Here is a 144,179-nt window from a genome sequence, read left to right as displayed (position 1 = left end):
CATTAGAAATCCGGAAGTTCTTAACCGCTGCCACAGTTTTATAAATCACAATTTTTCTCATTAAACATATATGAAATATCCAGGGCGATCACTGCAAAATCGATCAAGAGATGAACTAGCCTCAGGCTAAAAATCTCTAAAATAAAGATTAAAAAAAAAAAAAAAAAATGCAAAATCGATAAAAAAAAACATATATGAATGGATTTACATCTCAAATAACACCACATTAAAAATCCGGAAGATCATAACCGCTGGAGTAGTTTTATAAATCTTCACTTTTCTTAACAAAAATATAAGGAAGCACCCTAGGAAGCACCAGTCGGATCACTGCAAAATCGATACAGTAAACAAAATTTTCTATGTGGATGATGATTACAAACACCTGCGATGAAGACATGAATCAGAAAAAGTAAAAACATTTTCCTCTTCGTATGCTTCACGGCGAAAATTTCAGCCCTCATCACTCTTTTGATGCTTCCCTTATTCACCACCAGAGGCTGAAACGATCGCTTAGTTTCTATTTGATTCTCCTATTGAACAATGTGAAACTTATGTGAGGCTGAGTAGCACAAGGTCCCATGATCTCTGTGCCTGAGATGCATTTACCGCACCGCGAGGTATCCACGAAAGCTTACATTCAAACATATTAGTATGCCAAGATAGGTTAAACTTTATACATGTTTGGTATGAACGTTGACTAAATTTCGTTTTTGAAGAATATTGCAAATTTATTCATTTTAATGTATATTCTTTAAGCCGTCGCACCAAAACGCGCCAATCGTTTGCAAAGTCATTTAGGTTGAATCGATTTTAGGATTGCCAAATAAATCAATGTGGTTTGAAATGAATAGAATTTCATGGTAATAATGATTCATAACCATGTTTATCAAAATATTAATTTACTTGTTATGGCTTCTACAGCATAATGTTTACTAGTCATCGGATCCTCGGTCGGATCTAAGGCCGATCTTCCATTTTCCTCCCCTAATTTGTTTATTTGTTTATTTGGTTCTACATCAACAGACTGGGTTTAGTGCGAATGATGGATTAAGCAATACTAGGAAATACAATATAGTCAAGAATAAAGAGCCTGAATTGATAAAGAGACGACATGTCAAAATTGGAACAATCGATTGTCTGTCAAAGTCATAGGAAAAGTCATTCCAATCGAGCAGAAGACCTGTCAAATAGATAAGATGTCGCCTCTTTATAAATTCAGGCTCTTTAGTCAAGAAGTAACAAGCTGCAAAAGCCGTGAAGTCCAACTTAATTCCTAATTCTTAAAAATATATCACGGAATCTCTGAAAATCAAATAAGGAAGCAACACGATTGAAAACCCTTTGTAGCCCATTGATAGCACCATACGAACTATACACGGCGAATGAGAACGACTCAAATTTGAGTTTAGTTCACTCATAATCGCCAAAAGTGCAGGAACTCAGCGATGAGTAAAATTTGTCTCAAGGTTTCCTGTGGAAAACCTAAAAAATCTGCCGGAAAATGAGGAAATTGACGAAAATTTATTCAGTCTCGGAGTAGTCCCAATAGACTGAGTGAATCCAATCTTTACTTTTCTCAAATTCGGGAATTTTTCCCTGGAAAATCCTGGGAAAACATGAGGCAAATTAACTCATCGCTGAGTTCCTGCACTTTTGGCGATTATGAGTGAACTAAACTCAAATTTGGGTCGTTCTCATTCGCCGTGTAGTTTGTACGACGAAAAGGTATCCTCAGCACGAGGGGCACGCAATACAAAGAACCGGTGCGTTGAAGTTAAAATGCAATCAAAAGTACTTAAAGTAATTAATGCGTTTTGAAGTAGTACTGACTTTAATAAAATTATCTATCCGTAATTAATGTAATTAAAAGTATTGAAAATGTTATTAATGTACTTTAATTACGAAATTTCGACTGCAATTAATGGAGTTAAAAAGTAGTTAATGTTATACAATGTGTAATTAATGTAATTAAAGCAGTAGTCAATGGAATTAATTTAATTACAGCCGTTGCTTGCGTTGGAGTTAAAGGTTATTGCGTGCCCCTAGCCTCAGCATTGCGTTGTTACAGAGTGCTCGTGGTTGAACGTTAAGGTTCAATTTACTTTGATGCTTTTTGGAAAATTTCGAAAGCAGTTTTTTCCGACGCATTATTTCAGATTGCAAAAAACTCGCACTATTCGATTCCTTTTGATATTTTACACAAAATGACGCGAGCTTTCTGCAATCTAAAATAATGCGTCGAAAAAAACTGCTTTTGAATTTTTTAAAAATGCATCAATGTAAATTGAACCTTTACGTCGATTTGTTGTAGAATAGAAGGGCAATCGATTCTGCCCTGTAGAATGTCTGCCACAAACAGGGCCCTTGTCGTATCTCTTCGACTCCACAAAGGATCCAGGTGAATTAACTGGCACCGACTTTCGTAGCTTGGAAGGCGATGAGGATCCCTCCAAGGCAATCGTCGAAGGGCAAACCAGATGAATCGTCGTTGAATAGACTCTACTCTTTGTACACTGTTTTGGTAATTGGGATTCCATACAGGGCAGCAGTATTCTAACACCGACCGGACGAGGAGGCAGTAAAGCGATTTAAAACAATAGATATCCGTGAAATTTTTAGCTATCCTGTCGATCACGTACGAGATATGCTGGCTGTACGTGAGTTGACAATCTAAGATGACTCCCAGATCCTTAATGTGATTCACACGATGTACGTCAACGCCTTCTAGGATATAACTGAATGTAATTGGATGTTTCTTCCGTGAGAACGTGATTACAGTTGGCACCAATTGGCAAAAGCGTTCAGTTGGGGTTGGAGAAGGTGGCAGTCAGCGATGGCTCGGGTTCGGAGATAGATTTTCATGTCGTCTGCGAACGACAGTCGTGGACCGTCGAGGACGAAATTGACGTCGTTGAAATACACAAGAAATATCAACGGGCTGAGGTGGCCACCTTGCGGAATACCCGAAGTGGCAGGGAACGAAGGAGATCGGCAGTCGTCGGTTGCAACTTCCAACTGACGATCAGATAGATAGGATGCGAATCATCGTAGGAGACTGCCGTTTATATCGAGCCTATCCAGTTTGGCGATCGCTATAGGATGGTTCAACTTGTCGAAGGCGGCTGATAAGTCAGTGTAGATGACATCTGTTTGCATATGGTCTGTCATACTCTCCGTAATCTACGAGGTGAGACACAGAAGGTTGGAAGTAGTTGACCGCCCTGCCATGAAACCATACTGGTCTTTGCTCAAGTGCTGCTTGAAGTGAGAGACTAATGGTTCCATAACGACCAACTCGAACAGTTTAGATATGGCACACAATGTGATGCCGCGATAGTGGTCGATGTTTATTTTGCATCCCTTCTTATGCACTGGAAACATCTCAGCTGATTTCCAGCAGGAAGGAAACACCCCACTGGATAGAGACATTTCGAACAGAAGGCAAGAGGAGGCACCAGGCTATCGATGTGTTGCTTGAGAAAGAAGGAAGGTCCAGGTCCAGGCTTAAATGAAGCCTTCAGTTGCGAAGCCGCCCTAGTTATCATAGCGAGGTCGATGTTGATAGCTGCCAAAGATTGACCAGACATTGGAACATTACTGGCTGCTAGAGAAACGTGCTTGTCAGATCCGAGAATACACTCGCAAACTTGGTTGAGAACAGACGGCAAATGTCCTGAGGGGATGAAGCTTCTTCGCCGTTTAGTACCATAGTCGATGGAAGGCCAGACTCCTTTCGTTGCTCATTCACATAATTCCAAAAAGTTTTTGGGTGAGATCGAAGCTTCCGTTGAACATCTCGTTGATAACGCCGATAACATTGGCGACTGGTTCGTTGATACGCATAATGGTCCTTGAGTTGTAGAGTGTGGTACTTGGTATATTTTCTTAGCCTGGCTCTTTTGGAAAGCTTTAACATACGGAGTTCACTTGTTTGCCAAGGATGATGATTACCTTGGTTAGGATCTTTTTTTTTTTTTCGAAACGTGTCGCTCAATGACGTAAGCAAAAATATGCGTGAGCGTTTGGGCAGCTGCATTGACATCGGCAGGGATGAATATCCTGTGCCAGTTCAAATTCGAAAGAAGTTAACCGATACTGTCGTGGTTAGCATTTCGGAAATCGTAGGAGACCTCAAGGGGGGTGGAATGACCTCAGAAATTTGGTTGCCTTCAAGTGCAATGACTAAAGGAGGATGGTGTGGAACAGTCTTTATCAACGGAGAAACAGCCATAGACAAATGCGGAGCAGTATCCTGAGCGGTGACGAAGCAAAGGTCTAAACTACGATTGTTCTCATTAACCACGTGGTTGATTTGCTTCAGAGTGGCGATACTGTAATGATCCAAAAGGCTTACAGCTCCACAGTGAAATATAGAATGGTCGTGGTTCGGATACAGTAAGATGATCACCAAGAAATTGAATATTAAAGTCGCCAATGATTATCATCTCGTCGGCAGCTGTAGCAATCTCCATTATAGCTCGAATAGACTGAATGTGGGTTTCAATTAGCGTAGAGTCGTGAGTTCGACCAGGAGGAAAGTAAACTACACACAAAAACAAAGTGCGATCAGCGAGCTTAATGGCAATCCAAACTTGTTCCACACAATTCCATGAATCGTTTTCGATAACTTTTGCCTCCAATCCAGAGCCGACAGCTATAAGAACGCCTCCACCAGTAGATTTTTAGCTGTTGTGCGGATTCCAATCGCATCGAAAGACCTCGTAAATAAAAAAATAAAATAAACGAACGATATTCCAAACAAAAGAACTATTGCACAAATGGTTTGGATGATATCCCGAACACGTCGTTAATCAAAATAACCACAACATTTTTATTAAGGTCGTTCCATCCGGTTTATAAGTCAGCCGTGACCATGGGACAAAGCCACAAAGAAACATCCGAAGCAACTGTGAATAAAGAGTGCACTCGAAAAAAAATGCATGTATATAATGTGTATAACTTTTTATTGCATGGGTAAAAATTGATGAAATTTTGAGTAAAACTAGTTTAGCGCGTAATGTTTACATGTGAAAAAAGCAGGGGTGGGATGTGCTGTCAAATCGGCCTACTGATCATCCATCAAATAGGTAAGGCCCACTGAATCCGTCGCCTCTTTCGTTCACCCGCTGTTCAAATGGTTGCAAAAATGTGACGTCAAACTCTGTCCTCCATTTCAACAGACGGAGAACGAAAGAGACGACAAATTCACTGGGTCTCACCTGCTTACAATCATGGATTCGGGACGTGGCCAAGAAAGTCAATTCTTCCACCAGGTTCGTCCAGCGGACAATGAAGCAGGTCGGACTTCATGTCTCCAAGGTAAGGAAGGCGCCTAACCGAACCGAAGGAGAAAGTTGACAAATTTGCCAAGAAGTACTTAGTGTGGCAAGTGATCTATGGGTGCGGTAAAATCAGCAAGCCGTACATAACGACCGGCACCATCAACGACCAAATATATAAAAAAGAATGCCTCCAGAAGCGCCTGCTGTCCTTCCTACGGTCCCAAGAAGGTGGCACTCTGTTTTGGCCGGATTCAAAAACGACATTTGAAGAAACAATGGATGAAAGCGTGTAAGAGAGATGGCGCAAGTGTTGTTCAGGATTTGATGGGTAGCGTTAAGTTCAAGGTGCGGACATTTAGCCTAGGAGAGGAGGTTGAATAAACAAACTTTGCTAAAACATAGCTAATATGTGTTTATTTATTCCCTGAGAGTTTCAAAAATATCCGACTTAAAATGAATTTTTGGTGATCATTTTTGTCTGTTGCATTTTTTTTTCGAGTACAGTGTTTAGTGTCAATATCAAAAAACACATCCAAATAGACGTCGGTGCACCGGAGACAGTTCAAGCATAGAGGTAACTCTAAGACCAGAAGGTCCCGAATAGACGTGTTCATTTTTTTGGCTCAGCTCTGGTACTATCTTCGGTCCCAAGCACCCCTCAAAACATAGGAAAATTCACGAACCTCTCATTTTATCTGTCAAACTTTAATAGCTAATCAAACAAACAAAGTGTAGTACTAGAATTTCGACTAGAAATTAAAATAATGATTTTGCATTTCACAAATCAAAACATTTTCTATCTATAATTGTCTTATTTTACGATTTTCCACAGATCTTAACTGATTTGTAACAGTCTTTTTGACGTTTTCCTATTCGCCACCAGAGGTTGAATATATCGCTTAGTTTCTATTATTAACGTGCTCGGTATCAATATTTGACGACTGTGTTAGGGAGACCACTTTTTCCCATCTCGGAAACGCATCGTTTTCTAAAGTCCGAGATGTGCAGCGAGCATTTCTCACTTCATATTTACAACGTGCAAATACAGTTTATTACTAGAATTAAAATCTACTTTTATTTACATATCTATAACAAGCTTAATCTCTATTCTATCAACTGCTTCAAAACGAACTATGTTTCGTTAACTGTGTGCAAAGTGATTAGCAAATAAGCAGTTCGTGACCAAAACTGTGTATGCCAAGCAAGCTCACCACACGCGGTGATTGAACAAACATCGTTCGGCGAGAGCGGATGGAATTCGATTTTGAAATCTGTGTTAGGGAAAGCACTTTTCACATCCAATCGGTGATCATTTTATTTATCATAGCAACAGTTGCACATTCATGCAATTTTTAATAGTGACCTTTTGAAAATTGATTTAGTCTTAATTTTAACAGATTCGTACACTCATAAAATTCGACACATTTTTATTGGCGAATTTCCATGTAAAATTCCACATGATTATCATGCGTCCACACATAAACATAACCCACTCAGAAGTACACATGTAATTTATGAGTCAAATAAATAGTATGTCTGATTAAACAAGAAATTTTATGTCTACACATAAGAACTATGTGTTCGACACATATATATCATTTGCTAATCACATTGCAAATATTCATGTGTGGGACACATGAAAATAATTATTGAATTTTTATTAGTGTTGAAAAATTTCTTATCGATTGGCGTATTAAGAATTAAAATCAATCATCTTTGAATCAAAATCAAACTACTTGCATGCCACGACCGACTTTGGTTTTTGAAATTGCGTCCCCAGAGTTGCCTTAAAAATACATGGTATATTAGATTTAAACTTATGGGAACTGACATCCGATTGATGACCTTGACAAATATCCAGAAAATACTGTTGGTGGTCCTGACAAGAACCATTTTGTCGTGATGGTTGAGTGATGTTGAGCTATTATGGTGTTCAACACAGATTAGGCTTGCAAGCTGTTCATATGTTGTTTGGAACGAGGGTGACGCGCTTGGCATAGATGACTCACAGCGACTCACGAAGAACTACTGAATCCGATCAGTAGCGGTGCGGCTTCTTCCTCCTTCTTCGGTGAATGGACGGTCACGTAGGCTGCAGCTTGCTGCTTGCGGCAGCCTTTCGTTGTGTACTGGAGAACAATGTTCAACGCCGCGCGCCGAAAGTACTGCTGCTGCTGATGACGACCGACTGGACACCACAACACACGGTGATAGAATAAGCACCGTTCGACAAGACCTGATGGGATTCAATCTTGAAATCTGTGTTAGGGAAAGCGCCATTTGCACCATTGCAACAGTTGGACATTTGTGTAATTTTCAATAGTGACCTTTTGAAAATTGATAAAGATTCATAGAAATATTTCCAATCAATTAGCTAGTTTAGAATTAAAATCCATCGGCTATTTACAGAGTAATAAGTGGTCAAAACCCGACCACTTTTAGTAACGCGGTCGATTTTGGTTTTTTGAAATTGCGCCCCCAATATGTTAACGAAAGACGTAATCCTACGTCAAGGATGAAGATTATCGCAAAATCATACAACCACAAAAAATATCCTGAAATAAAACCGACCACGCGTATTAACCACTTTCTTCTTTGTCCTTTTTTTAAATTTACCTCACCCTCTGGCCAACAGGTAGGTAATGACGATAAGGGTGGCAATTTTCGTTGGGTGGCGACTTAATACAATGATTATGGCAAGAAGAAAAACTGAAAACTTTTTTTCGTCTCTCGCACACACACACACACACACGATTTTTTTATGATTGAGTGATGTGTATCATTTGTGGCTGCGGTGGGAGTTTCAATTTCCCTGAATATCATCACCAACAACGGTAGAAGGAAAATCTGAAGGAAAAGCAAGCATAGAGCAAACAAAAAAAAGCGCGTCCCTTTGACGGAGGATAAAGTAATTGTTTCGGATTGAAAATTCAACAGATTTCCTGCCGCATCCGGGACGACGCGAGGTGGAGAAGCGCAGGTACATCTCGCGAGCGTCTGATGATGAATGATGGTTACGATTTTTCCACCGCTCTTCGATAGAGATGTTGAATCGGTGGGGAAAAAAAAATCACGACCAAATGCAGGAATAGATTATCACCTAGGCAACGGAAAAGGATATGACAATGGAGTGCCTCACTCGCCAATTTTTTATCAGTCGCTTTCCACTCGAGTATTCCCCGTGTCGATGTTTGAATGATTTCCGCAAACGAACTCGGATCTATTTCACATACACACACCCGCACATGTCACTCTGGCTGCGCGCGGGATGGAAGCGTTTAAAATTTTTCGAATAATTAAATCCTCTTCCTCTTAATTTCATTTTTTAATTGTTTTAAATCACACATCGTACGGCCCCCTAAAACTCATTCATCTCGCACTAGGAGTGCGAAAAAAGGCAAGTAAAAAAAAGCTGGTAAAAGTGTTGAATATTCATGAGTTTGAAGCATTCAACACTCCTCGCAGTGACAGTAACTGTGTGGCGGAATTGTGAGTAGCGCGTCACGTGCGACGACGACGATGGTGACGTGGAATGAAAAACCCCTCCCCGGGGGGACGTTCAGTTGGAGTGCTTATGTTCTGTTTTTTTTTTCGCCACCAACACCGCCTGAAATGCTAGAACGATGATGATGAGTTAGGAAAAAAAGGAATCATTTAAATCAAATGCCAGCAGGCATAACAAGGCAAAAACATATTTTCATCACAGTTGTGAGGAGCGCGAGTGCGCTGTCCGTCCTTCCGTGGTTGGAGGTATAGGTGTCTGTGACGACGATGAACGAAGTAGGCGCTGGAGGCTTTGCTTGTTCCACACGTTGTTAGGGTAGGATGGAAAAAAGAACATGGAAGGCCGGGATTCATCATACCGAGGCATTTACAGTAATGGAAACGGGTTACTGGTTGATGGTGAAAGGATTTTAGACATGGTTGAAACTGAGGGAAGGATTTGTTGCATTTGCCTTCTCCAGAAGACATTCTGAACTATGTACCTTGAGAAGGACTTACACCATTTATTTTTAATATTCTGTATTCTGCCCATCAAAGCAAACCAGTCACATATTTGCTTAATTTCCTATTCTAATTGGACTGTTATGGGTAGTATTGCTCTTGAATATAAAATAACAGTAAAATTAAAACTGCAAAATGGTCTTAATTAACTTTAATTGACCACTTTGTCAAGCAGTTTTGGCGTGACTTTCTACCAGCGATTTCACAAAACTGGACCAACTAATTTCTATTTTTTTGTGAACCGCACAAATGTTAGCTACTTTTCTCGAGGTTCTAGAAGATTTTTTTTTTAAATAATGTTTCATTTCAAAGTTCGAGTGGTAGTAAACGTCATTTTATCTGCTCGAATGAAGTGGTTAATTCTCTGCCTTGATATCGATCTCTGAGTCTGACTTTCCTAACAAAAAAAAAACCCCATAAACGAATGATAACCCAAAGGAATTGAACTATTCCACAAATGGTTTGGATGATTCCCCGAACACGTCGTTAAGCAAATTAACCATAACATTTTTATTGGGGTTGATCTCCATCTTCTTCTTCTTCGCATTTCAAGCTTATTGCTTATGGCATATTAGCTTATTGCGTGCTCACCACTTAGTGTTCTAGATGCACTTCCACAGTTATTAATTGAGAGCTTTCGATGCCTGCTACGATTTTTGCATTAGTATAATTGTGTGGCAAGTACAATCATAAAAAAATCCTAGACCGGACCGGGAATCGAACCCAGTCACCTCCAGCATGGTCTTGCTTTGTAGCTGCGCTTTTACCGACTGAACTAATACTGACTAATACCGACTGATCTCTAACAGCTCAGATTTAGGAAAATAAATTCTTGAACTTAGAATATGATTTTTTTTCAAATTCTCGGGCTTTGTGAAACTATCATAAGAAATATCAATGTTCGGGCAAAACAAAAATGATCTCGTAAATTTGTCTAAAAGGTCTTCTCAGCTAAAGAGACACTCGGCTTTAATGCGAGTGTCTCTTTAGCTGAGATTTACTCAGAGTAACTCTTTTTTGCTCTGATCTGCATCGAAAAAAATTAAGAGCAACACGGAAAAAGTTTTCTCTTAGTTTCTATTAGGAACGCACATAATATTTTTCCAATAAAAAAAAATAATGATTTTTATCTGAATAACACAGAGCATAAGATATTCCGTATGAGAATGAGAAATTATATAGATTTCATTGGACACATAACGTTCATGTGACAGATTTGGTATAAAGGGTGATACGGTCAAAATTTGGTCAAGGGAAAACGCGTGTAAATCGGTGAAATCGTTTATTTAAAAAATCAAATTAAATTTCTTTTTCAAGTTCAATTAGTATAAAATTCAGGAAAAATATTCAGTTAGGCTTCCGCTTTTCCAAATCCGAATTGCCGGGCCTTACGCTTGACCCCTGCCATCAGATTTCGTACAGCCACCTTGTCCACCTTCTTCGCCGCAGAAAGCCAGTTTGCCTTGAACTGCTGCTCGCCCTTAGCAGTTTTTTTGGTCTTCTTTAGGTTCCGCTTGACAATAGCCCAGTATTTCTCAATTGGGCGGAGCTCTGGCCGTGTTGGAAGGGTTCTTGTCCTTGGGAACCACCTGCACGTTGTTGGCGGCGTACCACTCCATGGCCTTTTTACCGTAATGGCAAGATGCCAAATCCGGCCAAAACAGTACGGAACAACCGTGTTTCTTCAGGAAAGGCAGCAGACGTTTATTCAAACACTCTTTCACGTAAATTTCTTGGTTGACAGTCCCGGAAGCTATGAAAATGCTGCTTAGCAAGCCACAGGTACAGATGGCTTGCCAAACCAGATATTTCTTTGCAAACTTTGACAGTTTCATGTGCTTGAAAACATCTGCTACCTTTCCCCTTCCTTTTGCCGTATAAAACTCCTGTCCCGGAAGCTGCTTGTAGTCGGCTTTGACGTAGGTTTCGTCGTCCATTACCACGCAGTCAAACTTCGTCAGCATCGTCGTGTACAGCCTCCGGGATCGCGCTTTGGCCGTCGTATTTTGTTTATCATCGCGATTTGGAGTCACTACTTTCTTATAAGTCGATAGTCCGGCTCGTTTTTTGGCTCGATGCACGGTTGTAGACGATACACCCAGCTTATTTGCGGCATCTCGGAGAGAGAGGTTAGGGTTTCGCTTGAAACTACCGGCAACTCTCTTTGTCGTCTCAGCGGCTTCCGGTTTTCGATTTCCCCCCGATCCAGACTTCCTGGCTGTCGACAAACGTTCCCCAAACACTTTAATTACATTTGTAACGGTTGATTTGGCAACTTTTAGCGATTTTGCCAACTTTACGAGCGAGTAGCTCGGATTTTCGCGATGCGCGAGCAAAATTTTGATACGCTGCTCTTCTTGCTTGGACGGCATTTTGACAACTGAAGAGTGAATTCCAAAATCAAAATAGGAGCAACATTCTACACACACACACCTTCAAAATGAGGGGTGTTCAGGTTTTTTAAATGCAAAATTGAAAGAAATACGTCAAGTTGATATTGACCAAATTTTGACCGTATCACCCTTTAGGCCAACAGTTCGTCAGCCGTAATCTCGGATTGCACAGGTTGTTAGGAATTCGATGAAGGTTGGTTGCATTTACCACAACTGCAGTATCGTACGGACTAGGCATATTCAGTCCGAAATTATGCGAGCTGACGAAATGTTGACCTATAGCATCAGCCTTCTCTTCAGGGGTTATCAGATGAGCAACTGAATCATTGAGTTGATTCAACGGGACAAGTGGGAGAATGGGTCTTGACTTATTTTTAAGGATTCTGGTTAGCTTCCATAAGGGCTTAAATCTGGGATAGAACTCATTTTGTTACTAAAGTCCTAATTTCTGAGGCTTGGATTATTTTTGTTAGACGGTTGCAATGGGTCTTCAAGGCAGGCAGTCCAGTACGTTGGTACTGCCTACGCATGGTGTTACAGAGTCTGATAAAGTTTTTAGTGGGACTATCAAGGTTCAGAGTATTGCTCACCTGTTTGGATACTGGCACGTGTTGTTCCCTGGCTCGGGATAACGCCTCCTCCAAGGAACGTAGGCATCGGTCAACGTTTCCGAGGGCGTCCGGATGTATTTCGTAGTCGACGGCGGTGTCGACACAGTGCTGGAGCCGATCCCATTCAACACGATGGTCCGGTATGCTTGAAATCTGTTAGCCGATAAGCCTAATTCGGCCACCACCGGGTAGTGGTCCGAGCTCAGCTCCTGAAATGCCACAGGTTGCGAGATGTTGTGTCCCATGTTGCTTACGAAGATGTCGATGGTCGCATGGACCCCAGACCGACTCAACCGGGTGGGAGTGTCCGGGGCCAAGATGGTATAGTGGCCCTCTTGCAGGTCTTCATTCAGGATGGTGCCGTTTCGATTGCTCCGACCGTTGCCCCAAGCTTGGTGTTTTGCGTTTAAGTCACCAGCGATGATGAAGTTCCCGCTCCTACGGGTGAGTTTGATGATGTCTTTCCGGAAGACCACTGACGACCCGTTCCTGATGTTGGTTTGTTGGGGCAGTAGGCCGCGATGATGGTGATTGGGCCAAGTATTGTGCTCACCTCCACTCCGATGGCTTCAATTGTTTTCAGCTGGAAGCGTGAAGCGGCGCCGGTGGTGTAGTGGGGGTTCAATCCCAGTCGGTGCCGCCAGGATTTTCTGAGGCATAAAATCTCTGATCACGCCTTCCTTCGGAAAGGAAGTAAAGCCGTTGGTCCTCGGTTCATGAGTTGATGGGTCGATAGGTAGGGTTCAGGTGTGGGAGCTGCCTCCATGGCGTCGGTAGCATTGGTGCTCAGCACGGAAAACAAGATCGAAGGAAAACAAATCAAGGGAAGCTTGGTAGTAGCCGGCAACTGTTGTTCCGTCTTGCAGCGATGGCCACTCCTCAACCCCCGGAGCAGGTGCGGTCAAGTCTGACGAGCCGGAAGTCGGGAAGGAATACGTTCAGTTCGGGCTTCAAGTGCGTCCCGGTGATAATAGCAATGTCGACCTCCTTGGTGTTGAGGAAATCGAGTCGCTCTCTATGCTTGTTCGTCAGCGAGTAAGCGTTCCAATTTGCAATTAATATAGCTTCACGGTCCATACTTGGTGACGAGTGAAAAGGGAGCATGAAGCTGTTCAGATCGAGTCTTGCAGGTTCGCATGATGACGATCACCTCTGCAACCAGCGTTACTAGTTCTTCCGATGTGAAAGGAGATTCGTCAACTGAATCGCTTGAGGCAACACGGGCATACGATAGCCCAGGCGCCGAGGTAGAAACATATTCTGGCAGAGCCGCTGGCAGAGCCGCAGGCGACGAGGAAGGATTGCCGGTATTGTTCATCCGGGAAGGCTGGTGGTGTACGTTTATTTCGATGTCGGCCTGGCTGGTTGCTAGCTGCCACCTTCTTCCTGATGTTGATGAATTCCGTTCGCTTGAGGCAGTCCCGACACATCAGCTTGGGTCATAGCACACTTGTCGTATCGTGGTTTCATATGACAGTTCTTCGTGCCATGCCCAAGGAGAGGCAGCTTGTGCATTGGGTCACATCAAGGTGTTGTGGTTTGTAGAATTCCCAGTCGATAATGACCTGAAACAGGTCACGTATGTTGCTAGTATGTTGCTCTTCAGCAAGGGTAGTGGAGCCCTTCATGAAGTGGACCAGAAACAGTTGGTCACGATAGTTGGTATTGGGCATAGGCCGTCGATTCATTGGGTGGACTGCCTCTGGTTTTAATCCGAGCCTCACCAGTCCATCTTTTACGGAAGCCGCTTCGTACAACGGCAGTCCCCATAAAAACCCTTCAATGGTTTCATCGAAGGCAAATCGTGGGTGTAAAACTCTACTCTGCTCTCGACTCTGCTGTTCTTCAGTACCTCACCGACCGACTTGTACTGCTGTAGGCTGGAACACATGATCTTTGTTCCAACGCTACAGATCTTGAATCTTGGGAACAATTTGCGTTTTTCCAGCTCATCCCTAAGCTGGGCGACGTTGTTCATCGAGGTAAACAGAGGGGGGGGGGGGGGGAATCTGCTCTTTTTTGACAATTTCAGTGGCTTCTTCTCATAATAGGCACATATCAAAATGACCCAATGGAAAAAAAATAGGCATTTGCCAAAAGGGTTTAATGCAGCATGAATATAGAAAAAGGGTTTAATGCATATGTTATTAAAATTAACTATTAAAACGTGATTTTTTCGATAAATCAAAAACACTATAGATTAAATAAAATGGCTTCTTATGGTTTGATGTTTATCAAAATTTTGATTGTTATCTTAAAATAAGATTTAAAAACTAGTTTCAGAAATTCTAATGCGATTTACACATAGAAAATAGGGATTGAATAGGGAAACCCTAATAAAAATAACCATAAAAGAGAGCCTAACGATGTGTTCGGGGTATCATCCAAAAAAGTTTTCACATAGTTTCTATTAGGAATACACTTAATATTTTTCCAACAACAAAATTAATGATTTCTATCTGAATATCACATAACAAAATAAATTCCATGTGAATAATCATATAGATTTCATTGGACACATAAGGTTCATGTGATTTAGTGGTGCAATTTCTAATTATGGGATCACATGAAATTTATGTGAAATTCACATGGATATTTTCCACTGATTATGTGATTTATTTTATGAGTGCGGGATACAGTTCGTTTATGTTATTTCTAGACCAACAATTGAAATAGGCGGAACAACCAAACGTAAACAATGGCTTTAAATGCAAACTCCACGATAATCAAAACACATTGAAGTAATCTAACACCACCATCTGGTAGAGCAAACTTCCTTTATTGAATGGCATTGTTAGTTTGCGTGGGAGTCGTTTGATTTTCGAGGAATTTGCGTTTAAAGCCATTGTTTACGTTTGGTTGTTCCGCCTATTTCAATTGTTGGTCTAGATTTGTTTATTAGGAAAGAACTTGTCATAATCTTATCATTCCGATATCTTATCAGCGTTTTTAAAAAAGCGTTTGTGCATGCTACTGATCAGGCATCCGTTTTTGTTTTTATTAATCTCCATATTTGCGTCACCATCCTAAACTAATGTTTCAATTTCTAGGTATGATTATGACGATCCTTACTTCACCGTCGACCATCCCTTCCTGTACATCTTGAAGCAAAATGAGCAGATGGTATTCGTAGGACGAAGGAACCAAGTATGAACACCGAAGTTCCCAAGGAAGTTCCTTTATACCGTTAAGTGGACCCTACACGATTGTTTTTATTGACAATAATCGTATTGTCAATACATTCTATATTGACGTTAATATATCGGTATTGACAATAAATATGTATTCACATCATCAATATAATTGTCAATAATTCCCCTCCGTGTCAATTTATTAATACGTGTGGGGTTTGCCTACTTCATGATTCCGCTTGATCGTCTAATCCGTTTAAAAACGTTTTGAGACTGCGGTTAAATGCGCGACCAGTTTCAGCGCGAGCAAACCGAAATGGTGATAGGACATATTCTATGACACATCAAGCTGAACGTTGCATTAGGTCCTAAGTAACATAGACAGATTCTCTTCGTCGACTTTCTCTTTGCTTCCCCACGGCCATGTAATGATATTCCTAGGTATTTTCAGTACACAGATTGATAAAAGAAGTGTTTATCTAGCATCTAATACTACAAACACAACAACAAACGGTTATGTGCTCAAGTTATTAACGAAAGAGAAAGTCGACGAAGAGAATCGATCAATGTTACTTAGGACCTAATGCAATGTTCAGCTTGACATATTCATTACGTACCACTGCATCGCGTGGCAACAACAAAATACTTAAGCTGCTGTTATTTACCATAAATTATTTACAGTGGAATAGACGAGTGCACGGGTGAACTTTTGTTCATCTACTGATAAGAAATTGACACAACAGCGGGGCCCTGTTTACTAAAAATGAAGACATGAATAATGATCGCGTAACATTTGAAAAGTGCCTATCAACTTTTGTAAATAATTTACTAGGTCCTTTTCACGAGAACCATTCATGTGTTCATTTTTAGTAAACAGCAGCGCTGCCATTTATACAGATTTATCTGTATTATACAGATTTTTTAATCTTAATACAGACCCGATACAGAATACAGATTTATCACAGATTTTTAAATTACAATACAGATTTATACAGATTTTTATAAAATGCTTGAGAAAAAAAAATTCAAAATTTATAAAAACAAAATAACTTGCTCGATTTTATCAGCGTACAGGAGGTTCTCCAAAATTAATTGTTGTTCTAAAAACCATATTTTTTTGCAGTGGGATCTGCTCGAGGCGTTGCTGTTTCTTTTATGCTTCTCTCAAGCGCCCATTACATTTGTCAATATATTGACAAACATCGTATTGTCAATTTTCCTTACAATATAATCAATATATAAATATTGACAACATTAATGACAATACACTAAAGCGTTTGTTACACAGGTCAATATATTGACAATAAATTGACATACTGACAATATTATTGAAAGATAATATTGATGACGATGGTTTGATGACGAGTATTGTTGAAAGCTGATTTTCATTTCACTTTCTCAATATTCTTCCCCTACCCAAGAGGAGGGAGAACGTACGTCATTTAGACCGACTGACACACAATGCACCTTCACCCATGCAGTGTTGGCATTTTGTTTAAATCTTCGTTTGTGATATAAAATGGATATCAAACTAAATAAGAAAGTATCCTTTTACAGTCGCCAATCACTACCCAGGCTTCGTCTATATCGATGTTCATTTTCTACATCGTAACGCAAATTCAATAATATATGCAAGTTTTAGGAATGTTTACCAAAACATCAGCATAATAGTTTATTTATGGGAAACTGCATACCATAAACGTGGGTTATTCAACACGAGTGGTAATTCCGCGCAGTCGACAATCGATTTGATTCAATTCCATTAGTTTGTTATCATGTTGTCCTATGTATTTTCTGTGTCCTGTCAAAAAGATACAACATTTGATATTGGCGTTGACGGAACCGTCGAGAAATCGTCTCTTCTAACAAATATTGACAGTTTCTTATTGGAACTTTCAGTGGAGTGAAAGGATAGTACTAACTAGAAATACTCAGAGGGTGAGATAGGTGGTAATTGATTGCATCACAATATTTTGCACATTTCTTGGTGCTATTCATTAACCAACGAAGATCAATTAATCAATAGAGTTTGAATATTGTTTTTGATTCCAAAACCTAGTTGAATTTGAGAAGCATACAAAACATAAAAAGGAATGGAATTTCTGTTCGATTGCAATACTCTCAAATTTTTTCTAGAAAAAATAAGAAATCCTCGGAAAAATTCTAATGGGAATTTGATTGGCTCAGATTTTGACAGCTCATTTGGCTTAAAACATTCTCTCTGCCCATCTCTCCCTCTGAGTATTTCTAGTACCAACCAATTCAACAATTTTGAAATTTATTACGAAATTGTACGGACCTATTTAAAACCGTTCAATGATAATGTGTCGATTTTATTGATTTCTTACGAGTGATGGTAATTTGAAATTTTACCGACTTTTTCAGTAGTTCAAAAACCGGGTAAAATCTGAATTTGATGTGTAGTTAGTATTTTCCACAATAAAAAAATAAATCACATTTCCAATGGAAATTTTTTTTTTTTTTTGTTTATTAATTTATTTGATAAGGCTCAACCGAATTAACTTTACAGAGCCGAGGATTCTTGGTCACTATACAATGCATCTTAAAACTATAGTCAAAAGGTACAACACAATAAACACTTTATCTTCCGCTATCCAAAAAGCCTCATCCATCAGAACTGGAGCCGCTTCCAGTGGTTTCATTGTATGGCAAATTGTTGTACGCCAACGAGGGTCAGAGCGCGTCCATTGCAGCAATGGACGCAAAACGTGGTCAGCACTCACACACTCATCACGAAACGGTTGCTTTCCAAAGTCGACGACGCATCGACCGAAAGAACTGCTGATGAAGAACAATGAGGAGGACCACACAATGGTTGCTGCCGAGAAAACAGACGATCGCGTAGCACACATCGAGAGTGGCCTGCTTTTGTCGACAGCCGAGTGAACACTCCAATGGAAAATATCCATTAGAATTTCACTTAACTTTCATGTGATCTCATAGAGGGTGATTCGGTCAAAATTTGGTCAAAATCAACTTGACGTATTTCTTTCAATTTTGCTTTTAAAAAACCTGAACACCCCTCATTTTGAAGGTGTGTGTGTGTAGAATGTTGCTCCTATTTTGATTTTGGAATTCACTCTTCAGTTGTCAAAATGCCGTCCAAGCAAGAAGAGCAGCGTATCAAAATTTTGCTAGCGCATCGCGAAAATCCGAGCTACTCGCACGCAAAGTTGGCAAAATCGCTAAAAGTTGCCAAATCAACCGTTACAAATGTAATTAAAGTGTTTGGGGAACGTTTGTCGACAGCCAGGAAGTCTGGATCGGGGGGAAATCGAAAACCGGAAGCCGCTGAGACGACAAAGAGAGTTGCCGGTAGTTTCAAGCGAAACCCTAACCTCTCTCTCCGAGATGCCGCAAATAAGCTGGGTGTATCGTCTACAACCGTGCATCGAGCCAAAAAACGAGCCGGACTATCGACTTACAAGAAGGTAGTCACTCCAAATCGCGATGATAAACAAAATACGACGGCCAAAGCGCGATCCCGGAGGCTGTACACGACGATGCTGACGAAGTTTGACTGCGTGGTAATGGACGACGAAACCTACAAGCAGCTTTCGGGACAGGAGTTTTATACGGCAAAAGGAAGGGGAAAGGTAGCAGATGTTTTCAAGCACATGAAACTGTCAAAGTTCGCAAAGAAATATCTGGTTTGGCAAGCCATCTGTACCTGTGGCTTGAAAAGCAGCATTTTCATAGCTTCCGGGACTGTCAACCAAGAAATTTACGTGAAAGAGTGTTTGAATAAACGTCTGCTGCCTTTCCTGAAGAAACACGGTTGTTCCGTACTGTTTTGGCCGGATTTGGCATCTTGCCATTACGGTAAAAAGGCCATGGAGTGGTACGCCGCCAACAACGTGCAGGTGGTTCCCAAGGACAAGAACCCTCCCAACACGCCAGAGCTCCGCCCAATTGAGAAATACTGGGCTATTGTCAAGCGGAACCTAAAGAAGACCAAAAAAACTGCTAAGGGCGAGCAGCAGTTCAAGGCAAACTGGCTTTCTGCGGCGAAGAAGGTGGACAAGGTGGCTGTACGAAATCTGATGGCAGGGGTCAAGCGTAAGGCCCGGCAATTCGGATTTGGAAAAGTGGAAGCCTAACTGAATATTTTTCCTGAATATTATACTAATTGAACTTGAAAAAGAAATTTAATTTGATTTTTTAAATAAACGATTTCACCGATTTACACGCGTTTTCCCTTGACCAAATTTTGACCGTATCACCCTTTAATTGGGAATCGCATCACAAAATCACATGAACCATGTGTCCAATGAAGTTTATGTGATTTGTCATATACAATTCATGTGATCGTATGAACGTTATTTGAATTTCAGATATCATCATATCATATCATATCATGTGCATTCCCAATGAAAACTATATGAAAACTTTTTTCAGTGCATAGGTCCAGCAACGACGTTTCTCTTTTGACCCGCTGATCCGTGTTTCTTGTGTGGGGAAATTGAGACAAGTAACATTGAGGTTAAAAGGCTTCAAACGTATTGCCATTGATGTTGTCAATATTCGTATATTGATGATATTGATAGAATTGACTGTTTTTTTTTGTCAATATATTCTGAGTATTGACAAAGTGAAATGAAAATCAGCTTTTCGTCAATACTTGTCATCAATCATCATCATCAATATCACCTTTTCAATAATATTGTCAGTATGTCAATTTATTGTCAATATATTGACATGTGTAATGGGCGCTTCACTCCCTCCAACGGAAAACGCAGTCACGCCCGATTCCACTGTGCGTTTATATAGCTGCCTTTTAATAACTCATGATGACATCAAAATTTCGACAGTGAGCATGCATAAGGGCGAATACGCGATGATCGATTCTCTTCATCGATTTTCTCTTTGCATTGCTACAGCTAAGCGAAACAATTTTCTAGAATTTGTTCAATGCAGAGTAGTAACAGCTTGTATTGGTTATCAAAAGCAACAGCTAACGCACCGAGAAACGTTGAATCTAGCGAGTTATTAACAAAAGAGAAAATCGATGAAGAGAATCGATCATCGCGTATAGGCCCTTATGCATGCTCACTGTCGATTTGATGTATTTTTATTTTGTTTTTTCGGCATGCATGCAATAACATGTTGATAACTAAATTTGTAATCTAAATAAAATATCTATATCAAAATAAGTTATCAAGCAGTTCTCACTTATATCAATATATGTTATAATTTTGATATTCTTCGCATATCTTTTAGCTCTCATTTTTGTTCTGTTAGCCATCAACTCCATCAAAATGAAATCAATTTGAGTTATCAGGAATAATGAAGGCAACATAATTCTTGTTTTCATTTTGTTCTCACCCTCTGCTCGGGAACCTATCAAATTTCCATCGACAATTAATCATGTTATGGTGTTTTTGACAGCATTCACAACCAGAGGACCAACCGCTTTCGGATGCATATGGAGCTGGTAGTAAACGATTTGAGATTGTATGGGGATTTACAGTATTAATTGAATATTTCCAATATAAGCATGTATGTTAAATACAAGAAAAGTGCCCGAGCACATTAAAATGGTACAAATACAAGTACTCGTAAACATTTTACTTGCATTGAAAATGTATTTCGTAAGAAATTGCGGATTTTCTGATATTCTCCATACTGCAAAAATGATTTTACCAGCACTGCCGGGGCGACATCTCTCGACTTTTCGGTGTAACTACCACACAAATGACGTAATTAATTGTATTCATCTATATTAAAAATATCAAATAGTAATGAACTCGTGCACTTTTTTGCATTTAAAACTGCTTATCAGGAAGATAATGAATAGAAACTAAAATCTCCATACATTTTCAAACGGCTTCATATCACTCTTATAAATAAGTACGGACGATATCACAAATGGCGCAATTATATCCCGTATGGTTAGTACGATAGCCCGAATAGGTGGTTAAGCACTTTTTATGGTTATTTTGTATGCACTGTATTTGTAAAACAACAAAACATGATTAATTAAGAAAAAATCGTCAATACAGAAAATACCGAGGGGGGCGACACATCTAAATCTCAAGTTTAGATGGTCAACAAATCTCACACTAGCGAATCAATCTTCGAACAATCTTCTTTCATTTGTCGCATCTACTTGCATCGCTCATCAATTTTTTGCAGGAAATCTTCAGAATCTTCATCAATCTTCTTTCTATCTACTCAGTGTGCGCGCAGCTAGCCACAGCAAAACACAATCTTTTTTGCATCGTAGATAGAGTCGTCCCCCTCGGAAAATACAGATTTTTTAATAGAGTGGATACAGATTTTTTTTATAAAACCACCTGGCAGCTCTGGTAAACAGGGCCCCGCTGTTGTGTCATTTTTTTTTTCAATATATGAACTAAAGTTCACCCGTGCACAGTAAAGCCCTACAGTAAAAGCATGGACCCAAAGGGGGAGGATAGTTCGAAAGAGGATTGTTCGAAGAAGGATTGTCCGCAGGAGAATTGTCCGCAGGAAGATTGTCGACAGGAAGATTCTTTGGAGGAGGATTGTCCGCAGGAGGATTGTTCGAAGGAGGATTGTCCACAGGACGATTGTCCGCAGGAAGATAGTTCGGAAGAGGATTGTCCGTAGGAGGATTGTCCACAGGAAGATTGTTCGAAAGAGGGTTGTCCGCAGAAGGATTGTTCGAAAGAGGATTGTCCGCACGAAGCTTATTTGGAGGAAGAGAATTGTCCGCAGCAGTGATGGAAAAGTTCATCAAAGTTCCCTATGACTCGCGAACTTTTCCCTAGGTGAACTTCGTGAAATATCGCGAACTTTTCCAACACTGGTCCGCAGGAAGATTGATCAGAGGAAGATTTTCCACTGGACGATTGTCCGCAGGAAGATAGTTCCAGGAAAGATCTTCAGAGACAATCAATGACGTTCAAGGAAAACGTTGGGGAACGACACTCATCCTGATGCATGTTGCTTCAAAAAAGATATGGCAACACTGTGACGGCATGCGAGCGGAATTGAAAGAATTTTCGGAATAGACAGAAGGATCAACAGGGATATTCAGGATGTACTGAAAAATAGACAAAAAATCGAATAAGGATGTCTGGAGAAAAAAAGTTCTGACTGATGTTCTGGATATATAAGCAGAATTTTATGGATAAATTTGATGGGGATACAGGATGCATCCGAATGTATCGTTCCCCCTGGAACATATAAAGAGCTTCAGAGTTCCGGATAATCTTCTTCCTCCACGTACTCCTTGACTCGTCGGTAGCAGACAATTCGCCTTCAAACAATCCTCATGCGGTAAATCCACCTTTGAACAATCTTCCCGCGGACAATCATCTGACTGGCGGGATCTGGTCCATTCGGTCCTCGCTACACAAGGATCGTACCTGGGTCCGCCTTGGATGATTTCTAGTTGGACCCCCAACAATTAAGTGATAAAACTGATTCCATTTTGATCAACATCAACAATGACATTAATCCTAGCTCTGAAGTTCAGGTTAGGAAAAAAGTTAGGTTAAAACAAAACGTCAGTTATTGTTGGTAAACAAACCGACAGCATTGTTGACAGCATTACCCCATGCACTCAAAAATATAACTACCCACAAATCTAAAAAACCTACTACCATAGAGGTAATCTAAGACTAGCCAAGGAAGGTCCCGAAATAACGTGCTCAACTTTTTGGCTCAGCTCTGGTACTCTCTTCGGTCCCAAGCTAATCGATTCACCCCTCGAAACATAGGAAAAACCAATAACCCCTCATATTATCTGTCAAACTTTCATAGCAAATCAAAACAAACATCTCGTAGTACTAGAATGTTGACTAGAATGGGGTACGTTAATCGTTTGCTTGGGACCAATAGGCTAGTCAAGTAGTAAGCCAATTTAAAATCGTTAGTTTCGTATTGATTGTTGCTACTACTGCGTGCACTTCCATTCTATTACCGAGAACCATGATTTTTCGATAAATTCCTTCCACGCTATTGGTCCTGACCTTTGGGTCTATGGTAAAAGTATGGACGACTGTCACCACAAAACAGAAAAAAAAGCTGTTTCAATCCGATGTGCGGTATAAGAGGTGAGGAGAAAGGAAACTAGTGGACTCTTTCGTTCTCGTGTCTTCTTATGCAACAGCAGACGTGACGTCACGTCTGTTGCTGCATAAGAAGACACGAGAACGAAAGAGTCCACTAGTTTCCTTTCTCCTCACCTCTTTTACCGCAAATCGGTTCCAATCGAGCAAAGCGGTGCATTTTGACGGTTCGATTGGAACAACTTTTGACAGACGTCCATACTTTTACTGTAGGGCTTTACACGCTATTTGTAAACCACTCAAATTTGGGTACAATCCACCCAGATCGGTCAAAACTGAACCTACCCAAAAATGGGTAAACTGTGTTGAGAGTGACAATTTGGCAAATCAGTGCCAACATTTCAAAGGGGCGTAATTGCTTTTGTAAACATACCCGCATAAACAATAACCATAAGAAGCGCCTAACCACCAATTCGGGATATCATCCCAACTTTATGTGGGATAGTCGTACCATCTATGATATCGTTAGAGTATGGTACCCGTTTATTAGGGAAGGCTTTAGCCGTCGATTTCTCGCAAATAAAAGCTCACTCCTCCAAATTAACAATGCTAGCTGGAAGAGGAAACATTCCTCTACCTGTTGGTGCAATCAATTTTCATGAGTGAGCTTTTATTTGCGAGAAATCAACGGCTAAAGCCATTGTTTACAAATGCAATTACGCCCCTTTGAAATGTTGGCACTGAAATGAACAACATTGACATGAATCCGATCGACGTTTTTCATTTGTCAACTTGTCACTCCCAATACAGTTTACCCATTTTTGGGTAGGTTCAGTTTTGACCGATCTGGCTGGATTTTACCCAAATTTGGGTAGTTTTAAAATAGCGTGTAGTGCACAGGTCTATCAGAAAGTCCGGTTTTGGTTGCTCACGCAAACACTGCTCGCGCATTTAACCCACACAGAGAAAAAAATTACCCTAAATTTAAGTTCTTTTTACATAATTGTGGGGAATTTTCAGTTTTGCATCCCACTCTCACTTTTTGTTGTTGTCAAAAACGGAACGAGAGATTCGACTTGCTAATGACTAACGTTCAATAAGCTACTAGTGAGTATATGAGATATTTTCAAATATGAGTCAATTGAACTTAATTTTGGGTAGAAAATACTCACGAGTAAGTAATTATTTTTTCCGTAGTCAAATGTAAACTACTATAAGCAGTTTATTGAAAATTAGCTTATTGAACGAAACATGGGAGATGATTGAAAAGAACTTAATTTTGGGTAATTTTTCGGTTCCGTGCAGGTGATTTTCACCAGAGACGTTGAATAGAGACACCAGCGTTGCCAGATATACCGATTTATCGGTATTTATCCCAATTTCCAAACTAGATACCGATATACAGATAAGATTCATCAGAATACCGATGTTTGTAATTGTATACTGATTTACACCGATTTTATTTTATTCCTACAGAATAGCGAAATACTTTTTAAACATTATTTAACTTCCTAAAGTTTGTGTTCATTTTTAACTTCCTGAATTTTCTTACAACTTTCGATTCCTCCCGAAAACTTAGTTTAACTTTCCTTGGAAGCTTCTTCAGCCATCGCTCGAATGGTTCTTCCGTCTTCACCAATTTGTTTAATTCCCCTGAACTTCAGGAATGTTTCCAGATTTTTATTGCGTATTCACACTAGCTGCAGGAATTTTAAAGAAGTTCTAAAACTTCAGAAAAGTTTAGGTTTTTGAGTAAGTTCCGATAAATTAAGGATAGTTTCATTAACTTCTGTTCAAATTTCAAAACCCGAAAATTTCAGGAAAGTCCAGCGAACTCCAGTGAACTTACGAAAACATCAGAAATATTTTGGAAACTTCACAAGTTCACAAGAAACTTCAGAACTTCAGGGAAATTTAAAGGTTTTCAGGAAAGTTCCATTTGTTTCTGAGAATTGAGAGAACTTTAGGGAAGCTCCGTGAACATCAGGACAGATCAATTAATTTCAAGGAAATGCTGATATTTTAAAGGATTTCCGAGAAACTCAGGCAATGTTCCACAAATTTAGGAAACTTAAGGGAAGTTACATGAACATAAGAACATTGTGAGAACATTTTATGGGAAATTTCCTCGGAAATTTCCTGCTTTTTAATGGCAGATCGAAGAATTAAAATTTTAAAAATTGGGAACATTAGAGATCTTTAATGCTAATGATACAATAAATTCAAGAAAATTGTGAGAGCACTTAAGAAATTTTGTAGTCTGCAAGAAAGTCCAGATACCTTCAAAAATGATTATAGATATTCAGGTGGCCTCATTATAATCAGAGAAGTTCCGAGTACCTGAATGATGATCAGAGAACTTTAAAACAACCCCATTAACTCCAAAACAATTACAAGAACATTTAAGAAATTTAGTAGAATTATGGAATGTTCCTAAGTGCATTTCAGGAATGTTCCGAAAACTTCAGGGGCATTTGCGGGGTCTTCAGGGATGTTTTATGAATATCAGCAAAATTTGCTGGATCATTGGAACAATCCCCCAGAAATCTCTTTCTTCCGGAATTATGTCCTTGTTTCTTTCGACTGTTCCGTATGCGCTCTGGCTTCCGAATTTCTCCAGAAGTTTCTTGCAATCTACCTTAGGAAGTGTCTGCCAGCGTCTTCAGGAAGTTTCTTTCGTCTTCTTCTGAAAGTGTGTCCATAAGCCAAAGGTTTTCGACTTTTATTGGAAGGTTTTTCCGATTTTCTTCTGGCTTCCCCTAGAACTGGATACTTCTGGAATTTAAATACTTCCATTTTCCGAAACTTTTCTGGCTTCCTTTTGATGTGACATCCGATTTTTTTTATTCCGATAGTTTCTTTGAATATTCACTAGAAGTTTCTCAAATTTTCTTAGAATTTTCTTCCAAAAGAGCTTCTTTCTTCTTTCTCTGGATGTTCCTTCAGAAGCTAATTCAAACATTCCCCGGAGTTTTCTTTCAGAATTTTTCGATCACAGTCCGAAAGTTAAAATTTTCGCTTTCATAAAAAGCTAAAATATAAAATAAATTAAAATATTAAATGCCAATGAATACCGATATTTTAAAACCTTTGATACCGATAAATTTTAAAACAATCTGGCAACGCTGAAAGACACGCAAAGACTGAAGCAAGAAGAACCAAACGAACCGTCAAACGCTGAACCAAACGAGCGAAGTAAATAAACATTCCTGTTCACTCAATTCACCAGAAAGGAGTATTGTTCTCAATGATGAAAAATGAAATATTTGAAATCTGTTAAATATTTATTTATTGTTGATTCAATTAAATGCAACATTTATTAGTGATTAAAACCTATTTCGAATAGGAACGTTTCATTTAGTTTTATGTTAAAAAAAATGATTGCACTGTAAGCAAAACAGTAAAATATGACCAAAGTTTTACTTATACTGTCATGGAGCGACTGGCATACTTATTTGATCGAACTTCGTACGGCGCATGAATTCTCAGCCTATAGGTAACGCTTTATTCAGTTTCGGTCGAACGTTCAGCATCGCGGCACTGTATGAAAGTCATTTGAAGCCACTCGAAGAAACATGGTTGCCAGTGACATTGCCAAAAGATCCCTCAAAAACCGTGCTGCTGTTTTGGCAGAAATTTTCTTTGCGCGTCTCTATCAACGTCTCTGGTTTTGACGACGAAATATGCAGGAGAAAACAGTCGTTTTAAAACGCAATAGCGTTCGGTCGAGATAGCTTAAAAGATTTGCACTATTTGTACGCTGGTAAATCGTAAGGGGCATGGTAGATTCTGTTCTTTGGTTATTATTAGTTAGGTAAGTTCCAATTCTACACATTGTAGTTTCATTTTTATACCTGTGGTCTTGACATCTTTACCTAGGGGATGAGTACTTAAGGGGGTTAAATAGGTTTTTGTTAAGTCTTTAGTGGGAATGACACCGATGAAGAATGCACATTGTAGTCAAAATACGTATCTGTCATGCATACCAAAATTATTTAAGTGAAATTATATGGAAAATAACCCTTTTTTTGCTGTTTTATTTGTTTGATAGATTGTTTTCGGTTTTGTTACGCAATTTTGGCATGAAGTGATATTGTTATTAACAATTTCTAGATACTAAAAGGGTTTAACCTTAAAGCACAAAAATGCCATCTAATAGGGTTAAACTAAAAAGATTTGTGACTTGTGACTCTACCTAACGTTCGACGCTTTTCGATGTGATGAAAAATCGAGAAAAGATTGCTAAATTTCTTTATTTCGATCCTGAATCCGAAATCCTTCCAGGCAACAAAAAAACCACGCTTCCACTACGTGCATTCCAGAAACCTATCACTTCATGGATGCAATGAAACGTTGCAACTTTTCTACTAAATTAAACTTTGCCAGAGTGCCGGCCAAGTTTTTCGCATGACCAACAGAATACACGGTGCCACGTGGCGCTTTATGACCGTAGGTAGGCACCTACCTCCGACAACGAGGTGTTGTTTTTTGTTGTTGATTTTCTTTACCCACATCCTCTGTAGCTGTGGCGGAATGCCTATAAACAAATAAATTGGTTGATGACAGGAAGGATCGACGCGGACAAAAAAAAAGAACACGTCGTCATGCCAAACCGTTGAAAATCGCCATCCGGTGAACTGTGAATAATTTTCCATGCGCCCACCGTTGAGCAAGCGAACCGTCAAGAGGGTTGCTTGCTTTTCGATTTGCTCCAACATTGCAAGTGGGGGACCTCGGGAGAGTTGGGAAACATTTTCCTGGATGGGATAATTTTACTCAATTAATCTTGGTGCAGCAGCAGGGGACCGGTGGGCAATTTAAAGCAATTAAAAAATGATTGATGAGCCATCAGGTATACTTAATCAATTTTCTAAATATCATTATTGTAAATAACATTAATACAGACAATAACAATCGAAAATGAAAACCCACTAGGATACTTCAATCACCTCACGGCTTGCTACCATTAACGAACGCATCCTTCCAGTGAAAAATCCTTCCACACCACCAATTTGTTCCTCATAAGCCAGCTTGATTGCCGCAATCACCACAACAACGACGACGACGGCGACGGCGACGCCAGCGGACGAAACCTACGCAACGTGCCATGGTCGGGTGGGTTGATTTTCACCACGCTTGATGGCACTTGTCTTGATGATGACGATCCTGCTCTCTGCCAACGATGATGACGATGATGATGATATCCTTCTCTCTATGCTGCAGCGGTTGATGGCAACATGACAATAATATCCAAACTGTTGAGCCGAAGCGAAGGGGTGGTGCTCTGCCGCCTTTTTTGTTTGCCGGTGTGATTTTCCTCCTATTTCGGACGAGCAAGCAAGCAGTCGATGGTAGATGGGGTGTGGAAATTCACCGACTCCGGATCCAGGCAATATAGAGGATCTCGCGTTTCTGCTATGTGAGTGAGTGAGGCAGGAGCAGAGATATGCATACAATATCCCAGCATGCTGTTCCCGATAGGATGCTTCTGGGGTGCGCTGCGGTGATGGGAGGACTGTTCGTCGCTGTTGGTTTGTTGGTTTTTAAGTCTGAGCCGGAGATTCATTTCATTTTAAACTGTGCGACGAAACGGTTCGGTGCGACGTAAAGTTCTGCGGTCTCGTCGTGTTGTCTTGCTTTTCGGAATCCGTTGAATGCGGTGAGCAATTGGTGAAAGGATCCTTTCCCAGTGGGACGGTCGATGTTCAGTAGTGTCCTTGGTGCTGCGGGACAAGTGAGTGGTGTGATGTGATTTGGCGAATTTGCTCTACAAGATTGGCAGTAGCGCGCCAAGTGATTTTTATACAACGGCAAGTGAGAAGCGGCGGGAAAATTATTAGCAGCGTGAGCGGTTGGAGAATTCAGAGGTGCGTTAGAAATTCTGTGGATTAATATTATTAAATTACAAAATGTGCGTTTAAGAAGATTGTATAATGCTGTTATAATATTAGCATACCAGCTAGCAAACTTTCATATTGTAAATTTGTTCTTTTGTTGTGATCAATAGAGCCAACATTTTAGAAAAGAACTATCATTATTTTGAATTTAAATTTAAACTGAACATTACTGATACTTCATATAATTAAAAGTTAGTTTACAGACTAGTTAAAACTGTACGAAATATTTACGGTACAATTTTTTTAATCGTCGCTTTAATATTCGTGACTTGTCCGAGGATGAGATTTGAACTCGTGACTTTGGCATGAGAGGTATGGTTGTTAACCACTACGTGTAAGTTGCTGCAGCTTTCTGTAAGTTGCTGTGTAAGACAATAATATGGTCCAGCAAGTACGGGAACATACTTTTGATTTTTGCTGTACAGAATCGTACAGAAAAGTATTCACGAGAAACAGCCCTGTAGAAAATATCGAATCATAGATAGTTGACTTTTTTTAAACTGTACTATTTTGGTTGATAGGTGATCCGGTCTGGGTGTCGTGTTAGAATAAATTATTCTTTTAAGACCATGGTGGAGGTGGCTGGGTTTGATTCCCGGTCTGGTCTAGGAATTTTTCGGGTTGGAAAATTTCTCCTCTTCCCTGGGCATATAGTATGATTGTACTTGTCACACAATTATACTAATGTAAAAATGGTACAGGTTTCTAAATTAATAACTGTGCAAGTGCATCCTAGAACACTAAGTTGAGAGCACGCTTGTAAGCTAATATGCTTATTATTGTGGTAAGCGTGATTACATCTCACCCCAGCAGGCCTGGGTTCAATCCCATTCGGCGCCGCCGGGGTGTTCTGAGGCATAAAATCTCTGATCACGCCTTCCTTCGGAAGGAAAATAAAGCCGTTGGTACCCGGTTCATGAGTTGATGGGTCGATAGGGTCCAAATGTGGAGGCGTCGGTAGCGTTGGTATTAAAAAAAAAATAAAATTGTCGCCCCCATATGCTGATACAAGTACATCTGAGGTACCTGATCTTGCTAGAATCTGAATTTAGTTAAGTAATATATCAGTATTCATGATTTTCAAAGCGATCAAAGTAGGTCGCGCTGAAGAAGTGACGTGTTTGAATTTTGCTCCCGTGTTCAACAAATAAAATTGTGAAGTTTCTTGCAAACATGTGTTTTTGCGTATTGGAATGTTTGAATCTGAGAGTGGAACAGTTAGAGCTGATCGGAACGGGGATCGTGAGCCAACATCTGGAGGTTTATCGAAAATGCTGCAATGGCGGTGCGTTTATTCCGATGCACTTCATCCCGAGGCCAGAGCAAGGGGAAACTGATTTTGTTATTATCAGGATCAAGGAGATGGAGCTCCATTTGCGAGAACAATTGATCTTAAGAATCACGAAGAGGCGGGCCAATTACAGATCATTCGGGTGAGATCCTTCCTTTTTATTTCATTTGTTTGCATTATAATTCTATTAGTATTCATAAAAACTTTACCAAATTATGTCCCAGGGTTTAAATTGAGGAGCTCGGCTAGCTTTGTGGCTGCCGCTTTTGCTTACTGAGTAGAAGATCGTGGGTTTACTCCCAAGCCCCTCCAAAATAAAACAATTCCTAAGGTCACATCGCCTGCTTAAGCGAATCTTGACCCAACTCTTCACTCGAACATGCCCTCATCATGCTGTGCTCTCCTTGATGGTTTCAACCTGCATGGCTTAACGCAAATCAACTCGATACTGAATAGCAACTCTCGGCTGCTTGATCTCGTTCTGGTGAACGAAGCTGCAGGACTGGAATGTTCTATCCTAGAAGCCTCAGAGCCTTTGATTGGCATCGACACCAATCATCCTGCGTTGGAAGTTTCCATCAACCTATCTGTTTCTGTTCACTACGATAACCCCCCTGTTGATGTACATGAACTCGACTTTCGTAGAGCAGATTTCGTCGCGCTGAGTCACTCGCTTGCCCAGGCAGATTGGCAGTTCCTTGACACGTGTTCATCTATTGATGAAGCCGTCAACTACTTCGCTGAGGTCGTTGGCCGGGCAATAACTGATTCTGTCCCATTGAGGAGACCCTCTCCCAAACCCGCATGGTTCAATGCTCGACTACGGAATTTGAAGCGTCTGAGATCGAAGGCCCTCCGTAAATACTGTCGTACTCGTAACCCATTCACCAAACGATTATTTTCAACAGCGAGCAACGAATATCGCACATATAACCGCATTCTTTACAAGAGCTACACAAGGCGTGTGCAGGCTAATTTACGGCTTAATCCAAAGCAGTTCTGGTCACTCGTGAATACCAAACGAAACGGGGAGGGGCTACTAGTCGAAATTCACCTGGGTGATAGAATCGCCAGCAATTCCCTTGAGAAATGCAATCTTCTGGCAGAACATTTCAAAAGCATTTTCAATGACACTACGGCTTCGTTGTCCCAAGTTGCTGAAGCGGTGAGGGACACTCCCAGTGATGCTTTCGATTTTTCGATTACCTTGGTTACAGTAGACCTCGTCGAATCCGCCATCAAGAAGCTGAAATTTTCTAATGCTGCTGGCCCTGACGGGATCCCCTCAAGCATCCTGAAGCGATGCTGTTCAGAGCTTACAACACCGCTTTCGAAGCTGTTCAATATTTCATTACAGCAGGGGGAGTTCCCTACGCGTTGGAAATCGTCATTCATGTTCCCGATCTACAAGAAAGGAGACAAGAAAAACGTCGAAAATTACCGAGGGATCACATCACTCAGTGCCTGCTCTAAAGTTTTCGAAATCATCATCAACGACGCATTATTCTCTAGCTGCAGAAATTACATTTCTCCTGAACAACACGGTTTTTATCCCAAGAGATCAGTTTCAACAAATCTAGCTCCGTTCATTTCTTTATGTCTTCGAAGTATGGAAGCTGGAGCGCAGGTGGACGTTGTATATACAGATCTTATGGCTCCATTCGACCGGGCTGACCACTCCATACTGCTAGCTAAACTAGAAAAACTCGGTGTATCCTCGGGCTTAACTCGTTGGTTCAAGTCCTATCTGACCAATCGGGAACTTTGTGTTAGAATCGGATCAGAGCAATCGGACTATTTTACAAACAGCTCCGGTGTTCCTCAAGGTAGCAACTTGGGACCATTGCTATTCTGGATTTTTGTGAATGAGGCCGGACTGATCCTCCCAACTGGCTGCCGATCATTCTACGCGTATGATGTGAAGATCTATGTGATTGTTCGTAGCTTCGCCGATTGCTTTCGGCTTCAGCACCTAATCGATACTTTCGAAGAGTGGTGCTCAAGAAACTATCTCACGTTGAATGTACAAAAATGTAATATTATCTCATTTCATCGCAAGCTGAAACCAGTGGCATTCAACTATACGATAAATCACCAACTTCTGCAACGTGTGGACAATGTTCGTGACCTAGGAATCACGCTGGACTGCGCCTTAACATTCAAGCTTCATTACTCGGGCATCGTTGCGAAAGCTAACAGGCAACTCGGGTTCATTTTCAAGATCGCTGACGAGTTTCGCGATCCTGCCTGCCTAAAAGCTTTATACTGCTCTCTAGTGCGATCGATCTTGGAATTCAGCTCGGTAGTATGGTGCCCGTATCAAGCAGTTTGGATAGCGAGGATTGAATCTGTTCAAGGAAATTTGTTCGGTATGCCTTTCGTCACCTTCCTTGGAATGACCCTGTGAACCTTCCGCCATACGAAGATCGTTGACAACTCCTGGGTCTTGAACCACTAGAAAATAGGCGGAAGATTAGTCAGGCCGTGTTCGCAGCGAAAGTACTTATTGGTGATATCGACTCTCCAGGAATCTTGGCTGAATTCGAAATCAACGCACCCGAACGAGTTCTTCGGTCGAGGAGTTTTCTGCATCTTGGACCTCGTGCTGCGAACTACAGCTTGCATGACCCAATACGAACTACAGCTTGCATGACCTAAACTCGGTGAGATCGTTCCATTTTGTAAATTTCTATCTTTTCAAACCAGTAACGTCGGGCGATCACCTTTTTGTGGTGCGTTACTGGAATAAGATCTACCACCGAACCCTAGTCATGAAAACTTCAAACTAGGGAATCAGGATTTTCCAGTAATCAAAGGATCACATTTTAGTCCTTGTTACTTTTTCTGACTTGATAATAGTGACAAGACTCGGGTAGTGACCACCGCGCCGTTATGCATTTCTATATTACAGGGAAAATGGCTCTAATGTTGGCCTATGGATCTAAGATTGGGCCCATCGCTAAAAATCTGCTATTCATCAATTGTATCGGGACGGTACTAATGGATATTTTTTACCTATCTTGCATAAACCGCTTGGAAAACCGACTTTCGATCCGAGGACGAGTAACATACATCGTTCGACTCAGTTTGACAAGATCGGTAAATGACTTTATTTAAGTGTTTGTGTGCCTTTGTTACAAAATCCGGCGTTAAGGGGTTTTGGAATCAAACATATCATGTGCCACAATAACATACAAAAACTGAATCCCATGATGGTCCGTTCACTAATTATGTCACGTTTCAGGGGGGGGGGGGGGGGCGGTGAATGGCAACCGAACAAAATTTTTGAAGATCCGTGAAAAAATGTACTTTGTACAACACACATGAGTTTTCCATTGCCATTTTGTTACTGAGTTACCAATCGATCTGAAACCAACGAGTATTCCTCAAAAAACTTGTTTTGATTTAAACAAGCTAAACTTTGATTACAGTAAACACCTACAAAATGCGGATAATAGGGAAAATGTAAATGGAAACCGCGTAAACTGTGACCATACTACGTGGGATTTGACTTAATAGATTACAACATGGAATATATCGAGATTCTGACAAGATAGAATGTTACTGTCTCTGACAAAGTTGTTCAGGAGATCATAGCCCTGTCACTGGCGGACAGTAGTTCAGAATTTTCTCACTACGTAGCGCTAGTATACATGTGAAATTCTCGCATGTGATATTTCTCGAGATCCTCGCATTTTTGTGGGTTAACTGTGATAAAATTTTAGGTTGTTTAGTTAAAAACAAGTTTTTTAATGAATACCCGTTCTGCCCCTAATCTTATAGTCGACGTAACCACCAACAGCATCACTGGTGGGAAAACGCGTTTTTGTTGTATGCAGCCGAAAAGCAATATTTTGTAACAATTTCATTCAAATAATCTGTCCATTTGGTAAAGATTAACGGTCAGAAGTGGGCCGCTGGGCTTTTATGATTTATTGCTTAATTATTTCATCTCAAAAACGCATACGCCAGGTTATGCGAACAAACATACGTTCTGCTGAAGGTTTATTCGCATAGCTTGGCGTAAAAACCAGGTTACTGTGTTTGAAGTAGTATCAACATTCACGGTCACGTTGACAGATTTTCTCCAAAGCTCGTTAGATTCAGTGATAGTGAAAAGGAATTCAATTTGGAAGAATTAAAATGTCCGGAAGAGGTGCCCTGGATTTACTGCTGACCTATGGTAGTTCCGACTCGGAAGATGAGTTTGATCCGGATCTGCCGACTGCGATTACAGACGATATACAACCATAGCCAGCCGTAGCAGCCGCACCGAGGCCAAGGCCACCAACAAAGCGAACCTCGGAAAAAACAGAGCGCCGGGAAAAAGGTTATCTGACCGGAGGCCCATTTTGAAAGATTGTGGATGCAGAGCAATGTGTTGCGGCAAAATTTGACGTGACAGAAGATCTGACATCAATTCATGGTTCTGGGGATTGTCGGGAACGGAACAAAAGTCGTTCGTTTTGCAGTTCAGCAAGCGTAGCCCTGTAAAACGACGGCGTGGCCAGGTGAATCCTTCTACCCAGAACTTGCGGAGACAATTTTCCTACGATTACCAACTTGAAGACGAAAGAGGAGTACCACATGATGTATGCTGCGCATTCTTCCTGAATACGTTGGGCTACGATATCAAAAGCAGGTTCGTATTTTCTTAGTAACAATAAATATCTAATTAAGGTAATCTTTAATCATGCTAACTTTAGCAACATGATCTATCGATACCACGACCAAGCGCATGAGGATGGAGCACCAGCAGAGAAACGTGGAAGATACACCCGGCCTAGAACTCTTAAAGATACCGTCAAACAAGACATTTTCCGTTACTCACCGACAAACTCGCATTATCGCCGAGAGCACGCACCGCACGCGCTTTATCTGCTGTCCGACCTTTCGGCCCAGAAAATGTACGGTCTATTTAACGAGCGCCAGTTGGATGAAAAGGAAGAAAGTTGCAGTTATGGGTTTTATTGCAAAATGTTGAAGGCATTGAACATAAAATTCACACAGCTTGGACACGAAGAATGTGAACGGTGCCATGCCCATCACATCCACGAAAATCAAACTGGACACTCTATTAAAACAGACAACAACAAGCTAGAAGAAGGATCTTCTACAAACCGGACCGCATGCGAGATGTGTTCGAATTGGAAGGATCATATCGCACGGGCAATTTCGGGGCGGGAGGAGTACGACAGCGATCGGTCGAACGTGACGATGAACGGATCGGTTTTCTCGGTGGATCTTCAAAAGGTAACTTATAAATATGAATTTACGAGTCCAATTTCTTACTCATCATATTAATGCAGGTGGTTCAGCTTCCAAGAATGGAATCCTTTAAGGAGGTCATTTTTTGCAAAAGGATCGTTGCTTACAATGAAACGTTTGCTCCACTGGGTGGCTCTCGGAACGGTCCCGTTTATGCTTTTTTGTGGAACGATGTGATTGCATGACGAAAAGCTTATCACATTGCCAGTGTTTTTTACAAATTTTTCTCTTCTCTTGGGTCCAAGTTCGTTATCACTTTGTGGCTTGATAACTGCTCGGCGCAAAATAAGAACTGGAATTTGATGGTCTTGCTGGCCTTGCTTATCAACTCTCCGGCCATTGAAACCCATCAAATTAATTTGAAGTATCTGGAGCCCGGGCATACTTATATGTCGGCGGATTCATTTCATGCACCGATTGAGGGCACGATGAAGCGTGTCCCTCGAGGAGAAGTTTACAGTTTCCTTGATTTCGTTGACTGCGTGGAAAAATCTGGAAGTGACATTAAGCCACAAGTTTTTGTGATGGAACCGGAGGATTTCTTTGAATGTTTATTCCAGTGTAAACAGTCTGTACACCCGGCCTAAGCTCAAAGACCGACCAAAGATGGCAAACATCAAACATGTCATCTTTACCAGAGGTTCTTTTGACATACAATATTCCTATAACTACAACGACGAAATGAAAACACTACAGATACTGACGAAAAAACAGCTGAAGGAGGTTTCCAAACCGTCATTCAATTTGGTTGATCAGCTTCAACGCCAAACAGAAGCAAGTAGAATCCAAAAATCTCAGAAGGATATTATTATTAAAAAGCTTTTGCCCTTAATGCCGGAGGAGAAACGTGACTATTGGATAAATTTGCCAGAGACTGAATCAGGTGAAGATGTTTAGAATGGCGGTGTTGATTTAATCGATGTAAACTTGGACTTAAATATATCATATGTTGAACTGCATATAACGTTGTTGTGATTTCATAAATATGAAGAAAAAAATTCAAAGAAAATAATTTGCAAATCGTTCAATACTTCAGAACAGGTCAATACAAAAATTATCATATTTGAAGAGTGAAAGCGCCTCGAACGCTATAAGAAAAGGTTCAGTACGTTAAACGGCTTGATGGCGTGTTTGACGAACCACGTATAAAGCTAGTGTGTATGCTGAATATTGAGAATGCAAAAGCGTGTAAAAGCAGCTTGAATGATATGGGTTCAAGTGTACATGTGACAAATAGCAGGATTTTTATATTTGAAATATTGCAACCTGTATGGAGGGACGTCATTTTTCCATTGAAACGGCACTTACGCCAAATCGTTTTCTCAATATTACTCACATGTTTCTGAACAAAAAAAATGAGTTTGCATGTGGAGTTTGTGTATTATATGGTTAAGAATGCGTAGAAACAAAAAAGTGGATTTTGGTCATTGTGGCTCTTACGTCAACTATGCAAACATGGGCAGCGTTGGTTTCATATCGATTGGTAGCTCGGCTGCAAAATGGCAATGGAAAACTAACACTGTTGTACAAAGTACAACGCGCGAGTACTCATGTTATAAAAGTTGGTGCGAGTAACGGAGGGTTAAAGGGGGGTTTCGTGAGAATTGGTCTTTTGGTGGCTTCATACCTGAAAATTTATATCAATTTTCTTATCTTATTTTGTAGTTCAATTAATTTATTCATCATTTCAGTAAAAACAGTAGTTCATCAGTAAAGTGATTCAGTAAAAACAAAGAGAATTGCAAATTTGATCATAAATCAATCCTAATTGACTATTTTATCAAGAATATTTCACCTGATTTCACGAAGTAAAAACTGCCGTTCCAACGGCAATTGGTTTTCATCATTCATGTGATGATAGTGTCAATACTGTTCAGCGCTGATTGATCTGGAACTGGTTCGTACTCCTCATCTTGGTTGTCATCTGCTGTAGAAATGTTTGCAGTTTCATCCAGAGTGGTGTTCGTCACGCTTTCTTCTTCATAAAAATGTGAATCATGGTTAAGAACAGCATTGACTATGTCAGCATCAGACATGACATTGAATTCTGCATTCTCGTCTTCATTTTCGCCTGCAGCGGCTTCATCAGTTGAATTGTTACACTATCATCCCTAGAGCACCGGAACTCATATTTGCAATGTTAATATTTCAAAAATATTAATGGAAAATGGTTGAAATTGATCGAGTGCGTCAAGTTAGGAACCTCGTCAAATATGTTGCCTTCACGGTAGCCGTGATTTTCAGTCTAGCTTAACTTTGTCTCTACACACTCGTGAGAGTCGCGAGACTACGATTTTTCTCAAATTGAGGGGTCCCATGGCGTGGTTGGCTACACGTTCGCTTCTCAAGTGGATGGTCCATGGGTTCAATTCCATTGATCTTCTTATCGAATTTTGATGTATTTTAATGTGTCTCATGATAGGTTATTATCCAAGTCCGATTCTGGTCACTTTTCCGGGGCACCTGGAACTTGTCCGGAAGTGACAATATGGTCCAAGGTACTTAATTTTTTCCACCATTGATCTGGTTATCGAATTTTGATATAATCTGATGTGTCGCATGATAGGTTATTATTCAGGTCTGGTTCTGGCCACTTTGCCGGAGGCACCCGGAACTTGCCCGGAAGTAGCCAATATGGTCCAAGGTACCTAATTTTTGCCACCATTTATCTTGATATCAAGTTTTGATTTAATTTGATGTGTCGCTTAATGGGTTTTGTTCCTTTCAAGTAAAATTTAGCCTCATGGCCCATAAACGCCGGAACTTGTTCCGGCCATATCTACAAAACCAGTGGTCCGATTCCATAATCCTTCAATAGCGTTCAATAGGACCACTAAAAATATTAAATGAGACCACATAAGACAAAAAAAAATTTTTTTTTTGTTGGCTCGATTATCCGGAGGGCTTGATTATCCGGAGTGAAATTTTTTTCAAGACTCCGGATAATCGAGTCCGCCCTGTATATCATTTTTCAGGATGCTTTCAACAACTGACTGTGTTGGTGTTAGATTAGATTAGATATCAATATTCATGATTTTCAAAAACTCGATTAATAATTGCATACCAAGTGCACACCGGTTACACTCTTATATGCTTCAGATATACTTGGGAAAATGGTCAGACCCTTGCCGTAAAATACATAAGAATTTAACGGGCGAAATATAAATCACATGCCGTAATCTATATTATATATTTCGTAATCATAATTCTCATCAATACAATCATTACCTATCATCAATCTTGCATTAAGCTGATTGGAGCATTGGCCAATTGTCCACAGGGAAATCTCTATGATCAACAAATCAATTAATGATGTCTTATTTGTATTTTCCACGGCAGTTGCCCTCAAAAACCATGCACGGTTGGTTATTTACTACCTTATGCTATGTTTGCACTACGGAGTTATAACAGTTATAAGACTATTTTGATGACAGTTTTTTTGTCGATAATTATTATAACACCCTTAAGAGTTAAAAATCTTTATTTGATCCAAATTAAAAATAAATCACATTTTAATTTAACATTGGTGCTCCAGCTACTATAATAACTTATTAGCCTTAATTGTTATGGAATATATCTAAGTGTCACATTGTTCCTGTCTTGATAATTCAGCATTTTAAACAGGTTTTCTAAACCTGCATTTTTTTTTCTTTGGCTGGTTTTCCGTCGATCTTGTTTTCCGTACTGAGTACTAATGCTACCGACGCCAGGAATGCAGCTCCCACATCTAGATACTTCCTATGGACCCAGAAACTCATAGATCGGATACCAACGGCTTTACTTCCCTTCCGACTTCAAAATCATCTTCAAAACTTTGTTCTGAATCCTTTGAAGTGCTTTTTTCCTGGTAGTTCAACAACTAGACCATATTGGCACAGCATTAAGGATGGCCGTTCTAAAAAACTTGTTTAAATATAAGAGGTTTATTCGTCAGGCAAAGTTTGGATTTCCTGTTTATAAGAGGATACACACATTTTACATCAGTTCGGATCGTGGTTTTGCCGCGAGTGGAGGTGCATAAGTTTTCTCCCGGTATATCTGCATTTTTATATATGTGTCGGCGAGTTTATTAGTTCGACTGCATGGAAGAGTGATTAAATTGTCATTCAAGACATTATTACAATAATGACTGATAATGACTCTATTCAGAGGATGTGCAGTGAACGAAAGATAAAAGAAAAAAGTCCAATGCCATCATAGTGAAATGGGCTTGAAGAAATGGCGGATGCAAAATTTTTGTTTTGTGTTAGTGAATGTGGAAAAGATGAAAAAAAACGAAGTCATTTGTGAATTCCGAAAAGCTAAAAGCATTCGATTTTGGTCAAGCTTATGTGTGTGCAAAAAGGCTCGTGTTGTGTTTGTTGAAGATGCAGCAGAATTGGTGGAACCAGCGTACGATGCTAGGCAAATACATACACAGCTATGAGTACGAGCGTGCCCGTGCGGCTAATACGGAACACAGACGCATATCAATATTGGTGAGATCTCTCCATTCTACCATCTACCTATTTCTATCTTTCTCTTTCACTAAGGGGGCATCCATGAACTGTATCACGTAAAATTTTGGAAAGGGAGCATCCATAAATGACGTAGCATATTTTTGATCAATTGTAGACCCCTCCTCCCCCCTTCGTAGCGTATTTGGCTATATCCAATACATGGCCGGTCACAAATTCTGAAACCCCCACCTCCCCCCTCAAATGCTACGTCATTTATGCATGTTCCCAATGGATAGCTTCTCCTCCTGCCCTTAGTTATGTTTTTCGGATACCATTGCATTTTCACAGGCTTCCTGTGAGTGTGCTGAGTTGCAAGAGATGGTCCATCCACGGGTGTCATTTGTCTTGCTTTTATGACTTGGAATCCATGACAGGGACAGGAGATCGAGTAATGTGAAACTGATCGTCTCTTTCTTTGGCTCGCTTTTGGATCTGACGAACTACTCGCTTGCAGGGGAACAGCGTTGAAATCGAATTCGATTCTCATCTGCATAGAGCTTTATAACGTTTTATCGTCTTTCTCTATCTAGCACACGGAAATGGAGGGATTCATTGTTTTCCAATCAATGCGTTTCTCTCTGGCTCGCACTTCTTCGATGGATCTCGATTTAGTTGTATAGCATAAGCGTGTACGTGTGTATTAGAATATACTGACAACGGAGTTGCAGCGCATCGGAAATTGGAGCTTGCTACCAGTGCTACCAAAAATACGGATTTGTATTACTTATGTACAGTAATTACTATTTAGCATTGCTAGCTTTTACCTCGGCTTTTACGCTGGTAAAGCGTCAAGCGTGAAATAAGGGGCACGGTAGCGCAAAAATGTTAATGTTTTATGGATTCTGTACCCGTCTTAGGCCGCGGCCGGAGTATATGCGACGCGACGCGACCCATTCAAGAGAATCTTATTATTTTTTATTAACATCGAGTATGAGTAGAATTTAATGAAGGCATAAGCGCTTTTTCGTAGCTTTTTTGTTTCCAGGTTTAAAAGATCATCGGCAGTAGAGGCTTATTCTTGTGTAAAGGGCACCACCGTGGAGTTTGAGTTTTAATAAATCCCAGGTCCTATTATATTTTTATTATACATTCAATAACAAATATTTAAAACAGGATCAAAACACAACTGGAAGAAGCAACGTAACATTGATTGATTTTCTCTAATGTATGTTCAACGTTTATATGACAGAGCAATTAACCATTTTATTTATCCATTCCCGGAGAGAAAATTCCATTACTTGTTGATATATTTAATTGTATACTCATTTAATAATCAGATTCGGAATATGAGTGACGGGGGAGCTTATTGTGTTCGTGAGTCCTCCGTTTAGGCTGGATTTATTGATTTAAATCTTTAAGTAGATTCTCAGCTCTTCGATGATGGAAATTTTTTTGAATAATACCAGACCACTTTTTCAGCCTTCGTTCACATCATTGTAATGCATGATAACAAGTGCATGAAAACTGTTAACTGTGCAAATAACCTCGATTTTTCTGACTATTGATTCATTATTAAAGTTTACCAATATTTATAAAAGCATTCCATATTGCGTTTAAAGATTCCATGGTGCATAATAAAGACTTTGTTTCAATTCCAATAATATCTAATAAATCAGTTAAATGTACGGAGGTTAACTAAAATCGAGCTTATTTGTATTTTGTAGTACCGTAAAACGAGGTATCTTTGATAATGTGGTTAACTTTGATAGTATAATATAAAGAATAAATTCACTCGCTGTGCGTTTTCCAAATAAGAAACATTGATTCCATATTGTAGCTTAGGGTATTTCCGTTGATATTGTATATAGTTTTATATAGTATGTGTTACATATTTTACAAAAATATTAAAAACCATTTTCGTGTTTTTCGCGCTTTTGAAAAAGCACGCAAACCATCACTTATGAAATGTTTTTCCGATGCAGCCATCACAAATTCAATGTTGAATTATTATTGCTTTTACAGTTTTCTGATAATATACTCATTCAAAGTTTCATATTTAAAGAACTAATTGTTTGAGTTTCACTCATTTTTTTTTTCTACATTCATCGAGCAGTATCAAAGTAACCCCAAATCAAAATGCAGAAGTTAGGTCACAGAACTAAAAAAAAAGTGCAAATACTTTAATTTTCGTTCAACATATTACTAACGAATTAACTCTTGGATCCTCAGTACTTGTTTTAAAAATATAAAATCTGAAAAACATTCATTGTTTTACGGTACATGTTTATTTTACATTAATTATATATTATATATTGCATGACTAGTAAATTATTTTTATTTCACATATTTAAAATCTCATTATATCATTGTAACTATAATTTTCATTTACAGAAGGTGTATCAAACATCAAATCATTGTTATTTACATTTATTTTATAATAATATAATATGATATCTATGGTTTTCAGAATTTGGATTACCCAAAGAATAAATTGAATATCACCATATGTTATTAAATTGTTTTACCTTTGCAGAGTTTTGCTATTACAAGAATTAATCATTGATGCTTATTTTTATAACTCTTGTATGCTCAAACAACCTCGATTATTTAGCAAATTGATTCTTTACATAAATTGTGGATTCATTAAATAGGCAAAGTTGAGTTCAATCATACCATGCAATTAAAATATTCATATATAGCTTGAGTGTAAAGAATTTGAGTGACTAAAATCGAGGTTTTCTGTATTTTCCAGTGGCGTTTCCTTAACCTCGATCTACCTGTGCACCAACTCTCAAAACATAAATAATAATCAATATATTGCTTGCAATAGATAGATATCGAGTAAACTAGAAGATTGAGTGTATTTTCAACCGATTCGAATATGAATATGGCATTAAATCTGGTTTTGAAAGTTAATGCACAGGTAAATAGTGAGGTTACGGGACGCCACTGGTATTTTGTTATATTTTCTGTGTTTTAAGGAAATACCTGCATACATACATACATTTTGAATTTCACTACTTATATTATATAAATTATACATTGCATGATATACTATTACCTTTAGCTTAATATTTCAGTTTACCCAAGCAAGTAATCGAAATTAATATGAAACAGAAGCATTAAATAATATTATATGTTATAATTATTAAGCAGGTTATTTCTCGTCACGTTGGTTATTCATCACAATTTTTAGCATTATTGTTAGTATCATTCGAGCAAAATATATATAATTGCTTAATATATATCCTATACATTTCAGTGTTGCATCCACCTGTTGTGAGCTGAGGAGGTGTAGAGCTGCATCTTATTATATGTAAAATACTTCTTCATTGCAGTAGCAACTATATTATCCATATAAATGTATTTCATTATGTCATATTTTAATGTTCTGATATATTTCATTTCTCCATTGCATATATTTTTATTATATAAATAAATACTAGGTTGGGAGGGAGCATCAGGGTATCATTCAAACTGAAACTGGACGATGGTATGATTGACAGCCGGAGTCTAGGAGGGAATAAACACTATCATTTTCTTTATCCTACCGATTCGATTGTGGTGGTGTGAATTCTACTCCAACAGTTTCAGGGCGATTGACGCGCCCTTCTTAACAAACCATCCAGTAGGAAGCTTAATAAGTATTGCGAATTGTGTTATTCGATTTGTTGGAGCGTACCGTTGGAAGGAGATTCTTAAATTCCCGTGGATTTCGCGTAAGTGTCTCTGCTTACGGGTCCACCCCTCCGTTTTTGGCCCTTCATACAGCGATATAGTGAATTCAGATCGGTAGCTCAAATTGATCTTGCTATTAAGTGGAGCTGCATACAAGACAAGTCTTGAAAGGATGGTGGCTACCTTAAATACATACATACATACATAAGAGGATACACACATTTTACATATTTGTTACATTTGGCTTGAATGCCCTCAATGTGATCTCTAAAAATTAATTTTTGGTCAAGTACTAATCCACGATAGTTCACTTGGTTTGACCAGGAAATTGGAGCCCCGTTTACAGTGACTATGCGACTACTAATAATTTTCAGAAAGGAAGCTCTAGGCTTATGTGGAAATATTATAAGTTGAGTTTTGGAAGCGTTGGGAGAAATCTTCCATTTTTGTAAATAAGAAGATAAATTTTGTGTCATCCGCAAACAAAGAATTGTGGAAAGTGAAAATTTTATACAATATAGGCCTCAGTTAAATAATTTTTAACTAATTTCATAATATAGAATGGAAAATTGAACTTTTTCAACTTAGCAATCAAATCTTCATGCCAAACATTTTTTTAATAAATGCGTTTATTTTCCAGGCTCATTTGCTGTAGCTTTGTGGAGCCGATATTCAGCGTTTGGATTACAAACTTACTTAAAACTAACGAAAGTATAGCGGGGGCCGATTACTCGTGGCTATCTCGAGGTTAGGGGTAACAATTGTAACAATTGGATGTCAGGGAAGGGATTGAGAACACAGAGTTTGGAGATTATGCCAAACACTGTCGAATGTTTTTTTTTATCTAGAAGAGCAACTCTAGTTGAGCAGCCTTGAGGTTTATTTATTTATTTATTCATTTCGTCAAGTCAGTTTAGGCTACATACAATGTTTACTTACATACTATGCATTAATTCTATTATGTTTTAGCTTAGTTTTTATTTGCTGCTTGGACATAGTGATGTCAATAGTTTAGCAATGCAAATTATACAGGCGCATCATTCAATTGATTGGGCTATTTTTTGCATAGTTTGTAGTGTACGATTTTTCAGAAAATAAATTCCGTGTTCTAAGATATCGACAAGGTGTGTAATGTCGTTGACGAAGAAAAGCATTGCAAATTGGCGGCGCTCCTTAAGTGTTTGTATATTGATGAGCATGCAGCGCGCTTCATAAGATGGTAATGGAAATGCAGCCCAATGCAGCCCAATTCAATGCCCCAGAAACACCAATGTTGCCTGCTGAGCAGTTGATTGAGCATGATCATAAGACATCAGCGCATTGAACCATTGATAACTTTGATCCTTGCATTTAATCAAAAAGTGGTTTTCAGCAAAGTTGTAGCTGGAAAAATTTCCTACAAGTACAGTTGAAAGTTTTTGAAGTAGACCGATATGGTGAATTATTAGATAGACATGAAAAAAATCTTGGTTTTACCATAGTAATTCCCATACAAACTTCAAATGTTTTGTGCCATCTCAGTTTCTCACCAAATGGGTTCAAATTTTGAGAGGTTAGTCAGGATCCGATTTGGAATCGTTTAAGTATTGTGGTGCGAAAATTTCAAATTTTGCTTCACTCTAATGGGTCATCGAAATTATGACTGAACCTCTTAATGAAGCCTGGCATTCTGTTTGCCTTACTAATGATAGTATTATAATGTTCTATAAAAATTATTTTGGAGTCCAGGATTACACCTAGATCTCTCACAATATTGCATTTTTCAACTATTTGGTTGCCTAAAGATATTTCAATTTTTCTCCTTAATTCTATTACGGTACATTTTTTACGTTCAGTTGAAATAGACTTTTACTACACCAGGTGTGGAATAGATTGATTTCATTCTGGAATTCTTCTGCATCGCTAGAATTAATTTTTCCATGAAGAGCTTCATGTCGTCTGCATATACAAGCAGTTTTATTTTTTAAGTATGTAGGAAATGTAGTTTATGTACAAAATAAAAAGAAGTGGGCCTAAATGAGAACCCTGGGGTACCCCAGAGGTGACTGAAATTGGATCTGAAAGTTTATTTTGAAAGCGGACTATTTGTTTACGATGTGTTAGGTATGATTGAAACCAATTCAAAAGTCCTGGCTGACATTCCTATTTTCTGCAATTTGAGGATTAATACTGCTATGTCGATGCGGTCAAATGCTTTACTGAAGTCAATGAATTGCGCTTCAACGTGCTTGCCACTGTCCAACGCTTTAAGAATGAAAAATACATATTCTAGAAGATTAGAGGTAGCTGAGCGACCTTTGAAAAAGCCGTGCTGTTTACTTGTAATTAGATTTTTCACCTGCTGATAAATATTGCCGTTTACGATTGATTCAAAAAGTTTTGGAATGCAAGAAATAAGAGCAATTCCACGATAATTTCGAATGTCTGATTTTGCGCCTGATTTGAAAAATGGTACAAAATAAGATGAATTACAAATTTCAGGAAATTTTCTATTTTTCAGAGACATGTTGAAAAGACGCTCTAGAGGAAATGCGAGTTTTTCAGAAAGGTTTTTCAAAAATATGAGTGCAATGCCGTCAGCTCCAGACCCTTTCGACGCATTTAAGTTTTTTAGTGCATTGAGGACTTCATGTTGAGAAAGTTGGTGGACAGAGATGTTTTTAGAAATATCTGGAATGAATGCAAAGAAATCGCGGTCACAATCTTCTTCGGTGTATACTCCTTGGAAGAAGTTTGCAAAGAGATTGCAAATTTCAGAAGAATTCTCACCTTCATTTGCATCCAAATTCATTCGCGGAGGAAAATTGCATCTTTTTAATTTCGTGTTAACATAATTAAAAAAGTTCTTATGACATGATTTGACTTCATTCTCGACATTGCGGCTATAATCCTCATATGCAGAGTTGATGGCGGGTACACGACGATCGTTAGGCATACGGACGTTAGGCATAATGTACGTTAGGCTTAAAGGACGTTGGGCATAAAGGACGTTAGGCATAATGGACGCTAGGCATAATCAACCCGATGAACTCCAGAAGGATGATAATGGGGACCGTCTATTGATTGCTGACTTCGGTGACAATAATTGAAGAGCCTTAATTTTTGGAACTCATGAAAACTTGCGACGTCATAGATAGGCAAAGTATTCGGTTACAGATGGTACGTTTGCCACAGTTCCTTGTTTGTTTCGGCAACTCGTCACTGTTCATGGAAGTATCGCTCCCTCACATCAGCAGATGGTTGCGCTAGTTTTCATTCTGGTGACATCAAAAACAGAATCATTGTATGGAAAAGTATGGCAGGAAATCCTGGAAGCAGCAGGTATGTTTTTTTGTTATTGAGCATGAGCATGAGCATGATTGACCGCCCACGGTTGCTACTCTGTTATTGCCAGACCAGCTGTGATTACACAGAGAACCAATAGACGATGCTTGGGACTAGCAATCATCCTCAATGTGTAAAAACTGGTGATCTCGAATTAAGCAATATCAGTGCCAGCCGCGCCTGAACGCAGGTCAAGAAAGGAATGGGTAGGAATATGTTGACGTGACACTCGCTTTGATGGAAGCCGAGGAGTCCTCTGCACTTCCACGAGGAATCACAGGGATGTTCGGTAAGAGGGTTGGGTTTGCAGCAGGGTTCGTTTTGGTAAACCATAAGCTGAATTGATGTCCTAACAATCATATAACGTGAAGGAGCTTGGAATTGAACCCACGGTCTTCTGCTCAGTAAGCAAAAACGTTTGCCACTAGGCAGACGAGCTCCTTTTTAATCATCGAGTTGCTGTTATTACCATGTAGTCATGTTAACAAATAAAACAATTGACGAATCTTGAATGTGGATGGGCTTGAGATTAGACTCATGATGTTCTGCTTAGTAAGCAAAATCGGTTACTCTAAGGCCACCGAGCCCCTCATATCACATTATAGCGTTACTCATGTTTTTATTACTATTCAAACCCGGCACCGACGACAACGAAAAGTTTTACAACATACACGATTAACAAGCGATCTAACCATACATTTTTAATACGAAAGGACCTGGGACCGCGTTTTTCTGCTCAGTAAGCAAGCCACTGCAACCGACGATCTTTGAAATCCTAAAACTAAAGAGTACGTAGATCCACTTTCACGCGACGTTCAATGTTTCGATTTTCTCTTAACGCATGGTTCAGGCAATCATAACAAGCTATGACCGACGTGACGATTGTTTAGGACCTGGTTAAACAAGCTATTCAAGGGAAATTACGTTCTCAAATTTCACTTGGCATGTAATGAACAACAGAAATTCGCGGTAATTTATATTTTCAGCGATTGATAGTTAATTTTAAATATACTAACGGCACTGCCTACGACTACGACGGCGATTACGACGGCGAATACGACGGTGCCTACGACGACGACAACAGCGAATTTGTAACTTACCATTTGTCTAGGATAAATACTTTTGCCCGGCACCTCCACTGGTCCTCCATGTCCGCTATTTGTCACTGTTTGCAAAATATCTAATAGCAATTACCTTTGTTGTAATACTTCCTGCATTGCCATGGTGATCTGGGAGGAGGTTCGCATCTAGTGCTTTCCCCAGGAACCGTTCACGGCCACCGGGTGGATCCAGAGAGACATCATTCATCTTACTCACAATCTCCGACACTCAATGCAAATCGCAGGCACACTTACGCTAGTTACAAAAAAACACACACACACCCGTGCAAAGAAATGGATCCAATAAACGTCACCCTCGCGAAAGCACACCCGTCGTCATCGAACGGCATAAAAAAGGAATCGGTGGGCAATTTTATGATACGGATTTCCACAATCAACTGGGAATGCACGAATTTTACCACACCCAACTGCAAAACACGTGCAGAAGCACTTTTGGTACACTTTCGTTCGAAAACACTTAATTTTTTCAAAAATAGTTGCGAGTGAACCAACATCATCACCGCGTAAATAAACTAAAATAAAAATTATCACTCGCGATGCCACAAATTTCTCACAGGTACGTTTTTTTGTTATTGAATGAAAAACCACAGAATTCACCATTCTTCCTTTCATGAGCTATTCTCTGGCATCATATTTTATTCAACCTTAGCTTATTGATTTCAAGATATAGTTCAAAACTATGCTGAGTTTTCATTGCCAGATTACTTTTTCTTTTTTGTATAGTTTATTAGCTTTCTGTTTTTAATTCTTCAAATTTTTCAGTTGTGGATTGAACCATACTTACCTTACCAATCAGGCTAAGGCCTTGTTGTCCTCTGCTGTCCGAAGAAGTCGTCTCCACTCTACTCGATCCATGGCCACTTCGCCAGCCTCGTAGTCTGCGAAGGGTCCGCAGGTCACCTTCTACTTGGTCGATCCACCTTGCCCGCTCCGCGCCTCTTCTTCTTGTTCCTGTTGGGTCGCTTTCTAGAACCATTTTCACTGGGTCGTCGTGCGGCATTCTTACGACGTGCCCAGCCCACCGTAGTCACCCAATTTTTGCAATGTGGCGATGGATGGTTCTCCCAGCAGCTGGTGCAATTCGTGGTTCATTCGCCTCCTCCACGTTCCGTCATCCATCTGCACTCCACCGTAGATGGTACGCAACATCTTTCGTTCGAAAACACCAAGGGCGCGTTGGTCCTCTACGAGCATAGTCCAGGTCTCGTGGCCGTAAAGGACCACCGGTCTAATCAACGTCTTGTAGACAGTCAACTTCGTGCGGCGGCGAATTTTATTCGACCGGAGCGTCCTCCGGAGTCCAAAGTAGGCACGATTCCCTGCCATAATGCGTCTTTGAATTTCTCTGCTGGTATCATTTTCGGCGGTCACCAGTGAGCCCAAATACACGAACTCATCGACCACCTCAATTTCGTCACCGTCAATCTGAACTCGAGGTGGGAGGCTAACATTGTCTTCCCTAGAACCTCTTGCTTTCATGTATTTTGTCTTTGATGCGTTGAAGGCAAGTCCAATCCGTCTAGCTTCAGCCTTCAGTCTGATGTACGTTTCCGCCATCATCTCAAAGTTCCGTGCCATAATGTCAATGTCATCGGCGAAACCAAGGAGCTGGATGGACTTCCTGAATATCGTGCCACTCGTGTCTATCCCAGCTCTTCTGATCACACCTTCTAACGCGATGTTGAACAGCAGACACGAAAGTCCATCACCCTGCCGTAACCCCCTTCGAGAATCAAAGGGACTCGAGAGTGTCCCCGATACTCGAACAACGCACATCACTCGATCCATCGTCGCCTTGACCAATCGCGTCAGTTTATCCGGAAATCCGTACTCGTGCATAATCTGCCATAGCTGATCTCGATCGATTGTGTCGTATGCGGATTTGAAATCGATGAACAAATGATGTGTGGGCACGTTGTATTCGCGGCATTTCTGCAGAACCTGCCGAATCGCGAAAATTTGGTCCGTGGTAGCGCGGGCACCCATGAATCCCGCGTGGTATTGCCCCACGAACTCTCTTGCATATGGTGACAGACGGCGGCATAGAATTTTCGAGAGTACCTTGTAGGCGGCGCTCAGCAGTGTGATCGCGCGGTAGTTGCAGCAATCCAACTTGTCGCCCTTTTTGTAGATTGGGCATACGACACCTTCCATCCACTCCTCCGGTAATATCTCCTCCTCCCAAATCTTGGCAATTACCCAGTGTAGCGCTCTAGCCAGTGCTTCACCACCGTATTTCAATAGCTCACTTGGTAGTTGATCTACACCAGTTGCTTTGTTGTTATTCAGCCGACCGATCTCCTCCTCAACTTCTTGAAGATCAGGGGCCGGTAGCCTGTCGTCTTCTGCGCGTGCTCCAAGGTCTGTTGCCGTGCCACCTTCGTTTTCTGCTGCTTCACCGTTGAGGTGCTCGTCATAGTACTGCTTCCACCTCTCAATCACCTCACACTCGTTCGTGAGAAGGTTACCGTCCAAGTCCTTGCACATATCGGCTTGCGGCACGTAGCCTTTGCGCGAACTATTTAGCTTCTCGTAGAACTTCCGTGTGTCGTTTACGCGGTACAGATTTTCCATCGCCTCGCGATCTCGGTCTTCCTGCTGACGCTTCTTCCTTCGGAAAACCGAGTTTTGTCTGTTCCGCGCTTGTCTGTATCGCTCCACATTCAATCTCGTGCGGTGTTGCAGCATTCTCGCCCGTGCTGCATTCTTCTCCTTTACTAACAGTTTGCATTAGCCGTCAAACCAGTCATTTCTTCGGTCCGGGATTGCAGTACTTAGTGCCGCTGCAGCAGTACTACCTATGGTGGAACGGATGTCCCTCAAGCCATCTTCAAGAGAAGCTGAGCCGAGCTGCTCTTCCGTGGGTAGTGCAACTTCCAGCTGCTGCGCGTAGTCCTGGGCAACTCCGGCGTCCCGTAGTTACTCAATGTTGGGTCGCGGCATTCGACTTCAACGGATGTTATGCATCGTCGAGAGTTTTGAGCGCATGCATACTGCAACTAGGTAGTGGTCCGAATCTATGTTCGCACTGCGGTACGTGCGGACGTTGATAATGTCGGAGAAGAATTTCCCGTCGATTAGAACGTGATCGATTTGGTTTTCTGTGTGTTGGTCAGGTGATCTCCAGGTGGCTTTGTGGATATCCTTGCGGGGGAAAAAGGTACTTCGAACTACCATACCCCGGGAGGCTGCAAAGTTCACGCATCGTTGGCCGTTGTCGTTCGATACGGCATGCAGGCTGTTTGGCCCGATTGCCGGTCTATATATTGCCTCCCGTCCTACCTGAGCGTTCATGTCGCCGATGACGATTTTGACGTCCCGTTGCGAACAGCCGTCGTACACCTGCTCCAGCTGCGCATAGAACGCTTCTTTCTCGTCGTCGGGTCTCCCTTCGTGTGGGCAGTGCACGTTGATGATGCTGTAGTTGAAGAAACGGCCCTTAATCCTCAACTTGCACATCCTCGCGTTGATCGGCTGCCAACCAATCACGCGTTGGCGCATCTTACCCAGCACTACAAAGCCGGTTCCCAGCTCGTTGGTGGTGCCACAGCTCTGGTAGAAAGTAGCCGCTCGATGCCCGCTTTTCCATACCTTTTGTCCCGTCCAGCAGAGTTCCTGCAGTGCTACGACTTCGCAGTTGCGTGGTTGAAGTTCGTCATAGATTAACCTATCGCAACCCGGGAAGCCGAGCGATTTGCAGTTCCATGTTCCGAGTTTCCAATCGTAGTCCTTATTTCGTCGCGTCGGTCTGTGCCGATTGTTCCGATCCGTATTTCTTTCTTCGGTATTTGCAACTTTATTTTTTTTTTCAGGTTGGCTTGTTGGGCCTGTCCCAACCCCTTGTCTCGCCGGGGGACCATCGTGCACAGCTCTGTTTAGAGTCCCACGCTAGCACTAGGACGGTTATCAGTCGCTCCTAACATGGAGAACAGACGCCGTTTTGAGCCGCACCTCCATGGTGAGCAGACGCTCAGGTTTGGTGAAGCATTTCCTCTATCACCGTACTATGGTTACCGCGCCAGTGTTCGCGTCGCACCTCTTCACTTTGCTATTGCCGGACTGGCAACATTGCCCAGGCTACGCCACCCAGCTGTGTCCATGTTTCAGCTGGTAGTCTTTTGTTATCATATGAGGAGGCGTGAAGTACGAACTTGTGAGGACCAGGGCTAGGTATTCCGCTCCTTTCAGGTTGTCAACTCACCATTACAGGTTGTCAACTCATGGATTGAACCATGCGGGTAGTTTATTGTTTTGTGTTCGTCTTTTTTTTTTTTTATCGTACAGTTACTAAAATTAGGCTTTGAAGAATTGAGTGAAATGTTTCTACTTCAGTATCGACATTTCCTTCAATACTTATTAAATTTTGCCAATTTATTGATTGAGTATTCAATTGCTGTGTGAAACACTTCATTTTTTCATAAAGGTGCTAATGATGTATCCACACAGAAGTCTTCAGTACCAGTTGTAAATAAAAGGTCCAAATATGCAATTTGCTTAAGATTAAGACCAAAATAAGATATTTTGTCGAAAAAATGATTGTAATGTTTCGGCTTCACCTACGACTGGGAGTAAAAATGATTAATTTTCAATGTCTGTAATAAAGTCTGCGTTTCGTTCATTGAAGTCGCCATAATTAAGAGGTAATTCTTAAAAGTTGATGAGTAGTTAAATGTCCATGGTGAAATCCAAAGTGCACATCTGCAAAAATTGAGTTCGTATTGATGTGAAGCATCATTCTGTTTAAAATTGTCTTTTCAAAAAGTTTACTTATTGAAGAATGCAAACTTATTGGACGGTAGCTAGAAGCTTCAACTGGATTTTATCCGGCTTCAAAATTGGAACAACTTTTGCATTTTTACATTTATTAGGAAAGTATGCCAAATGGAAACATCTGTTAAGTAATGTTTCCAGGTAGTAGTATAGGATTATAAGAAAAGTTTTGTTTTGTTTCTTTTCCTCCCCCATTAGTTAAATTTTCATTTTGTAATTCTGTGTTTGTAGTGTTTTCTGTGTATTGTGTCTGTGCGAGTTTTAACATCAGTTCAGTGAGAGTATGACAAAATGGAAGTTTTGTCGGAAGACGACATGGATGACCATTCATCTCAGAAAACTGATAATGTCATCCCTGGTTCGTCGTCTCAGTCTTTCAATGGGAAGGCTGTGAAAAGCACCAGATCGCGGGCCTACCCGAATAACTCGACTGGTCCATGGCACAGTGGTTGAAATCGGCATTTTCGTGCGCTTAATTAATAGCTCCTTTATCATGAAATTAAGAGATATAGTGTCTTGAGAGAAGTGTTTCAATATGTTACTGCGCTTCTTTTGATGTTTTTAGTTAAAAGATTAATCGCCCTAAAAGTGAGATCGAAAATTTATTTTTTCAACTATTCAAGATACAGTGTTGGTGTTTTCGACAAAGTTGTAGAAAATTTCTTTTTAAAGAACTTTGCTCAAAACGTTTAATTAATATCTGTTTTACTTTTCAAGATATGTGACGTTTATTGGCGACGGTCCCTCAAAAATAGTTTTCGCATCATAACTTTTTGGTCTACATTTTTACGGCTTTGCTATGTTCTAGTAAGTTGTAGATAATAACAAAATACACAATATTGTAGATTACCGCGTTGCAGTATTTTCTGTAGAAAAAAAGTTATTGAAGTTTTTGTAGATTTTTAGACCATAATTTATGAACTTGTAACTTAGCAGCGGCAAAATGGGGCAAAGTACCCATGGTACATCTGAACCTTTAATAAATTTACTTCAAAATGATAGCAAACATCTGTGAATGTAAGCTTTTGGAAGGTATGTTTCGTGTTAAAACTTTTTCTTCGTTATAGTAAAAAATACGGCACGCTAATTGGGTTCAATTTAATTTAATTAAATTTAACTGATAATAAAAGTTTTTCAACATGTCTATTTCATAAATCGCTGTCGTCCTCGCTTTTGATTTCGTTGTCGTTCTCGTTGTCATTCTCACTATCGTAAGAAAAACTTTTCAAAAGGCTTTTCGCGTCATCCAATAGTGATTTTTCGATTTTTTTTTTCGGCCATCCTCGAGTAATTGTGAACCATGGATCAGAAGATCACGATTCGTAGCTTGTCTTGAATGCTTTGGGAGTTGAATTCTCGGTATCTGTTGGATGGGTAAAAATCTTTCAATAAAATAATTACATCATGAAGCCTGTATTTACCTACCTTTTCCAATCTTTATTTCTAGCCTCTTGCGCTTCTTCTGAGAGTTGTCCAATTGGTACCATAAAATTGTCAACAGTGATGGAAAAGTTCATCAAAGTTCCCTATGACTCGCGAACTTTTCCCTTGGTGAACTTCGTGAAATATCGCGAACTTTTCCAACAATGATTGTCAATTATGGAAGACCCATGTATAAGAACCTTATGGACACTTGCTGGTAGATAGTACCAGGGATATAATTTCACCAACAAGCGTGCTGTCTCAACACAATAGTTGTCAAATGATATTGAATCGATTTCGCAACCTGATCCTATAAATTGGAGAATTGAACCACAGCGCTGGATTGCTGTGAGATTTAGTTTAGTGATGTCTGCTACTTGTTCAGCGTTCGCAGAAAAATTTCGAGCTAAATTTCCATTATTCGATGTTCCAGATCCACCAGATCGTGGTTGATCCACATTCATACCCAATTCTACCTTCAAACGCTGTTGGATTTTCTTTTTCTGTTCTAGCATTTTCTGTTTATCTTCTCCGCGGGACTGCCATTTCGTCGTTTCAAGTCGATATGCAACAGCCATAAAATACTCGAAAAATCTAATCCATGCATGCAGAGGACATAGTCCATACTAAAATGCAGTCTCATTCTCTTAACGCTGTCGAACTTTGTCTATATCATTCATTTCTGTAGGCTTTGCTAGGTAGCCAAAACATATTTGGGACGATTTTGTTCCAGTGAGTGCAGAACAAATCTTCCCGTCCACCATAGTTAGCAACATACTGTACCGAACCCGTATGTCTCGTCCATATTTCGTAAACTCCGGTGGCAACAGTTTCTCAATTTGCTCTTCAATAAATTCTTTCTCCCGAATGGCATGCTCAGCAGTTTCGGCCATTATCTGTATCCTTATCGGCCGGCACAGCCGAGTTGATGATGCCCGAGTATTACGAAAGTATGTCCCATTCGTTTCGGCAACTATGGGAACTAGTGATGTAATGAACATGTTTGCATCGCTTTTTGAACCGTCATCATCCTCGAATTTTTGATTATACTCAGCATTTCCGGTACTTCCGTTCATTTCCCACTTGATCGTCAAATTAATGTTTAGAAGCTCCTCATCTGTGAAGTTATCCAACGTTTCTTCGTTTGCATCGAAGATTCGCTCCGACGTGTGGTCAAGAAGCTGTTGTACTTTTACTTCCACACATGTGTCGCTGACTATAACACAGAAAAAAAACTTAATTTTAAACTATATTTAGTATAAATATAACTAACTTTTAAACATTTAAATATATTAAATATATTAAATAACTAACTTTTAAACATTTAAATATAACTAACTTTTAAACATTTAAAGATGCTTGCAAGTTACAGAAATATTTGCAAGATTTTTTCATACCGTGTATATAGTTTTCATCCGGATAACAGCTTTTTTTCGCTTCTAGAATGTGGTGGTACGGCGGATATATTCGCATTTCGTTGTTTGGCCTCGGTCTGAATTCTAACGTACTGCCATTTGCACAGCTTTGCATCAACAAATAATGCCAAAGCTTCAGCATCGTTATACTCGAACAATGGATTGTTCGATGATCTTTTCCACGATTTAGCAATTTTGCTTGCCCGCACAGGGGTAGTCTGCGCAGCCTCTTTGAGAATATCTGCAGCATGTTTCTGACCTGACTCGTGTAGCTTCATCTGCGTTGCAAATACAAGCTCTTCTGCTTGATGGTTCTCACGAATGGATGCTGTTTTCTTTCTTTTAGTCGAGTCACTACACTTTTCGAATGGCATTGGCTTGATGATGATGAAGGAAGCATATTGAGGATGTTTGCTGGAAGTTTGAACGGTATTTTGAAATTCTCAAAATGGTGGAGCAGCACCCTGACAGCTGTGCGATTATGTTTTATCCAAAGCCTTTGAAAAATATCACAAATAGTCTTGGTGTACTTTTCAACCTCCACAGCAACTTCCGGCATAATGTCTGAATCAATTGAATAGGCTTTCAGGACCTCTTTGAATACGCTGCGATTTTTTATCGCCAAACTCCTTCCTGCTGCTCTCCATGTTGAAAATAGATGATGTTTATCGATTTCAACTGGAATATAAGAATGATTTAAAAAATAGTTCTATGCATAAATTCCAAAACATAGACAATCAAATTTCAAATTGAGATATTTTACATACCGATGCAGGCCATTTATACAGTTGAAAACTGGACACTGTTTCCGTGGTTCGTGTACACAATAGAGCTTTCAAACCACTCAATGTCCAACAAATAATTAAGATTTAACCATGTTATTTTACTTCACTTGTCGATGGTTGCTAAGGGACTCAGAAAAATTATTGAAGTCTTGGGTCATGGCTTACTTGATTTCAACAGTAGCATTATAATGTATACAAGATTTCTCTAACACTAGGAGCGGCAGCTCTGATGAAATAGCATGCACATTTAGGCACGGCTATCACTATTTTGTTTAAATCATAGTTTACCAACAATAGCTTACATTCACAGATGTTTGCTATCATTTTGAAGTAAATTTATTAAAGTACTTTGCCCCATTTTGCCCCCTGCTAAGTTACAAGTTCATAAATTATAGTCTAAAAATCTACAAAACTTTCAATAACTTTTTTTTTACAGAAAATACTGCAATGCGGTAATCTACAATATTGTGTATTTTGTTATCATCTACAACTTACTAGAACATAGCAAAGCCGTAAAAATGTAGACCAAAAAGTTATGATGAGAAAACCATTTTTGAGGGACCGTCGCCAATAAACGTCACATATTTTGAAAAGTAAAACAGATATTAATTAAGCGTCTTCAGCAAAGTTCTTTAAAAAGAAATTTTCTACAACTTTGTCGAAAACACCAACACTGTATCTTGAATAGTTGAAAAAATATATTTTCGATATCACTTTTAGGGGGATTAATCTTTTAACTAAAAACATCAAAAGAAGCGCAGTAACATATTGAAACACTTCTCTGAAGACACCATATCTCTTAATTTCATGATAAAGGAGCTATTAATTAAGCGCACGAAAATGCCGATTTCAACCACTGTGGCATGGGTTGTCTACTTTCAGCCCAAAAACAAACCTTTGAACCTCTATGTTACCTCTATGTTTGAACGTTGTTCAAAATTCAAATGATTTGATGAAGTGATTCTCGGCCGTGACCGAAATCACGAAGGTTAGGCACAATAAACTTCGTGTGTCCGTCTCTAACCTGAAGCAAGCTAATGAGATTGCTGTCTCCCAGCGCTTTACGCTCGAGTGTAGAGTTTACATCCCAGCTCGTGATGTGGAGATCGAAGGTGTGGTCACCGAAGCGAGTCTGACCCCCGAGATCTTGGAGAAGCAGGCGGTTGGCCGTTTCAAGAACCGTTTGCTTCCACCGGTGAAGATACTGGATGTCCAGAAACAGGGCTCAGTATCTGTCAGCGAGGGTTTAAAGCGTTATACCCCCACAGACTCGTTTCGTGTGACCTTTTCTGGTTCAGCCCTTCCTCACTACATCGAGCTGGGAAAACTTCGACTACCTGTGCGTTTGTTCGTTCCTCGGGTCATGAACTGCCAAAACTGCAAGCAGTTGGGACAAACGGCCTCCCACTGTGGCAGCAAGGCACCGTTCCAAATGCGGGGAGAAGCATGAGAATGCGTGTACTGCAAAGGAACTCCTTCTCATGGTCTCTTGTCGTGTCCGGTGTACAAACAACACGGGGAGAAACTAGAACGCTCTGTTAAGAAACGTTCCAGGCGGTCTTTTACAGCCAAGCCATCAACCAACGTCAAAAATCCCTTTTCTATTTTGTCAGATGACGAGACTGACTCTGACTTGGCTGAGGAGGGAATTCCTTTCGGTTTCCCGGAAGTTTCTTCGTGGAAACGAAGACGCATCCGTCCACGGATAGTCGCTGATCAGGAACCTCAAATCAGCTTGCACAAATCAAGGAGTGATGGAAAAAAATGAAAGTTTCAACCCCTCCTGGTTTCCGAAGAACTGACTATACCCACCACTCTCGGGGACATCCAAAACCCCTGATGTTCCATTTTTCCGTTCTTCATCTGGGTTGTTCTCAAGTACCTCGATATTTCTGATCCTCTGAAAAGCATTGTTCTGGCAATGCTTCCTACTGTGAAGACCCTCTTGAAGCAATTCACATTGAAGTGGCCCCTCCTTGCAGCAATCATTTCCTTCGATGGATAATTTTCCAAACGAGGTAAATCCCCGACCCCGACCGTAGGTGAATCCCCGATCACTGTTCTACAGTGGAATTGTCGAAGTCTTATTCCGAAATTAGATTCGTTCAAGTATTTACTCAATAACAATAATTGCGATGCATTTGCCCTCTGTGAAACATGACTCTCTTCAGATATAGATCTTCCTTTTTATGATTTTAACATTATTCGACTGGATCGTGAGGATTCGTGTGGAGTAGGGGTACTTTTGGGGATCAAAAAGTGTCATTTCTTCTATATAGTGAATCTTCCACAATTTCCAGGTATTGAAGTTGCCGCATGTCAGGCTATTATTAAAGGTAAGAGCCTTTGTATTGTCTCTGTGTATATTCCTCCTAGAGCCGTTGTTAATCGAAAACAACTTTCAGATATATGTCCAGTACTTCCTGCTCCAAGGTTGATTATGGGAGATTTTAATTCCCACGGTACAGGATGGGGGGAACTGGATGATGACAACCGTTCTACTTTGATATATGACCTCTGCCACAGCTTTAATATGACAATTCTTAACTATGGAGAACGAACACTCGAATTGAAGTAGATTAGACCTACCTACAGTCGCTAGTGGGTTCAATCCGTCGGAACCCGTTAACGTCGCGTACGATCTTACCCGTAATATCGATTGGACAAAGTTCAAGACTGTGATAGATGAAGCAGTAACGTCGGTAGAAGGGCTTCCACCGTTGGAGGAGTATAAATTCCTCTCCAATATGATCTTGGCCAGCGCGCTTCAAGCTCCAACTCGGCCGGTTCCAGGAACGTCTTTCCGTAGGAAACCTCCTTCCCCTTGGTAGACCAGCAATGCACTGAGGTTTATCGTAAAAAATCCGACGCGTTTAAACCGTACATTTCAAAGCGTACTCGGCTCTTGAACGCGAACTCAAGATCCTCATTAAAACCAAGAAACGCGGATACTGGCGGCAATTTGGGGACGCGTGAAACGTCGATGAATACGCTTTGGAACGCGGCGCGAAGGATGCGTAACCGGTATTCAAACAACGAGAGCGAGGAGTACTCGGATCGTTGGATTCTCAAGTTCGCGCGAAAAGTGTGTCCTGATTCCGTGCCGGCACGGATGATTCCTCGCGAAGCGACGAATTCGAGATCAGCCAGCCTTTTTCAATGGTGGAGCTCTCAATCGCGCTTCTTTCGTGTAGCAATTCGGCTCCGTGGCCTTTCTCCATCAACTTTTTGTACAATTTGCTGTCAGAGAAACATATGAGCTTTTTCTCCTGGAAGCTCTACAGCTTCACGATTTAGCTACATGGGTCTCCCCGAGGGCTCATGTTTAAGTCCCCTTTTGTATAATTTCTACGTCAGAGAAATTGATAATTGTCTTAGCGACAACTGCACGTTGAGACAACTTGCAGATGACAGCGTAGAGTCTATGACAGGGCCCAAAGGGGTCGACCTGCAAGGACCCTTACAGGATATGTTCGGATAACGTAAAACATTCTTCGTATCAACTCTTGTTGAGCAGATCAAAGCTACAAATATTTTTTATTAGATACTTCTGAATAGAACATAACATAATTTATCATATAGTTTTCCTCCTGTAGCAAATTTCCGTCGTACTGGAAAGCATATTCGATTGAGACTGTACAAATAAAATATTTAACAAAAAATTGTCTAGACAACCAGTTTATAGGTTAGTACTTTGCCGATGGCTGTTTCCTCATCCGATTTCGATCCTAAGATAATTTCAAGATCATTTTCATTCAACTCAGCGTCAACTGTTGAACGCAGCCTGTGCTTCGAAATTTGCAATACCGATTCTTGAACCATTAAAAATTGATTACCTCGAAGATAAATTTTCTTTAGCTCCGTCAACTTGGCAAATGTGTTCCCATGGATGGTGGTGAATCCACAATCGTTGCACTTCAGTGTCTCCAGAACGTTACTTATCAAAAATGGCTTATACCCGACAGGAGCAAGCTCACGGTTGGAGCTAAGATCTATGGTCTTCATTTCCGGTAGTCCAGTCAGCAAAGTGGATGGTATCCAGCGTAACATATTGCCACTGAGGTCCAAAAATATTAAGCATCTGTTCTTTCGGAAAGCGTGTTTTTCAATCTGCGATATCGAGTTTTTTGACAGTTCCAGATACTCCAGCCGTGGCAACTCACGCAGTGATCGATTGTAGATTTCCACGATTCCACATTTTGCGCAGACATAATCAGTTAAACTGAATGATGTCAGCATGGGCGATCCATCGGCAGGGAATTCGAAATGGGCGTTACTGCTCATTACAAGTTTTTCCAAATCTGAGTACATTGAAAAGGTCGTGCTATCGATGTTCACTAAATCGTTCCTGCACAAATTGATGAATATGACATGTGGGGGAATGGTTTCGAGCACTTTCGAAAGCTGATTAAAATTTGTCAGGTTTTGGTAACACAAATCGGCGTATCTGTAAGAGAAAATGTGGATTAAATGTCGAATCAAATGAGAATCCTATCAATCAACCACATACCTTTCGTCCTGAGGATCGTCCAATGTTGCAGTGCAATACAGCATCATCATGAGCATAACAATAAGTGTGATACGCTTATCCATTTTGATATCTTGATCACTAGTGCCTAGAGGAAAGAGAAAAACAAAATCTGAGCTTTTTTTCACAAGTTAAACTACATTTGGTTGTAAACCGTGATAACGTTGTTAAAACTATATAGAATATGTCATAAATGGCGTTATTCTCCAAGATTTTCAATCATTGCAAACTATGAAAATGCTGCACAACAAATTTAATGAAAATAAAATTGATCTTACTATTTTTTGATTATTTCACAATGTCATGAAAGTACCTTGAATTAGCACCTAACAATATATGTTCTCCCAAAAAAGCTCTAAAATCTGCCATATTGAAAAAAAAAAAAAGTAGTAGGGTTTGTGCCTAGAGGCACGAACGGAAGCTTGACGTAGGACCGCTAGTGGACGGAACAAATATGTTGATCATTTAGTGCTTAACTCTTTCCGTTTTTGAATTGGTGGCCCTGAAAAGAAGCGGTTGTTTTTCAAATGGTGGCCACACCAGTGCAAGCGCTCTATCGTTGCGTCTGTGTTTGGGATTGTTCGTTACATGTCTGAATTTTGATTAATATGACCCCCAGTTCAGAAATCTAAGACATAGTACAAATTTGGTGGAGTTGTGTACAAGACACGAGCACATGATTGACCTACACTACGTTAAGCTGTTTAGAGAACTTCCCGGGTAGATTTCGAATTTGCTTCCTCCACAGTATTACCTTTGTTACTACCGTAACATAGGTATAAGAATCGATTTTCACACGTCTTGCCGTCTGTGACCGATAGCCATCCACACAAGCTATCTCACCTGTATAAAACATTCCCAATCGATAGAACTCGGCTCGATCTGGCTCGACAGTTTGATTACGACATCGTAGAATCAAATTAAACATGAAAAATCGACCCGGCAAGGTGAAGTTTGCTGATGTCTGTGTGTGCGTCTGTGGACGCGTTTCATCTAGGCAAACTTTTTTCGAGATGGCTTATCCGATCAATATGGTTGATACGTGCATGTCGTTTAACCCCGTTTTTTTTTTGTTTCAGAGGAAGGCTTTATGATTAGTGTGGGCGTTATCATCAGAAGAAGAAATCGTACGCAAAATCGTGGAATGTACGTATTCCAATAGACCTTTTCGATGCTTAATAGCCTTTCTCTATCTATCACACATGTATGAAAAGACGGTGTATTTACCCACTAATCTGTTTCCCTTTTGCTCGCACTCGTTGGATTTTAATGGTACAGTAGTGTGCGCTGATTAGACGTCTAAAAGCTCTATAAGACCAGTCAGATGTTGTTCCTTCAAATTTGTGCAAGGCCGATGAGATCAACCAAAATAAAAAACTCAATAATCTGCTGGAAAATGAGGAAAATTTACGAAAAATTTACTCAATCTCGATCGAGAAAATCCAATCGTTACTGTTATCATATTCTGGAATTTTTCCTTGAAAAAGCGCGAATGATATTTTGTATGTTTAAGTAACTAGAAAAGATTGTAATGTTTGTGTTTGACACATAAAACATGCAAATTTAGCTTTGGCAGAGTTACAATGAGCGAAGAGCGAAGAGTGGGTGAGATAAATGACAAAATCGCTTATTGCGACACTCAAGCAGCAAAATTGGCAGGTATTATGTGTCAAACACAAACTTCACAATCTTTTCTTGTTGCTTACACAAACAAAATATTATTATAATATCTTATTATTTCATAATTTTATAAAACATTTTTTTATACAAAATTAATGGAAATTATGCGCACGTTATTTCTAAACATCCAATTCAGTAAGATCTACTCATTTCCATTAGAAGTAAGACTACCCAATACTGAGCAAACAAGATTGTAACTGACAAGATAACGAATTAACATTCGGATTCAGGTGTTCATTCACCATCTTGTAAGACTTTGTTTACTAAATTTTGGTGTATAAGAGTAGATCCTACTCAAACTTGGGTTGTTTAGAAATAGCGTGCATCCGGCTCTGTTTTTGTCCATAGACCTTTTTGCCGTTAATTGACCACTTTGTCAAGCAGTTTTGGCGTGACTTTCTACCAGCGATTTCACAAAAATGGACCAACTAATTTCTATTTTTTTATGAAACGCTCAAATGTTGGCTACTTTTCTCGTGGTTCTAGAAGAGAAAATCTCAACATAATGTTTTATTTCAAAGTTCGAGTGGTAGTAAACGTCATTTTAACTGCTCGAATGAAGTGGTTAATTGTCTTTCTCTATCTAGCACAGCGTTGCCAGATATACCGATTTATCGGTATTTGTACCGATTTTCAAACTTCATACCGATATACAGGTAATGTTTCTCAGAATACCAATTTTTGAGTTAGAATACCGATTTATACCAATTTTTTTTATTGATAATCAAAAGGATTACTGTCTGCTCGCAGTAAGTGCTCGCTGTTAGTGGAAACTATTGTGAGAGACTTTTAACTTTCTGAAAATTAAATTTTCGAGCCTGCTCTAAAAAAATATCATCTTCAAAAATTCCTTATGCTTGATACTCTTTCGACTAATGCTTTCATTTTCTCGCCGTTTTTGGTTTCCAAGGAGTCAAGAAACATGATGGATCATCCCAGTAATTTCTGGGAATCGGGAAATACTTTTATTCAGTGAAACGTTAATTTTTTGACTTCCTGAAATTTAATTAACTCCCTTCGAAATTTCGTCCAACTTTCCAACTTAGGAATTTCCGTCCACCTTATCCTGTAAATTATTATCCGATTCCTTCCGGAAAGCTATTTCGACTTCCCTTGGAAGTATCTTCTGGCTTCGCTCGAAAGGTTATTCCGTCTCCTCCAGTCAGTTTTTTCTACTTCCCCGGAACTTCAGAAATGCTTCCAGAGTTTTATTGCGGTTCCATTAGTTTCAGGAAAACTTCAGGAACTTTTCAGAAGTTCTGAAACTTCAGAAAAGTTCAAACTTTTAGGTTGGTTCTGATAAATTAAAGACAGTTTCATCTACACAGCAAAAAAAAATGTAATATCGATCAACGTAATTCAAGCTGATGTATGAAATAATGATGTAATAGCAAAAAGCAGATACAATATTACATTAATGGATGTAATTTTGTTCGCAAAATCGATGTACATCGTACAATGTGATATTACACAACCGATGAATTGACCTGGTTGCAGCAGTTTCGATGTAATATTCAACAACTTTTTTTGCTGTGTACTACTGTTCAAATCCGAGAACCCGGGAATCTCAGGAAAGCCCAGAGAACTCCAATAAACTTAAGGAAACTGAAATATTTTGGAAACTTCACAAGCCCAAAGAACTGTAAAGAAATAAATTGGTTTTCAGGATAGTTCCATTTGTTTTAGGAGAATTAAGATAACTTTAGGGAAGCATTAGTACCAACAATCAATACGAAACTAACGATTTTAAATTGGCTCGCCACTTTAGTAGCCTATTGGTCCCAAGCAAACGATTAACGTACCCTATTCTAGTTGAAATTCTATTACTACACTATGTTTGTTTTGATTCGCTATGAAAGTTTGACACATAACATCAGGGGTGTGTGGATTCATGCAGAACATGCAGGGGTGAGTGAAATAGCTTGGGACTGCTTGGGACCGTTGTTCTGGTACTGAGTGAGCCAAAAATAATAATGATTTTCTTCGGGACCCAGTGGTCTTAGAGTTACCTCTATGTTAGTACATTTAAATTCAAAGAAATTTCTGAACCTTTAAATGAGTTCCAAGAAGCTTAGGAATTTCCGAAAACTTCAGTTAATTCCGAGAGGTTCATGAAAATTTTGAAAACGGGAGGAGAGTTACAGGGGAGTGAATAATCAAATAGATTTCATTGGAAACATAAGGTTCATGTGATTTAGTGGTGCAATTTCCAATTCTGAGATCACATGAAAGTTATGTGAAATTCACATGGATATTGTCCACTGGTTATGTGATTTATTTTATGAGTGTAGGGCGAATTTAATTCTGTTTTCTCGCGTAACATTTGAAAAGGGCCTATCCTCGTTGATCGATTCTCTTCGTCGACTTTCTCTTTGATTTATCACGGCAACATAAACGAATTTCTCGCTAAGCTCACAGGACAGTTCGACAGAAGATGATGTTAGCATTATAGTCGCTATCAGAGTTGCGACCTATCACAATCACGATCGCCAAACAGCTGATGGTAGTAACGCTTTGTACATTCCTATCAATGTGTTCGTCGAAGCTCTAACCATGACCATTAGAGTGATACAAAATTTGAAATTTTCGCTCCACAATACTTAAACGATTCCAAATCGGATCCTCTCAAAGTTTGAACTCATTTGGTGAGAAACTGAGATGGCACAAACCATTTGAAGTTTGTATGGGAATTACTATGATAAAACCAAGATTTTTGTTCATGTCTATCTAATAATTCACCATATCGGTCTGTTTCTAAAGCTTTCAACTGTACTTGTAGGAAATTTTACCAGCTACAACTTTGCTCAAGACCACTTTTTGATTAAATGCAAGGATCGAAAGTTACACACCAAAATTTAGATTCTAGTTCCAGCAAAATTAATTGCTGAACTGGTTCCAGCAAAACCAAAATTTCACCGACCATCCAGCAATATGAAATAATTTGCTGGATACTCAGTAAATTGTATTCAATCTGTCAAATGAAATTTCAGTGCTTGAAAACTCAATTTCTCCCATAGAATGGTTGATTGCTGACTACAATATTTGCAGTAAATTTGCTACATTCTAGCATTATTTTTCTCATGAAAATGATGTTTTCTGATTCACCAACAAGTAAGTGTAACATTTTTAACGTTTAACCGAATAAAATATATTTTTTTCACTATGCTTGCAGCTCGAAACAAAATCGCAACATGACCGGATCAGGGATGCGTTTACATATTTTATAGAAACTATTAACAAAATTGGTATATCAAATACTTACATGATACCAAACATAACTAGCTTAGAATAAATAAAGATATTTTGAATGATTGTAGCACACATTGAATTCCAAACCATAAAAAAAAATCATTCTTCCCGCTGTGAAATAATTGCTCCTCCTAATTCTGCTGGTTTTTCAGCAATATGCTGTCACTTTATTGACAGACCATTTTACTGGTCATCCAGCAAAATTATTTTGCTGGACGGATTGCTGAACTTCCAGCTCGGCAAAATCCAGCAAAATTTTGCTGGTTTAAAAATTGGGTGTGTACTAATGGTTCAATGCGCTGATGTCTTATGATCATGCTCAATCAACTGCTTAGCAGACAACATTGGTGTTTCTGGGGCGTTGAATAGGACACCAAAATAATGGCTACTATGTCACACTGCAAAATACAGTGTTGCCTACAGAGCAGCTGCTTGATCATGTCATAAGTTAACCAATCTCTCAAATAATTAATAACTTTGTCCTGTCTCGTTTTACATAGAAACAATCTTGAGCAAATTTGTAGCTGAGAAAATTTTCTATAAGAATTGTTATCAAACTGTTTCGCAGCTCAATATGGAAAAAGACTAGAAGGTAATGAACAAAAAGTTGAGATTTCCCATAGTAATTTACAGGTAAACTTCAAATGGCTTGTGCAAAGTCTGTTTCTAACCAAATGAGTTGTAACTTTGGGAGGCTAATCAGGAGCCGATTTGAAACCATTTAAGCACTGTGGAGCGAAAAAGTCAAATTTTGCATCAGTCTAATGACCATCCATCAAGTTAACGAAAGAAGTAAAAAGCCACTGGTGAATATCGTCTTCTGTTGTGATCCATCACCGATCTGGTCATTCCCGACAATCACGACACTCATCTGTGCTCGTTTTGAAGCAGTTGCTGCTTTGCTTGCTTATGTGAGTGTGTTGGTGAGTGAGCCCAAAAGCTTCCGTTTCATGTTGCCTGCTTTGTTTGTAACTCACACAGTCGCGCCTGCCGAGACGAACTTGGAATGCGTAGGCTTAGGCATTGTTTTCATTTTCTTCTGTCGTTTCGCTTTTTCTCATGATCGTACTGCAGAAGTCTTCACTGATTTCGTTGTGCTTTTCATCATTAGCAGCGAGTGTAGCGGTTTGCTTGTGAGCAGCGACCATTACTGGTGATTGTTGCTTGCCATGGCTCTAACTCTCACTGCGTGACTAAACGATCTGTCAGCGATAGTCGGTTGGTGCGAAGACGAGTGTCACGTGAGTGACAGTGCATCACTTTGGTCGCTATATTCATAGCCTGGCGGAGAGAATCTCGGGATCAATTGAGCTGCCAAATAGTTGTTTGACCAATTGAGCTATCAAATCACGACCAACAACAGAAAAGAACACATCAGCTATTGCGAACAAAACTTCCGGAACCCGTTTTCTCCTGACTCAAGGCACGCCTACGCAAACTAACACCATCTTTCAGCTGGAGAAAGTTTCCCCTATCCGATGATGCCGGTAATTTGCGTTCGAATGTCGAGGAAAGAATAATCAACGTTTTGTTTATAAAACTTGATAATACGTTTTCAATTTTTGGTCTACAATATATTGAATTGGTTCCGCTTTTTAAGCTCTGAACCATTTGGTGGATTATTTTAACTTTTGGTTAAAATTTGACCGATGAAAAGTTATCGATTAACCCTGCTATCCGAGCATTCTTTCTTTCTTTCCTTTTTATTTAACGTCGGTCTCTGTTCCGCAATCTAGTGCCAATCACTGACGGACATCGATTGCCATCCATTGAGGGCAATCGAATGTGCAGGAAGGCAGCTTCCACACCTGCGTAGGATATCGCACCCATTCAACACACATGGGCCGGGACCAACGGCTTTACTTCCCTTCCGAAGGAAGATGTGACCAGAGATTTTTATGCCTCAGAAAAATCCCACCGACTTCGGCTGGGGATTGAACCCAGACCCATTGGGGTGTTAGAAAGCAGTCACGCTTACCACTACACCACCGGCACCGGCTCTGCTATCCGAACGTGGTTACTTCTGACAGACAAGAAGTTAAATTTCGACAACGGTGGGTCGAAAACCGGTCGATCGACAACACGGGGATTTTCGAACGTAGAAAATAACTTTCGAAATGTCACTTTTAACCACGAGTTAATTTTAACTCGGCAAATGGTTCACAGCCTGCATGGGAAATTCATTGGCAGTCGGGTTATTCTGAGGGACACGCAATAGCCATTTGACTGCGTTGGATTTAAAGTACAAGGTGTTTAACTATGTAGTTAAGTAATTAAAAATGAAAATTAAGTATTTCATGTAATTAAATTTAATTTCGCGTAATCAAAGCAGTGCCAGTGTAATTACTGTAATTAAAACACGTACTTCAATTTGATTACGTAATTAATGTTATTAAAAATTAATTTTCTGTAATTAATGTAATTAAAGTTACACAAATGTAATTAAAAACGTACCCAAATCCTTATTCTTGAACTATTTAAAAAAAAATTGAAGAAAACCCTTAACACATACTCGAATGAATTTATTTATTCAAAAACTCTTCTTACACCCTGAAATACGCATACGTAGCCATAAAAATGAAATGGGAATCTCTTAGTTGCGACGACAAGTCTTCAAATTTTACATTTCCTTAAATTCAAGCAATTCCTCGAGCAAATTTCCTCCCGATCAAAAAATGTTCGAATTTTAAGCCATGCTCGCAGCACAGTTCGACAGATGATGATATTAGCTTGTGCCTGAATTAACAGATTCAATGGAAGATGTATTTGCATTTGCATAAATTTTCTGATGTTACGCGTGAATTATTTCAATATTTCTTTCAAACTTAATATTATTATACTAATAATAATTAACAGATTTAAGGCAGGGTTCATTAACCAAAAAATTATAATCAGGTTTTGGTTGCAGACACTAAGATGATTCAAACCAATTGTGTGCTTTTATTTGTATTATCGCCATCATATGATCACATCCGTATTCAGAATTGACGCGATAGCATTTATGAAATTCGCCTCCCCGTTGTTCGTCTTTCCATGGGTCAACTAAACAATACTATGGGCAGAACTCCAAACCGATAGGAAACGATGAGTCCCATGTGCACAGGACACGAAATGATCGTTACCGATCAACTTGACACACTCAAGTTATCTGTGCTGGGAAGACAATTGCATACCAGCTGCGATTTTTTCCCGGAAGTAGCTCAGCGTGTGAATGTCCTAAGTATTCACCAGCTCCAGTGTCCGTTCAGCTGTCTGGGATAGCAAATTTGAACTCTTCATATGGTCATTACCGACGGAGTTTCGTAAAATAATGAAGTTTGATATGTCACACGAGGGGTTCCGGTTCTTATTGGGAGTTGGATATTTAAACGGGGGGGGGGGACAATTAAATGGGACTGTGGATTGTCTAAGACCATTATTAGCCGTGCAGAATCATGAAGTTTGATATGTCGCATGAAGGATTTTGGTTCTTGTCGATAATTGAAAATATACCCGGGAACACCGGAACATGCCAGGGAGGGCCAATGGGATCGTGGGCTCTCAAAAAGACCATTACTGGCCGAGTTCAGCAGAATCATAAAGTTTGATATGTCGCATGACGTGTTTTGGTTCTTGTGGAGAATCGGTCACTTGCCCGGGGACACAGGAACATGCCCGAGAGGGCTAGTGTGACCGTCGAGTCTCATTAAGGCCATTACTAGCCAAAATTTGGAAAATCATGAATGTTGATATGTCGCACGATGGGTTTTTTGGTTCTTGTTGAGAATTGGCCACTTCCCCGGGAGCACCGGAACATGTCTGGGAGGGCTAGTGTGACCAGGGCTCTACATTTTCAAAGCTCTAAAATGAATTCGAGTTTTGTTTCTCTCATACAAACGTGTTCAACGCTTCATTTCTATAATGCCTACCCTAATAAAAAATAACCGTAAACGAACGATAACCCAAATCATTGAACTATTCCACAAATCGTTTGGATGATACCCAGAACACGTCGTTAAGCAAATTAACCATACAATTTTTATTAGGGTAGCTAGATTATCAGCAAGAAATGATAATGAAAAAGAAGCACACTTAGAAGAAAACGCTGGCTGTGGATCTTCTCGTCGTTGCTTTGCTCATCGCTTTCAATGTAAGTAATGTCGATTTTCTAGTTAAACGAAACCTCATTATGGTTTACAATCTCCTTTCACGAACACTCTATCACCGCTCTTTCAATTTGTTTAAAATGCGTTATGTCCCGTTTTCGTTAATTTTTTTTAGAGAAATAGGGGAAATGTAGGTAATATCGGCCTACATGTCCCTAATTTGGGCCCATACATAAATTCAGCAATCGACTAAATTTTCAATAGCGACCAAAAATATCCATTAATACCATCCTAATGACGCGTTCATCTAGATAAAATTGATAAATAGCAGACTTTTAGCGATGGGCCCAAATTAGGGACATGTAGGCCGACATTACCTACATTTCCCCTATGTCGATGGAAGATAAATTAAAAATATTACGTGTAATCTTCAAGTGTTTTCACGTGATAAATGCTTTAAATGTGTTATTTCATTTTCCGTCATATTCGTCATGAAACCTCTGTTGATGTGTTTCATGACAGAGAAAACTATCAAAGTCGAGCGCTCTTTCGCTCATCCGTTTCACCGAAGCATGAAAGGAAGACCAATGGAGCAAATTTGAACTCTTCATATGGTCATTACCGACGGAGTTTCGTAAAATAATGAAGTTTGATATGTCACACGAGGGGTGACGGAAGAAAGAGAGATAAGCGATTGAACATTTGTTTGTGCACGCCGACTGAGGTTCTAAAATTCTGCGAAGCTGTTCGACTTTCACAAAAAAAGAAAACCAACAGTCTCTTCGTCGCATCAATTTAGTCGGTTGAAGCTGATATTGTGACGCCCTGAGTGTGACCATGGACTCTCAATAAGACCATTACTGGCCAAGATCTGTAAAATCATGAAGTTTGATATGTCGCACGATGGGTTTCGTTCTTGTTGAGAATTGGCCACTTCCCCTGGGGGCACCGGAACATTCCCGGAAGGGCTAGTGTGACCATGGACTTTCAATAAGGCCATTACTGGCCAAGATTTGTAAAATCATGTTGTTTGATATGTCGCATGATGGGTTTTGATTCTTGTTGAGAATTGGCCACTTCCCCGGGGGGAGGGCTAGTGTGACCATGAACTCTCAATAAGGCCATTACTGGCCAAGATTTATAAAATCATGAAGTTTGATATGTCGCATGATGGGTTTTGGTTCTTGTTGAGAATTGACCACTTCCCCGGGGCACCGGAACATTTTCGGGATGCCCAATGTGATTGTGAACCATCTGGTTCAATTACATCGTTTGAGAGAAAAAACATGATGTTCATCGTGTGTATACTTATTACAGAACTATTGCCGACCAAAAGCGACCTCAACGGGAACCGAAATAACTCCGGAACCATGAATTGATCAAAATATTTTCAGATGTATTCAGAAACTTCAATAGATTCAAGACAAAATTCAATTTGTTGTAAAGACAAATATTGAGAAATTATTTTGAAATCAACAATATACAACAAAGACAAATAGCTAATTGAATTTTGAAATCTATGCAAATTTAGACGTTAGGCACGCAAAGGTTAACATAATTTTCTATTGTAATTCTGTTTTCGTTCGCATCCTCCAAATTAAATTCGTTATTTCTTAGGTTGAAACAGGTAGCACAAACAAACATTCCTTTCATTGTCGCATTCTCCGGTGCTTTTACAGGGGCGTGATCCAGGATATAGTTCATTGCCCTGCCAACACCTCGGCAGTATTGAAATCCGACTACATTTCCAATCACGAACCGATCGTTGTTGTGAATTGGCACCAATCACCAACTGAAATTATCCTTAACGTAGCAAAAGGGCCTGTGAAATTTTTGTTTCACGGGCCACTAACGAAAGGGTCTAACGGTACGCTGGGGGAAATTTAAGTACATTTCTCGTTGTACATTAATGGAGTTAATGTACTTAATTTATGCGACTTGTAATTGAAGCTGAAATTTGTACTTAAAAGTAATTAAATCAAAAAATTAATCATGTAGTTAACTGTAATTATTGTACTTAAAAAAGGCTTGCGTAAGAGTTAAAGGTTATTGCGTGCCCCTCGGGTTATTCATCAAATATTATTGCATTAAGATTGTATCTAATAAGATTGTGTTGAGCACAATAAAGCAGATTAAGTATAAAGTCATAAAGCTTCAGCATACGTAAAACTCATATCAGCTCTACATAGATAAGCCACAATTATGTCTTAAAACTATTGTCATGTTTGAAAATAAACGATAATTATTGAATTATGATTTGAACTCAAATTCAAAATAACAATAGAATGAGCAGTGCAGAAACTGAGACCAATAAAAATAAAAATATCCATTAAGACCTCGTATATCTATGGATTATATCAAAAACGAGATTATACTGTGTAACAAAGCCCGGTGGATCAATATGGGTTTTTTTTTCCTTGATATGTTTGTCGATCTTGTTTTCCGTGCTTAACACCACCTGGACCCTAGCTATCGATCCATCAACTCGTGAACCGGGGACCAACGGCTTTACTTCCCTTCCGAAGGAAGGCGTGATCAGAGATGTTATGCCTCAGAACATCCCGGCGGCGCCGACAGGGATTACACCCAGGCCTGCTGGGGTTAGAGGTAATCATGCTTATCACTACACCACTGGCACCGCTTAATCCTCCACAGTAACACTCAAATTAATTTAAAGTACTTCATTTGAAAACTCTAAGCATTTTAAAACTTCTCTCCCATAAAATATTTTGAAATCTGCTGCATCAAGCCTTTTTTTTGAGTTGTGCTGTCAATTAACCGTGTCTTTAATTTAATTTAAATATGCAATAGTGTATAACTATAATAAATACCATGTTTTAGGCTCGAAATTTGATTTGACGCACTTACATTTGAAATTTTCGAGTGTAGCTCACGGCAACTCTATCTACTCATATGTACTAGCTTAAAGTAGTGAGTTGCCCGATCATTGCACACAAAACCAACTTGAATTAATTCAAAACAAAAATACTAGCGAACCAGGACGGAAGGTGGACTAAAATTCAATTATAAAGAACCACATTATTTGAATTAATTTCTTCGGAGAAATTTCACATTTGCACATTTCACTAATCCATTGGACATTGCACATTTCACTAATTCACCTCGACATTTAGTGTACTTCAGTCCACCAGTACATGCACTGATAAAACGGCTAAAAAATATTTAAGTGACTTCACAATTGGCAAATCAAAGTTGGCACTCGTGGAGAATAGAAGAACTATAAAAGTGATGATGGTTTCAAAATTTTCCACGGGGAAGTATACGAGTGCAATCTTAAAATGCTTTAATTTTGCAAATGGAGCATTTTATTTAAATCTGGTTGCTGCTACAGTGGTAGAAAAGCTCAAATCTATGTGTACACCTAAAAATCTGAAAAGAAATTAATTTTTCTATATTATATGTCTATTGAGGAGTCCTTAAGTTTTCTACTAACATAGCATCAACCAAATTTAAATAAAATGCTCCATTTGCAAAATAAAAGCAATTTAAGATTGCACTCGTATACCTCACCGTGTAAAATTTTGAAACCATCATCACTCTCATAGTTCTTCTATTCTCCACGAGTACCAACTTTGATAAGCCAATACGGGCCAACAGATTACCGGACGGGATGAACTGGGTTGGTTAAATTAAAAAAAAAACCATACCGGTTTTATACATCATCTGAATCGGATTTCAGAGTACAACGATCAATTTTTAAATTTTAATTTTTGGCACTAAATTTCTAAGTTGACAGCTCGCTCCCATACAAAGTCCCACCAAGGGACACTTAGATGGTGATTTTTTGCTAATGTAAACGCACTTATTTAAAAAAGTTCCAGTGCACCAAAATCGATCAAAATTTTTGATTTCGGTTCCATTTTTATTGCAGAATACGAATATGTATTTACCTCAATAACCCTAAAAAATCCAATTCCGAAATAATAATAACGCAGTGAAACGACCGAGAATTAGGATTTATGTTTGTGTTGGCGCCTAAGCGGTGAATTCTCCTCGTCAAGGAGGAAAACAAGCAGAATCGGGTAAGATGTTCGACCAGTCCAGCGAATGCGTTTTCAAACGCGGCAGAATAACAGGAGCACACTTTTGTTATTTTAACTTTCACTTCTCCAATATTTACAGTGCGCAATACAAACATTAACTGAATGCATTCACTGATGGGCTACTATTTTTATACCCATAGACGAGTGCACGGCTGGATTTGACTTCAGTTTACTAATCATGAACACTAATGGCGATAAGCTCCGCCTTAAATTAAATTTTAATATCGTCCCTGTGCCAAATGTATGTTAAGGATAGTATTGAATAACATCAGGATTAACATTCGACAACAAAACAGTCGTAATCGAGATTTAATCCAAGGATTATCCCGTTCAATATTATGTGTGATAGCATAATTTCTTAGAAAGGAATTATATATAAGGATTCGCTCTTCAAGCCGCTGCCATAAAATACTATCTAAGCTACGTACCTGTGCATAATATTTAAGGGGCGGAGTCACCAAATCAAAATTTAACATATGCGCGACAATAATATCTTAAAATCTCGGATTCTTCTTCTTATTCTTCTTCATTCCTTTATTTAACGTCGGTCTCTGTTCCGCAATCCATTGCCAATCACCGACGGATATCTTTTTTTTTAACTAGTTCGTTTATTTGGAAGCGCCGGCGCCGGTGGTGTAGTGGTAAGCGTGACTGCTTTCTAACACCCCGATGGGTCTGGGTTCAATCCCAGCCGAGGTCGGTGGGATTTTTCTGAGGCATAAAAATCTCTGGTCACGTCTTCCTTCGGAAGGGAAGTAAAGCCGTTGGTCCCGGCCCATATGTGTTGAATGGGTGCGCTATCCTACGCAGGTGTGGAAGCTGCCTTCCTGCACATTCGATTGCCGTCAATGGATGGTAATCGATGTCCGTCGGTGATTGGCACTAGATTGCGGAACAGAGACCGACGTTAAATAAAAAGGAAAGAAGAAGTTTATTTGGAAGGCTCAATCGCATTAGCATTACGGAGCCGATAGTTCATTGTTCTTTGTTTGTAACCAAATTCACTTAATTCTATGTCTAGTAGGAGTTGGGCCGAATACTCGCGGCTTACTCGAGGTAAGAGAGGCACATTGTCGAAGGATAGGATCAGGGGAGGAGCAAAGGGTAAGGTTTAGTTGTGTCATCAGAGCGTTGCCGCCAGTAGGAACGGTAGTGCGGTACCGACGGACATCGATTGCCATTCATTGACGGCAATCGAATGTGCAGGAAGGTAGTTTCCACCAGGCTTGCCAAAAGCCTTATCAAGAGTCATCAATAAGCTGAGCTCCAGCATATTTTGATGATGATATATTTTGCGCTATACTTGATGCTCAAGCTAGGCTCTTGCCAACCTGCATCACTGAGAGGAATGCGGAGCTCGTTCTCGGGTGTACATTGACTCTACCTACCGAGCAGAAATTTTAACTTCGTTATGCGCTCGCACAAAGCAGTAAACTTGGAGCTTCGTGATGTGTTCACGGCGAATGAGAACGACTCAAATTTGAGTTTAGTTCACTCATAATCGCCAAAAGTGCAGGAACTCAGCGATGAGTTAATTTGCCTCATGTTTTCCCAGGTTTTTCCAGGATTTTCCAGGGAAAAATTCCTGAATTTGAGAAAAGTAAAGATTGGATTCACTCAGTCTATTGGTACTACTCCGAGACTGAATAAATTTTTTGTCAATTTCCTCATTTTCCGGTAGATTTTTTAGGTTTTCCACAGGAAACCATGAGACAAATTTTACTCATCGCTGAGTTCCTGCACTTTTGGCGATTATGAGTGAACTAAACTCAAATTTGAGTCGTTCTCATTCGGCGTGTTCGTATCGAGCTTGGCTCTTGATGGCTTTTCCCAGTGCGCATGAATGAGTGATTTTGAATTGTATTCGAGAAAGAAGTGCACAACCTTCTTAAGAAGACACAAGTCTGATCCTGTGGAAGATCTGGAATATCCGTAAAAGTGGCCAATTCATGAAACTGATCATAGAGCTCTGCGGATTTTTCGAAACCACTCATAAACATCTAATCAGAATGAATTCAAAATTTGTGACCGGAATATGGGCCCTAGGGACCACGGAATGGTTCATCGGAAGATCCGGAACATCCGTAAAAGTGGTCAATTCATGGAAGTGATCCTAGAGCTCCACGGATTTTTCGAAACCACTCATAAACGTCTTATCAGAATGTATTCGGAGTTGTGACCGGAATATGAGCCCTGGGGACAACGAAATGGTCCACTATAATATCCGAAACATCCGTAAAAGTGATCAATTCATGAAACAGATCCTAGAGCTCCGTGGCTTTTTCGAATCCACTCATAAACGTCTTATCAGAATGTATTCGGAGTTGTGTTCGAAATATGGACTCTGGGGACCAGAGTGGTCAATTCATGAAAGTGATCCTACAGCTCCGCGGATTTTGCGAAACCGCTCATAAACGTCTTATCAGAATTAATTCGGAGTTGTGACCGAAATATGAACCCTGGGGACCACGGGATGGTTCACCGGAAGATCCGGAACATCCGTAAAACTGGTCAATTCATGAAAGTGATCCTAGAGCTTCGCGGTTTTTTCGAAACCACTTATAGACGTCTTATCAGAATGTATTCGGATTTATGACCTTATTTTGGACTCTGGGGACTACAGGATGGTCCAACGAAAGATCCGGAACATCCGTAAAAGTGGTCAATTCATGAAACTGATCTTAGAGCTCTACGGATTTTCGGAACCACTCATAAACGTCTTATCAGAATGAATTCGGAGTTGTGACCGAAAAATTAACCCTGGGGACTACGGAATGGTCCACTATAATATCTGATACATCCATAAAAGTGATCAATTCATGAAACAGATCCTAGAGCTACGCGGTTTTTTCAAAACCACTCATAGACGTCTTATCGAAATGTATTCGGAGTTGTGTTCGGAATAAAGAATCTAGAGACTACTGGATGGTCCACCGGAAGATCCGGAACATTCGTTAAATAGGTCAAGTCATGAAACTGATCCTAGAGCTCCGCGGATTTTTCGAAACCACTCATAAACGTCTTATCATAATGTATTCGGAGTTGTGACCGGAATATGAGCCCTGGGGACTACGAAATGGTCCACTATAATATCCGAAACATCCGTAAAAGTGATCAATTCATGAAACAGATCCTAGAGCTCCGTGGCTTTTTCGAAACCACTCATAAACGTCTTATCAGAATGTATTCGGAGTTGTGTTCGAAATATGGACTCTGGGGACCAGAGTGGTCAATTCATGAAACTGATCCTAGAGCTCCGCGGTTTTTTTTGAAAACCACTATTAAACGTCTTATCAGAATGAATTCGGAGTTGTGACTGGAGTATGGACCCTGCGGACCACGAGATGGTTCACCGGAAGATCCGGAACATCAGAAAAAGTGGTCAATTCATGAAACTGATCCTAGAGCTCCGTGGATTTTTCGAAACCACTTATAGACGTCTTATCAGAATGTATTCGGAGTTGTGACCGAAAAATTAACCCTGGGGACTACGGAATGGTCCACTATAATATCTGATACATCCATAAAAGTGATCAATTCATGAAACAGATCCTTATTTTGGCCTCTGGGGACTACAAGATGGTCCAACGAAAGATCCGGAACATCCGTAGAAGTGGTCAATTCATGGAAGTGATCCTAGAGCTCTACGGATTTTTCGGAACCACTCATAAACGTCTTATCAGAATGAATTCGGAGTTGTGACCGAAAAATTAACCCTGGGGACTACGGAATGGTCCACTATAATATCTGATACATCCATAAAAGTGATCAATTCATGAAACAGATCCTAGAGCTACGCGGTTTTTTCAAAACCACTCATAGACGTCTTATCGGAATGTATTCGGAGTTGTGTTCGGAATAAAGAATCTAGAGACTACGGGATGGTCCACCGGAAGATCCGGAACATTCGTTAAATAGGTCAAGTCATGAAACTGATCCTAGAGCTCCGCGGATTTTTCGAAACCACTCATAAACGTCTTATCATAATGTATTCGGAGTTGTGACCGGAATATGAGCCCTGGGGACTACGAAATGGTCCACTATAATATCCGAAACATCCGTAAAAGTGATCAATTCATGAAACAGACCCTAGAGTTCCGTGGCTTTTTCGAAACCACTCATAAACGTATTATCAGAATGTATTCGGAGTTGTGTTCGAAATATGGACTCTGGGGACCACGGGATGGTTCACCGGAAGATCCGGAACATCCGTAAAAGTGGCCAATTCATGAAACTGATCCTAGAACTCTGCATTTTTTTTTTTTTGAAAACGCTCATAAACGTCTTATCACAATGAATTCGGAGTTGTGACTGAAATATGGATCCTGGGGACTACGGGATGGTCCACTACAAGATCCGGAACATCCGTAAAATAGGTCAATTCATGAAACTGATCCTAGAGCTCCGCGGTTTTTTCAAAACCACTCATAGACACCTTATCAGTTGAGTTCAGAATATGGACTCTGGAGACTACGGGATGGTCCACCGGAAGATCTGTAACATCCTTAAAGGTGCTCATTTCATGAAACTGATCTTAGGGCTCCGCGGCTTTTTCGAAACCACTCAATATAACAATAAAATCGGAGTTTTGACCAGACATTTTATACTGAAGACCACGGGATAGTCCACTAAAATATACGGAACAGCCGTAAAAGTGGTCAATTCATTAAACTGATCCTAGAGCTCCGTGGTTTTTTAGAAACTACTTGCGATAAATAATATCAAGCTTGACGTCGACATCAGAGTTAATCCGAGAATAGCCGACACCGGTGCTGTAGTGGTAAGCGTGACTACTTTCACACCCCAATGGGTCTGGGTTAAAGGATTCGAACATGTATGGGTAAAAACGCAAGTAGCAGATGAAACTCATGTCTTTGCTTCGGTTTACTTTCCTCCGAACAATGCTCATAAGGACACGTATGATAAGTTTTTTGGAAAAGCGGAAGAAATTTTGTCTAGTCTACCCCCTGAAGTAAAAGTACATATATATGGGGACTTTAACCAACGCAATGTTGACTTTATTTCTGATATGGACAATGAAACCATCTCACTTCCAGTCGTTGGGGAAAATGAAACACTCCATTTCATTTTTGACAAAATTGCAAATTTAGGACTTAATCAAATTAACCATGTGAAAAATCAACAAAATTGATATTTAGACCTTTTATTAACAAATACTTATGAAGATTTCTGTGTGACAGAATCGTTAAGTCCCATATGGAGAAATGAAATGTTTCACACAGCAATAGAATATTCTTTATTCGTTCACATAAGTGAAAGAACCAACGACTGCGAATTTGATGAAATCTTTGATTACAATTCAGCAAATTATAATAACATTAGAAATAGATTGAACATTGTCGATTGGCAAGCAGTATTAAGAACTGCAGGAAATGTTGAATGTGCAGTTAACGTATTCTACAATGTGTTGCTTGAAATCATACTTGAAGAAGACGTCAGAGTCATGCAAAACATCCTGTTTGGTACAACAGGGAACTGAAAAATTTAAAAAATCAAAAGCAAAAAGCGCACAAATTTTATAAAAAATATAATAGTGAAGAAACATTGGCATACTATTTAGACATTTGCGATCAGTTAAATTTGGCCGTGAATATGGCATTTAAGGAGTATAATTTAAAAACTGAACCTGAAATAAAATCTTGTCCTAGGAAATTCTTCAATTATGTGAAACCTAAATTAAAATCTGATAATTTTCCATCAAAGATGCATTAGTACGATAGGGTAGGTGAGAACTCGGATGATATATGCAATTTGATTGCAAATTTCTTCCAGGAAATCTATACTACGTTTTTTGAAGAGGACCGTGACCGAGAATATTTTTAATCTTATCCAGAATTTTCAAGTGACATCAGCGTAAGTCAAATCAAGTTTCATGATATCTTAAAGGGTTTAAACAATTTAGATGCATCTAAAGGTCCTGGCGGTGACGGTGTTCCACTAGTTTTTATGAAAGCTTTAGCAACTGAACTTACTGCTCCATTATTTTGGATTTGCAATATGTCACTGGAATCCGGAAACTTTCCTAAAATATGGGAAAACTTGTTTTTAGTGCCTATCTTTAAATCGGGCAAAATCCGACATACAAAATACGACATAAAAGATAAAACAGTTCTATGATTTTGACAGATGGAATCGCTGCACATTTGAGTCGGCCGTTTTGGATTCTCGATCAAGAGTTAAGTTTAAGTTTAATGTCGGTTTGTCGGTGGTTTGAGAATAGATACTATAGATTCCATTTATTTATTGTTATAGTCCATCTGACTTGATAGACTCAATGAAACTCTTAAATCTAAATGTAGTCACTCATTAAAAATTAAAAATTGGCCTACAGCAAATGATGACGAAACCTAGAGGCATTGATGTCAAAGTCAAATAGGTTAGAGGCTTCGTTGAATTGATGAATCACGGCGACAAAGGAACTGTTTGCAGCATAGTTGGTTGCATGTACTACTTCATGTAGCAAGGTTCTCGGACGGAGTGTTCGGGCAGGAGCATACAGATTAATTTTGTCCAGTAACTCAGGAACATCATATTCTGCGAGTAAAACTTTAGCAACAAAGACGACCTGCGATATGTTTCGTCGCTTAGCAAGGGTATCCAAACCCAGTAAACGACAGCGATCAGCATACGGTGGTAAATTCAGCGGGTCACTCCATGGAAGATAGCGCAGTGCGTATCTGACGAATTTGCGTTGAACAGCTTCGAATCGTCCACTCCATACGGCTCGGTAGGGATTCCAGACAACACACGTGAATTCCAGTAGTGAGCGTACCAATGAACAGTAAAGGGCTTTAAAACACAGAGGATCACGAAATTCCTTAGATATCTTGAACATGAATCCAAGCTGACGATTAGCTTTGTCGATCGTGGTTGAGAAGTGAGGAGTGTATGTGAGCTTTTCATCTAACATGACACCGAGGACTTAATCATGATCGACACGTTGAACTGCAGTCCCAGCAACGTTATAATCAAACAAAACGGCAGTCCTAGTTCGACGGAAACTAATTACGCAGCACTTTGAGACGCACAGGACCATAAAATTACGTTCACACCAATCATTAAAGATTTCAATAAGGTTTTGTAGTTCTAAACAGTCGGCATAGCCTCGAACGACTAGATAAATCTTCAAGTCATCAGCAAAAAACAATTTATCTCCACGTAGTAGAATAAACGTTACATCGTTCACAAATAAAGAGAAGAGCAGTGGTCCCAAAGTGCTACCCTGTGGAACTCCTGATCTGTTCGAGAAACACTACGATGAGTAGTTTCCGATGCATACAGTAACTTCACGTTGCACGAGGTACGATCTAAGCCAGCTGCAGAAGGAAACAGAACATCCAATTTTTTCAAGCTTTGCTAGTAGAACGTCGTACACAACTCTATCACACGCAGCTTTAAGATCAGTGTAGATGGCATCCACTTGAAGTTTCTTGCATACATTTTCCATACAGAACGACGTAAAGCTGATGAGATTAGTTTCCACGGAGCGGCTAGGAAAGAAACCATGTTGACATGTACTTATGTAATGCTTGCAGGAAGCAAACAATCTCTCATTTATCAGTGACTCAAACAACTTAGATTCAACCCCAAGCGAGGTAATCCCACGGTAGTTTTCCACATTGCGTTTGTCTCCTTTCTTGAAAACAGGGAACATAGTAGACCGTTTCCATAGTGCGGGAAATTTCTGTTGACGAAGTGACAGGTTGAAGAGCAAGGACAACGGAGTAGCACTCGGACCTGGTGAAAAGGATGATTTGGTTTTACTCATCACAGAGAGAACCATTTGTACATCTACGGCAAAAACATCCATGTTTACGACGTCGGTTGGCACATCACGTACGGCTCGCTCAATTTCTGCTTGCGATGGGGAGTCATTCGAGAAGACGCTTAAGAAGTGCCTAGCAAATAGGCTGCATTTGTCCTCAGTTGTCAATGGTACGTCATTGCCGAGAAACATTTTTGACGGCAGTCCACTTTCCTTCCTCTTCGTATTCACAAACGACCAGAATCCCTTGGGGGCATTGCAGATTATGTTGAGTACGAATTACATACCACTTGCAAAGAAGCTTGTTGTAGTGGCGATATCATTGCTGGTAATTGAAAAATTTCGCTTGGTAAGGGTACATCGTCGATGAGTGAGAGCACGGAGAGCTCTAGATCGCACTCGTTTCAGGTTGCGGAGAGTAGCGTTAGACCAAGACGGTTTTCTTGGAGGTTGGCACTTCGATACTGAAGCACACACACAGTCGCGCAAAAGGCTATTATAGCGAGCGGCTGCTGTATCGATATCAAGTTCATTCAACACGTTCCAATTGATCCGGGACAAGGAACGCCTTAGAAAACGGAAATCGGTCTTCCGGAAATAATTGCAAGGGTAAATGACTAATGTTGAGTCAAACTATTTCTACTCATTATGAAACGATACTAGAAGGCAAGAACATGTATTTATGTGGTGAGATATGTTGCGAAAATAGTGATAAAAATCCACTGCCTACAGCAGGTGGGAATCGATCCCACACCTCCCAGTACGCAAGACGGGCGCTCTACCACTATGCTACCGTAGACTTGATGCTACCCTCATCAATCTTACGGAGCGGTAATGTGATAGAGACGGTCCAACTCCCCTAGTAAGTGGGATGTGATGTGTCCCCTAGTATGAAATGATGATGCAATAACAAAAAGCAGATACAATATTACTGTTCGACTACTTGAGCATCCCTAGTATTCACACGATCAACAACCGTAAGCACACCCTGTGCACCAAACGCAAGCAACACTACACACCTTCGTACGACAGACCAGAACAAGAATAAAACATTGACGTAAAATCTTTCTAGGCGCGTTTTTCCTCTTCTCGGAAAGGAAAATCCGGATTCCGAATTCCCGATATACTATAAGTACGGTCCACTTAATCGAAGCAACAATTACATCAATGGATGTAATTTTGTTCGCAAAATCGGTATACATCGTACAACGTTATATTGCACAACCAGCGGAATGACCCCTGTGCAGCTGTTTGGATGCAATATTCGACAACTTTTTTTTTCTGTGTGAACTATACAATTTCAGGTTAGAATTCGCGTTGACGGCGACTCTGTATACAGCATAGTGTTCTTGGATGTCTCGCATTTACTAAATGGAAAATCGCGTGAGCAAACGTCAAAATGTGCGTGAAACATGGCGGCTTTTGTACTACCTCTTTACTCCATCGAAAGTTCCGTAAGATACTGTCAATTTTTGCTAGAAATTGGGGGGTTTTGAAAACTGTGACGACCCATACAAAAACAAATTAAGGTCCATACAAAAAATGTGACAAAGGGGCGAGGTGGGGTTGAAAATTGGCCAAATTTGCGTGACATAATTAATCGACCATCCCTAATGAAATTCACTATGAAAATAATTCAATTATATTTCACTACACTAATTTAGAACACTGCATTATACCTATAGATGTCAGCCACAATATACGAATTTTCACTTTTTTATTGAAGAATCAAAGTGACGATTGACTCACAAACTGTTGACAACACCTTTCGCAAATTATGCCTCAGGCTAAAAATCTCTAAAATAAAGAAAAAAAAAAAAGCCTTTCGCATTTGTGGCACAGACCTGACAGCTGCATATTTTAATCGACACCTACTGTGGTATCTGTTTGGTAACGAATATGTACGTTTTATACGAGTATCCCGAATACAACGTAAAGTTCGTCTAATTTTACATTGCAAATGCTATGCAAAATAAGACGAGTCATACGTTGTATTCGGGGTACTCGTATACAACGTATATTCGTTATAAGTCAGGTAACACAGTAGTTTCGGTATGTCATGCAATTTAACAGATTGATATCTGAACGTCTTTACGATTTTCACCCACTCGCCATCTGCGGGTCAATCTTCTTTTTCTTCATTCCTTGATTTAACGTTGATCTTTGTCACTTGTCAATTGTCACTTTGATTCTTCAATGGGTCAATGAAAATGTTGAGGTTTTGACAGAACTATGCTGTGGCTACCACAGCATTTTACATTTGATTGTCCATATAGAGTTCTCCAGATGCACAAAAGTGTGCGTGAGACCACGCGCTACCTTTTTAAGTAGTTGTGATATCGCGATACTTTTTTGGTTCTTCTTCTTCTTCATTTTTTATATATGAACGTTGGACTTTAGTGTTCGTGAGATTGCGCTTGGAGATCTCTATACAGTAGCACCAACCGGTGGAAACTATCGATTTTAAATTGGCTCACTACTTGACTAGCCTATTGGTCCCAAGCAAATCGAGTAACGTACCCCATTCTAGTCAAAATTCTAGTACTACACTATGTTTGTTTTGATTTGCTATGAAAGTTTGACAGATAAAATGAGGGGTTATTGGTTTTTCCTATGTTTCGAGGGGTGAATTGATTAGCTTGGGACCGAAGATAGTACCAGAGCTGAGCCAAAAAGTTGAGCACGTTTCTTCGGGACCTACTAGTCTTAGAGTTACCTCTATGGTAGCACCAAAAGCATGTTGTGGTGGGTTCAAAACTTGACCATCTAAATTGATCCGCAAGATCTCACTAATACAACATAGCTAGGGTAAACGTAAAATCGATATGTTTATTTTTTTTAACCACGAAATCAGCTGTCAAAGTGATGCCTTGACAGCAGTTTGTTTTTTTTTTAACCAGTAAAACGCATGTATTAGGGAAACTGCTGGTAGAGAACTCTATTCTAACAGCAAACAAAAAATTTCTCACAACTAACAAAAATATTCATGTCACAAACACAACCAAATCGCACCAAAACGAATTCACCTGGTCAGGACTATAAATCGATTCATTTTGCAATACTCACTCACACCCTCACGCATACAGCATAAGAAAGGAGCAGCGGCTTGTGAGAGCCCAGGCGAGTAAGAGAGATGCCACAGTCGGAAGAAGTGTTAGTTTGTTTACTAAAATGAACCGCCCATTTTGTAATGGCAAGTTTTGCTATAAGAAATGCTCCTCGTGTTTATTAGCGAAATTCATATCAAAGATTGATTAATTGCGTAGGAAATCAGTTTGGCACGGCATTTGTGACCAGCATACACCTTCCGGTCGTATGAAACAGGTCAAAAACTGTTCAAATCCGCAGATAAAAAATTTTGTTTTGAATTTCTGTATGGCAAAATAGTGAACTTTTCGTGAACATTAACGGCAAAGAACTCACCAACACTGGGAGACCGTGAGTTCTTGCCCACCTGTCTTTAAAACATCTCGTGTGAGAGCTCTATATGGATGGACTGGTGGCACAGTACCTAGTCGTATTAAACAGGTCCAGATCATTTTTTTGGCAGTTCTTATGGCAAAATAGTGAACTTTTCTTGAAATTTAACGGCAAATAACTCACTAGGGGACCCACCCGTTATAATACGGCATGGTGCGAGTCCTAGACGGAAAATACAAAGGTGACACACAACGAAGAAGTGTTAGTTTGTTTACTAAAATGAACTATGCCCATTTTGTTATGGCAAGTTTTGCTATAAGAAATGTTCCTCTTGTTTTTTTAGCGAAATTCAAATCAAAGGTTGATTAATTGCGTAGGAAATCAGTTTGGCATGGCATTTGTGACCAGCATACATCTTCCGGTCGTATGAAGCAAATCAAAAACTGTCCAAATCCACCCATATTTTTGGTTTGTTTTGAATTTCTGTACGGCAGAATAGTGAACTTTTCGTGAACATTAACGGCAAAGCACTCACCAACACTGGGAGACCGTGAGCTCCTGCTCACCTGTGATATTACCCGCCTAGGTGCGGGTCGCACTGATTTTGTTCGCTTTCACTTTTCACTTTACTTCAACTTTATTCGGCGAACGCAGAACTCATAAAAACTGGCAGCTGAGTACTCCGTGACTGATTCTGAGTGTAGTAGTATGTATGATTCCTCACTGATTATACTTTCCATACTAATTCGTTCAAAAGAGCTGAGGGAGTTTTTTGTAGTTACTCTACAGAAATCTGGTTGGAAGAATTTACACTCGTTGAGCAATCTGTTTGCAGAAAAGGGGCTATTTTCTTTCTGTGTTGGTCGCGCGAATGAATGATTTTTTCCTTGCTTGAATATACAGGGGTCAGAACAGCCAGCAATCTTCACTATCCGACGGTGAAATAATGACTGATTTCCAACAAATGAGAGTGCTGTTCAATTTAATGTCAAATTTCGTATTTTTTTCTGTCCAAGAGATAAACTCGCGGTTAAAAAAGAAGATAAGCAGTGTGGACAATCAGTTACTGGAATATATAGCGTAGCTGAAATTATTTTAATCTTATCAAACGCTAACACCTTACAGCATTTTTGAACTTAGTACGTTGATGGTCATTTCCAATGTGAAATCATGCGCTGAATCCATAAATGTAGTCCAAAAAAATCTCAATAGGACAGCTTTCGAGTTATAGCTAAAAAACTTTAGTAAATGTGTTTACTAAAATACAAATATCGCCTATTGTAATGAAGTTATATTAATTAATAAACGTCAAACTAAAGGTGATAAAATTTTCTCTCGATTGTTTCAACACCATTTTTAGTGATATTAGTGGTACAACCTGGATTAGTAAGTTTTCCGGCAAATTTTGGGGGTTCGTGAGCATTCCTGACATTGCTGAAAATTATGATAGCATCAGATTGCGGGGTTGCTAGTATAATAGGATGCTTTGTTGATTGTTCATTAACTCTTGATTGCTTGTAATACTTATGAATATTTTAGGTGGACAAAAAGGCGAACTAAGATTTAAACATTTTTGGTTCATCTTCAGAATTAGAATATTGTTTTGAAGCTACCAGTTATAGGCACAAAACTGTGGAATTTCTGTGTGCCAGATATTGTCTTTGACTATTATATAGTTGATGTACAGTTCAGTGGATATGTACTCGAAACGTAGTTTTGTGATATTTTTATCAGTTTTTTCTACTGCCCTGTTATATAATGCTCGTGGAGTTGTTATGGTGTTTCCATAATCTCTATGCTATGCTCTATGCTAATGTTATCCGATCTTTTCTGTCAGCTGTAGGGGAATTGAACTTCTTCTTTAGCTGCACAATCATTTCTTCGTATGCCTCTACTTTGCTAATGTCTGCTGTATCTAGGCCAAATATATTTTTTCGCACTGTTTGTGCAATTTCTAGAGATTTTTTTTTTTAGACTATGATCCATGCTCCTCATGTTCCTTTAAATTGGAGATAAATTCAGCGTTTCCCCAAAGCCATTAAACTTCTCAACATTGTATGAACGTTGCAAATCATCTGCTGATGGAATTGATTTCAGTGATGTGTTTCCATAATCTCGAGCAAGACTAGCTCTCTTTGCCATACGCTTGATGGCATCACAGGGACCATGAGATGTTGCAATACATGCCATTCTGCTTCTAATCCTTCTAATCTAATCTAATGTTGGGTGTGCTTGGAATACCCTGCTCATATACAAGGCTCTTCACCTGCCTCACCATGTACGTTGGTGCGTTGAATTCTACTACGACTTTATTCACAGACCATGACTTAACTGAACTTCTATTATGAGATATCACGCTACGGCATGACTCACAAATGCACATCGTTTTATCAATTTTGTAGCTATATCCTATAAAATTTATTTTTTCCACCATCGCTGACGATATGGAAGTAACTTATTTCGGTTGCATCTCGGATTATTTATATTTGCACAACATTTCAATCCTTTGAGCCTTAATTTACTACTTTGGTCCATAGTAATAATTTTACTAAAACTTGTCTTCACAACTTCACAACTTTCGTTATCAGATTGACTGCTGCTTGTATTGTAACGTTTTACGTTTATTTGTAAATAGTTTTTCGTTGAAATCTAATTTAATTAACAATTAAATCCTTTTTATGTCAAGTTTGCTAAGAAATGAAATATTTCAACCGTGTAAATAAAATCAGACCATTACTGTGTCGATTTTACAACTTTGCCATATTTACTGTGTCTAGGCTACAACTTCGCCATAAAAGCTCAACTTATAGTGAGCTGTATTATATTGTACATGCTTTCTGGAGGCGCCATAAAGTCCGTCGCCATTCGAAAGGTTTGGCGCAACTCTCGAATAAAGAGGGAGCTTTTAAAAGATGACCTATTTCAATAGGAAAAGGTCGTTAGGAATTTACAAAAAAGGTAATTTTATAGAATTTTGTTAAAATTTAGAATTGTATAAGTAATGTGAGTTCGCGTTGGATTTCCAGCGCTTTGCGCTTTTTTTGTACGGGCTGGATATACGTTCCGTTCGGCTATCGTCAACGCCGGATCGGGGGTTCCATCTGTGGCATCGCCATCATCGTTCGTGGGAGACGGACATTTCCCGTGACTCGTGCGCCCTGCTAAGGCCCGCCTTTTCGAAGGTAGCTAAACGGAGGTGGGTGAAGTTCGCTAATCTTCGAAGCGAAATATCTTCCGACGGTCGCCAATCATCCGTCGACGAGGTCCCTTCCACTACAACCCCGTGGACCATTAATTCCGAGAGCTCGGACCGTGTGAGTGCGTCGCCAAAAGCGTGCCACGGTCCGGATTCAATCCAACGGGAGAGGGGGTTCATTTCATCACGGATGGTCATAGCGGAAACAAAGTACGCGAAGCCGTCCGAAGGTAAGTTGGCCTCTTCTCTTTGCGGAGCGAATCTCCCGGGACAGCACGACTTCTCGTCGTAGCTCAGCTCTCGATTGCCAAATCGGAAGTCTTCCGTCCAGCCGCCACTCCCTCCGCAACTCTAATTCGGCCATACCGCGTACGAGCCACCTTCCGTTGCTGCGCGCCATACTGCAGCATGTGAGCGACACCATCACGTTTACGCCGCCATCGCTACACCGCCATCGCTACACCGCCATCATCGAGTCATCGAGCCCTCATCGGTCAGCAGTCATCGATTCATCGTTTCGTCAAGTAAAACCTTCGCAGGTATGTGAGAGCATGTTTAATTCATGGCCATGATTTGCTCTTTCCCGTAAACCCCTCTCAGAAATCCAATGCGAATGAATGCTAGAATATAGTTTAAAGAAAAATTTGAAAATTAGTTTTTCGAACGTTTTGAATACTACTCCCTGAATAAAACACACTTACTACGTTACGTTCTGTTTTCTTTCGTTTCCGCTTAGTTGAGTCAGCATTCCTTCGTTCTCTTTCCGTTTCGTTTCGGGGGTGAGTCAGAGTAATACCTTTGGTTTATTTATTTGGTCCATGCGCTCCATTCCTGTACACTGGTGGAAATAAATATAAAGACACATAACACATAAAAAAGCATGGCGCCTACCAAATATAAGAATCAGAAGGAAATCTAAACCATGTATTTTTGGAAGCCACATTATCATGCTACAATATCACCCATAGAAATAACCAATTGCATCATGTACGCAGGGGAAATAAATGGAAATGTGATTTTCTCCTTCGGAAATAAATATAAGGACGCCATACAAAAATGTATGGGAAATTGGTCATTTTCGAAACATTCCTAAGCATGTCAACAATTCTTGTAGCACCAAAATAACCAAAGAGTTAGTTAAAGTAATAATTAAACTTAATTTCTGAAACGTTTTAAGCAGATCCAATCGCTAGAAGTTATCGAAAATTACAAAAAATCATTGGTTGATCAGCGATGATTAATTAGGTGATACATACATTTAGGCGTTTTCCGAGTTAGAATGTGTCTTGAGATGTTCAAACAAATTAAGCAAAACAAAGTGCCCATCTCGCGATGTATGAACGGATGGTTGTAAACATAATTACCTATCTTGAGGCAAAGTTTCCTCCAAATCAAACATGGCCAATTTTTTAATCGACTTTAAATTTTAAAAGTCATTTTTTTGTGAAGGTCTCAAATGGAATTTTTTCAGTATTTTTTTTCGAAAACTTGGACTATTTCCTAAAAGTCATCTGTACAATACATTTTTGTAGGAGTTGTGATTTTTCCATAATATTTTTTTGAAAAAAAAAATCTGCAGAAAAAGTTTGGCCCTTCTCAAATATTAGTCTAGATAAATTTTGGAAAAAACCAACCATCAATACAAAACTAACGATTTTAAATTAGCTCACTACTTGACTAGTCTAATGGTCACAAGCAAATCGACTAACGTACCCCATTTTAGTCGAAATTCTATTACCACACAATGTTTGTTTTGATTCGCTATGAAATTTTGACAGATAAAATAAGGGGTTATTTGATTTTCCTATGTTTCGAGGGGTGAATCGATTAGCTTGGGACCGAAGATAGTACCAGAGCTGAGCCAAAAAGTTGAGCACGTTATTTCGGGACCTTCTAGTCTTAGAGTTACCTCTATGGTACCAGAGCTGTGCCAAAAAGTTGAGCACGTTTCTTCGGGACCAACTAGTCTTAGAGTTACCTCTATGGAAAAACTGAGTATGCAAAAGTGCTTATTTAGTCAAAGTCTACACATCAAGAAAATTTCATTGAAATCTGAGAGGGTGTTGCCAGCTTCGATTCGATTTGGCGCGAAATGCGTCTGCACTCCATGTGCTTAGTGCCTTGTGAACAATTTTTAGTATGCACGACGTGCAAATTAACCAATTCATTCGAGCAGTTAAAATGACGTTTACTTCCACTCAAACTTTGAAATTATACATTATTTTGAGATTTTTTCTTCTAGAACCACGAGAAAAGTAGCCAACATTTGTGCGTTTAATAAAAAAATAGAAATTAGTTGGTTCAGTTATGTGAAATCGCTGGAAGAAAGTCACGCCAAAACTGCTTGACAAATTGCTCGATTAACGAGGGGGATGACTCTATCCACGATGCAGGAAAGATTGTGTTTTGCTGTGGCTAACTACGCGCACGCTGAGTAGATAGAGAGAAGATTGATGACAATTCTGAAGATTTCCTGTAAAAATATGATGCACGATCAAGGAATCAAAAATATCTAAAAATGACAAAATGACAAACGATCAACGAACCGAATTATAACGCTATGTTAGAAGTGCACCGTCGGGGTTAAACCATAGAGGTAACTCTTAGACCAGAAGGTCCCGAATAAACGTGCTCAAGTTTTTGGCTCAGCTCTGGTACTATCTTCGGTCCCAAGCTAATCGATACACCCCTCGAAACATAGGAAAATATACGAACCCCTCATTTTAACTGTCAAACTTTCATGGCAAATCAAAACAAACATTGTATAGTACTAGAATTTTGACTGGAATGGGGTACGTTAACCGATGTGCTTGGGACCAATAGGCTAGTCAAGTAGTGAGCCAATTTAAAATCGTTAGTTTCGTATTGATTGTTGGTTAAACTCAATCTGATGACATTTCAGTGGTACTGTTTACGTGATTGAGTCAATGTTTTCTTGGGCAGATTTTCTCGATAATTTTTCAGACTACAAGATGATGTAAACCACACTTCTGCATTGTCCACGAGCAACATCCTTTCAACACGCTGATCTGGACCCTACCTATCGATCCATCAATTTATGAACCGGGGACCAACGGCTTTACTTCCCTTTAGAAGGAAGGCGCGATGTTATGCATCAGAACATGCCGACTGAGATTGAACCCAGGCCTGCTGGCGTGAGAGGTATCCACGCTTACCATTACACCACCGGAGCCGCTAACTTCCTAGGTGTTGACATTGGCAAACTGCGCAAAAGGAAAGGAGCCAGTGTCGCTACTTGATAGCAAACTACTCATGATGGGAGGAGTCTTTGTAGCTTACCGGCGTCGTCATAATCGAGTATCACTTGGTTGCACATCATTCTGCTTTAACCTGAAAAGATATAAAAGAGCGCTGCTGTCTAGCCTCAACTCATCACAGTCGGTTGTTTGATTCGCTTGCTCAGTGCCAGTGATATTAGTAGTGCTACGCGTTTGTTCACGTTTTCGGTCGTTTCGGTGCATCGCGTGTGATGTCGAAGCGTAAGAAGAAGACAGGCTCGAACCAGGGTTCGAACCCTGCAACCCAGTCTAACGCTGCCCAAGGCAGCAAAAAAAAGGAGGAGAGACACATCCGACCGTGGAAGTGTCCATACCCCAATGAATAGGGGTCCCCAGGATAACGCCACAGCAATCAACGGTAGTGACGTCGGTGATTTCGGCGGGTCCGTTGAAAACATGGCCACGGGCGGCCAGAACGGTCCGAAAGTGAAACTCCCACCTCTGGTGGTAAAGACAGTACCACTCGACAAGCTGGCTCAAAAGATGGCATCCCTTGGCGTCGCTGCCGAGTACAAGCTGTGCGGGCTTGGCACGAAAATCATCCTCCACACCAAAGCGGACTACAACAAAGCTTTGGCTTCGTTGAAGAATTCCAAAGTGGAATAGCAGAGAAATCAAAGTTAGACCATCGAAACCTTCGCGAAGCGGCAAATTCAGCACTTCTCGACGAAACCAACATGCATATTCCTGACATTGCGAAGCTTCATCGTGTTGCTAATCGACCGTGGCACAACGGAGGAATCAAAGCGGATTGGTCGATTAAGCAAGCATTTAAAAAAGGACAAAACATCAAAAACGCACAGATTATCGTTCGCGATCATCTCAATACCAAATACAGTAAACACGTGAAGTTGTATACTGATGGTTCTAAAAATAACGGTAAGGTAGGCTTGTGAGTAATTGGGCCGAATATAATATTGGAAGGCAGTCTCCCACCTCAGTGTAGCGTATTCTCCGCTGAGGCAGTCGCCTTAGTCTCTGCTGCTAACATCGCAACACACAACCCTACCATCATACTCTCTGACTCCGCAAGCTGCATTTCAGCCCTAGATAGAGGGAAATCAAAACACCCATTCATTCAAACGATCGAAAAAGAGGCAGCTTGCAAAGATATCACCTTTTGCTGGATCCCTGGACATTCCGGAATTACTGGAAATGAAGATGCTGATCGTGCTGCAGATCGGGGAAAGCTCGCCCGTCGAATTGAAAGTGTTATTCCTGCATCCGATATCCTCAACTGGGTTAGAAAACTGTTACAAGAGAAATTTCAAGCCGCTTGGGACTTCCATCGTCCAACATTTCTCAAACGATGCAAGGCATCGACTGAAAAGTGGATGGATAGAAAAGATCGTCGCGAGCAACGCGTATTAACTTGACTAAGATTAGGTCATACTATACTAACTGAAGAGCACTTATTCAACAAAAATGTTTCAAAGTACTGCGACGTATGTAAAACCGAATTAACAATCGAGCATATCTTATAACAGTGTGTAAAATACGATCTTATTGGCGAAGAAATAGGAATCAATAATGACCTAAGCATTACATTAGGAATCGATTGGAACGAAGACTTGAAGGCTATAAAATTTCTGAAAAAATGTAAGCTATATGTTAAGATATAATCGAATTTTCTCCAAAGAGGCGAATGAACCCGTTGGTTTAAAACCTCTATAATAAACAAAAAAAAAATTAAGGTAGTCATCCGAGGCCTTCCGAATTTTGAAACGAAGGTGATCGAAGCTGAAATTAAAGACCGGTACAAGCTGGCCCCCATCGCCGTCTTTCGGATCAAGAGGAGGAACGAACGCCAGAGGAAGTGCCAGGATTGCCTTTTCCTGGTACACTTCAAGAAGGTGACGCTTAATGCGTTGCAAGCAATCCGCTCGCTCTTCAACGTCATCATCCGTTGGGAGTCCTACCGTAGTGGCCGCCGCGATGTAACGCAGTGTCAGTGCTGCCTCAACTTCGGGCACGGCACCCGAAATTGCAACATCCCACGCTGCAGCTTATGCACCAGACAGTCCTGAGGTTATCAAGTGTGTCAACTGTGGCGGTGCTCATCAGGGCTCTGACAGGCAGTGCCCCAAACGCGAGGAGTTCAAGCGTATCCGAAAGGATGCATCGACCTCCAACCAACACCCGGCGAACAAATTCCACTCCCCCCTGGATCCTGGAGAACACCGCCAACGCTAGAAGGTATGTACTCGGTGGACGAGTGTTGGAACATGGCGTCTAAACCACTATGAACCTCCTCACCGAGACCCACCTCAAGTCTGGCGACAGTTGCTGGTTACCGGACCACAACATCATTCGGCTTGATCGTACCAGCTCCAGGGGGGGGGGTGGTGTTGCGATCATCGTCAGAAAAGGGATAAAATACTGCAGTCTGTCCCATATCCGCACCTCTATCATCGAGGCCCTTGGTGTGGAGGTAGAGTCGGCGACTGGATACGTCCAGTTCATCGTCGTCTACTGCCCTCGAAAGTGTGCCGCCAGCAACGGACTAGCGGCTAAATTCAAGAAAGACCTGGCCACCATCACCCGTACCGGTTCCCGCTTCGTTGTTGGAGGAGATCTGAATGCTCGCCATGAGTCCTGGCGGAACTACCAGCAGAACCAGAACGGTCGTCTGCTGTTCGACCACTCACAGCATGGGCTGTACTCCGTTTGGTTTTCGGATGAGCCAACATTTATCCCATCGACGCTAGACCTGTTCCTGACAAATATCGGCTTGTCCAAGCCGGTAGCCTTGAACGAACTCAACTCCGACCATCAACCGGTGGTGGCTGAACTGGGATACAACTTAGCTCCTGCTCCAAGCCTGCGCAAGGACTACCATCGCGTAAACTGGGCCCAGTTTGGACGCGTGGTAGGCAGGCACATCATCGACAACCCGCCGCTTGACTCCGTGGAGGACATCGACAGAGCGTTGGAGGGACTCCACCAAGCCGTAACCGTGGCTGACGAGGCGTGGGTCCGACGAGTTCCTGTGAGGGGTAAGTTTATTGCCATTGATTCCCACACCCAACTATTGATTCGACTCAGAAATGTTCGTAGACGCCAGTTCCAAAGAACCGAAGATCTAGCGTGAATCGTTTATTTTGCTGTGCTGGGCCCGCTGTCAGGGTAAAACATGTTGCCTACGCGCCTGCCAGTGGGCTGAGCTATGTCCTCATCCATGTATATTGCAACAAAGTAGACAAGCAATATAGACTTCTCTGACGTTTGTGAAATGTATAAGTATTACTGCAGAACTCGGGGTAAATTATAAGTGTTAGTGCAAGAAAAACTTTGAATTCGACAGTGAGCATTCATAAGGGCGAATACGCGATGATCGATTCTCTTCATCGATTTTCTCTTTGCATTGCTACAGCTAGGCGAAACAATTTTCTAGAATTTGTTCAATGCAGAGTAGTAACAGGTTGTATTGGCTATCGAAAGCAACAGCAAACGCACCGAGAAACGTTAAATCTAGCGAGTTATTAACAAAAGAGAAAATCGACGAAGAGAATCGATCATCGCGTATAGGCCCTTATGCATGCTCACTGTCGAATTTACCCAAAGTTCTGCACTAATACTTGAGCAATTCACAAACGTCAGAGAAGTCTATATTATTATCCTTCTACCACTCCGATCTAGTTATATTAGAGAGCGTTTGTCATGGTAGTCGTAGCAACCGTTTTGTCTGTATCGTTGGTTGCTTTATGTGTTTGGATTCACTGTGCACGATGCAAGTAGATGCGAGAACATTTTTCGAAGATTGATTCGCTAGGTACAGCTCATTCTAAAGCAAATTTTAATTGTAATTGTAATTTATTTAGTTTACGATACCCTGTTGGTTGTACCCTTTGTCAGGTCAAGGAAAATACATTTATAAAATATGAACTTTGGAAGCTAGAGAAAACTCTGTAAACAAACTCTGTTTTTGAAAGGAAGCTATGCAAACAATGAAATGCACCTTAAACCTATCAAAAACGTCCTGTCCTTCCCATGTTTTTGTTTTTTTAGCCAGAGGAGCGGAGCGACGCGCAAGCGTCTAGAATGAGCTTTGTTTAAAATCATCTTAAGAAGCTTCTTGTAGAATCTTTTAGAAGGTTATTCTAGACGCTTGCCCGTCGCTCTGCTCCTCTGACTAACACAAACACGGGCAGGACAGTAAATCTGAGTAGCTACGCAGTAAAGCAGCATTGCATCGTTTTAATGTTACCATTTTCTCAATTTTAAAAGGGTGTCGACTCCATAATATACTTTGATTTTCTATAATTATAGTGGTTTGAAAGATTGAAGAGCTAGAACGCTTGAAATAATAAACCGAGTAACCGAGCAAGCAAGAGTACCTTGGTAGTTTATCAACCAACAACCATTTTGAGTTTCGTCAGACAAGTGAGGCATAAATGGCTTATAAAGTTTCAGCATGTTTTAAAAGTATAGCTATAGTAATTCCGGAATGTTCTGCTGTTGAATATGCTAGTAAATATCGAAACAACGTTTATATCGCAGTATATTTGAATAACAATTACCTTCCTAGTTAACCCACTTGTTGTATGATGGTTGAGGTAACCTTACTGTTACCTTATGATGAACGATAAAAATCATACTGAATTGAAATCCAATCTTTGCGTCTTGAGTTATTACGCCAAGTCAATGTGGCAAAAACTTGCGGGTAAATTATCCACATAATTTATACCCTCCACAAATGAATTATCGTCTTCGCAATGGGTGGTGCACTCCAGCGGAGCTCATCAATTCCACCATGTCGACGAGGGACCGCTCAATATAGTCAAAAATCCATAATAATGTCAACTGAAGAGCGCGCGCGTTGATTGCACGAAACGCGAGGGTGATTTATGCCTTGCGGTTGAAAATTGATTTTTTTTTTTCGTTTTAGCAAATCTCCTGAGAAAATCTGGCGGAAAACAAACACAGTTGAAAGGAGGATGGGAGAAGTGAAATATCAAGAAGCAATCCGCCGTGGTTTCATGCAATTAACGGCCAAGTTTTTCCTACGGCAAGAAGCTTTTCCGCGCTGTAAAATGAAACCAGTGTTGAGTGGAAAGAATAAAATTTATGATGATTAAAAAGGGGTTGCCGTTGTCACTGCTGCCGTTCGTCGTCCCGTGGGGATGTTCCCAAGGATAAAAGTTTCTTGCAAGAAGTAAGCTATTTTGGAGGAGATTTGCATTGCATGGAGGTCGGTTGGTGTCCGCAATCTGGGAATCCTTCTTTCTTGGTCTGGGGGAGTGGTGTCTTCGAGCTGGCGTTACCGCTAATAATTCATCAGAAGAAATAAAATCCTGGAAGTTGTCCACAGATGCAGATTTGTCGGCGAGGAGCATAAATCTGCATAGTTATAGCAGCGCATTTTATTTGAGTTTTATTGGAGTTTGTTGGAGAGCGCGTCATGTGGAAAAAATGCAGTTGTCTGCGAATATTAAAAACTTTTTCCACAGTATGAATTATTTGTTTGAGCAAATGAAAATTTCCTTTTTTTACGTTTGCATCAAATGCAAAATCTCATTTCACAGAGAAGCTCTACTTCTCCAAATTGCGTCAACTAAAAATGGATGAAAAATCACATTTGTCCAAATTTTAATCCCCTCTCGTCAGTCCGGTGCGGTTTTCATTCAAATTTTAATTCAATTTACTTCATCATCGTGTAGAGCATCCTGATTCCCCATAGCAGCGCAGCCAAGTCCCATCAGTCATCGTCATCGCTCGCAGTAGGCTTTTCTGCAGAGCGTCCGTATCCGAGCATCAACAGCAATATGATGGACGTCACTCATCGCCTACTTTGCGAACGAGACCGGCCCGATACGATTTAAATTCATCATTCACCGAGGTAACAACAAAAGTGCTCTCTGCGTTCCGTGAGGATAATGATGAAACACAAAAGGCAACGTCAGGACGATCCTTACACGTAGCGGGAGTATCACGATAGCCACGTGCGTTTTTCGTCAATTCCAATCGCTGGCCGACTGCCTCCCACCCATCAGCATGGTAGAAGGCCTCCGGAGTATGAGATAAAAAGGGTGCAAAGGTTGAGCATCGTGAATGCCACAGTGGTATGCGTCGCTTTTCAGGGATTGCACCCCATCAGAAGGATTGTAAACAATAATCTTCCGTTTGGGCACGGTAGCATCGGAGTTGTACGGCGGTGGATTCGAGGCATGCGATTTGATGGGTGGGTTGATAGCAATTAAGGTTGCCAGGATTGAGCGACTACCGATTGATGCATTGATTGCCTGGAAGTGGAATTTTGGATGATATTTCAGAACTTTATGACGTGCCCCAGGGCAGCTGTGGGCTGTTGGAAGGAAAAACATCCTTTACCTAAGAGGATTAACTCCAAATTACTATCTAACAGTATCGGATGAAGGTGGGTCTTCTACTTAACAGCATCTTAGAGCTAGTTTGTGAAACTCGGTTTAAGCTATGTTATATTTCTGAACTTTATAATCGCCAACTAAAACACTACCGATCATAAGTTTAAGGACACCCCCAAAAAACCATGCAAATATGTTTTGTTCAATGATCTCTCATTTACGTCCAATTTTCGATCTCCAAAGGTTATTTGAATGGTATGAATGGTATAGCAGAAGTGTTCTACTACTACTTTTATTTCAAAATTTGGCCAACCCAATTCTGAGAAAATCAGTCACGATTCTTCAGAGTAAATTTTGAAAAATATTGTAATTTTGGGTGAACTTTTAGCACACCAAATTTGAAAATTATATTTAAGTTCCATTCAATGCCTTTCAAGTGATCTGAAGAGAACGAAAATTGGACGTAACATGACAGAGATATGAACATAACACATTTGCCATGTTTTTTTTTGGGGGTGTCCTTAAACTTATGATCGGTGGTGTAGCTTTGTAAAGTGATTTAAAATTATAAAGCCGACTAAAAAATCTATAATAATAACAATAGTTTTCTAAAAACTACAGTACTATAACAGGAAGACATCAGCTTTAATCACGTGGAAAATAAATTTTCTAAGTTATAAAAGTTATAATGTAAGTACACACGAAACTGAAGAATGAGTACAAATTAAGAATTAATAATTTAAACCATCCTTACATGATACATTTTCAGCATCTTATGAAAAACGGTAAATCGACCAAAACTATGACGAAGGGATCAATCAGCCAATGGTCATTCAAACTATGATCATATTTTCAAAATGATCTGGCAACACTTGTAGCTGCAGACTGGCTATTGCCGCAGAATCGGCGAATAAAAATCAAATTTTCAAATGTAATTCATCCTTCACCCCATCATCGTCGTCATTACCGCTGTCATCGTCATCACCGTTGTCATCGTCATCACCGCATTCATACCGGTTACAGTTGTACAACATTTTAGATATTCCGACGGTGCGCCGGCATTATAAAACAGTACAAATTACGTTCATAAAGGGGTAACCTAAACGAAAATCAGTCATCATCAGCTTGAAGTCCGCAGTTACATCAACACACTTGTTCGTATGTGAGTATACACATTAGGGTGGTTCAAAATAATGATTTTAAATCAGGTCCTGCTCATTCTCCCCAAATTTGAGCAGATGCAAACTCATACTGCACTGGCCCTTTAAACTTTATATGGGAATTACTATGGGAAAAGTGAACTTTTTGTTCTCCTCATCGTAGCTTTTCGCCAAATGATTCAAAGGTAAGCTTTCTATATATACTTATTTTGAAAGACGAAGCACACAAGTCTCTTATGACACAATTTTATGTCAAATTTGACGCTCGTATATGTCAGTCTCAGAGCACCTAAATTTACATGATTTTTTTTTAAGCGTGCAGCCCATGGCTGATAGCACTAGTTTACAGCATTTTTGAACTCGGTAAGGTGCTGATCATTTCCAATGCAAAATCCTACGCTGAATTCAATGGCGTGGTCAGAAAAAATTAAAGTAGAGCCATTTTTGAGATACACAAAAATTTTGATTTTTTGAATTTTGGACAAAAGTACGATTATACTAAAATGTCAATATCTATGGAACTAGTGCACCAATTTTAAATCTTTTTTTATGAAAATGAAGCTAAATAAATTTGCTATCGTTCACTAGATTATTATGTCTTAATTAAAAATTTAATTTTGAGGTCATTTAAAAATTTACAGCATTTTTTTTTATTTTTCCTGCGAATTTTCCATAAAAATCTTGTTTTAATCAACATTTTTAATGGGATAAGAAGATTCAAAAAATCATTCCATAATTTATTCTTAAAGTCCATTCGAAACCGGAGAAAATGAGCCTTTAATGGATGAAATCGGTTGGAAATTGTCGAAGTTATGAGAATTTTTGTAAAACACTTAAAAATGTTGCTGAAATACAACAGCTTTAGAGTTCCTTTTCTAGGTGTCGTTGTAAGCATCCAAATCGCATGTAAAGTTTTCATGGGAGATTCTTTTCTCTACATATCAATTTGATTAAGGCATATCAGGATTTAAAACCGAGTTGATACAAAAGAAATTTATTTAGGTTTTATTAAAAATGATTGAGAATCGAATGACTTTGTCTTCGATGTTTTGAATTTGTTTCTCGAATCAGAAACCAACAATAGTCACCCATCATTGCTTCATCCCAAAACCCTTGGTAACGACGTTCCATCATCTTCATTTGTTGGTGAAAACGCTCGCCGTGCTCATCACTCTCGTCACCAAGATTTTCCGGGAAAAAATCCATGTGAGAATGTAGGAAATGTATCTTCAAAGACATATTCACACCTGTGTTCAGTGAAATAAAAGGATTTGAAATTAATTATATGTAACAAACACAATATTTTTGATTTAAAGGGTGATACGGTCAAAATTTGGTTAATATCAACTTGACGTATTTCTTTCAATTTTGCATTTAAAAAACCTGAACACCCCTCATTTTGAAGGTGTGTGTGTGTAGAATGTTGCTCCTATTTTGATTTTGGAATTCACTCTTCAGTTGTCAAAATGCCGTCCAAGCAAGAAGAGCAGCGTATCAAAATTTTGCTCGCGCATCGCGAAAATCCGAGCTACTCGCACGCAAAGTTGGCAAAATCGCTAAAAGTTGCCAAATCAACCGTTACAAATGTAATTAAAGTGTTTGGGGAACGTTTGTCGACAGCCAGGAAGTCTGGATCGGGGGGAAATCGAAAACCGGAAGCCGCTGAGACGACAAAGAGAGTTGCCGGTAGTTTCAAGCGAAACCCTAACCTCTCTCTCCGAGATGCCGCAAATAAGCTGGGTGTATCGTCTACAACCGTGCATCGAGCCAAAAAACGAGCCGGACTATCGACTTACAAGAAGGTAGTGACTCCAAATCGCGATGATAAACAAAATACGACGGCCAAAGCGCGATCCCGGAGGCTGTACACGACGATGCTGACGAAGTTTGACTGCGTGGTAATGGACGACGAAACCTACGTCAAAGCCGACTACAAGCAGCTTCCGGGACAGGAGTTTTATACGGCAAAAGGAAGGGGAAAGGTAGCAGATGTTTTCAAGCACATGAAACTGTCAAAGTTCGCAAAGAAATATCTGGTTTGGTAAGCCATCTGTACCTGTGGCTTGAAAAGCAGCATTTTCATAGCTTCCGGGACTGTCAACCAAGAAATTTACGTGAAAGAGTGTTTGAATAAACGTCTGCTGCCTTTCCTGAAGAAACACGGTTGTTCCGTACTGTTTTGGCCGGATTTGGCATCTTGCCATTACTTTAAAAAGGCCATGGAGTGGTACGCCGCCAACAACGTGCAGGTGGTTCCCAAGGACAAGAACCCTCCCAACACGCCAGAGCTCCGCCCAATTGAGAAATACTGGGCTATTGTCAAGCGGAACCTAAAGAAGACCAAAAAAACTGCTAAGGGCGAGCAGCAGTTCAAGGCAAACTGGCTTTCTGCGGCGAAGAAGGTGGACAAGGTGGCTGTACAAAATCTGATGGCAGGGGTCAAGCGTAAGGCCCGGCAATTCGGATTTGGAAAAGCGGAAGCCTAACTGAATATTTTTCCTGAATTTTATACTAATTGAACTTGAAAAAGAAATTTAATTTGATTTTTTAAATAAACGATTTCACCGATTTACACGCGTTTTCCTTTGACCAAATTTTGACCGTATCACCCTTTATACCTATTTTCTCATAATTTTTGAGCAATTCATCGACGGCTTCCTCATAATCTGGGCTTCTGAAATTTCCTCAAAAGGTTGTGAAAACACGCTGGAACAATTTCCACGCTTCTTCCTCATCAGATAAATTTGGAAATACTGATTTCAAGTACTGGAATGCCGGCCCTTCTTTTTGCAACGCTTTGACGAAATTTTTGAATAGCCCAAGTTTTATATGTAGTGGTGGAAGTATTATGCGTTCTTTTACCACAAGAGGATCATTTTTAACGTTGTCTTTACCAATTGTGAAATTATCCCGTTTTGGCCAATCTTTTCGGACGTAGTGTTCCTTACGTCATGGCAAAAACATGCCTTGTCCTTTGTAGAATAATATTTGTCAAATTTCTTGTGACGATTCCTGTGACAAGAAATTTTGACCTCCTTGTTCAGCATGTTGTGTTCTTTCAAGCGTGATGCCAGCAATTCGGATTTCTCCTTCGATAAGTCGAGATCTCGCACCAAATCATTAAATTCGGATTGTGTAAACAGTTTTGGGTTTCTTTCCAATTCCACCTCGAAGTCTTCCTCGCATTCCTCCTTGAATTCCTCCTCACTTTTTGTAACGGTCGATTCAACAGAGGGCGCTCGTTTCCGCTTTGGATAAACAGGATACGGGACCGAACTTGAATGTGGAACAGGTTTTGTCATAGAAGCCACTTGTGGATACTCAACTGTTTTGTGACGTCCTTGTTGCTTAACTTTTGTCAAGCAGAAATAACAATCCGTTGCATGACAAAACGGTCGACGCCATATGGTGGGCATGTCAAAGGACAAATAGCGACTGACAGATAACAAATAAGTGAGTTAGTAAGTAAGACATTAATACTTATCAAAAATAGATGAAGTAAGATAATGTCGATCAGGAAAGAACAAAGCACTACCATGCTGTACATAAATTGTTTATATGAAAGTTATTCAAAAAATCAATTAACCTTGCGCCTGACATCCACCTAGCCAAGCACGTTTTGCACGAACTACATAATACTTTTGGAATCCACGGTTCGTCAAAGTCTCCAGGATCAATTTTAAAATAAAGCCTGTATGCAGTTTGCAACGAAGCAGTGAAATTGACCGATTTTGTAAATATATAGTTGCCACACGCGTAACAAAACTTTTGAGGATCATTTTTACACTTGAATTCACGTTTTGTCGTATACATCGTTAAGCAATGTTAAAGAAAGAAAGCTGTCAAATTGAGTTGGTTGCGTTAGGTTCTCGCCGAGCGGTCTCACAAACACTACCGTAAATTATATTGTTGAAAATATCCCATTTAATTTTGCGTGACAGCTGGTATTGTTAGTGAAATGCACCGTATGCGTACACGTCCGCAGAAAGGCTTACTGGAAGTGGTGCATGAACCTGGGAGCGGGACAACGGCCAATCTTGGAACATTCAATTTCCATGATTTTACAAAAAATGTCATAACTTCGACAATTTCCAACCGATTTCATCCATTAAAGACTCATTTTCTCCAGTTTTTAATGGACTTTAAGAATAAATTATGGAATGATTTTTTGAATTTTTTTATCCCATTAAAAATGTTGATTAAAACAAGATTTTTATGGACATAGACATAAGACATAATATTCTAGTGAACGATAGCAAATTTATTTAGCTTCATTTTCATAAAAAAAGATCTAAAATTGGTGCACTAGTTCCAAAGATATTGACATTTTAGTAACCGTACTTTTGTCCAAAATTCTAAAAATCAAAATTTTTGTGTATCTCAAAAATGGCTCTACTTTAATTTTTTCTGACCACGGCATTGAATTCAGCGTAGGATTTTGCATTAGAAACGTTGGTCAATTACTAAAGTTCACACTTTTTATGTTGTTTTGTAAACTAGTGTAGTCTTTTCAATAAAGCAATCTAATCTAATCTATTAGGGGAAATGACTCTAAATGGGCCTAAATGCCCCTAATTTGGGCCCATACATGAATTTAGCAATCGACTAAATTTTCAATAGCGATCAAAAAATATCCATAAGTACTGTCCCAATGACGCATTCATCTAGATAAAATTGATAAATAGCAGATTTTTAGCGATGAGCCCAAACTTATATCCATAAGCCAACATTAGAGCCATTTCCCCTATATGCTTATAGGATTTTTTTTCAGCTACAACTTTTTTGAAGACCACTTTTTCATTAAACTTCAATATAATTAGTTATTGATTAATTTCGAAACCGAAAACTATCTGAAAAGCTTTCCGAGACACGCTGCATCCTGCACTGAGACATAGTAACCTGTATGTGTTGTCCTATTCTTCGCGCCAAGTACACCAATGCTGCCTGATTAGCAATTAATGGAGCATGCCGGAAGAAAATCGCTAATTAATGAATAACTAATTATCCCGACGTTTCATGAAAAAGTGGTCCTTAACAAAGATTTCCACATTAGTACAAAGAGGAAACTTTTCCGTCGATCTAGAACGATGAGAATTCCCATACAAACTTCAAAGGGCCAGTTCGCAACCAAATGACCTCAAATTTTGGGAGAATGATCAGTGCCTGATTTGAAGTTGATTTAGATATTTTGAACCACCCTAGTATACACATTGTATCTACATATGTATAGAATGTCTAGTGACAAAAATGATAACGCACAGAGGGAGACGATGTTGGTCCGCCGGCCGGGGGTTGAGAAGCGATAACATACGTGTTAACCCCTTCTATTAGAATGCTATCGATGTCAGTGTTTCACATATAAATCAATGTCAGACAAGCGACGACGGTGATGGTGGTGGTGGTGGTGGTGGTGGTGGTGTCAATGATGATGATGTTAGGCTCATTGCCGCCATGAGGTTTGATGCAATTTCGAATGATGTATGTGTCATGTTGAGGAAGGTGGATGTGGTTTTCGGAAGTAAACTCTTTTGCACTGATTACAGGGACCGCAAAATGTTTGAAATATGATTAGTGAACAGGTCAAGCGCGTCGGTTGCGATAAAAATTGTTCACCGGCGCGGGATTCCAGCTCGTTTGAGGTGGAAGTTTCTCTTTTTAACGAAGAATCAATGTTGCAGCTGGAATTATTTGAAAAACGTCATCCAGTTGGATCGATTTCATTCTGATGATGATTTGAATATGTTTATAGTAAAGCGTCATAATTGTATGGACTATTTAGGTTTAGAATTAGATAACACATTTCAGTTTCCAGGAAGAAAGTCGTCAATATGTATTTGATAGAGGAAATGGCTCTAATGTTGGCCTATGGATCTAAAGATTGGGCCTATCGATACAAATCTTCTGTTCTTAAATTTTCCTTACGACAATGCGTCATTTGGACAAAACGAAATTTTTGGATGCATGTGAAAAAAATCCAATAAATGCTTTCCTTCAAATTGTATGTCTGTGCCCAATATTAGGGACACTTAGGCCGACATTAGGGACATAAACCCTTTATAACTTCAAATAAAACAAAGATTCGATTAGTGGAAATTTAAAATTGATGATTCAGATCAATGAAATTTAGTGGAATTCCGCAGGATCAACAGAGCTCTAATTAAATTTAAGCAACAGCAAACAAAAGAAGCATGCTTATTACCATCGTATTGACCCGTTGCTATTGTAGTTTGTTTGTTGTTTTTTGCTCCGTAAAATCGTGACTCGACAAGGATCTGAACGAATATATCTCTGGCATGAAGCGGGGTTGTGTCCTCCTCTGCTTCTGAAACGAAAGCAAAATTCACCGATTAATGATGTTAGTAGTAATAGTACTAGAAGAACTAGTACAAACTACCACCTCCGTTGGTTAATTTTTACGAGACCAGTGTGAAGAATAAGAGTCCGTCGAGATGTATTTGACTCCGAAAGATACTGAATTTTGCGAGCAGGTTGCTTTCAGGCAGATAGAGAAGATAAAACGGTTGAATTAAGTCTTCTAGATGACGATTCTTCCAGCATGAAAAGGCACTCTGAGTGTATATCTAAGAATTCCCCAAACTGCTATGACCAGTGCTGAAAAAAATCATTACTTCTACACTCAACTTAGCTGAAAATGAAGACAACCTTAACAGATAGACCATGAATTTGAATTTTGAATTAACAACATTCTTTTGATCAAGGCAACCTCTGAGTATCGAAATCAACATTTTTTGTTCATGGCTGGATGATCATTATCGTCTGTGTTGTTGTCAATATTAATATTCGTCTTCATCTTGGTGGCGATGATTTTGAGGATCAATTCAAGACCAACAATTGAAATGGCCTTAACTCCATTTTGTAAACAAACCATTGTAAGGCCATTTTCTCGCGAACCGAAGTCCGCAAAGGCAAACCAACATAATGAACAGGCAGGGGAAATTCTCCTCTACCCGATTGTGGTTTAGGTTTGCGAATGAAGGTTTCGGTTCGCGAGAAAATGGCCTTACAAGGTTTGTTTACAAAATGGAGTTAAGGACATTTCAATTGTTGGTCTTGAATTGCAAGATCATTATTTTCATTTTACACAAATATAGCGCTGTAAAACGCGTTGTGTTGGTTTTTAAACACATATCGATGAAAAATTATTACCTCATGCTGAATTAATGATAATATCGAGGTTTTAGGCTCTAGGTTCGACAATATTCGAAAAAATCATTTTATCCAAAATGAAATTGATTATTTTGCTTTTGGGGATCGCTTCTGATTTTGACAATTTTAGGTAGGATAATCAAGCACTAGTGAATAACAACAAACGCGTATTCGATGATGTACAATGAACTCATTTGTTTGCTTGAACGTGACAGCGAAGATTTTCAAAACAAACGCAATTCATCTACACTGGGTTGAAGCGCTACTCCTTACGTGTGATGGTAAATGATAAAAGCAGACACTGGCACTGGACAACGATGATGGGAGCTCGGATGGGAGGCACCCTACAACCACCATACCAAATACCAAGACATTACCAGATAACCAACAACCTATTCCAGTGAAGGAGGGTACTGTTCATGGACATACTACAGATTTGATACTTTGTCAGAAATATCCTGAATGCTTGTCGAAAAAAATGCCTTTCTGCTCTGATGTTTAAATCCTTGTAATGGTTACACAAGTTTTTAAAATTAAATTTGTTTTTATACTGTTCTGCGCAAACATCTGACAGATAAATAAGTTTTTCAATTTATCTTTTAATTTTGAAATAAATTTACATTGAAACGTGTAAAGCGATATTGTGTTATGTTTATTACAATGAAATTAAAAACTTTTAAAAGGCAACCTTCATTGTAGTAAATTATAAAAGGGTGAATAGTTACTTGTGGCCTTGAAACATAATGACTTTGGATCGAATCTTGGATCAAAAAAAAAAAGGGTTTCTGCGAAATCCATTCGACACATTATTTCTTTCCCTGCAACCAAAATTTCTTTTTTCATCCTTATAAACTTAATTTGCTTTTCATCATCAACGATCTGGTCATTTTGCAGATGCATCTCTGTAATCATCCTTGTGTTGAACTAGTTTGTATCACGAGGCCCCGATGCAACGGATGGCCTACCGATCAGTTCTTGTAAGACCAGTAAGGCTTTGCTCAATTTTTAAATTTGATTCGCGGTAGAGGGGATTTCGGTGGGGTCAACAGTTCTCGCATGACGACACTAAGCAACTTGCAACTTGTTCGGCAAGAGCCCATGGGCATGCTGATGATCAACAACAACCACATGATCCTGCCTACAGCAGAACTACCAAATGCGAAGATATCATAAACCATTCCCGAAGTATGACTGATCTCAAGTGAGGGGATATTTGATGGTTTTCATCGGTGGTACATTGGCCATTGGTTTTCAATGGTAGAACATTGCAGAAGACACCACAACTACATAATACCGTGCACTTGGTAGCCTTGAACGTGCTTCTGAGCCGATCAGATGAACTGGTTCGGGGATGTTGTTTGTGTGATTGAACTTTCGCCCGTTCGAGTTCTGGTTTTGATTTTGTCGGGCAGCTTTTAACAGGTAACTGGACGAAATTTCACCACGATTAATCAGGTTACACATTCGTTTCTGTACACGTATCTTTTGGACGGATCAAATTTGCTTGAACATCGTATAGTTTGGATGGCTGCCAGTTTCTCCTCCACTGCCCGCTCCGCTCACGTTCAAATGAGAATGAAACTTAATGTTTGCCATAAACCACCAAAGAAATTCAAAATGTAAACACAATTTCAAAAGTCATTATAACTTCAGGGTTGCCAAACTTATGGGTCATTGATACCTTGATTGGTACACTTCGGCCTACTTCGGCACGTTTGCCGCAACGTTTGGCACAGCACAGTGAAATCTCACGGCACAGAATAGGGTGTGCAGAGTAGAATACCCCTTGACATCTGCACTATATGAAGGCCATCCTGCTTTTGATAAGCGCTGCGTCCTATTACACTTGTTTTTGAATCAGTTATCATGTGACGAGTGGCTTCCTCAAAATGTGATTGTATTTTGGTAAATGACCAACTTTTTGGCAACAATTTGAGGATTTCAATTTTTTGTTGTACTGTATCCGCTATTTAAAAAGAGGATTTTAAATTCAGCAAAACAGATTCAAATTCTTCGTTCGCATCAGTACCCTCACCAGGAAACCATTTCCTTATTGTACCCAACATTTTTGAATACATTTCACCAACAGTGGAACCACGATAGTTACTGCTTGAAGGATCCAGTCGTGACGTTTGACGCTGAAGCTGGTGAAATTAGTGGTGAAGCGTATTGGCCGGATCCTTCCAACGAAGGAGCGTCTCTTGTTGCAGCTGGCGCGAACATTGGCGAAACGTGCCGACAAGATGTACACAGTTTCATTTTATCCGTTACCCATTGCATACTTTTCGAATGTAACTCAAACATATTGTTCTGAGTAACACAACGCAAAGATTGCCTCATTCCTTTGTGGCCATCTATTTCGAAGGAATTACAGCAATCAGTGCTGATAAAAATCATTTCTTCTACACTAAATTTAGCTGAAAATGAAGACAACCTTATCAGATAGACCAACTACCTGCATGAATTTGAATTTTGACATAACAACATTCTTTTGATCAAAGCAACCTCTAAGTATCGAAATCACATTTTTGTTTTTCTTTATTCGTGGCTGGATGATTATTATCGTCTGTGTTGATGTCAATATTAATATTCGTCTTCATCTTGGTGGGGGATTTTGAGGATCAATTGCAAAATGATTATTTTCATTTTACATAAATATAGCGCTGTAAAACGCGTTGTGTTGTTTTAACCACAGATCGATGAAAAATTATTCCCTCATGCTGAATTGATGTTAATATCGAGGTTTTAGACTCTGAGTTCGACAATACTCGAAATAAACATTTTATCCAAAATGAAATTGATTATTTTGCTTTTGAGGATCGCTTCTGGTTTTGACAATTTTGGGTTTGATAATAGTGAATAACAACAAACGCGTATTCGATGATGTATGATGAACTCATTTGTTCATTTCGGTATAAGATACCATCTTGAAATGTTCACCGAAAAAAAGCTTATATATTTGCAAACATGAAAATATTTTTTTTGATAAAAATCTATGATACAGACCACAGCTTTCTTTTCGATTTTCTTTAATGGTAAAAACATTAATGAGAAATTAGTTTACGACTGTATTTTTTATCAAAGGCTGACAGAATTACAAGTAATTGTTGACAATTGACTTTAACTGAACAAAGCTTGATTCAAAAGTTATGTTTTTTTTTTAACTTGGTGGTGCCCGAGAAAATCTGAAAACTTTAATTGAAGTTTTCCGAAAAAATTGGCAACCCTGAATTTTTTTAAAAATTGTTTTTCGTTAATATATTTATGAACTCTACCCATGGGCAAAGTTTCATAGAAATCGAAGATCCTTCGTCCCAAAAATTCGGTAATTAAAGAAAAATCCCCAATAGTCAACATGGCTGATTTTTAGCCATAACAAACAAATTGGCAAAGATCGAGTCTGATAGATCCGTCATTTGGCGTGGAACAGCTCAGATATCAAAGTATGCCCAATGACGAATTTGATTAGTGCGACTTGTTTGAGGAAAACTTATTGTTTCTTCCGATGACCACAATGTAGTAAATGTTACAGCTACCAGTTTAAAGGATCATAATCTTCTTTTTCATAAAAAAGGACCACATTGGATTAACTTTATCAAAGAAACTTATAGCCGTAGACTTGCTTGGCTTGTTTGGATTATCTCAAAGATATAACGGTTTGTAGCGTGTAAACAATAAAATACCGACGCAAAGTTTTTTTTTCAAGAGCTGAGGCATACTTTGCCACCACTGTGGTACAGCTGACACATTGGCAAAGCAAGATGCTCCAGCTCAAGACTCAACAAATCGACCAGCAAGGATAAAAAGAAACGAAAATAAAAAGTAGAACACGTAGTGGGAGTTTCCAACTTGGCTTCGTTTCTCCACCTACTTTTTCCTCCGAGCGACGTCGTTGAAATTCGAGCTCCCTTATTATTCGACGCCTGGCATGCGCTCCACCACCACCACAGTAGGCAGCGCGACCACAAAGGAGGACGACGGAGTGAAATTGTGGCTTTCCACTTTCCACCGAACGTGAATCCTAGTTCCGTCATGGGCTGCTGTTTTGTAAAACGTGGCTGACAACGTCACGAAACGACGGCTTGCTGCGCTACATGGAGCATCCTGTCGCATTTACGAAAGCCTGCTTGGATAAGCAGGATGCTAATTTTAATTTGTGCCTCGGAAAATCTGCGAGTTTTATTATTTACTTTGGGAAAATAAAATAAAACAAGAAAGTTGAATTGTTTGCTGAGCACTCATCCTCCTCCCCCCATCACATCACAACACAGTTTGGGTTGAGAGGCAAGCAGGAGCGGCCGTGACTTCAATGAAAGCACAGCGACGATTATCGTCCCCCTGTGGAGGGCGAGTGGGAGGCGGGCTGCCTGTTGTAAGAGTTAATTTGGAGTTAATTATTTTCACTTGAACAATCAAACCACCTCCACCGATTGAACGGACGGGCGCGACTCGTGCCGGTAATGTTTATCGCGTGCGGTAGGGATTTTCACGTAGTGTGGGGGTGGTATCAGATTGAGTCGATTGTTGTTACACGGGGCTGATAAGTGGCAATTGGCCCGTTTTTATTGTTCGCTACTTCAAAGTGATTTTAATGAGCTTTAATTTTTTCGCAACCAGGTTTATTCTCATGTGAGTCAGGATAGGTTCTCTTTAAACCACAAGCAAATAAATTAAACGTGAAGTGTCACTGACAAACCAAGCAAGGAGACATGTCTATACAAATTTACATTCGATTTATTTCTCGATTAGATAACACATCGGGCTTGAGTGGGTGGGTACCTGCTGCCAACATTGAGGTGAGTGTGCAAATAATAGCTTTCTGGAAGGGAGCCCTTCTTGTCTTCATTGTTCTTGGCAACGGCACCGAAGGAATGTGCACATTCAACTATTTTCTTAGCATTTCCTTTCAAACTAGTGTCTCCGAAGAAAAAGACCCCCAAGGAATTGCCGACAGTTGGTGTTTTCCATTCCGTTTGAGTGACAAAGATTTGCTTTCTCGAACGGAGAAGAGAGATAGTTCAATTGTAGTTTTGTGTCTATTCTATTTGCCTAAGGGCTGACATGAGTCGTATTTGAATGGAGTTGGAAATGGAATAAGATAAATTATTGTATGATAATGGCATAAGCTGGGCCAGCAAGCCCAGGAGATAATATTTATGTGGAAAAATTGACAGCGATGGTATGATACATTAGAGGGCAAAATAGAACGTTTGGCATATTGCACAGATGATTCACGAGGTTTTATAAAATCCATCCTATTCGGAAATGATTTGATTTTTTGTTGCAAAACAAACTCTATTAAATTAACGGAAATCAGTTTTCATCACAAACAATATGTTAAACTTTACCGTTCACGAAATATTCTCCCATCGAAGCGGCGAGTGGGTGTCCTTCCGTTAGCTGTCGCATGGACCGAAAACCGGAACCACAATTGTTCTCCCCTCGAACATACCGTTGCACACATCCTTTTGCAGATTGCAGTTCGTTTCCGACCAGCTCATTCATAACTCAACGACAAAACTCATTTCGCATTTAAATTAACTGAAAACATTCAAGCACTCAATCTAGATATCGTACGCAAACCACATTTTGCTCATTTCAATCAAATTTACAATTCCGAATTGAATTAAACTTAATCGGCTCATCTGTTTGCTCGCTCCTCATCTATTTCCTATCAGGTTCACCAGAATGACGGAAGAGGTTCAAACACAGCAGCAGCAAACCCAACAATCGCAACAGCAACAGCCACAACCCGGTCAGCCACAGCAGAAGCAACGGCTGGGTCCCAACGATTATCGCAACTCGGAATTCGTCACCAAACTGATGGCTGCCAATCCGCCCTATCTGTACTCGCCTGCAATAGGGCCGCACAACTTTTTCTTCAGTGAAATGCTGCGATCCTTGGTGGCCAATAAGCGGAATGAGAGTCTGCGGAGCGCCGAACAGTTACATCATCAGCAGCAGCAACAGCAACAGCATCACCAACAGGCCCAAGCACAAACCCAGTCCTTGTCGCTTCCAACACGGCGACCGAGGAAACGATCATGGTCACAACATCGTCTGTACCCAGAGTCACATAAGGAAAGCAAAGATCCAGAAGAGAAAGCCGCTGGACACCCGGAGAAGCCACTTGAACTAACCAACAAGTTGTCTGCTTTTTCCCGAAACATAACCTCAAAATACGAAGAAACCAATGACAACTATAAATCCCCGCCAGAGACGAAACCCCCCAACGAGAAGCCTCCCATGAGCGCCAACCTTATTCCCGATCCACCAACCGGTTCTATACCTCCTTCCGATCTGATCCTCCCACCACCTCCCCCAGTCTGGTATCCCCCGCTCTACCCGCCATACGGAATCGATCCGCTGCACTTCTTCATCGACCTCCGCGTGTCCGGTCACATCTACGATCGGAAGAAGGAACTCACATCACCCAACTCGGATGGCATCAAAAACGAACACTCCAAACTGATCGGTACCAACGATCGACAAGGATCGGCATTCAGCGTCCCGAAACCTCGCGAAGGGTTGAAAGGCAGTGCCGCGATCAACCTATCTTCGCCACCCCTCCCGGCGGAAGGTGACGAAAATCCACCAACCGATCCGTCGGCGCTGTTTCTCAGCGAGTTCAAAGAAAACAAGTACGACATCATCAAGAATACCAACTATGTGATGCAGAACTTGCCGAGGATCTACGGTGATTTGAATACCCCGCAGAAGGACGCCGGAGAGGACGAGCTGAGTGGTAATTTGAGTGACGATCAACGATCGGTGGGATCGAACGAGGATTGCTCCGGTGAGGACGGGAAGTTTCGCGATGCCGATCTCAACGTCATATCCGACGAGGATGAATCTATCGCGGTGGATGAGAATTGAGCATTGAGGGCAGGTGACGAAAGGGATTTGAATTGATAATTTTGGACTTAAATGTTGTTGCCGTGTTATGGAAAGCTTAATAAAATGTGAAAAAAGTGCTTGTGTTTGATATTTCTTAGACAACAAAAAAGAAAATATTCTCTAGGAATCCCTTGGGCAATGCGGATTTACTTAGGCAACTTTGGTTTATCAAACTAAGCTAACAAATAAAGTAAATCGAATGTTTTTCAAATAGGAGTTTATGGTTAGAATATTTAATGGTTTAAAGAAAAAAGGGATTTAATTACCAAAAATCAGTAGAAAAAGTAACTTCTAAGACGGTTTAAAATCATAGGGGAAATGGATGAAATGTCGGCCTAAATGCCCCTAATATGGGCCCATACATAAATTCAGTAATTGACTAAATTTTCAATAGCGACCAAATATATCCATTAGTACCGTCCCAATGACGCGTTTATCTAGATAAAATTGATAAATAGCAGATTTTTAGCGATGGGCCCAATCTTAGATCCCTAGGCCAACATTAGAGCCATCTACCCTATATGTTTATTTTTAATTCCCTACACTGCAATAAAAGTTCACATGAAAGTAGTTTTAGGAATCGAACCCGCCCTTTTCGGCTTGATAATAACATCCCTATTTAAATATGAATGGTTATTTTGCTTAACGACGTGTTCAGGTTATCATCCAAACCATTTGTGGAATAATTCTATCATTTTGGTGTTTGTTCGGGTATGGTATTATTTTTTTACTAGGGGTACTTTTACTGACTAGGCTCTCTGAGACAACAAGTTATTTTGATCATGGTAAGTATTGATAATTAACTTTTAAGAGTTTCTGGAATTGTGGCCTAACTGTCTGGATTTTGGTGCATTACTGCACAAATAAATGGTAAATTGTCTTGGTTTCTCAGCGCGAAATATTACCGAAGAAACGCATCGCATCAAAAACAAAAGAACGTGTTTGTGCATTCTCCGATTTACGGAGTTTTTAGTAACATCAATAAACTACTGGTAAGGTACACTGAGGAAAGTATGCTAATACTATCTTGATATCAAATTTGCAGTGAAAATGGGTCGTATGGGTGCTCATTTCAAGACAGTCTATATGGTTAAATGGTTTTCTGGTTTGAGTTATGGATTTTCAAAGTACACGGCTAATGAAATTGACTCCAAAGCAAAAAAAAAAAAAAAAAAAAGGCGGAGGCGAACCAGCCTAAGGCTGAAAGCCTCCTAAATAAAGCTAAATTAATTAATTAATCCAAAGCAAAACGATAAAGAGGTTCTCAGAATTTCGTAAAAATTGGTAGTTTTGTTCCTTATTGCAAAATATTAGATCCGTATATTTTAATTTATCATTATGGTTACCATGTACATGTTAGGGAGGTCGAAAATTCGAATTTTTTTTCAAAAATGAAAGGAAATTAAAAATACTTTTTAGGAAAAATATATTGATATTAAAAAATGGGGGTTTTGTATTGAAAAAAATTGATTGTATTTGTTTTATAGGGTTTTCATGGTAGACAAAGGGTGCAGAATGGTTTCACATTTTTTCTTGAAAATTTACGGGTTTTTACACGACATTTAAAAAAATCAGCGATGTGTTTTTTTCGAATTTGAGTTATTTTTGTTTGTGTATTAATTTATTTGATAAGGCTCAATCGAATTAACTTAACAGAGCCGAGGATTCTTATTCACTATTATCTTCCGCTATCCAATAAGCCTCCTCCACCAGAACGGGAGCTACTTCCAGTGGTTTCATTGTATGGCAGACTCGCCAACGGGGGTCAGAGCGCTTCCATTGCAGCAATGGACGCAAAACGTGGTCAGCACTCACACATTCATCACGAAACGATTGCTTTTCAAAGTCGGCGACGCATCGACTGATGAAGAACAATGAGGACCCAAGCAACATTGCAAGTTTTATTGAGGTTTTATAGCATACTACAAGTCTAAATCATGGTCTACAGTACCCTCTTACCCAAATTGTTACTTACTCATAAAACCCAAATTGTTACTTGGGGAGCACCACACAATGGTTGCTGCCGAGTAAACAGACGATCGCGTGACACATATTGAGAGTGGCCTGCTTCTGTCGACAGCCGAGTGAACACTCGATTTTGAGTTATATTTTTTTGAAGTTATCAAGTTTTGGGTTTTCGCTCAATATTCCAAGTCATTTATGAAAAAAATCGATTTTCTGAACCACTCTTAAATTGAAATGGTCACCCTAATGACAAAATTAAAAAAAGCACGGGTCTAATATTTTGCGTTAAGGAACAAAACTTCAAATGCTTACGAAATTCTAAAAACCACTATATCGTTATGGCATGGCTGATAAGTAAATGTCACTCATATGTTCGGCGCTTACATATGTTAGGCATATTGTAAGTAACACGAAGCCGGTGGATCTTACCTACTGCTCAACTGGATGTTGTGTGTTGTCCATTGTCTAGTATTAAGTGTTCAGTATGTGGCACTTAGACTCTGTGCAACCTCTGGTAAAAGACGGTGTCAATTGTTTTTACAAAATTTAAAGATATTAGGGAATAGATCTAAGTTGTCTTGCCCCTTTGGCGTACCATACACTTAGACAAAAAAACGTTAGCATTTCATAAGAACCACTTATGAATTTTATCCACAAGAAATCGGTATGAATTTCATTGATATGTTTTATAAAAAATTAATGTTGACAAAAAATAATAAAATTAAGGAGACTGAAACCGAACCATGGACGTTGACATTACGGGCCCGTGTTATTGGTTTGAAAAGCATTGTGAAATACTTTCTTTTCAATTTGTCAGTTTCAAAGCATTCAAAGCTTGTTGGTTATAAAATGTTTCAAGTTTGGTTTTTCACGACGTTGTAAACAATATTAAAAAATGATTACCAGTTGACAGTGTAAAAATGCTCAAAAAATACAATATGCATCGAATGATGAAATTAACTGTGTCATTTTTCAAATGATCAGTACCGAAAATAGAGTACTAGTATTTTGGTACCAGAAAATTGTTATTGTTATTTGTTTATTTAATAATTCAACTGACAATTAATGTCTTGATGAATAAAACTTAATCTAAATAGTTATGGTCAACGAAACGAAAACGGTCAAGTAACCGGTGACGAAACACATTTGCTGTCAAATTCGCAATAAAAGTAGTTAAATTGTCGGCTGATTGCACGAATTGGCTCATTCTGCGTATAATTTCTGCCTCGTGGCTCCAAAACAGAAATTCGCGTTGACGAGAGGTCTCTCAGGAGCATACATATTTAGCTGGGCCAGCAACGTTGGACAGTCAATGTCACCCGTGAGAAGCTTTCCAGCAAACATAGCTTGAGCGACCATCCGTCGCACCACTAGCGGTTCGATGCCCAGAAGACGGCAACGCTCCTCGTACGGTGGCAGGTTCGATGAGTCACGCCAGTTCAAGAAACGAAGAGCATATCTCACAAACTTTCGTTGAACAGATTCGATTCTAGCGATCCAAGTGACTTGGAAAGGGCACCATACAACTGCACTTGATTCTAATATAGACCGCACAAGTGAGCAGTAAAGTAATCTGAGGCATAACGGGTCCCTGAACTCAACGGTAATTTTGAAAATAAAACCCAGTTGGCGATTGGCTCGGGAAATGATGTCGTTATAATGGATTTTGAAGGTGAGCCCGCAGTCCAGAGTAACACCGAGATCCTTTATTTGTTCTACACGGGCAATGCAACGTCCAAAGAGCACATAGTCAAGCATAATTGGTTCGTTTTTACGGTGACAGGAGATGACGTTGCATTTTTCGATGCTCAGGCCCATCAAATTTCTCGTGAACCAGTCAGCGAAAATACATAGCATATGCTGGAGATCCCAACAGTCCGAGAGGCTTTTGATAATTTTGTAGATTTTGGCGTCATCTGCGTAGAAAAGACGACATTCAGATGGTAACAACAGAGCGCTGTCGTTTAAAAAGATCGAAAACAGCAGAGGTCCCAGGTTGCTGCCTTGCGGGACTCCCGAGTTGTTTGAGAAAACATTTGATTCCGTCGCGCCAATCTTGACTCGTACAGAGCGATTCACTAAGTACAATCTGAACCATTTCACAGCCTTAGACGAGACACCTAGTATCTCCAACTTAGCAAGCAGGATTTCATGATCCACCCTGTCAAAAGCGGCTTTTAAGTCCATGTATGCAGCATCAACTTGCCATCCAGCATCCAAGCTTCGCAGACAGTCAGAGGTAAACTGCACCAGGTTCGTGGAAACCGATTGCTTGGGGTAAAAACCATGTTGGTCCGTATCGATATAATTTTTACAGCACATAAACAGAGCATCATTTACAATAATCTCGAAAAGTTTAGAGCAGGCGCACATGGAGGAAATCCCACGATAATGAGCGACATTCCGTTTGTCTCCTTTTTTGTGAATTGGAAACAGATAGGAAAGCTTCCAGCGGGAGGGGAATTCACTTTGCTGTGCCGAGAAATTAAAAAGTCGCGCAAGTGGAAGGCAGAGGTTGACTGCACATCGTTTTAAAACTGACGAGGGAATTCCGTCAGGACCAGCGGCGAATGAGTTCTTCATTTTGCGTGTTGCGGCTATCACCATGTCTTCAGTGATGTGAGGTATGTCAAAACCAAAAACATCACGTGGCATCCCGGAGGTTGCGACAAACACCTGTGTCGGTGAAGCGGAAAAATCGTGGAAGACTTGTTTGGATTGACGAGCAAACAAGCTGCATTTTTCACTTTCGCTGCAGGCCGTATCAACTCCGAGGAACATGGAACAAGGCAGCCCGGATTCTTTCCGTTTTGAATTTACAAACGACCAAAAACCTTTCGGGTTCGACCGAAGGTTCGCTTCCGTGCGTCTCACGTGCCGATTATAGAGGAAGTGGTTGTAGTTTCGATAGCGACGACTTGCGAAATTAAACTGTTGCTTGTAGAACGGTAAGCGAGAGCTGCAGTACCTTCGGAGTGCGGCGGAGCGCTGACGTTTTAGTTTACGTAGGCGTGGGTTCGACCATGGAGGCTTCTGCGGGGGACGTCTTGCTGGGACAGTGCGGAAAATAACTTCTTCCAGCGCAGAGCTGAAACAATTCACAGCATCATTGACACTAGCGGCCGTTTCGATACAGTGCCAATCTATTTCCGCAAGCGCATTGTTCAATGCAGTTTAATCGGCCCGGCGAAAGTCCAGAAAGCAGCACTCGGAAAACGGTATATATTCAATTGGAGTGTGGATAAACTTAGTGATACGACGAGAGCGGGATGGTCGGCATCTAGATCGATCAGTGGCTCGACCGGTAGAGAAACAGAAGTGTCTGGTAATGCTGAGTCATTTGCCAGAACAAGCGTCTAACAAACGTCCATTACGGTTGGGAAAAATGTTCGCCTGAGTGAAACCATGAATGTTAAACCCGTCCAGAAGTTCACAGCAAGCAACCGGCATATGCGATAGCAGAGGATCAATGAATGGTCAGAGAAACGCCACTGTAAACCAGCTTGGTTGTAGTCGCCAAATAGGAGAGCGGGAGAATTGGGGCACAATTGAGACGAAATCGAGCCCAACGAATGGATGATCGTGCAGTCGTTTTTTCGGTCGGGGGTAGGTAATAATAATAGAAATAGAAAATCACCCGGTAATACCGGTACCATAGCCCTATATATGAGTGACATTTACTCATATTTGAGTAAAAATTTATTCATTCTATGAGTGACCTACGCTTTTACCAATTTTAGTGAACGGTACTGAAATATGAGTCAGATTAATTTGCCGAGCATGTGAATTCCGGTCAAATTAGAGAAGTTGAACCAACATTTTCCGGGCTGTTAGGGAAAATGTTGGCCTATGGATGTAAGATTGGGCCCATCGCTAAAAATCTGCTATTTATCAATTTTAACAAGATTAACGCGGCATTGGGACGGTACTGATGGATATTTGGTCGCTATTGAAAATTTAGTCGATTGCTGAATTTATGTATGGGCCCAAATTAGGGGCATTTAGGCCGACATGACATCCATTTCCATTATATTTGAAATTTGTTAAACGCATTCTCAATTTAGCGATCTCAATGTTTACAATCGATTTTGTTTCTATCCCCGTTCCCCAGTGTTCCTTAATTTAAAACTCGACCGATCAAAAATCCAATAAAACTCTACCGACCTTGGTAATCTTTATTGTAATCTGGTCAATGTGTTAATTAGAGAGGATTGATAACAATAATTCAGTAATATCATTTCATAAAAAAAGCATTCCGAAAAAATAAGAGTGAACCCAACGAAACAAATATAACTCCGATTCCAATTGTTAGTATTTTTCAGCAGAATATAAACGCTATCAAACATTTCCAGGCCAAATAAGGCCTGTACTCGAAAAAAAGGGACCAGACAAAAGTGTTCGCCAAAAAATTATTTGAAGTCGGATTTCCTTGAAACTTTCAGGGAATGAACTAAATCAAATCTCCGCGTACATCGTACGGGTTAGGCATAAAGCGTGCGTTTGACTTTGTACTGTCGCATTAATGGCCCTTCGATCATTTTCAACTTCTATTCAATTTTCATACTGCCGTACTCTAAAGGAACTATCTACCTAAACTATCCTAAAGACCATTCTCTAGCTCATAGATTCCCAAACTGTGGATCGCGATTCTCCCTGCAATTCAGAAAACTATTACAATAATGTTCGGTCAAAACTACGCACATGAGATTGAAGCTATTCCACATTCTAACAACACAGTGGCAAAAAGAATTGATGAAATATCTGATTGGATCGAGGACGAGTTGGTAGGCAGAATAAAGGCAAGTAGTTACTTCTCATTGCAACTGGACGAGTCAACTGATGTAGAAGGGCTATCACAATTGATTGTTTTTGTTCGATACATCTGGAAAGATGATGTTCACGAGGAATTGTTGTTCTGCGAGCCAATTATGCGCGGAACGACTGACGAAATATTTGACAAGATGAATTCTTTCGTCAAGATCAAGGGTGTAGAATGGAAAAAATGCATCGGAGTATGTACGGGCGGTGCACGTGCAATAATGTGTGGTAGAAACAGTGGAGTTGTGACGAGAATTTTGAAGCTAAATCCTAACGCTTCTTGGACTCCCTGCAGCTTGCACCGGGAGGCATTGCCATGACGATTAAAATTGTAAACTTTGTAAAAACCAAACCCCTCCAATGTCGCTTATTCAAGAAGCTATATGTGAAGACATGGGTAGTAACTTTACTTCACTGCTGTTACACACGGAAGATCGATGGTTGTCGAGAGGTAAAGTTCTAACAAGAGTTCCACAACGTGAAGAGTTGGCGACTTTTTTGGAAACGAAAGAGAACTTTTCAGTCCTTTTGCGTAATAAGGATTTTTCTCTGAAGCTCGCGTATCTCTCTGACATTTTTGAAAAGTTAAACCATCTCAATACCTATCTTCAAGGATCAACGTCGATGGAAATATTTGACGTTCATGACAAAATCAAAGGATTTGTGAGAAAGCTGGATTTGTGGTCTCATAATTTGCAAAACGGAATTTATGATTGTTTTGAGTCCCTCAGAACTCTAATTGTTGAAAAGCATCTCAAACCACCATCTTCTATCATCAATGGAATTTTGAAACACCTAAAAACCTTGAAGGAAAAGTTTTGCGAATATTTTGATGCGGAAATGGAAAAAAAAAATGAAAAGTACCTCTGGATCGTTGATCTTTTCAACCAGAAGGAAGCAATCATCCATATACCCATATGAAGAGTTAATGCATTTATCAGAAGACAGTATCCTGAAGCTCAATTTTAACCGAAGGAATGCGCTTAAGTTTTGGCCGTGCAACATGTAAGCCCATACCTATTCGAAGATGCAATAAAATTTCTTCTGCCATTTACAACATCCTACCTATATGAGACTGGGTTCTCCGAAATGGTTGCCATTAAAACCAAATACAGAACTACGCTTGGCTTCATCGTTGCGGTTAAAATTATCTAAAATTGATATTGACGTAAGTCAGGTCATCGAGAATAATTGAAAACAAAGCCATGCATCGCACTGACTGCATAGCAAGGTATACTCAGAATAAAGCACTATCATTCAATATAAAAATGTTTTTAAAACATATTTCATGCAAAATAACAAATTATCTTGTTTGTGAATTAAATTCCGCAAAAATTATACAAAAAGTTTGGATACCTATGCTCTAGCTGATAAATTATCACACTAAAGCTTCATGTTAGGTAGCATTCCCAACCAACTTTGAAAATCGCAAACTTCGCGTATGAAGTAACATAAAAACACTTTGAATGTATTATTACAAACAATTATGCAAACTTTTTGGCAAATCGAAGAAGGTCGCGTGAGATCGATTCGTCATTTGGCGTGGAACTGCTCTATGGCACATGCATAGTATGCGACACCTACATGTGCGTTGCAGCAAACAAAAAATCTACCCGTTCCGTGCTGTACATCGTCGCACACTCTACCGGTGAGAATGGTAAACGCCAACTGCACGGACGGTGAAACCAACTCAACAGTGAGTTGAATGCGACTGAATGTTAACAATTATTAAAGGTGTTTCGCTGTGAGATCCCACAATGAAACTGTTACTCTACGTTTGCTGTACCAGCAGCATACATGAAGTAGCAATCTCAGGTAAAATGCTGTTTCTGGTACTACTGAGAATATTCTGTGAAAGTTTCAGCCAAAGTGCCTTTGCTCACAAAGTGAGAAAATATGTTTGAGCTTTTCCAGGAAAAACTTCTTGAATATGAATAAAATCGATGAAAATTTTACTCTGTCTAGGAGTATTTATACTTATAGACTGAGTGAAACCTCTTTCGATTTTCCTCATATTGGAGAAGCTCGGAAAATGTTACTCACTTTGTGAGCAAATCCACGTTTGACATAATTGAGTCGAGTTCATCTCGCTTTTGAGTCGATTTCATCGTCCGTGTATGTTTAATCGACGGGTGACAGGGATGCCAGGGATGAAGACATGTCTACATTTTGAACATCTTGTAAGTGCTAGCGTCTTTGTTTAGAGGATTTTTTAGATTATCGTGGCGTTTAGTTCCGTTAGATTGTAGAAAAATAATGGCAGGTATTGTTCGTGAGTGTTGTGCAGTTTTCTCCGTTGTAAAGCTCCGTGGCAGATAAATGTAGGACAACTTACCGTAGAATGTAGCAATCCAGCCCACCGAAAATTGCAAAACCCGCCACCAGCTAGACAATATTATATCCCTACTACAAAGAGATGCAGGCGGAAAACGGAGAAAGGATTTTTTGGATTGGGATATAGAGGGATGGAGGGAAGGAAAAGCGAAGGGACATAAGTCAGATAGCCCACAAACGACCAGCCATTCCTCATAGCTCATAACTATCTCGGGTGAAGCTGTCGAAAAGTTAAAGTGCTTAAAGTAGCCAAACAATAAGTAGTGAGTGGTAATATTTAATTCGAGTGTGACGATTTGCTGCACCACAGCTCAATTTAGGTAATTAGTTCTCTGTCGAAACCCTCACAGGACCTTTTGTGTTACCGTTTTGGTAGAGCACGTGATTCGGCTTAGCAGTCCCTAGGGGCCGCTATGTCTAAAAGTAAAGGAACTAGCCTTCCTCAAGCCAGACTCGGGAACCCTCCCTAACCACCAAGAATCAAAGTTGCATTATTTCCATAACTTTCAGCAGTCACGCGTCAAACGGGAGCAACACGGAAACAGCAGTCTGGTACGCTTTGGACGTGTATCATACTTGAAAACCGGTATGAATGTGTGCTTAAATTAAATTAGAAGAACATTTGTGATGGATGGGTGCCTAAAGCGTGCATTTCTCGCTATGCACTTGGATATCTGATTGCAGGCAAAGAGAGTATTGGAGAAAGAGAGCGCAAAAGCTCGCTCTCACTCCCTTGTCAGTTGTAAATCTCTCAATTACCGATGGTTGCACCGGTGCGCCTGTCAAAACTTATGAGCTTCGTCTGGTTCATTCCGATAGTATTGTTCTGATGAATGAAGAGTTGATTAATAATTCAATAATCAAGTTTGCTACCCAGGGGACTTCATCAATTTTCCTCTAGATTTTGATACTGTTTTGTATCAAAAAATGTTTTCGAAAGTGTTTGACGGATATTCCTCATTACACTTCAGTCGAAAGAGTTAGCCTTGTGATAAAAACGAGAATTAGTTAAGTTTTGTAATTCCTCCTATTTCGGTTTGCGCGATTAGCGAAAAGAACCATACAAGTTTTGTTTGCACAAGATGATAGGCCCTTCAAATCTTACGTTAGGTTGTGATTAATATAGTGATTGAGAATATGTCCCTCGAATTCATGGAGCATTGAAAAAAAACTTATATGCGGTGGTAAACTATAACGAACAAAGTTTGGTGTACAGGTAAACAAATGAGGCACGCGACGCCTCTGTGTCAAATATTAAAAATTTAAATCTTGATTTAAAAAGCGAGATGAAAGTCTATGGGATCGATACTGTTGTGCTCAGAAAACGAAGCCTTGTCATATGATGTATAAAAAACGGTATGTTTTTCGTAATTAAACACCTCAAAGTCTAAATGAAAATTAGAAAATTAACCAAAACTCTTCCGTCGACCACATTACAGAATCTGTTCATTATATATTATTATTATATTCTGTATATAATATATAATATATATAATATATTATATATATATTATATATTATATATATTATAATTATATATTATAATTATAATATTACAAATTATAAATATATTTTATTCAAATCTGTAATAGAATCTAACATTTCTCGGTTGAGTGCATCATAGACCGTTATTTTTAGCTATTTTATATGTTGTATGTGTATTTTTAGAATGCTGAACGAGTCCCAAGCATCGTCTATTGGTTCTCTGTGTTATTACAGCTGAGCTGGCAATAACAGGGTAGCAACCGTGGGCGGTCAATCATGCTCATACTCATGCTATATGTGTATTTTCAGAATGCTGAACGCTCCCATATATTCTATGCACAAACCAAAACCTCATCAACCAAATGCATCGTTCAAAGTAAAATATCATCGCAAAATCCATGAGCATTGCCGGAATAAAATCAATGTTTGCTTTAAAAACACGAACCAATGTACTGGACAGCCGCAGTAGCCAGCACTTCTAGTCAACAATATCAATACTGCAGCTATAACTACAACTGAGATATGTATTCATGTACCTAAACTTGGAAACTGTCTTCCCTCGAAATCACGTATTTCCGATATTTTCATGATTCCGCCCTACAAATGGCACCACTGCCACAAACTGGCTGTCAAACACATTCCAATGCATTTCACTTTAACCCACACCCGCAAAGGGTAGGCGTAAAATATTGAATGATCCAAAACAAGTTGAACCGAATCGATTGTGGTAGTAGCCACAGAGAGTTGTGAATGAAAAACCATAACAAACAAGTTTCTACCCGCGGTTTCACCTTCACCACCTGTCCAAGCCACCTTAGTGCCTCCAAGTGCTTAGAGGAAACAAACGTGACTTTCGACCGATGCCATCGCTCACGCACCGTATGTGTATTGTGCTGTAATGTCTTATCGCATCTTGAGGCCAGTTTAAGTAGAACACCCGTTGGAGGGAGACCATTTCGTGACCACCGGTTCGACTTTGACCTAGTTTTCCTGGAATTGTGCCTTTTCAGTGTTCCAAACAGTGGGAGTTGTTAGTTTTAAGCATTGTTTCTGTGTTCCAAAATAGCGTAGGAAAAAAAATTGCCATGACCAATCGTCCCTTGCTGGCTTACCTGCCATTGCAACCCAAATGTGGAGACGAAGTGCTACTGCGAGCAAAACTGAAAAGCAATGCTGAAAGGTTTGGGAATGTGGTACTGATGTGCAATAATTTATTACTGAATAAAGATATATTCGCTTGCGTCATCCAGGTTTTCCGTGAATTTTTGCCTTGCCCGACCGGACCATGTCAGTGATGATCAGACTCCACCGTATATAGCGTACCACTTCAGGACGGATTTCTACGACGATGGAAATGCTGCGGTTGTTCACAATTGGAAGAATTGTAGCTGGCAAGCCCCAACGGAAGACCAGAACTATTGGATGTATGACATGAACGAGAAATTCACACTAATTTTTCGATTTCACGAAGAATGTATCAAAGTATTTGCGGAAGATACACAACACACGCCGGACTACGAATTTGAGCACAAGTTCCCGATGGAAAATATTAAAATGATCGAACTGTGGGACGATCTGGAATACGTGGAGGAGATCGCATTCAAGTATAACCGCACAGAAGGTATGGCAATGATATCATAGAACGTTATTTTTAGCTATTTTATATGTTGTTTGTGTATTTTTAGAATGCTGAACGCTCCCATATCTTCTATGCACAAACCAAAACCTCATCAACCGAATGCATCGTTCAAAGTAAAATATCATCGCAAAGTCTATGAGTATTACCGGAATAAAATCAATGTTTGCTTTAAAACACGAACCAATACATCGGACAGCCGCAGTAGCCAGCACTTCTAGTCAACAATATCAATATTGCAGCTATAACTACAACTGAAATATGTATTCATGTACCTAAACTTGGGAACTGTCGGCAGCTTGATCTCTCGTCACATTTATGCCATAAAATGCCTTACGTGCGATAATCGGAATGTCGATGATTTTAAAAACTCAAACCAGCTTTAACCAACCATGTCTACATGCACAGCAATAAGGTATAAGAAAAATTGTCACACTTGTTTACTCAGTAAGTAAAGAAATACAAGACAATGAATCGTTATCGCTGATAAGGTGTTTGATTTGAAATGCTTTAAAGGTGTTATTTCATTCCGACGAGACACAGTGGGGCGCGAAGCCATTCGCGTGGCCAAAACCTCTAGCGCCGTTGGTTTACTTCCAATGTTCTACAAAATTGCTCAGTATTAAAAGCGTCATCTTTTAACAATTTCATATTAGTTCATTTTTACGCCTCATAGGTGGCTCTCAAGTCTATCTTTTGAACGAAGCGTCCTAGCCGGGTGGTTTCTTTGGCAAAGTTGTGTAATTTAATTTCACAGAATTTTCTAGAGCACATACCTCAGACACTGTTGGGATTTCGTACATGAAACTGCAAACAAATGTGGGGTAGTAGCGTAGTAGTCCTACTATTGCATGCCATGTGGGAGCTGACATTTATGCTTCTAAAGTTTTGAAGTTATAAGGTGATATAGCAAAACTAAGGTTTCGATATAACTTCAGCTTATTGATAAAAAAAGGAGTGAAATCAGGCTACAAATTATATTTAATTTAACAAGCTTGTATATAACATTGCAGATTTATGCGATATTGTCTTTAAATTTACGCTAAATCAGTAGTTTTCTTCCTTTGCGGTTCCATGCACCCTTTCCAAAAATTGTTCATCACTATTCTCCAGTTAAGAAAAAAAAATAGATACATAGTTAGCACATTAGTCGACGACAAAGTAAACCGCATGTAATCTTCAACGTCTAGCCAGCGTTTCTCAATCTATAGGTCGCGATCCATTAGTGGGTCTAATTCTAATACTTATTCAAATCTTTTAACGGAATCTCATCCCCTTAAATGTTTTGGCGTTTTAAGATCATTTAAGAATGGTTTTGACACTTTTAAGATTAGTTAATTAATTGTTTTGGCGTTTTAGGTCATTTTGGAGATTTCATTGGGGCATTTTTAAGTCAGTTTGGAAAGTTTAATTTAGACTGTATTGTGCCGTTTTTAGCGTCTTTAGTGCCATTATGACGTTTCAAGATTATTAAGGACTGCTCACTTTTAAAAAGGACACACACTTTAGGTCACAACTTTTTTGTTTGTCTACTTAGCTGGATGCTTTCTTTGCTCTATTGTAAGCAGCATACCAAAATGTATTACCGGTTCTCATTTTACCAAGTGGTTTCATTCCGGTTACAAGACAATCATTTTTTAAATCTTCTGTCATAAGATTCAAAAGTTTACATTTAATATTTAATTTGTATTCATGATGTAAATAGGGCTTAAAAACTATCAGTTTGGTTAAAAATCAATCGAATGTTTCACTGAAATTGGTATCATTAGTGATGATTTTCTCAAGATGGCCAAACTGCTCCACTTTCCCCTACTGCCGACTACATTCAACAACACACTGTGAAGTTCTAACATGATTTGGCATCTTGTCATTACGGAAGAGCAAATCAGTGATGTGCAGCTATTTCTCGGCTATTTTCTAATCAATTGAACTGATCTCGTAAAAAATATACCGAGTTCGGTAAAAAAAAGTTAGTGTGTTGATTTTCTTCCAGAACCCAATTCATTTTGACGTTGTTCTGAATGTTAGATTTCAACCGAGATTACCATTACGAAGAGTTTGTAACGTTGAAACGTGTCAGTGTCCGCCTTGTCGAAAGGGCGTTTTGATGAGTCAATAATTAACTCATATGTCAAAGTAGCGAGAGCTTTAATTCGCTAAACGTTTCTCTCCAACACAGCCCAAAGAAAATGTCTGCGCGAAGCTAATATAACCAAGAATGTAGGCTAAAAATACAAAAGACAAAAAATAACTGATTAATAATGCTACTATCTCGAATAATTAATGACAAAATAGAATACGTACCTTTAATTAAGATCAAGCTATCCAAATAACTGGCTCGCGATACCACAAAAATCCTCCGCCGAAAATTGATGATATGATGGTGATATGGAACTACCACTCACTGTAGCAAGATAACTGTCCATAGACTGTGGACTATCCTCGCTGTTCGACATGATCAAGTTTAATAACCTCTAATTGTACTCAACCTGCCATTGTATGAAGGGCCAAAAACGGTTTGGGTGAATCCGTGGGCAACATCGCCCACCTGCATCCACGGGATAAATGAGAATCTCCTTCCAATTCCAACAACATGATCATACAAGCGGTCAACAAATAGGAGTGGGAAGAAGACCTCACCCTCTTTTCACGAAATGTTAAAGACAGGGAGATGGCATTTCCACTCTCCCCATCCATTTCGCTTCAATCGGGTGTCTTGGTGGACCGTCCCGTCCCTTGCATTTAATGTTTCACATAATAATGGAATGAAAGTTAAAAGAAAAATAAAGGAAAGACCTCACCCGATGCTGCAAAGGAATCCATGACATTACGATGATTTCGAAGAGCTCCCATAGATATGCTGCCACTACTTCTTTAACCGGTGTTGAATACAGCACTCTTGCCTTTCGTTCCTCACACAACAGCGTGAACCCCAATCAACCACGAAACACACTCAAACTGGTCAAAATAGAGGGACCTCAGCAGAAAAAAAGAGGACTGCGTTAACTTTCAATCACCAATCACTAGCGACAAAACGGGTTCAGATCGCCAGTACCCAGCCTGTACGACGCAGTACCAGCTCCTCATAGGTCGAAACAGCTCGTGACCAGCGCCGAAATCAGAACCGACAACTCCAGCGATTGAAAACAAACCCGTCTAATAGCGGCCACAGCACACTTCGATTGCATTTCTGAAACACAACCTGAACGCACAAACACGACGACGACAACATTCGACAAACACCTTTTGTGCGGGAGGCGGAACGCACACACACAGCACGATCTGAACTGCTATTGTTGAAAGCCAAACGCGAACTGAGCAATCCTCTGTCGAAAATTCATCGAAAATTCTTCCTTCCGTTATAAGGCATTTTACGAGACGTTTCGAGTCAGCTGTTTTTTTCTGTTTACCTATTTTGACGTTTACCAGCGGGCCGATTTGTTGACATACCACGACCAAAATCAAAACAAAAACATCAGACGTTAACAATAACAATGCCTCGAGCATGTTCGAGTGGCCCGCCAGGAACTGTCATCAAGACGCACGTAAAATAGCTAATTCACTTCCAGTTTCCGATGAAAAAACGGTCGGCAAAACCAGAGAAGATGTTTTATAAGAGGCGCGCGGAAAGAATAAAAGTAAATCTGGTTGCACGGCCATCTAATAGCAACAATCAATACGAAACTAACGATTTTAAATTGGCTCACCACTTTAGTAGCCTATTGGTCCCAAGCAAACGATTAACGTACCCTATTCTAGTTGAAATTCTATTACTACACTATGTTTGTTTTGATAAGGCATTTTACGAGACGTTTCGAGTCAGCTGTTTTTTTCTGTTTACCTATTTTGACGTTTACCAGCGGGCCGATTTGTTGACATACCACGACCAAAATCAAAACAAAAACATCAGACGTTAACAATAACAATGCCTCGAGCATGTTCGAGTGGCCCGCCAGGAACTGTCATCAAGACGCACGTAAAATAGCTAATTCACTTCCAGTTTCCGATGAAAAAACGGTCGGCAAAACCAGAGAAGATGTTTTATAAGAGGCGCGCGGAAAGAATAAAAGTAAATCTGGTTGCACGGCCATCTAATAGCAACAATCAATACGAAACTAACGATTTTAAATTGGCTCACCACTTTAGTAGCCTATTGGTCCCAAGCAAACGATTAACGTACCCTATTCTAGTTGAAATTCTATTACTACACTATGTTTGTTTTGATAAGGCATTTTACGAGACGTTTCGAGTCAGCTGTTTTTTTCTGTTTACCTATTTTGACGTTTACCAGCGGGCCGATTTGTTGACATACCACGACCAAAATCAAAACAAAAACATCAGACGTTAACAATAACAATGCCTCGAGCACGTTCGAGTGGCCCGCCAGGAACTGTCATCAAGACGCACGTAAAATAGCTAATTCGCTATGAAAGTTTGACAGATAACATCAGGGGTGTGTGGATTCATGCAGAACATGCAGGGGTGAGTGAAATAGCTTGGGACTGCTTGGGACCGTTGTTCTGGTACTGAGTGAGCCAAAAATAATAATGATTTTCTTCGGGACCCACACGCAGAAAAAACTATCGTCGAAACAAAAATATTTGAGGTAAATTTAAACGTAAACTCAGTTTGTTCTGGCCACAAAAATAAATTAGGTTGATTTCAAACGTATTCCATGTTTGAAGTCATGTGAAATCAATGTTTAAAATAAAAATAATATTACGTTTATTTTAAAAATATTCGTGTTGAAAATAAACGTATTTGTTTTTGTTTGGTTTGACAGCTAGACGAACAAAAATAAATATGCTTATTTTAAACATGCTTCTCATGTTTTTATTTTAAACATACATATTTTCAAATTATTTTAGAAGTTGAGTGCAGGGTAAAGCAAAATAAAACTTATTGCAAATGAAAAACAAAAAGATCATGCCTGCTCTTTTTCGGGTGCGATTAAGGGTGACCTAATAGTATTGGGGTCCTGGTCCGGGATGCGGGTACCCGTCGGGGTTGGTGTTCGGGGATTTTAGTTCAGTTGAACCGGTGAAAAATTGTGACATTACCGTCGTTTTGTCGTTTCTTCCACTGGTCATCATACCGGTTTCTTTCTACGTTCGGATTTTCGTTGTTCTTTCGAAGTCACATGTGGATGAGGATGATATAGAGATCGGCATCATAAACGACGGAGTGAAGTTGATACTGTGGGGTTCCACCGGTTTTGTCGAGCTGGTTTCCGGATCCATCTTCGGTTATGCCACTTTCAGGTCGTTTTCTGTTGAGTTGAGCAAAGCTGGGGCAACTTTTTCCGAATGCAATAAGAAGGAAATAAAGATGCATGACACGCTAAAAACCGTTTACCCAAATCATATGTTGTTGAAATAAACATGCTTGTGAATTTTATTCAAACATAAATATTTTAGTTTTAAACATGCTTTCAATTTACTTTGAATAATTCATATGTTTAGGGTATAAACATTTATATTTTTGTTTTAAATGAACAAAATTTGTATCCGTGCAGTGGTCTTAGAGTTACCTCTATGCTAATAGTACGTTCAGACTACAGAGTTATAACAACCGGTGGAAACTAATGATTTTAAATTGGCTCACTACTTGACTAGCCTATTGGTCCCAAGCAAATCGATTAAAGTACCCCATTCTAGTCGGAATTCTAGTACTACACAATATTTGTTTTGATTCGCTATGAAAGTTTGACAGATAAAATGAGGGGTTAGTGGATTTTCCTATGTTTCGAGGGGTGCATCAATTAGCTTGGGACCGAAAATAGTACCAGAGCTGAGCCAAAAAGTTGAGCACATTTCTTCGGGACCTTCTGGTCTTAGAGTTACCTCTATGGTACTATCTTCGATCCCAAGCTAATCGATTCACCCCTCGAAACATAGGAAAATCCACTAACCCCTCATTTTATCTGTCAAACTTTCATAGCAAATCAAAACAAACATTGTGTAGTACTAGAATTTCGACTTGAATGGGGTACGTTGATCGATTTACTTGGGACCAATAGGCTAGTCAAGTAGTGAGCCAATTTAAAATCGTTAGTTTCGTATTGATTGTTGCTACTACTGTGTTACCTGACTTATAACGAATATACGTTCTATAAGAGTACCCCGAATACAACGTATGACTCGTCTAATTTTCCATAGCATTTGCAATGTTTAATTAGACGAACTATACGTTGTATTCGGGGTACTCGTATACAACGTATATTCGTTATAAGTCAGGTAACACAGTAGTCTTAAACGCTGTCCAGACTGGAGAGTTATAACATAGAGGTAACTCTAAGACCACTGGGTCCCGAAGAAAATCATTATTATTTTTGGCTCACTCAGTACCAGAACAACGGTCCCAAGCAGTCCCAAGCTATTTCACTCACCCTTGCATGTTCTGCATGAATCCACACACCCCTGATGTTATCTGTCAAACTTTCATAGCGAATCAAAACAAACATAGTGTAGTAATAGAATTTCAACTAGAATAGGGTACGTTAATCGTTTGCTTGGGACCAATAGGCTACTAAAGTGGTGAGCCAATTTAAAATCGTTAGTTTCGTATTGATTGTTGGTTATAACATGTTATAACGGTTGTCAAATAATTGCAACACAGAAACCACCATCAAGATAGCGCTATAACATGTTATAACTCTGTAGTCTGAACGTACTATTAGAGTTACCTCTATGGTTATAACATGTTATAGCGCTATCTTGATGGTGGTTTCTGTGTTACAATAATTTGACAACCGTTATAACATGTTATACCTGCTCAGTCTGGCCAGCGCTAAAGTTATTTTGTCTGCCAGGTTTGGCAGCCCACAATTTTGTGTCTACTTCTAGTGACTTTTAATTTGAGCGGATACTTTTTTGATCGTTTCGGTAGTATCGGTATTCAAACGAAGTATTTGAATAATCAATTTTTGACAACACAGATTGAAACCAAATATTTCATATTGGAGCGGATATTTTACAGAGCGTTACGTAAAATTATGCAATCTGCGCTTAATTTGGCTTAACTGGTAGCTTGCCCACGCATGCTAACACTACCATCACCGACCGAAGATCAAATGCATTGTTTACAAAAGCAGATACGTCCATTTAAAAAAGTAATCGAGAAGTCCCTTTTCTGAAGTCATTCGCCAAATTCATTTGTTATAAAAAACTTGACAGTCGATCAGCGGCTTTGTAATTTTTTAAAAATATTTGCTCTTTGGCATTGATGTAAATATAAACAATCAATCTCAACAGATTATACTAGTGTTTTATTTGTATTGCAAAAGTCAAATAGTATCCAATTGCACTTTTCATACGCAACCATATAATGAAATTGTTATACTATATGTTACCTAACGACGTGTTTGGGGTATCATTCAAACTATTTGTGAATAGTTCAATAATTTGGGTTATCATTCGTGTATGGTTTTTTTTTTTTTGGAAAACTTAATTATCTCAAAAATTAAATTTCAACCGCCATCTCAATAATCCTCACGCTTTTCCTCGTGAAGCGCTCGTGTTTACTTACATTTCTTGATTGGAACCGAGTTTGACGGTTCGATTGGATCTTTTGGCTTCAGTCTTCGCGCGTCTCTTCACGGCGCATGGGAACGACCCAAATTTGAGTTTAGTTCACTCATAATCGCCAAAAGTGCAGGAACTCATCGATGAGTAAAATTTGTCTCATGGTTTCCTGTGGAAAACCTAAAAAATCTGCCGGAAAATGAGGAAAATGACGAAAATTTTATTCAGTCTCGGAGTAGTACCAACAATCAATTCGAAACTAACGATTTTAAATAGGCTCACTACTTGACTAGCATATTGGTCCTAAGCAAATCGATTAACGCACCCCATTCTAGTCAAAATTCCAGTACTACTTTATGTTTGTTTTGATTCGATATGGAAGTTTGACAGATAAAATGAGGGGTTCGTGGATTATCCTATGTTTCGAGGGGTGAATCGATTAGCTTGGGACCGAAGATAGTACCATAGAGGTAACTCTAAGACCAGAAGGTCCCGAAGAAATGTGCTCAACTTTTTGGCTCAGCTCTGGTACTATTTTCGGTCCCAAGCTAATTGATGCACCCCTCGAAACTTAGGAAAATCCACGAACCCCTCATTTTAACTGTCAAACTTTCATAGCGAATCAAAACAAACATAGTGTAGTAGTATAATTTCGACTAGAACGGGGTACGCTTATAGATTTATTTGGGACCAATAGGCTAGTCAAGTAGTGAGCCAATTTAAAATCGTAAGTTGCCACCGGTTGATAGTACCAGAGCTGAGACAAAAATTTGAGCTCGTTTCTTCGAGACCTTCTGGTCTTAGAGTTACCTCTATGGTAGTACCAATAGACTGAGTGAATCCAATCTTTACTTTTCTCAAATTCGGGATTTTTTCCCTGGAAAAACCTGGGAAAACATGAGGCAAATTTACTCATCGCTGAGTTCCTGCACTTTTGGCGATTATGAGTGAACTAAACTCAAATTTGGGTCGTTCTCATTCGCCGTGTTATTAAACATCGTCTCTGGACAAAACCTGCCGTATCAACTCCTGGCAAAATTAAAGCCCTACAGTAAAAGTATGGACGTCTGTCAAAAGTTGTTCCAATCGAACAGTCAAAATGCACCGCTTTGCTCGATTGGAACAGCTTTTTTTTCAGTTTTGTGGTGACAGTCGTCCATACTTTTACTGTAGGGCTTTAGGGAAAATGGGAAGACAAAACAACTAAGCGGGACCCACAATACTGCGTCACCGTCAGCGTTGACGAAAAATGACAGATGTAATGCATGTCAAGTTGCTTTTCCACCGACATCTCTACTTGGCGACTTCACATCGACGCTGCGTCAGTCCGTCAATTTTGATCAGATTCTAATTTGACGCTCACGCTGACGGTGACGCAGCTTTAGCCTTCCAAATTCACTGCACTATAGGTAGGGGAGAACAGTACATAACGCACCCCCGGGGTAAGACGCACTTTTTCATTTTATTTTGAGTTTTTCTTGGAATGTTTAATCCATTTCTAGGATTTATCATGCAGGATTTTGAGTTCAGATGCTATGCTAGAAGTGCTGCTTGATAAGACAACAAAAAAGTTACGTAAAAGCTATGAAAAACACAAATGAAAGTCAGCTGGTGCGTTCTGCCCAGGGGGTGCGTTGTATACCATTCTCCCCTATTCAAATTCTACAAAAACGTTTCGACAAAAACTTACCGAACAATAAAGAATTCCATGCACGAAAAGATGGCCGCTCCGAAACAGTCCAAAATGGCCTCACAATCACTGGTACCGCAAACAATAAACGCAGCGAGTTTCTACTTCTTACCTTAACACTACGGCGGTAAAGAAACTTTGTCTTCTACAGCGCTAAACTTGCACTTCCTCACTTTGTTCACTTTTACTCGTATGCCACTTTAGGCCATTTTAGATATAATTACTCGGACTTTATTCCTATATAAGTATGACACCAGAGTTTCTAGTCGACTGTCAACTTACTAAGACCTTTCAGTCTTTGTTTTTCATCTTCGTTCATCTCTTTAGAGGATTTTGACTTTGAAGTCGAATGAAATGGATTCTTACAACTGAGAGTTTTTCACTGACTAGATTTTGCTGTCCACCATACAAATTTCCTTGAAATTCTGCTGGAAATTCTCTCGAAATAGTTGGAAACAAAATTCACTAAGAGCTTTCTTTTGAAATACCTAAAAATTATCGCTGGAATAACCTTGGAATACATCTCAGAATTCCTATGCAACTCTCCTAATATTCTCTTGAAATTTCCCTCAAAATTTTGTTGAAACTCTCCTCGACATTAATTCCCTTTGAATTTTCTTCGGAATTACCAAGATCCTTATAATTCGTTTGGCATATCCTCACATTTCATTGTATTTTAATCATAATTCCCATTAAATTCCGCTCCATCCCTTGAAATTATCCTTAAAAATCCCTTAAAGTTCTCCTTACTAATCTTTTAGAATTCTTCTTAGTTTGGAATTCTAGTCAGTTCAGTCAGTTGCATTCTTTTTCGAATTGAATTCAAGTTGTCCTGGAATTCTACTCACATTTAATCGTAATCATTATTAGCATACCATAAGTATTCTCCTAAAAATACCATGGAATTACGCTTCGAATTCCTTTTCCTTATCTAATGATTCTCTTTGAACCATCTTGCAATTTTCCTCAGAATTGTCACGAAAATATCCTCAAAATAATTCTGAAAATCTTCCCAGGTTTCTTAGAAATTAACCTCAGACTTTGCTCATTTTAATTTGCATTAAATCCAAATGCACCTGAAATAATTACTAAAGTATTTAAAAAAAATAACTAACCCATAATGTTCATACATCCTCGTACAAATTTATCAATACTCATCAACAGCTAACTTTCCAATTCCGTCATCCCGCCATGAGCACTCAATTTCTGAGTGTACTTACTTTCTCAGAAACGTGCACTTTACTGGGCAGAATACCAAACCGTAAAGTCACGACAGCTGACTCCATATAGGATGTTAATTACTCAACAATTCCACTTGTGTATGTCCCCAGCTTTATGTGTGTAAGGGGATTTTTGTTCCCAGAATCGTAATTTTCCCACGTAGAGAATGCATTTCCTCTAACGATAATAATCATAATTAGGTGGTATTTTAGTACGGCAACCGTATGCAAATGACATTAACTAATGTGCACCTGTTCGACTAGATCCAATTTTCCCTAAATGCTTCTCTCTGTTGCTTGCTCTCTAAGCATTTCATACTCTCTGAGAGTAAACAGGATCTGAAGTTGAATTTATAAACTTTCTATCGGACATGTGCTCTGCTCGTCATGAACTCAGTATCGAGAGAGAATCCAAGCTGTGAGCATACACGTGGATCGCGCGGGTGAAAATCGGTAATACGTAAATGATGAGTGAACGTCCATTTAGGGCTCAAATTCCGAAAAAGCCCGATATAGGTGATGAAGTGATCGTCAAAGGAAAGCTTAAGCCGGACGCCAGTGTGTAGGTGTTTTCATAAGAGAAAATTATAGCGGTGATTTAGGAGAGAGCGAATTTCAACGCGTTGTGTATCGTTTTAGATTTTCTGTGAACTTCATCCTGCCCCAGCCGCCTCCGGTACAGAAATCCTTCTCGGCTCCTGCATCTAGTGAGATCAATGGTCAAACTACTCATAAATGTTGCGGCCAACCAACAAGCCCGAACCAAACCTGGCCCTACATTGCATACCACTTCAAGGTGATTTTCAACGATGATGGCTCAAGTATCGTGGTTCAAAATTGGAAAAATGTCGTTTGGCAGGACGAGCGGCGTAGTGTTAGTCACTCGTTCCAGGACCGGACACGACCATTTATGCTAATCTTTCGCTTTCACCACGACACGATAAGGGTATTTGTAGACCACACGCATCATACCCCAGACTACGAATTTGAGTACCAGCTGCCTCTCGAACGCATCCGAACCGTGGAAGTATGGGATGACGTAGAATACGTCGAAGAAGTGACGTTCCGGTTTAGGAATGTAAGTGGGAAGTCAATGGACAGTGAAGTGATCTTTAATAAGTTCAATATTTTCAGAACGTTCAGAATGGCACGTAAACCAATCATCAATCATAACAATCAATGTAGATTGTGGATTGCCTGTCTCACCTCGTGGGAAGTAAACATTTATCTTTACTCACATGGAAAACCTAAACACACAAATCGCTTGGTGGAACTAAACAAGCTTCAATCACGTCTGCTTACAAGCGGATATCGTTTCGAAATTTCCCATCGCCTAGTAGCTATTTATTGACCACGGATCTTAGGAGCAGCTGTAAATCACGACCTGCACGCCGCAGTTGCTGTGGATGATATAACTCAGTATTATCACATGTTTTAAAATGTTCCTGTAGCACGATGCTATATCAAGTGCAATAATGAAATTAAAACATTTATCGTATTGTATCGACATATCCAACCGAATGGGATTCTCTCTTCCTCTCCCTCTGAACATGTCCCACTGCCTTTTTTTTTGCTTTGTTTTCAATAACACCAAACAGCCATAATTACAATCAATATCCCACAGCTATCATCACTCGTGTGAATACAGATACTTTGTCGGGGATGGCTATTTTTGTTTCTAGTATTCTGTCCGCTGCTGATATGGTGTATATATATATAAATTTATGTCATTGATTGTGAGGCATACGAGCAAAAACGCTATGGGAAAAACAATGGATGAATAGTAGGCTTTGCGAAATAGACGAACATAGCAAAAAAGAGACATGTTCGTCTTTTGCAATTGGTAGGAACAGGATTTTTTCACATAAAAACCAAGAGTGAGTAATTCTAGCGTTCAAAATCATAAAGACCTAATTGCGATGATCGATTCTCTTCATCGATTTTCTCTTCGCATTACTACAGTTAAGTGAACCAATTTTGCGAAATTTTTCCAGTACAGTGTACACTCTGATATATTAGTACTCGTCGATTGTTTACAATTTAATCATTTTTGTCATTCACGAGGTTTACACGTAGCATCGTATAAAAAGTATACTATCTTCAGTATATTTTAAACTAAACCAGATTTGTGCGAGAATATTATGGGCCATAATTTATGGCCAGTGCTTTCGCATCACTGCAATTTCGGACCAATACATCTTGAATTGGTTAATAAACTTAATAAACATCGAAAGATTTAATATGTAACAAGTTTAAAAGGGCGATTCCCAAAGGACTTTCTTCGTATGGGAATGGCTCTTTTGAACAAGTCATATATCAATTCTCTTGCAACACGAGAAAAGGGCCTATTATTCAGGGGAAACATGTCAGAAGGGTCTAACTCGCAACGTAAACAATGACTTGGATCGTCGGTTTCTTACGAATGACAACACACCCATTCAAACTAACTAAATCATCAGACAGAACAATGTTTGTTCTATGAGCTGGTGGAGTCAGATTCCGTGGGTGTGTTAACGTTTCGAGTTATACCCTACTGACATGTTTCATCTGCATTGTTGATCGATTCTCTTCATCGAATTTCTCTTTCGCGAATAACCCGACTGTAGACTAAAAAATTCATTTGCAGACGGGTTTTTTTTTCTCCTCTGTACGGGACCTGAAACCACTGATGCGACTAAAAATTTCGAAAGTGATAAACTAGATAAACATTTAGAAAAGGTCCAATCTGCATTGATCGATTCTCTTCATCGATTTTTTCTTTCGTTAATAACTCAGCTGCAAAACCTTTCCCTGTAAACCTTACCAGTATTTGACGTTTTGGACGCTAGATAAGAACCTCCTTTATCAAACTATGTGGTAGAATTAGCGCGAAATTTGTTTGCATAGCAGTGGTTATCAAAAGAGAAAGTTGATGAAGAGAATCGATCAAAGCAGACAGGACAATTTGAAATGTTCATCGAGATAAGGGCGTATACGCATTGCTACAGCTAAGTGAAACAATTTTCTAGAATTTGTTCAATCCAAAGTTGTAACAGGTATTATTGGCTATCACAAGCAACAGCGAACGCACCGAGCAACGTTAATTCTAGCGACTTATTAAAACAAGAGAAAATCGATGAAGGGAATTGATCATCGCGTTTAAACACTTATGCATGCTCACTGTCGATTTGATCTATTGTAGTATATGCTGTGTCCTTAGTTTAGTGCATGTCGTATTACCAATCGGTGGAAACTAACGATATTAAATTGGCTCAATACTTGACTAGTCTATTGGCGCCAAGCAAACGATTAACGTACCCCATTCAAGTCGAAATTCTAGTACTACAATATGTTTGTTTTGATTCACTATGAAAGTTTGACGGATAAAATTAGGGGTTCGTGGATTTTCATATGCTTCGAGGGATGTATCTATTAGCTTGGGACCGAAGAGCTGAGCCAAAAAGTTGAGCACGTTTCTCCAGGATCTTCTGGTCTTAGAGTTACCTCTATGGTCAGTCAAAATTGGATTCCGCATCACAATTAAGGAATGACACCGATAATGACCATGCATCAGAACCCTACCCAACAAACAATTCAAAGTCACAAATAAGCATACACATTGAATAAATGCTGTATAACAGTGAACAATGCTGAATAAAACAGGAAGTCGAATTATGTGCTGAAAAAAGCTCATTGAGATCGATAGATGCGCCTTTATTCCGCCGTTTGCTCTGACATGATTAACTTCCTTATTAAAAGCTTTATAAACGTTGACTGTCTTCCTTATTCAGAATCAGAAGTTTGATCTAATAACAAACTGAATAAGTGTAATTTGCACATACATTTTAGTTTTTATTAGACTGATTTCAATTGATTGAATAAGAGGTTTTTTTTTTATTATTATAGTCACTTTAACACTCTAGGGTCATTCGTTACTTATCCGGGGGTGAGAGTTGAGCTCGTGACTTTGGCGTGAGAGGTATTGATGTTAACCACTACGCCGGGGTCGCCCCTAGAATAAAATGCTTTATTAAACGTCTTATAAATGTTTCCTAGCTCCATTATTAGATTTCATTGCATTGCTTTACAATATTGCTGTATAAAGGTGAATACACTCAGCAAAATAGCTCTTATACCACCCAACAAACAATTCAAAGTCACAAATAAGCATATATATTGAATAAATGCTATATAACAGTGTACAATGCTGAATAAAAAGAGTTGTCGATATGTGCTGAAAAAGCTCATTGAGATCGATAAATGCACATTTATTCCACTGTTTGCTATGATCTGATTAATTTACTTATTAATAGCTGCAAAAGATATTCCCAATTCAACGCCAGAAGTTCGATCTAATTATTTAGCAAACTGAATTTGAGTAATTTGTACATTCGTTGACACTTTAATTCGAATGTTTTCAATTGATTTTATAACATGCTTTATTAGACGTCTAATAAATGTTCTCCAGCTCCTTTATTAGATTTCATTGCATTACTTTCAATATTGCTGAATAAAGGTGAATACAGTCAGCATAATAGCTCTTATACCACTATGCGCCATGTTGTAATCACATGATTTGTAAATGCTTTATAAACAACGTATTAGATTCATTATTCGAGAACACTAATTCAGTCTTACAACAAGGCGAAATCAGTAGAGTAGTGGTTATCGTTTCCGCTTTCCAATTAGAAGGTCGTGAGTTCAATCCCAAGCTCAACCCTTTTTTTTTTATTTGTGTTGAACATAATTAATTTAAATAGTAATCATCGATCACATGACTCACGTTCATTGATCTAGTTTAAAATATAACCGAGCATCCTTTCTTTCGACTTGGAGATGTGAAGAGGCAACATTGGTGTCATTTAAAACAACGATGAATGAATTAATCATTCCCGCAGGGCCTTGAAGGCGAGACAGGAGGGAATTCGATTTTTAAATCTGTGTTAAAGAATGCGCTTTTTGCAGGTAATCGGTGATAATTTTAATCGCCATCGCAACAGTTGCATATTCGTGCAATTTTTAATAGTGACCTTTTGTTAATTGATAGTCTCATTTGTAGAAAAATTTCCAATCAATTTTCGTTTACGAATTAAAATCCATCATCTCTGGATCAAAATCAAACCACTTTCATGCCGCGACCAACTTTGGTTTTTTTGTAATTGTGGGTTGCCTTAACATGGTATGTTAGATTGAAACTTATGGGAACTGATATCCGATTAATGACCTTGAGAAATGTCCAGAAAATACTCTTTAACAAATTTATGGTGGTCCTGAAAAGGAACGTTTTGTCGTAATGGTTGAGTAATGCTGAGCGACAATTGATAAAGTGTTCATTTTAACAGAATTGTAGATGACTTTCCAATCGATTGGCTTGTTTAGAATTAAAATCCATCAGATATGGACAGAGTTATAACTGTTCAAAATCTTTCATAATTTTGTTACTTGTTGGGTTATTTTTGGTATAGAAATCACAGACGTAGTTCTACGTCAAAATTGCTGGATGTTTTCTCCGTCGAATGAAATATTTCCCAGTATGTATTGGTTTATTTCTCCATTTATAAACTTTTCGCAGCCAAAGACAGCCATACGTCAAAAGCATAGTCAATGGAAATAAACGTAATGTTACTACTACTTCTGGTTCATTGGAGGCATTTGCTCACAAATTTGGGTAGTTTTGAAATAGAGATTACTGAAATAATAAAAAATCTGAGAGAGAGGAGACAGCTTTGCTATCGATCACGCAAACGTCTTCGAGATCCAGTCATGAACTGTCACTGCAAACTAGGCCGAACATTAGAAATGGGTTGTTTTTATGTGTCCCACACATGATTTTTTGCAATATGATCAACAAATGATATCTATGTGTCGGACACATACATAATATGTGTACAAATAAAAGCTATGTGTAACCACACATACTACTCATTTGGCTCATAAATTTCATGTGTGCTTCTGGGTGGATTCTGTTTATGTGTGGTCACATGAAAATCATGTGGAATTTCACATGGAAATTCGTCAATAAAAATATGTGGAATTTTATTAGTGCAGGCTTGCCTTCGCAAACCAACATGATTGGGAAGGGGAGAAAAAAATAAGACAAAGATAACAAACCATCCGTCATTGAACTGACTCCTCTCTCTCGGATAAAAATGATGTTTATTCAACCCAGCGTTATATGAAAAATTCAATAATACTATGTATAAAATAATTTAAAATGGATTTGTAACGTCAATAATCGATTGTGAGTTGATATTTTTCAATTTTTAGACTTAAAAAAAGTTACGTTATATCGAGGTGGAAGTTACGTTATATCGAGTTACGTTGTATCGACTTACGTTATATCGAGTTACGTTATATCGAGTTACGTTATATCGATGTTGCTTTATATCGATGTATGACTGTATACATCGAGACAATCGATGATGAAACCGCCTTACGCTATGAAAAGGCAAATCACAACAAGCACACTATTGTTTGAGATAACAAGGAATTCAAGATTCCTGTGTATGTTGAGAGTGAGGCCGTGACAGTGCGCGTGCATGACCTTCATTTTCACACGCAGCATTTGACTGTCATCAATTTCATGAGGTAGTATGGAGTTGTGATATCTATCACACGGGAACGGTGGAAGTACCATTTCCCGGGAATCTACAATGGTGTACGAGTCCTTTGGATGAAGCTTAGTCGCCCCATTCCATAATGTGTGACCATAGATGGCGAAACAACGCTGGTGACATACCGGAATCAGCCCAAAACATGTCGTCACTGCGGAAAAGCAGCCCATCCCAAACAAAAGTGTGTGAAGACTACACGCAAACCAAAAATCTATTACAATGAATGTTAGTCCCATTTCGTGTTCTGTCTGTGCTTTTTTATTTCGTGTTCTGTCTGTGCTTTCACCTACACAAGCAAGCATTTGCCTTGATTTTTATGTATAACATGGTAGAACGACGCACACCCTTGCCTCGAATCTCTCCAGCAGAAAAAGTATACGAAGTCGAGTGTGAGAGGAAATGAGCGCTTCTTGTTTGCTTTTAGGCGATCCTTATTCCGAAGCATGGAGAGAGCAGTGGAGAAAGCACAGGTCTGATAATCGCAACGTTTGTGGTTCGAGTCCCAGTCGGCAACCTTTTTCCAATTTTTTTCGACATAATTCATTTCACTCACTAACACACCCCACATTTGTCAGTCTCCAATTCTCTTGCATTGGACCGCAGCTAGGTATATTGCATCCTCGGTTCATGCGGTCTCCACTTACATCCTCTGATGATGAATCCCACATAATTGTAAGCGAATCTTACATCCACCGGTTGGGTGTAATCTTTATCGAAAGAACACCTTTATCCGATCCATTTACCATCAGGGAAACCCGTAATCTCAAAGAAGTCCACAAATTATAGTCCCAATTTTTATTAAACCTAACAAACCAAGCTAAGCCGAATGTGTCTGATGCGCATCGAAGACGAGCTCAAGAATTCAATGGCGAGTGAGTCAGCTAAAAAACCGTGACAGAAAAATAAGTAGCTCAACGAAAAAACTTCAAATTTCAATCTATATTCACATCATTCCTTAACATTCATTCGGGTTGGACTAAACTCGGTTCAAAAAGCAAATTATTCATGGCCATGAAAAAAAAAAGTAGAAGGGTCTGTACCTAGGGGCACGAACGGAAGCTTGACGTAGGACCGCTAGTGGACGAAACAAATGTGAACATTTAGTTCTTTTAATTGGTCAATCATCAATTATCTTAACTCTTTCCGTTTTTATTTGTAAGCGTATCAAATTTGTAGTATGTATTTCAAAGAGAAAGTTGATGAAGAGAATC

At 39.7% G+C, this 144,179-nt stretch overlaps 2 protein-coding genes across 2 annotated transcripts; both read left to right on the top strand.

Moving 5' to 3' along the window:
- Positions 1-29,045: 29,045 nt before the first annotated feature.
- Positions 29,046-113,771, top strand: LOC135711356 (uncharacterized). The gene is made up of 2 exons (XM_065234154.1): positions 29,046-29,307; positions 112,486-113,771. Exon 2 carries the CDS (start codon positions 112,496-112,498, stop codon positions 113,681-113,683), a length of 1,188 nt encoding a protein of 395 aa, XP_065090226.1. The 5' UTR covers positions 29,046-29,307; positions 112,486-112,495; the 3' UTR covers positions 113,684-113,771.
- Positions 113,772-136,790: 23,019 nt separating this feature from the next.
- Positions 136,791-137,886, top strand: LOC135711315 (uncharacterized). Its single transcript, XM_065234104.1, has 3 exons — positions 136,791-136,937; positions 137,015-137,453; positions 137,510-137,886. The coding sequence occupies exons 1-3, from the start codon at positions 136,840-136,842 to the stop codon at positions 137,528-137,530; spliced, it is 558 nt and encodes a 185-aa protein (XP_065090176.1). The 5' UTR covers positions 136,791-136,839; the 3' UTR covers positions 137,531-137,886.
- Positions 137,887-144,179: the final 6,293 nt, after the last annotated feature.

Source organism: Ochlerotatus camptorhynchus, unplaced genomic scaffold (assembly GCF_037179485.1).
Source record: "Ochlerotatus camptorhynchus isolate MF236.1 unplaced genomic scaffold, CSIRO-AGI_Acam_v1.1 ptg000432l, whole genome shotgun sequence".
Taxonomy (NCBI): Eukaryota; Metazoa; Arthropoda; class Insecta; order Diptera; family Culicidae; genus Ochlerotatus; species Ochlerotatus camptorhynchus.
The sequence above is the reverse complement of the archived record's forward strand: the minus strand, read 5'-3'. Positions and strand labels throughout refer to the sequence as shown.

What these genes read in the sequence shown, in the direction of transcription:
- LOC135711356 (XM_065234154.1), top strand. Translation starts at nt 112,496, where the DNA reads ATGACGGAAGAGGTTCAAACACAGCAGCAGCAAACCCAACAATCGCAA.
- LOC135711315 (XM_065234104.1), top strand. Translation starts at nt 136,840, where the DNA reads ATGATGAGTGAACGTCCATTTAGGGCTCAAATTCCGAAAAAGCCCGAT. An exon ending in CTTAAGCCGGACGCCAGTGT is followed by an intron (nt 136,938 to 137,014) that starts GTAGGTGTTTTC and finishes GTATCGTTTTAG; the next exon opens with ATTTTCTGTGAACTTCATCC. An exon ending in TGACGTTCCGGTTTAGGAAT is followed by an intron (nt 137,454 to 137,509) that starts GTAAGTGGGAAG and finishes CAATATTTTCAG; the next exon opens with AACGTTCAGAATGGCACGTA.